Source organism: Caloenas nicobarica, chromosome Z (assembly GCF_036013445.1).
Source record: "Caloenas nicobarica isolate bCalNic1 chromosome Z, bCalNic1.hap1, whole genome shotgun sequence".
Taxonomy (NCBI): Eukaryota; Metazoa; Chordata; class Aves; order Columbiformes; family Columbidae; genus Caloenas; species Caloenas nicobarica.
Genome location: NC_088284.1, coordinates 78007910 through 78152088, shown reverse-complemented (window position 1 = coordinate 78152088; position 144179 = coordinate 78007910). Strand labels below are relative to the sequence as shown.

Sequence of the window (144179 nt, the reverse complement as noted above, 5' to 3'; positions counted from 1 at the left end):
ATCTGGGGCCTCATCTAGTCAATCCTTCAACTTGTCACATGGAATTCTACCCTTAGACCAGTACCATTCATTTTCTTCTCTGTTTTGGTTTCTATAGTTAAAATGCTATTGCCTTATTACTGCTGAATCCAACACCGCTCTGCTTCAGTCAGTACTGGCATGATGTCTTCATTTTGACCTCAAATTACTGCTGACTGCTTTCAACTCATTATTAATCTCTGCTTCCCGCTTATTTCTTTTTGAAGGGTGATTCAAGAAGTTCTAAACTCCTTCCTTGCAAATGTTTACCCTTGTTAGGGAGCTCTGTATTGGATTTTCTCCATTCAAGTTCTCCACCTCATGAGATTACTCCCTACAAGTGCCTTACAGCTCCCCGTGCTTGAAACTGCAAACCCTTCTTAAACACACGATTTTGTCAGAAGGAACATCACAGCCAGTCCCAGGCATGTGAAAAATTTCTCCACCTCCCATAGGACCTGCACTACATCCCCAGAAAATTATTTGAGCAACCTCATCTGTATCCACTGGCCTCTACAGCTATCAACGCTTCGTATGGTCTGCTTCTCCTGGTTAAACACAAGTGTTCCTCCTCTACCATGGCACTTTCAGCTCATAGGTCTCTTCAGTGGCTATTTATCATCCTGGATGCCAACAGTTAGGCTGATGGCATGGCTTCCGCCACACTCCTGCCATCAGCAACCAGCAGAGGAAAAGGTCCCCATACATAACGTCCTACATATAGGAAAGACCAAATAGCTCCATCCTAGAATATCAGAGAATCACAGAATCATAGAATCACAGAATGGCTGGGGTTGGAAGGGACTTCTGGAGATCATCCAGTCCAACCTACCTGATAAAGCAGGTTCAGCAGAGCAGATCTCACAGGAATGTGTCCAGCAAGCCTTGAATGTCTCCAGAGAAGGAGACTCCACAACCTCTCTGAGCAGCCTGTTCCAGGGCTCTGGCACCCTCAAAGTAAAGATGTTTCTCCTCATACTCAGATGGAACCTCCTGTGCTTCAGTCTGTGCCCGTTGCCCCTCATCCTGTCTTTGGGCACCACTGAAATTGCAGATTCCACACCAAGGACTTTAACAAAATTGTAAAATCTGAGTCATGATGGGTGGCTGGAACAAAGCAAACACAGGGTCAGAGTCACTTGCTCAAGTGTGTGTGTCAGTTGCATTGATTCATACATCAGACCCGCTTTATCATCAAAGTCATGAAAATGACAAGTGCAGCCTTCAGGCACGCCAGACAAGGTATGAAGGAGACAGGTAATCCATTAATGCTATTTTATTAAACAGGAATGAAACCTCATCTGGAACGTTCTATACACTTGAGCCATCTGTCGAAAGACAAGCAGAAACTGGGACAGATAGAGGGCTGGGTTTCTGTCATGATCAGGGGAGGGGGCAGAGGATATGTGAAAAGCTTGCTTAGCATGTCAAAGCCAGCATCAAGAGGGAGCCTGAACCATCTCTGAAAATACACCAGTGGGTAAACTTCAGGGAGGAAGGATGGCTATCAAGCTAGATGACAGTATTGGCACTGTAACAAAAACGTATAAGCAATCTACAAATACTATCGGACTTCAAATCTGATGGTTTCTGCACATCAGAGCAGCAAGATTCCCTCCAACAGAGGCAATGAAGAGCATAAATTAAGAAGTTTTAAATCAGCATATTGCAAATTAATGATAATAATTATATCGCAGACCAGACCATGGTAATTCTCCCATACAAGGCAGTCCATCATACCCTGCATCTTTCTTACCTCACTATTGGCTATTGACTATATTTTGTTGTTTTGTTATATTTCATTTATTCAGGTATTTTCTAGCTAAAGTCCTGACAATTTTGCTGGCCAGCAAATTTACGACAACACTGCATCATAGCTATCTAAGTTCCTGCAGTATCAACCATCAGTGTTACACCCCAAATAAAACTGAAGGCTGATAAACAAATTCTGCTAGGCGAAAGTGCAGGAGACAGGATTCCTCTCACTAAAGTAAAAAGAATAGTGATTTTTATCGTATCTCATTTGATACAGGAAGTTCCTTTATGATTTAAGAAGTTCTTAAACTCTTTTAAATTACATTTTGGTATCAGAGTGTTGTTTTAACAGTAATTTTAAATGTTCCAGTGTAAGAAAATCCTTCTGCTTTTTAAAATTAAGTTAAACTGAAACTCTTTTTTAAATTAATCATAAATTCACAAAGTCTTTAGGCCAGCAGAAAATGTTAATTTTCAAATACTTATACAAAATAATGCAGTCAGTTCAATAATGTAACTGATGTAATGACTTTTACAAGACATTTTACTTGAGATCACACATCACTCAAAAAAAAAAAAAAACAAACTAGAGTGAAAATAACCCACACATGGCATACATTAAATAACAGATTCCTAAGGATAATTGTAAACAGACAACTATAAAGAAGTATATGTGCTTTTACTGCAACTACAGAAATGAGTTATTGACTCTATACTGTATAAAATGCTGTGAATTATCCAGGGAAAATACACAAAATCGTTAAGTGTCAAACTTGGCAGGTGACAGCAAGATTGGGAGAAGAGTAAAGAATGAAGAGAGAACAGGACACTGACTGAGAACAACCCAGATTAGCCTTGGCATATACCAATGGCATGTTATTCTAAGCAGACAGATACAAAACCGTACGCGTAGGATAAATAATATACCATATACATACGGGACATAGTATTTATTTTGTGGAAACCAATAATTTTAAAGGATTCCAGGATGGATAATCTCTGCATCATGATCTGCTAATTTAAATATGACCAGAACACTAATGTGAATTCAGGGTGTGCACACACGGAATATTGAATAGGGACGAGGGATGCTAAATGCTTCTGGGACAACTACTGCAACAATATTGTGTCTGTTTCTAGTATCAGCAGGTAAGTGAGGATAGTGTAGAGAAGAGTAGAGTAGTGTAGAGAAGTGTAGAGAAGATTGGCACAACTGTAAAAAGCCTTAATGCTGGCTGAGGAATAGGAAAATTATGATTAAGGGAGAGAGGCTTGGGAAGATACATCTCTTTAGCCTACTCATCTCCACAGAGGACAGACATTTACCACAGTGTTTTTCAGCTGAACAAGCGTAGCTGCAACAAGTAACCAGGAGTTAGAAGCGGAACCAAAACAGTTCCAAGTAGAAAAACATTGAAACTATTTTCCATATACTATGACACATTTCCAACACTGGTGATTTGCACATCAAGAAACAGAGGCTGTTAAAGACTTGCTGTATTTCAGGACATCCTTAATTGAGGGAACTCCAAGCGATCATGTCAAAAGTCCCATGAGCTAATGCCAGTGGTCTCTTGTTGCACACAATAAACCAGAGAGAAACAGAGGCTGAAGGAAGAGGAGAGTATGGCTCCATAAAGCTGTTCTCTGTATTTTACTGTCCCTTTCGACACTTCGTTAGCACAAGTCCTGATATGACTCAGTTGCACACTGCTGGAGCAACCTTCCTGGTTTGGAAACCACCCTGCGATGCTTGTACCCTGTTACTAGAGGCCACCACAACCCCCATACAGCAGGACATCAGCTCATCTCTTATCCCTCTCAAGACCAGTCCTCTTATTTTGGAATACATTCACAGACTTCAAAGGGAACTTCAGATCTTCTTGACAGTAAGCGTGTGGTGGCACCTTCGGCACTTCCTCACAGGAAGATCTGATGTCTGCTGTCCCCAGGCTTTTCACTGGCACTGGTCTGCTACCAATCTGACACATCTACTGTAAGACAGAATATATCAGACCTGAGGAGATAAGCTTGTCATTATCGTGTTCTAAAAGATATTTACTTTTGAGCATTGCGTAGTCTACTCAGTCTGTTCACCGTCCAACTTTCCAGCTCACATGAGATTTTCCTTGATCTGGCAAATACACTGTTTCTTCCCTCACCTGCTGACATGTTTCCTAAATATAGGCTTGTTTCTTAAGAATAGGGTTTCTGTCTACTATCCCCTCTTATCCAGGTCATGCATATCACCATCACCACCGCCCATGTTCCACTGCTGGAGGGTCCCCACTCTCCCAGACATCTGTGTGGCAATTTCCAGTGTAGGGAGCCAAGCATTCTTCCCTAGGCAGCCACACTGACCCCCATCTCAGCAGCCCCTGAGGTCTTACATTCTGGCATGGCCAAAGGAGACATTATAAATTTATGACTATTTTGCTATCTCCTACCAAGCTATCAGTCTGTTTCTGAAGGCAGTTGTTTATTTGCCTGTTTTCAGACCTGGATGTAATGTCAAAAATATCTTCATGACAGTCCTCGAAAAACTTGGATTTATAGTTATGGTATGGAATTCACAGAAGTAAACTTTACTTTATGAGTTTCTTACTTACACTCTTCCAAACAAAGCAGACGACTTCCTCTATAGACTAGTGCCTTGCATCCCCGTCCTTTGTCTTCCCTTGCATAAGAGTCCCTTTCTTGACAACCCCTTTTCCCATAGTACCTCAGGCATACAGCAATAACATGGATGCAGAGGTGCCATCACACTGAAAGACTAGCCTTTACAATCAAAAAAACAAAACTATTTTTCCCCACCACTTACTTATTTTTGTGGATCAGAACATACAAGGTAATATTGGTTCCTTCTATCCACCAACAGCTAGTCCCACCCTTCAAAGTGCTCTGCAGCGAAGAACAAGCCTCTGAGCGAGAGGAGGAAGATAGTACCAGGTGAGTAACCAGATCTCTATGGATCTCCAATAGATTATTCATAGCCCAACACTAAACAGCTGGCCATAGTACAGGGACTACCGATCTGACTTCTCAGCTTGGATCATCTGAAAAATCCACATACTGCAAAGGAAGCCTGTTTCGAAAAGGAGAAAGTAACATTAATATCCTGGGAGGGGCTCCTACTGGTTTTTTTGCAGAAACATGGGGGTGTAAGTAGGGGGTGGCAATCTTGGTTCTTGTGTCAAGGACACCACACATCCTGCTGGCACTCTAGTAATAATTGCGTTTGCAAAAGTGGAAGCAAAGGACAATCTTACAATCATAGGGGTTTAATCATGCAACAGCTGGAACATATTTTAAACAATCTCCTTGGTTTACTGAAGTCACATGTCCTAGTTTCTAGTTAAAAATCCCCTGAATCCAGGTGCTACACATGCCTGCAGTAGGGCTTGAGTAGTCGGCATTGTGAGGGATACAAGGGAAGTCCTGTCATCCAGAAAGGAGCATCTGCTTCCCATCTATCAATAACCTGTGGCAATAAACTTGCACCCCTCATTATTTCTAACTGATAAATGCCTTCTGTATTTAGTTTTTGGGGAAAAAAAATTTAAAAAAATTTAAAAGGACAACTGTAATATGCATTGTCTGAGTATTTGTAGTTTAAGATTACTTGATTGTGCAGCTCTTGGGATTTTTCTCTAATCGAGGAACATTCAGCTTCTTACACCTTGGAATTGGTTTGGAAAAAAAAAAAAAAAATCTATACCATAATTGTGTCTGACCTGGTCCACATACAGAATCTGAATCTACCTGAATCTAATTGGCCATTATGCTCCCAGAGATAAAAAATGAAAGACCCTGCAGCTTGTGGCATGGGGAAAGTTAAATTCACTGGAAATGGCCTTGAGCACAAGGTTGAAACTCGCATCACTAGATCTGCAGCTGTCATATTTGAACAAAGGCTGTTACTCCACAGCCTCTGCATATTATTATTTAAACCAGATTTATTTAGATCAAGGTTACGTTAGCTAGGTAAAAATTCAAATAATTGAAAACTAAGCATGTTCTTGAAGCAAAACAGCTTTAATTCAGAGGACTGGAGAAATGTATTTACTTTGGGTTTACCAAACCCATGCAAACAAGTGCATACTGGGGACCTAACATTGGTTAATTTAGATTCAGGAAAAGTACATGCAGTACCCAGAAAAGCTACTAGGTCAGTTTTTTGATCTCTAAGTTTACCCTGAGATTAGCAAGCACTGCAGTGTAGTGGCTACAATTATGCTGTAAGTGTTAAACAGAAAAACGTACCCAGCCTGGACTTACTGTACCTCTATTCCAGTTGTTCTCCTATTTTACAGAAACGCTGTGGTGAGCAGTAACTTACTCCAGATGATGTTGTTTGAGCTGTAGGGAGGATGGGCTATTGCGACTGGGAATCAAATTAATTAAACACTTCCTCTTTTCTCAAATATGACACTGGAGTCATAATCTCAAAAGGAGATAGTCACATCCCTGCTCTGCAGCATTCAGCTATGCACATCAGACCTGATTTCGGCAGAGGTGAATGAAACATTGTCAGAGCTTCCATTACATTAAGTCTGATGGGTAACACAGCTCATGGAAAAGGTTGTATAGCAATCACATGATGAGATTTTACATTGCACAAACAAGTCTGACTAGAAGAAATAATCTTTAGAGGGATCAGGACAATGCTGAGTGATGTGTAGGAAAGAGCTGAAGAAGTACCAGAACATCAGGAAAGAAGAATCACTTCGTAGCGTCACAGAATCATAGAATAATTTAGGCTGGCAGGGACTTCTGGAGATCATCTAGCCTGACTTCTTGCTGAAAATGTCCTGCTTCAAAGTGGGTTCAAGTTCCTCAGGACCTTGTCCAGCTGAGTTTCAAATATCTTCAGGGATGAAAAGTCCACAGGATTTCTGGGCAACCTGTTTCAAACCTTAATGACCCCCACTATGAAAAACTCTTTTTATAGCCAACTGGAATCCTGCTTGTTGCAAATTGTGTTCCACATCACTCATCTTATACTATGTAGCTCAAAAGAGTCCCTGTGACCATCAAGTAGGTAGTTGAAGACAGCAAGTAGATTTTATACCCTCTCTTAGCCCTCACTTCTGCAAGCTGGAAAAAATCCATTCCCCTGGCTTCCTTTTGTACACCCTAATCATTTGTGTGGCCCTGGGCTGGACTGCTTTGACATAATCACTGTCTTTCACATAGTGGAGTCACTTAAATGGGACATAGAAGAAGCCACATGAATTCCAATTAGACAGGAATAATGGTTTCCCTTGACCTACTGACCCCACACTTGATAATGCAGGCCAGCAAATGGTTGGCCTTCAAGGCCAGAAGGGTGTACTGCTCAACCATGTTCAGCGTGCTGTCCACCAGGACCCTAGATCCATTTTTTGTGAAGGTGTCTCCTACTCTGAGCCCTGTAGAGCTGCATGGGGCTGCTCCCTCTCAGCTGCAGGGCATCGCATGTTGCCAGCTGACCTTCACATCACTGACCACTGCACTTTGCACTCAGTCATTTTGTCAAGTTTCAGTAACTTTGTACTCCAATCACTCAACCCATATCTCCAAAATTTGTCAGAAGGATTCTACAGAGATGAAGGCATGTTACATCAACTGCCCTCCCCTCATGCAGGACCAGTCATCATGGATGACAACTAGGTTGATCAGGCAGAACTTTTTCCTTGAGGAACACCTGCTGGCTTTTCCCAAGCATGTTAATTTCCTTCTTGCATCTGGATATCACTTCCAATAGGATTTGCTCCACAATTTTACAAAGGACTGAGGGGTGATCAACCACTTTACTGTTTTATACATCATTCTTGTTGCCCTTTTTGAAGATGAGTGTGACCATTTCCTTTCTCCAGGCATCAGAAACCTCCCATTATCACCAAGACCTTTCAAAAATTACACAGCCACTCAGTGGTGCCCACTGATGACCTCAACACCCTCAGCTGCATCTGGTCCCATATCTTGTGTATTTATTCTGCTTAAGATTTGCTTAATTCAGCCTTCCTTTGCTTCTTTCCCAATAAAGACCAACTGTATTTTTTTAGCCCTAATTTCTCTAATTTTTAAAACAGTGACCATGAATATAACCAGCCACCACCCAACACCAATAAATCCATTCCGGAATACTTTGAAGAAGACATCTCTTTGGTGCAGGACTTCCAGCTGTCTTTGGAGTAAGTCAGACTACACCTAAAATCAAGGCCTATAGTTCTCAGCAAAATACTCAGAAGACTGCAGCAGACAGATTTCACAGACAATTCATGCCAAACCTCATTATCAGACCACTCTGAACCCCATCTATATACTGCCCAAAACCTTACTCAGCAGCCAAAAGCCCAAGCCTGACAGTATTCAAGAAGAGACTGGAAAAGGCCCTCAGACACATGGGGTGAACTGTGGGGTTGTCATATGTAGGCACAGGAGCTGGACTCGATGATCCTTGTGGGTCCCTTCCAACTCAGGACATTCTACGATTGTATGATTTCCAGGGGCTGACGTCACTACATGAGGTATTTTGATTAGGCAGATGAAAAAGTGATTTTCCTAATCTTTTGTAATCCTGGTACCATTCAAGCAGAGCAAGATTTTGTTGGGAACCCCGTGTTAAACTCCTAGAGACACACTCTGTTTTTTCTCTGTAGAGTCTTGATGCTAAGCCCATCAAAGTCAGTGGAAAAAGTTTATTGGTTTTCAGTGTTTCTATTCTTCTAGAACTGCAGCTGCAATGTTTTAATTATAAGTATGCTGTTTCTAATAGGAACCACCGTTTGTCAAAACTATACACAAATGTTTAAGTTTAGTTGCTTTGATCTAGAAATGGCGTGCAACTTCTCAGCTGTTTAAAGAGCTCAAAATAAAAATACTTTAATCATTTATCTTTTTCTACCTTTTGTTCCAGTTTCTTACTGGGCCAAATGAAAGGCAAAAAGATATTTGGCAAATGCCAGCACTTTGCCAAAGTTCATAGTTTCCTGACATTGTGGAAAAAGCTAACACAAAAGGTTTGTGCACCCATTTTCTCAAAACAGGTTCTGCTGTTCTCCACAGTGTTTCATATGATGTCTTGCTGAGATGCTGCAGTCACAAATCTGATGAATATTGATCTTTACTGAAGCCTTAGAGTTGATGCAGCGCTGCCTAGTTCTCTTGGTTTACCAGTTGCTTCCTCGGCTCACATCTACTTGTCTTCATTCCACTGTGGATATGAAGACTTCACAAACATGAGGGTGCACCAACAGCAACAGCACCAGGAGTCCTCGCTGCCCCTGTGATACAGATATTCTTTCAGCTAAATCGATGCTCTTGTAATTCCCTAAACAGGAGATTTGATCCTTAGGAGACCTCAGCCACTGGTGCCACACGATTGGAGAGGCATGGATTTGGACATGCCTTCATCTTTAGAGCTCTTGCCAATCCACAAAGTATGTGAGATTGAGCACAGCCTCTAAGAGGCAAGTGGTTTGGTGAGTTCATTCTAACAGGAAAATAGGGATCATCCCCAAATTTAAAAAAAAAAAAAAAAGTCACAAGGAGTGCTGTGATTAATGCTTACAAAGGCTACATGCGGCTGTGAAGATTCCCTGGGAGAGATATCTGCTAAATTCAGGGATCAGCTTCACTCTGCAAAGCTGGAAGAAAAGTGGTGGGGCAGCACGATGAGGCAGTCAGTCAGGGAAACCTTCAGCAACTCTTTTCTCCTCAATCCTTCAGGGAGACCTGGCAAAAGCAACAGAAGAATATACTAAAGACACAGGTGAGGGAAATTCATGCAAGGTGTGGTGGATCACCCTGATGCAGTGCGTCTTAATTTTTATCTCCCTGTGACAGCAAAGGAAGGCTTGTCCACAGCTGTAAAAGAAAATTATACTAATGAGGCCAGGGCTAATCCATCTCTTGCAAAACACACTGCATGTCTCCCACTGCCTTCAGCAGGAGTGAAATCAGACCCACGATTTATGCGTATATCCAGAAAACATTACATACTGCAAAATAAGCTCAATGGATGGTGTTAGATACAGACATGAAGGAGGGGAGCCATCTTCACAGTCCTCTAGGATGGAAAATGCAGCAACCTCTACTGGGATCTTTCTAATCACTCTTTGGAAATATTATTTGGATTTACGCTTCTCAGGCTCTGTCCTCCTATAGCCTCACCTGCTTTCCATAACCATATAAGACAGACGACAGTCTATGCCTTCTGCCACATGGCATTGTGTAATTGAAACAATATAATCCAGCCCAGCTCTGCATTTCAGAACTAAGGACTTCTGAAATATTTAGCAGCTCTGAAACTTAGATGAGTGTCATAATCTGCAAGTCATTTTCTGGGTTTACAGATGCTTCCTCTGATATGTCATAAGACTGTTGGTAATTGAATCCCATAAGGGATTGTTTTCAGACCAGTTTGTGAATCAAACTCTGTTAACAAATGAGTTTCTCATGTTTTCCTCTGTAGGAAATGCATTTCTGCACATCCTAAGGTTTCTCACCTCTCACCAAAGATGCAGATGTCAGAGGATATGGCCCTTCATATGGTCTGAGACATCAGGTAGTACATGTTTCCAAGTGGATGCACAATAGCTAACAAAAGGAAAAAGGTGCAGGACTGCAGGTTTGCAAGCACAACTCACAGCCTGTAAGAACACTGCTCAAGATATTTCTTTTTCCTGCCAAGCCTCGCAGACCTGGCAGGAAAGAAGGAATCAGCCCTATATGATTACCAGGTATGCACTGCCTTTGCCTTCTCACCAGCAAATTTCTCTGCTGTTTCTCTCACCTTTGCAGCCTGGCCTGGTTGGTCTGTTCTGCTAACCCACAACTCACATCCCAGCTGTGCTCCAAAAGAGAAGTGAGAGTGGGGAGAATGCCCTGATGTGGGAATGGGACTTTGTGCTTTTCCCAGTGGTGCTGGCAAACCCTCCTCACCCTGAACACTTAGACCTCAGCCAGGCACTGCACCAAACTTTCCTGACTCTGGTCTTTCCTTCCTGGCTCCCTCTCAGGTTCTCTGAAAGCCTCCCCAGGCTGCTGTAGCCCATGAAGAGACGGTGCTTGTTCACCTCTTGGCCAGTCCTTTTCCACAGCACAAGCACAGGACACAACTCAATACATCCAGAGACTTAGACACAGAACAAGCAGCACCGACTTTCTCTGGCAAGGTCAACATTTCACAGTCTAGCCTCAAAGCCAGACGCAATTCGGAGAAGGGGCACCAAACCCTGGCATCTGTTTTTTGCTGGGGAGACATAAACCCATGACAGACACAACCCACACATCTGAGGGGACACTCTGCCATTGACCCTTTGAGTTTGATTTGAGCACTTCGGTTTTCCAGGCTGTGAGTACAAGAAGCCAATATGACCAGGGCTACCTGAAGAAATCTTGTAACATGCAAAGAAAGCAAACAGAAGCTTTGTAACTGTGGTTGGTTTTGATAGCCCATGACTCAAGATGAAATTTTGGACAAGCTTCAAAATCTTTGTGGCTCATTATTTCCCAGATGTCTGCCTGTATGGACCATAATTTGGGTAGCTTTTCATCTGCCAGAGAGAGCTGCCACCATGATGATCCTTGCTTTTGGGGCACAGGAATCCTTCTCAGGTTCTGACAAGGGACCTAATTCAGATTTTTGTGGTTGTGGGGGAAAAAAAAAAAAGTTGTAAGCAGAATGGGAGCTGTGGTGACAGATGGAAGGAAATCAAATCCTGTGTCATCGACCTTGTCCCTCTTCCGTAACACTTCCCTACACAAAGGGTTCTGATGAGCTCATACACATGAGTGACCAAGTGACATGAGCAGCTTTCACTGCAGGGCACATGCATTTGCTCATCACAGTGGAGAAAACTACCGAAACATGTAATGGGAATTAACCTCTTGCAGCTGTAGTCACACTGTTAATATTAAAAAGGAAGTAAGGTCTGCACCGGATACTGGCTTAGGGAAGATCTCCAGCTCTTACCATTAAGCAAACTATATCTGTCTTCTGATGTTTTTAATCACATCTCTTCAAAGGAGAGGATAGGATAGGATAGCATAGGAGAGGATAGGATAGGATAGCATAGGATAGGATAGGATAGGATAGGATAGGAATAGAATAGAATAGAATTAGAATTAGAATAGAATAGAATAGAATAGAATAGAATAGAATAGAATAGAATAGAATAGAATAGAATAGAATAGAATAGAATAGAATAGAATAGAATAGAATAGAATAGAATAGAATAATAGAATTCAGTTGCAAGGGACCTACAACGATCATCTAGTCCAACTTCCTGACCAATTGAGGATATTGTCCAAATGCCTCTTAAACACCAACAGGCTTGAGACATCAATACCTCTCTAGGAAGCCTATTCCAGTGTTTGACCATTCTTCAGTAAAGAAATGCTTTCTAATGTCCAGTCTAAACCTCCTCTGGTGCAGCTTTGAGCCATTCCCACGACTCTTATCATTGGGTAAGAGGGAGAAGAGCTCAGCACCTCCTTCTCCACTTGCCTCCTCAGGAAGCTGCAGAGAGCAATGAGGTCACCCTTCAGCCTCCTTTTCTCCAAACTAGACAAACCCAAAGTCTTCAGCTGCTCCTTATAGGACTTTACTTCTAGCCCTGTCACCAGCTTTGTTGCCCTCTTCTGGACATATTTGAGCACCTTCACATCCTTCTTAAATGTTGGAGCCCAGAACTGCACGCATTACCGCAGGTGAGGCCACACAACAACGAATACAGCGGGACAATCCCCTCTTTTGACTGGCTGGTTATGCTGTGTTTGATGCCCCTAGGATGGGGTTTGCCCTCTTGGCTGCCAGGAGACACGCTGCTGACTCGTACTGAGCTGCTGTGAACCAGCACCCACAGATCCTGCTCTGCAGGGCTGCTCTTCAGCTGTTCCTCTCCCAGGTTATACTTGTGCCTGGCATTACTCCATCCCAGGTACAGAATCAGGCATTTCAACCTGTTAAATTTCATCCCATTAATCACAGCCCAGTGCTTCGATCTATCTAGATACCTCTGCAAGATCTCCTGTCCCTCAAGAGAGTCAAGAGCACCTCTCATTTTGGTATCACCAGTAAACTTGCAAATGGTGCATTCAACTCCTTCATCCAGATCCTTGATAGATATATTGACCAAAACTGGTCCTCGGATTGCGCCCTGAGAACACCACTGGTGACTGGTCCCCAGCCAGATTCACTACAACCCTTTAAGCTCTGCCCTTCAGCCAGTTCTTCACCCAGCACACTGTGAACCCACTCATCCCACAGCTGGACAACTTATCCAGAAGGATGTTGTGAGGGACAGTGTCAAAACACTTATTAAAATCCACAAACACTACATCCATCACCTTCCTTTTATCCATGAGGCTGTGACCTTGTCATCTAAGGGTATCAAATCAGTTGAATAGGACTTTCTTTTTGTGAACCCATGTTGACTGTGCCTGATGAAAGCATTGCACTATTCTTTAAATGCCTTTCGATAGTACCCAGTATAATCTTCTCCATAAATAGCATCTGCTTTCTACAGAACAATACCATGTACCTATATACAGCCTTAGAAAACCAAGCAGCTTCTTCAAGCCATTACATTTCTCTGTTTGACACTGCTGTTTTTAAACTCAACAGCAGCCTCCAATTCAAGGTAGCTCCCACGCATCCCAACACAAAGGAAATCATAAAACATTCTGCTGTGTCTAAAAGAATCAAAAGAGATTAAATACTCATCTATACACACACAAGCATACACACACACATATGATGCTATGGCGTATCAACAGGGAGGACTGTTGTCCTTTCTCCTCTAATCTACAATGGGTGGATGATGTGCTCCAGCTCCTCAAGTACATACTCCTCCAGAATTGAGAGGGGGAAACTGCATGACAGAGAAGGAGACGCAGGTATAGGCAGGGGAGCAACAGGGCTCTTCCGGACCGTGCATTTCCATCTGCAGGGCAGCAGAGCCCTTCTCCTGCTCCATCATGGCATGTGTGGGACATAGCCAGCTTACATCTGGGGAAAGGGAGAACTGCAGCTCTGTGCTGCACATGTGCTAGCATAGATCCACCCGTGAGGATGTGCAAAACCAGATCCAGCTACATGAATCTCACTTTCTGCACGCAAGGCCTGGCAGCACAATCACACTCATATGCAGATCTGGGTTTCCTTGTGTCATTGTGAACCACACATATGCGTGACACAAATCAATTCAAATGACTTATCTAAAAGATGTTGGCCTCATATGCTGTAAAGTGACCCCATGTCCTTACATCAAGGGGTTCATTTGATAAAATATCCCTTGTTTGGCTGTCTTTATATCCTCCAATAAAATATGTTGTATTTCCTCCTCCTGTTCACCTTTCCATATTAAACAGTTCTGGTCTTTTTAAAGTTCTCCTCATGTGGTTTGTCCTCCCCAGGCACTGGGTAATTTTCATTTCTATACTCTGGACCTTTTCTCTCATACAATAGCCTCCTTTAATCTCTTCTCCAGTGAGACGCAGTCATCTGCCACCAGGTTTGCAGGATATGAGGAGGAAAAAGATTTCCTGCATCTTTAATTGTGGCAATTTGGGATTGTAGAAGAGCTGCCTTCTCCCTAAGCATCTGCCTTTCCTTATTAAATGGATCGCCTTCCTCAGACTGGCAACACTCACCACAGTCAGCCTTGACCTGACCCTTTTCCGAAGGAGGAAGAATGCCTGAGGCTTGTGATTGCTCCTCTGCTTTGCATCATCTCTGTAAGGGATCAAGGGAAATCACATCTGACAACCACAAGGAATGAAGAGGTGAAGTGCAGACCCCAAGGAATGAATCTACAAAAGGGCAGACAGCGGCTCAGTCTTGTTAAGCATAAAACCTCTCGGAGTTCAAAACAGGTTGGGAGGAAAAGAAGGAGGGGGAAGCGAGCAGGAGGCAGATGGGAGAAAACTCCTCGTTGTCCTGTAAGGTGGTCTGCCAAAGGGTGGGTTTTTGGTCACTCAAGTGTCACTGGTGACCAGCTATGGAAAAGGTCAGGTAGGAACCATATGATAAGAGAACACACAAAACTCAACAGAAGGAAGCCACTCACCAGCCATCTGTGTGGCAGGAGAGAAAAAAGGGGGAAAGACCACAAGCGGGATGCTCCTGGGGCTAATTAAGGCAACCATTCTGCACAAGATAGATGCCAATCTTCTTGACTGACAGCCAGGAGGGGAAGATCATACTGCGAGAAACTAAGCTGAAAAAGTAAAGAGGTGGAGTGAGATGGGCAGAGAGAAAAGAAACAAAGCTCTCCAGCAAACACGGAGCCGAGGCTCCTGTTCCTGCCCGAGGGCACAGGCTGTGCCTCCATGGGAGGTAAGGTAGGATTCCCCCAATGTACCACACTGATGGGGTACCCCAGGTCTCATCTGATCGCAGACTCTCCTTGTCATCCACCACTGACGGGGGGAGTGGGAAACAGACCACTGGTCTGACCCACTGGGGCCAACTCCAAAGCCTACTAAATCCCTGGAGAGATCCCCACTTGCTTTTCTGGTATTTCAGTTAGATTCCCATACCTGAAATGAGTATGTGGCCAGAAGTGGTCAGAATAAATCAGGAAAAGTAGCATAAACATCACCTAAAATAGATTACAAGCTAGCTGAGAATCTGGCTCAGCAAGCAGAAATGTTACACAAAGTCAAGTAAAGCCTCTTCATAAGGCAGTAAATGCTTTTTTTGGGCGGGGGTTCCTAAAAGCAGATCCAACAAGGGCAGTCAAATGTTTGCTGTGGCAGAGGAAAAGTAGGATTAGTGAGGCAAGGCAGGAATGGGGTGGCAGCCGGGTCTGTGGGGAATGAAAGGGTTTCCAACTCACAATCATTTTTGCTTCTCTCCTGAGTTTATTTCTCCCGTGTCTCCTGGCTGGTGACTCAAGGGATGTAGAAAATGGTAGCAGGATGCCAGGTAGAGTCTCATCCTATTTGTACAGAGGAGGAACTTGCCATCTTTCCACGCGTATCCTCAAATCAAAGTGATGTTTCGTTGCCTCAGTGCACATTGTCCAGCTGCCCACCAGATGAAAGGTGCATAAACCCAGGTTCCTATGCAGTTTTTTCAGAATAAAACTGACATTCCTACCTAGAGTGCCTTTGGGCAGGTTGAAAGCAACCATGGTGTTTGATAAGCATGGACACTTCTCAGATAGGAACAGGCAAGACTGACATGTGAAAAAACACTTTTCTAAATAAAATCCTGTTGATTATGAGAAGCCACAATGAGGGTGTATGGACACTGCAGCTAGAAGACAGGCTCAAAACACCTTACTGCTCAGTTTTCTTTGCTATTTTTTTTCAGTGTGCTGGACTGAAAAACTTAGACTAGAAATAACCCCATCTACTGTTGAAATATTTAAAAGCTACCTACTTTTTTTTCCGAGGTATTGTTTCAGTATGTAAACAGATGCTGACAGGGATGTTCTCATGTGGTTTGTTTTTTTTTACAACAGGGAGATGGAACTCTTCTGTGTTCACAAAGGGATGTATTTCAGACCCTGGGGCTAGGGCACATGTTCATCCATTACTTGGTGACTCTATTAGGGGAGGGCAGCTCTCAGATCAGCTTCTGGAGGTTAACCATAAGACATCCTGAAGTTCTGCAGCTCTCAGTTGCCTTGTCCACTTCTTGTCCTTTGTCTGTCCCACAAGCCACACCAGCTGGTTCCCATCCTGCCCCAAAAGGTGGTGGGTAGCAGGCAATTTTAGCACTCTGGTACATTTCCTTCTCTGAAACATGGAACAAAGGAAGACAATGAGTAAATCTTGCCTGAAGACAGTTATTTGGACACAGAGAGGGACAAATTAGTCAATGTAAACACTTCAGAATGGGACAAAAGACTCACGGACTATAGAAATTAACTGGCCTTCTAATGAACGTGTACTATGTTTTACTTGATGTTGCCTTAACCTACAGCACAATGGGGACCTGATTCAGCTTGGTACCTCTGGACTCCACGAGAATACAAATAGACAATATCCATAATTGATCTCACTTCTCACACAGATTAGAGCCACAGTTCCCACCCCCATCTCCGATTTGATTAGTCAGAAGAGAGAAATTTTTTTCATTTCTGTGGCAAAAAGTCCTTCTTTGTTTCTTTAAAAGTTGCTTAATTCAGAGTTAAGACAAACAAAGCGAAAACGCCCTCAAAATAATAAATAAATGCCAGTCTTCAGAGAAAATGAGGGTGTGTCTGAATTTCCAATACTATTATCACTAGCAGTTTCATTAGCTTATAAAAATTATACAGCAGTGTTACTGAGCAAATGCAACAGTGGGCAGAGAATGTAATATTTTACTAGATGTATCTTCAACTCAAAGAGTGGATATTTCCTGGAAACTTCAAGGACCACCCTTGTAAATCCACTCTTGTACACTAATGGGTAGCAAGTGCTTTTTTTTCAAGGTCAAATTACTGTTAAGGCTTTTCTGATTGTTTACATGGATGTTGAATCATTGCATCACATGCTTGCTTTGCTATGTGTTGTGCTGCCCCCATAAAAGACAATAGGAAATTGTTCATAGCAGCTGGGCTGAGTCCACAGATAATCATGATCAAGTATTTTCCTTATCCATGAGTCTTGATGAAGTATTGAATCTGAAGACACAAAGACAGTATGTCCACATTAAAGTCCACAGTGACAAGGACCAAGGTGATAAGGAGAAGCAAAGACACTATGATCACAATAAGGCCCTTGGGGATAAGGAGAGTGTAGCAGATTTGTTGACGTTTTATATAAATATTCTGTAAGTTTTCAACCTTTTCTCTGCACGTCCTTATAGAGCAGTTTTCTCTGAGGAGAAGACAGTAACTCACTACACATCGCCAATGTAGACAGCAGAAAACCGGAATTTTGGGAAATCCTGATGAAGGGAGGAGAGGGAGAAGAGAAGAAGAGGGGGAAAAGAGGGGGAAGGAAGGAGAGGAGAGAAGAGGAGAGGAGAGGAGAGGAGAGGAGAGGAGAGGAGAGGAGAGGAGAGGAGAGGAGAGGAGAGGAGAGGAGAGGAGAGGAGAGGAGAGGAGAGGAGAGGAGAGGAAAGGAGAGGAGAGGAGAGGAGAGGAGAGGAGGGATTGGCACCATTGGGTTGGAGCACCTGCACCAGCCACACTCATCCGGCACATATCCAGCAGCAGCACGAGGGCTTTCCTTGTCCATAACACATCTCAGAAATATTACCTGCATTTCCTTTGAAATTCACAGCTCCTCTTCGTGCTGTCTCCTGGAAGGAATGAGACTTTAGTAATTCAGAACAGTTTGGACATTTGGGTTCCCAATGGGCCATGAAACGTTTATTAATAATTGCAACCACAAACTCACTTTTGAGTTCGGAAGTCGAGAAGAAAAATGAGTGAGATCCCAGCTCCTAGCCCAGATCCTGCATGCCTGGCACATAAAGTGAGGGTTCTTGCTGATATAAGGTGTCACTGAAGCTGATGGTGTGGCACTAGTCTCTGGCTTGATGTCATGTTTGCACAAGTGGTTTGCAGTGTCCTGGACCTGCAATCTTCTGATTTCAGTGGGCCTTATAGATGTGATGGACTCTCTCTGCCTGCAACAGCTTGCAAGACCTAGACCAGTGTCAGCAGCAAATTCCTGTAACTACCTTTATATCTTTCTAAAATGCTTGTTCAAACACAGTTCATGTGTCCAGATGAATGTCAGCACTAGCTGGAAAACTGAGTCCCTTAGTGACAGGTCATATATTTTTCTGCAATACAATAAATAAAATGACGAATAGCTTCTGACAAGGCGACTGTGGCCATATAGCATAGCCTGAATTTATCCAGGATGAAAAGCACAGAGGAATGATCCTATTTCACTTTCTCCACCTGCACTAAAACCCTCCACACAGGGAGTGGCAACTGGGGAAGCGCTCACAGGGGTCTGTCCTGCTCCAAATCAGCATCAAACACAGCTGCACAGGTGGCACAGCCCCACTCCCAGCACTTCACATTACTCCTTTGTAGAACTGACAACAAGAAAGTGCATTATAAAATTGCCCAAAAATGTCTTTCTAACAGTTGGCCAAAGAAAGATAGTCAAATATGTATTCAGACACTACTCAAGCACAGTGGTCCAGCTACTTACACACAAATTCCTACAAGCGTTTTATGTAATTCACTAAGCAGATTTTCGGGAGAACTTAAGTTCTCCTGATCACTTAAATTACATGAAAAATCTGCCTTCAGAGAGGTTTATGCTATCAGTTCCCCTATGGCAGTGGGCCACTGATTTTCCCAATGCTACAGCAAGATTATACATGTAATTCTGTACCTTTTTGACAAACTTAAACAGTACAAGGCATTTTTAGAGATAACTGAAGAGCAACACATGTCTAGGTTGGAGGACATTTGCACGGCATTTTTGAATTTGGCTTCTCCACCATTTCCACTTTTTCTTCCGTACTGTCTGCTCTCCCTTGGGCTCTTTAATATCAGTTTCTTTACTCTGAAAAGCAGCCATACTGTTGGACGAATATTTCTATGTAAGGTAAAATACATCAAGGACAGCATAACTAAAGGAGGCTAGACATAAAGAAGAAAATTTTTACAATTGAGGTGGTGAGAGCCTGGCCCAGGTTGGCCAGAGAGGTGGTGGATGCCCCATCCCTGGAGACATCCCAGGCCAGGCTGGACGGGGCTCTGAGCAATCTGAGCTGGTGAAGATGTCCCTGCTCATGGCAGGGGTGGCACTGAGTGAGTTTGGAAGGTCCCTTCCAACCTGAACTATTCTGTAATGCTATGATTCTGTATTGTTCCCATATTTCACAAAGACATCACTTTGCCAGCAGGGATTTGGGCACTGGACCACGGCTGTTTTTGTTTAGTGCTCAGACTTAGAGATACAAACCTCTGCTCTGTAGCTCACTAATGACGGGCCAGGTTTGTAATGACTCTGCATCTCATTTCCTAGGCCATGGTTTTGGACTGGTTGAGTGGGAGACTTTCAGAAAGGGAAGATAAAACTGTCCATTTCTCTTACACTGCACATTTTTGAAGCTACGGTTACAACTCGAGTGAAGCTTTTCAGTTTCTTTAAGAGCCTTGATTAATATTTTGTGACAGAAAACGGTAGCTGGGAGTTAAAAACCTGCTCATTGTTTACAAGAAAAAACGCTGCAAGTTCATGGATGAGAGCTTGGTGAGTTCCAGACTGTGGAGAGCTGTTGCTTGAAGCCAGCAGACAGCCTGCCCTGCCCTGCAAAACTGAGGGGCAAGCACTTGCAAAGCAGCAGAAATGGCTAATGCACTCACTGATCCTCCCCACGGTGCCTCACCCCACCCCAGGACCTCACCCCTCCTCCCCATCCCACTGTCCCCTCACGGCCCATCACACTTCAAATCACACTACAGACACCCAGAGCATCCCTCCAGAGCCTGACAAAAACCCAGCGGTGTTGTGTTGCTGCCCATGCCTCATGTATTGAGGATTTAACGTCTCTGAACAGTCACGCTCCTGAAAATGCTTTTTAAACAAAAGTATTTGTGCCAGCGCTACTCCTTCTAAGGTGGAGCTGGGTCCTTTTTACTAGGAAGACCAGGTTTAGCTGGAGGAAAACAATGAGAAATTACGTCCAGGGCTGAAAATCTTGCTCATTTATTTGTCAGAGAAGACAGATAATAAACACCTTCCACGGCAGACATGCGGGAATGGCAGAAAACCTGTTTTTGTCAAGAGGATGCTCGACCATGTGGTGGTATTGGCAGCGATGTGGAAGAGAGGAGAGCATCCACCCACCACTGACTGCCCGCCAGAGACCTGCAGCTAAACCTGCTGCCTCTCTGGGCAGCCAGCGTGGCTCCTGGACATCTGAGATGCAACTCAATAGCCTAAGAGGCAGCCTGAGACCAAACAAAACGTGTCGTAGGTCTTTCCATGGCTCGGATCAATCCACTTAACCTTCAAGCTAAAGGCAGGAGACCACTCGTCCTCAAGAGAGGGAGGTCAAAGGGTGCAATAATCAAGCAGATGGCTTTAATAAAATGTTCAGTGCATGCAGAAGTTCACTAGGATGCTTTAAAAAGAAGTCTCTGGGGATGCATTGGGCTAGAGGGTGGCACAGGCTCACAGTCAGGTCTTCTCCCCTCCTCCCAACCCAGAGGAATGATGGGGCACAGAGCTCCAAGGGTATTCCTTGGGTTGCAAGCCAGAAAAACCCACCTCTGCCTCATAGAGCAGGATTTAGCAAAATAAATGGAATAATGCACTTTGCTCTGATTAGGAACATCAATAAATTAGTTCGGAAAACAGACCTTCCAGTTGTGATGTTAAGATGAACAAAGCTCTGTCATACGTAAGTGGAGAGGATTACAGAGCCGGCAAATGAGTAAAGAACTGTATGCAGAGATCAGTGTGAGTTTCCATCCTAAATGAGTATTTCTTTATGCTCCCAAGCAGCAGTAGTTACCTACAAACATGCTGATAAGTTATTCACAATAACCCATTCAAAACTTTAGGTAGCTAGCGTAGGGCATTCTGATGTACTGAAATTTTAAAACTTATCCAGAAAAAAACATTCAGAATTACGCAGATGAAAAATGTTTAGGAACACTGTCCCAAAATTTGCAGGAACTGAATCTCTTTGTTAGGCATCAAAAAATAAAGAGTGACTAGTAAATTTATACCACTCACTCAGAAGAAACAAATTGCATTTGCTGATAAATTATAAGATATTAGCCTGAAGAAATAAAAGTGTGAAAATGTATACAGAAGGTTTAGCACTTTCGTCTGGCTTCTTATCTCACAAATGGCTTAATGTTAACAGACTGTTTCTGTGAGGTTAAGCCCATATCTAAAACTCTACCACTGGAATATTATTTCTTAGCTTTCACTGTCAGTTCCCATGGAGGCCAAGAACCAATTGTCATGAAAAATATAGGTTCCAGCAAAGCCTGAACCCGTGTTGACAGTCATCTTTACAGAAAAGTTGATTACTGGCATAGCTGTGCTCCTGTCTCTCTACTGCTGCCTTCCTGTTCAGAAGCAGCTGCAAATACATCAGTATTACCTGTGTAAATGTTACACACACAGAAAATCGCATTTATTGGATTTTTTTGCAGCATATACTGTTACTGTAAAGCACAAGATTCCTTAGGCATGTTACTTTGTTCGCTCTCCTTAGGAGATGCAAATTCTTCCTTAATAAAATGCTTTCTGTTAATTTTAGAACTACTCCAGAATGAGGCTTTACCTGCACAGATGGACAGATAGCAGTGCTGGTCCAGGGCAGGAAGAGAGTTCTCTGACTTGATGATGAATCCAAGATAGGCTGTTCAGTGTGTGCTCACTTCTTTTGACACTTGATGCTTCTCTTGACTTACTGGCAAGCAAACCAAGCTCAGAAGACCACACAGCATGGCATCCCAACCAGTGTGGCTACACGCAAGCCAAAGCTCTTGATGTGCTCCTTCACCTGGGGCAAATTTTGAATTCTAATGAAAGGTTTCTTACAATGAATATGATTGATATTAAACGACTGGCTGTTAATAGCACTTGCACAGCTCTGAAGTTAGTTTTGGATCTTTGTTCTGTAGCATCGAATATGGCCTGTAGTGTTAGAGCAAACAAATTAAGGTGTGAGCTAGGAACCACCGAATCAGATTTAAGATCTATTAGACATCAGTTAAACACCATGTTCCACAGTTTACTGGAAATGTAGAAAACCTTAAAAGGTATTAAAGCAATTGTGAAGAACAGACCCATCCTGAAAAACGCGAACATCAGAGGGTTAGCCAAGCTGTGGAAGTCATGGAGGGAACTGAAGACTGATTTGCTGCTCCCCATGTTACTAAGAGGGGATAAAATGCAGACAACCTGTAACGGCAATCAGAACGTGGGCCCAAAGCGCTGGTGCTGGGTGTTAGAGGATCTTCTTAGGATGGTTCTGTGTAAAGCTTCTCCCATGTGAGACAATCCTCACAGAGGTTATCATATTTTTGCCAGCCTGTCAGATGTAGCAGCTCCAGTGTGGGAATTGTTCTTTTACTGACCCTCGTTTCTGTGCATTTACGTAAGAAGCAGCGGCAGTGGGAGGTAAGGGCCATTATTACTCATGTTTGGATACAGCTGTCAGGATTGAAGTGGCCATTTTTCCCTTTGTACTAGGGCACCATTTTCCCTAACAGGCCTTCTTTCTGTCCTAGGGATAGTTTCTGAAACCGAAGGTTGCATCCAGCTTTTTGAAAGTCCACAATTTAAAAAATGATAATAATAATTTTTAAAAATCTGCCAGAAATACCAGTGCTGCTACAGCAAGAATCCATATTCAAAGGAGGGCAGGGAAATACTACCATTTAAAAAACTTGAAGGAAATACATAAATTTCTTTCTTCTGGCTTGCTGGAATTCAGTGTTACTTACCAGCTACTGGACTCATGTTTTTATTTCCTGTCTTCACAGTGATCTTGGCTTTGATTATTCCTTGTGCATTTGTAACTAATACTATACAAACAGTCCAACACTTTAGTTTAGACAACAGCACTAAATGCACTGCCTGAAATCCTAGTTTTCTGAAGATGTGAAGTTGCCTAATAGTAGGGTAAGGGGCAATTACATCAGATTTTATCTAGAGCAGCTGAAATGTATAACAAAGAAATGTATTTATTTGTTCAGTTCAGTGTTATCACTGCACAGAGAGAACTGCACAGTCTATGAAATTTATCCTGTTTCCATTAAAGCAAATAAGACTGATCCCTTTGACTTTGGGTGAGAGTGGACAGGGTCCTATTTTGAAACAGCAAATCAGTTTTGAAAAGATGCTATAAGGCTTTTGATTGAATGAACATATGTATGTTGAAGAGGCTTCTGTGTTCTCATGCGTCAATGAAATTATGCAGAATGTGGACCACGTAAAAAGGCTTATATTTTATTAATGAGTCTGTTAGTGCCGATGTAGCTTATTTTTGCAGCAAGTCATTTTAACTTGAATTTTCTTGTTTCAGAACCAGACCAATCAAAGGCCTCTGTTATTGCAAAATATGCATTTGATAAGGATTGTTTGACACACAGAAAACATAGCTTACCAGGAATGCAAAACTCCACATTTTGTCTTTTTCAAATACGGGTGCTTGCTTTTATACGTGGCACCAAGAAAGAGAAACTGCAATGGTTTTTTCTTCTGGCACTGTTTTTCCACTAAAGCATCATTAACTCTTTACAAATATATGGCTCATAATTCCCCATCTGTGACTGAACGTTGTATTTCCTGTGTATCTCAGTTAGTGTATTTATCCTTTCTAACTCTTGCTGGCACCTGAGTAGAAATGTGGTGATACTGATACTGAGCACACCAGCAGAGAAGAATCGTCAGGACGGCAACATGAAAAGTGTCAGCAGATAAAAGATAACTCCCACCTGTGCTCCTCCACTCATGAGATCCTGGGTGTAATACCTGTTGTGTCCTGGTTTAGGAAAAGCTGAGAAAAGTAGAGGAACTTTCTTGACTATTTGTTATCGGTGTTTTATTTTTCTTGCGAAGTTTGCTTTGTAAATAGCAGTTGTAAATTCGTCTCTCTCATTCAAGTGCATCCCTGATGACAGGGCCCCTCTCATCTTTTAATTCTGCTCCAAAAATTCTGCACTGACACACGCTGGGGATTTGCAGTGCTGAGGCTCATGAAGCAAGGGGATATTATCTCTGCCTCAAAACTGGAACGAACATATGTGGGGCAGAAAGTAGCTGGGGAAGGAGGCTTTAGAAGGACACAAGGAGTGAGGGACATGATTAGAGGGAAGCTTCCTTATTCCTGATTTATCAGTCTCATAAGAACCCCTTACAGCAATGGTGCTAATTTGCTTATTTAAAACATGCAAGAAAAGATAGGTCAGAATTACACTGACAGCACCATCAGATGCCAACCAGAAGGTTCAATGAGCTTTGTGGGGTGACCTAGCACACTGGCACCCCAGAGAACGTGAGGTTTAGAGAGCGCTGCCGTGTCCGAAGCCAGCATGTGCAGCTCTGCAGGGCGGGTAATTTACACCAGGGAATGACGGTAATTTTGACAGTCAGGCCACCACTGACGAGTGTCAGGTTTTCATTGCCTGACAGGCAAGCAAGCCCCAGGCACACCAGCGCTGCTCCCCAGACTCTGAGGAACATCACCTACTCACCACTGGCATCCTGAGCTCCTTCTGACACTGTCATCAGCTGACATCTGTCATCACTGTATGTAAGCAGGGGGGACCAAGCCAGCAAGTGGTTTGCCACTCCATGTAGAATCTTGTATTTTTTCTCTTCGCCTTCTCATTTTACCCTCATCCAAGTTCCCATACATTCATGTTCTTGTTTGCTTCCTTTATGAAACTGATCAGGCTTGCCAGTAACTGGCCACAGGAAGCCTTGCCAAGTCCCCAGAAGCTTGTCCCTTGCGTCTGGTTAGGGTTCAAAGATGCCTTTTCTTTTTTTTTTTTCCTCTGAAGTGCCTCCCAAAATCAATTGCCTGCTTTGGACCCACATCTAGTCTGTGTGTCATCTGTGCTAATAAATAGAAGACCCTGGACACCTCTCAAGGTGTTTAAAGAGCACTGCAGTAGAGTTTACAAAGACCACAAACAACTAATTAGATCTATTCTCTAGATTTTTTTTAAAAAAAGGTATTTGTTTACTAAATCTGCTTTGCAGAAGTTTTTCTAACACGCTGGGGTTTGTATTATTTGTGAGTTAGCACTTTACTGTGTTTTTCCTTGCTAGAAGTCAGGGCCAAATTACAGGCTAATTTGGAGTTCCCAAACTTTGACTCTAAGAGAAGACAGGATGAGTAAGAATTACATCACAATATCCTTTCTAACTGCTGGGGAGATTCCACTGCTTTGTTAATAGATATTTTCAATTACAGCACTGGCTGTCTCCATTCAGGTAACATTCCCAAGGGACACTGATGGGATTTGATAGAAATTAACCTAGAATTACAGGGTATAATGCTCATAATCCGTCTTTTGGAAGGGAGTTGAGCCGGGAAGTTAAGGGTAAGCCTTTGACCAGATGTCTACTGTTCTCCCACAAGGTCCTTACAGTAAGCCTCCAGCTTAGACAGAGAAAAGTATCAAGATGCTGCTGTACCAGAGCCATTACTATTTCATCAGTGTAGCAGATAACATACAGCTTATATGGCTCCAAAGGATGAAAAGGAGTTTATGAGAACATAGAGGAGGCGATGTAATTTGGAATATGAAAGGAAAACATAAACTGAGAAAGGAATAGATGTTATTTTGTCAGGACACAGAGTAGGGGAGATGAAGCAAATACAAAACCAGGGAAAAATCTTGCCTTCTAAAAGAATAAGCAAAGAGGTTTGGTTTTGTTTGTTTGTTTGTGCTTTTTTTAAAATTTATTTTGCAATCTTTTGTATCTTTATTAGTTTGAAAGGCTCCATTACTGATTCTTTCTTCAGGACTCAGTAAGCTGGCTGAAAAGATATGCATGTTGGTTTTGTACTACAGGAATAAAGGCCCATCACATTATGGAACTCTTCTTCTCTCTCTTCGTTTCTCAAAGCATCTTCGAGATGCTTATCAATAAGTAACAGACAGTCACTGGCTAAACAGTCTCTTACCTACTTTTCCTTTCATCAGTTGGTGAAAAATCTGCACAAACTACATATGACAGTGCCAGCAGAAGAAAATATCACTTGTTTCACTGAGACAGATGCATAATGCTAAATATAGATTTTACAGAACTGTTGGTTTCTAGATTCATAGGACTCATTCCCACTGCTTCTAAGTGGCTCTTTCTCATCCCCCATGTCATTGTCTTTCATCTGTGCAAAATAGGCAGGAGAAGCTTTGCATTCATAGTGCCGGTCAAGAGATTTCAGGTGGATCAACATATGAAGAGCATAGGCAAGAACGAGCAGCAGAATCAGTGACATAACCAGTCCCATAAGTATTGCTGGAGAGAAAAAGGATGCACAGTCTTTTGCATAGGCAAACTGCCCTTCTTGAATGTTAAAACCTTGAATCTACAAAGAGAACAAAAGGGCTTATATTAAATAAAGTAGTTGCTGTCTTGGTTACAAACAACTTCCTGAATTTGCTCCTTATGACAATAAAAATTTTTAATTTAATATCTGCTTATTGCAAAATTGTATCTGTCAGTGCTAGCTGGAGTTCATGCTCAGGGTTTATCCAGGTCAGTCTTTTGGAAAACGTCAGTTACTCTAATCTCCTTCAGTCTGCTGCCCAAAGGATTTGCAGTTGTGTTTTAAACAGTCTTCTATGATCACTCTTGATAGTCCAGTCATGCTAAATTCTAAGTGTGGCACCCTTCGTGTTAACGGTGCATTTCCAGTATCATTTGTTGAGAATCTCCAGAGTCTCTGTTTTAAACTGCATAAACTTCAACACAACAAACAAGGAAATATTCTCAGTTCCCTACCCTAACATTAGAATTTTCTCAGCAGGTCCAAGTGTGTGGCATATGGCAGCAAATCAGCTAGACTACATGAAATTGCACTCAACTATAGCCAATACCAGTGAGTCTTACTTGTGGCTTCAGTTCTAACACAAAGTTTACCACATGGGTATTCAGGGAATTGACCATCTGCTCCACTAAATTGGTCCACAGGCATTTATCACACGGTGAGAAAAGGGGGATCAGCTTTTGCCCCTCAATCCATCCATGCCCTATAACTTGGGTGTTCAAAAGCAAGGCATTCTAGCCCAGATTTCTTAGGCTCCTTTATTGCCAGACACAGAAAAATAGGCACTTTCAGAAGATGATTAATCTCATCCTAAAATAAGGATTTAAGATGCATCAGAGGAATTATCCACTGGTTTTAGAGGCAGGCTGGGGTGACTATAATCAGGGCACAAGGTTAAAATTACCAGGCATCAAAAGTTAAAGGAGATGAATCCCAGACTTGGTGACCAATGCTGTTACTGGTGTTGGGTTTAAGAGCCCAACTTGGAGAGGTGTAACACTGAAGGTTAAATTTACTCCCAACACTAAAGGGAAACCCAAGCAAGATATTACAGAAAATCTATATAGCCTTTGACAGGAAGGGAACTATAATAATATAAGTTTTCATTTCTATTTCAAGTTCCATGGAAATCCTGTAAACTGCACAGGGAAGGTCATTATACTTTCTTGTCAGCAAAGTGCAAATTTTCCCATCAGTCTACCTTATGGGATCCATTCGGCTTAATTCCATGACATTACCTGGAAATCAGTAAAAGTGACTTCCCAAAGCTTTGAAAGATCATTTGCAGAGCTGGGTATGAGGAGCGCGTCATATCTCTGCAAGCTGCTCACGTGTTCACAGTGGTAGGAGTAACTTGCTGGCGCATATATTCTGGTCGCATTAAACGTCGCTTGTATGGAGTGGTTGTAAAGAAGTTGCAGCCTGTGTAAACTGAACCAGTTCTGAACAGACATCTGGTAATAGCTTGTTGTTAATAAGAATCTGAAAATATTGTACGGGAAAAGAGATTAATAATAAAGCAAGTCTAAGACCTGGAACTATTAAATTCACATGTTGAACAATCTTAGAAACCACACTGACATTACCAGAGCTTTACCCATGTATATCAGTGCGAGGTTTAGCTCCTTCTCTTGAGTCTGGAAAATGATTTGAGTTTCTTCACTGTTGCAGCTGAAGGAATTTGCTGCTCTCCCACACAGTGAGAGGAAAGGTGTGGGATTTTTCCTAAATGACTGAGAAAAATCTATACGCAACATTGGTATTCTACTTCCACCCAAGATATAAAGTCATTTATCATTAAATGCTGTTTCCTTTGATGACCAAGAAGCAAACATGAAGTAGGTCACAGTCTGATATCTGAGCAGCCCATGTTAACAGTTCTTGCAGCAAAATTCCCAGACAAAAATATAGCTAATTAGCAATGTTTAGCAAAATCTCAGACATGAGGAGATTCTAGGTGAAAGAGATGACCTGAACTTTTCTCGGCAATAAAAAAGTCAACGCAGAAGAAGAAATGACTTAATAAAACAAGGTAGGCAAACTTATTACATGCAGGTGTCTTGATTATACGATCAACAGTTCCATCTCATTATTTTTGCTCACACAAATTCTCCTAAAACAAACTTCCAAAGCAACTGCAAAACAATTGATTTTAACATGTGATTATCTAATATTTTCATATAAACCTACCTAATAACAAGTCCCTTGAGATCGCCAATGTCACCAAACTTCAGAGAAAGCCTAGGTCGAAAAGCAAGTAACATCAGGCTTGACAAAAACTTCAGCAATCTTAAGAGAAAAAAGCAGCACAGAAGGTTAAGCATAGCATGGAGGCTTTTGCTCAGTATACCTCTTAAGCCAGTGAGGAAAAAAAAAAAATAAAAGGATTAAATCTTCCTCCAGTGAAATCCAGTAGTTCAGCTCTAGTTTGAAGGAGGCCTAGACTATCCAGAAAGAAGAGAACTGCATGCTCAACTTTCAGCACAATTCAGTTCAACTGCTTGCAACATCAGATGACAATCAGGTTCATTTGATCTGTGTTCTCCTTCTCAAGCCATGTTTTCTTAGTCATGAACCACCTCAGTATGTCATTAGAAAGTGTAAATAGCCACATTATTCTCATCCTTTTAGATACTAGAGCATAACAAAAGCAGATGTCATTTGAGTTCCAATTTCACACATCTGCATCATTGGAGCAATATAAATGTGTTGACTGTGAGGCAGCTCTACAAAGCTCATCTGTGGTGAGCATGGGCACCTGAAGTTCACTAGAGCGAAAGGTCCTAGCAGGTCGACTGTAAACTACTGCATACTTTACTGTCCTCCTACCACCTCTGGAATTAATGCATGGTAGCATTGCATGATTAAGCAGTATACATTTTTTGGCTTAAGAAAAATATTTTTCCTCTTAAAACCTGCAAAACAGATTCTCACTATTGACATAACATTTTCAGACTAAGCTAAAGACAAAGCATAGTGAAATCATGCAGCATCTCAAAGATTTCTGAACATAAAGCTGAAGAAAATTAAAAGGAAAAAAAAAACCAAAACAACAAAAAAGCCCAAACAAAACAAAACCAAAAACAAACACCACAACCACAAAACAACAGCTAGCCCTATGATTTCATATGAGATCTAGACTTCTTGACCTTGATTAATATTGGTCCAACAAACAAAGACACTGAATCTATCCCTTGCTTAATTACTAAGGGAAATCATAGACAGTTGAGGATCAGACACAAGAGAAATACAGCACTAAAGTCAGTGGCCTGATCCAGAACTTAGTGCATTAAAAAAAAAACCCCACAGGTTGGATTATTATATTCATATAGCAAATATGTCTGTGTTCAGTGCCAAATTATTTTTTCCTGACTCCCAACTACTTCACATTCATCGGACAGTATAAACCATCTTGAAAGCTGACCTAAAGCCATAGCAGAGTACTGTCTTAACAAAGAAGGCTGGAGAAGGGAGAAGTTTAAAGACTTTTCCAGGGTGAGAAAAACTGGGTAACGCATCCTGTGAGCACTCAGCCATCAACTGGCATAATTTAGTTCTGAGATTAGCTGAGAAGCCTGAGATTACAGAGCAACATTTAAGAGAGTTTTTCCCTTTCTTCTTTGCTACAGTCAAATGCAGCTTGACTGAAAATCTAACCCAAGACTTGTATTTGGCAATGACACTGACTCAAATCCTGACTCATGAGCCCAGGTTATCCATTTTCCTATCTGTAAAGCATGAAAGGGATAGGATTTTTGTCTCTCTCTCCACAGAAAAGAGGAGGAAAAGCTCAGTAGTCACAGTATGTTTCTTGACCCCAGCAAAAAATGCCAGCCTCAGCTTCAAGCTAAACATCAAGGTCCTGACTGCCTTTAGCGGCTGCGTCCCTAGTTCAGGGCTACTCAGAAAACCATGGGAGAAATAAAGAGAAAGAACAGAAGACATGGCAGATCAGATGGCTCTGGATCCACACGTTTCGAGATCGAACCTCAGACACGGTGAAACACTTACAAAAGGCATGTCAAGGGTATGCTGTAAAGTTGCTCTGCTTCCTGCAGTTTTTTTTTAATGAATAATGCATTCTATAAATCCCCAAATATCTTCTAACACAATGCATCCAACAGAACATACAGCCCTGTGGTGGGTTGACCCCAGTCAGCAGCTAAGACCCACACAGCTGTTCACGCATGTCCCCATCACCACCCTACAGCAGGACAGGGGAGAGAACTGGAAAAGTAAAAGCCAGAGAGAAGTCTTGGGTCAAGATAGGGTTTAATAAGGGAAGGAAAGAGGGGGGAAAAAATCACCGGAGTTTTGCAAGGGCAATCACTGACCATGTCCCACAAGCAGACCGATGCCCAGCAAATCTCTGAGCAATGGCCACCCTGAAGACACAACCCCTGCCCACTTCTGCTTCCTCCACCCCACTTCTTACCGCTGAGCATGATGTTATAGAATCATAGAATCATTTTGGTTGAAAGAGACCCTCAAGACTGAGTCCAACTGTTAGCCTAACACTGGCCCTAAACCATGTCCCTAAGAACCTCATCTGTGGCATGGAATGACTTTGGCCAGCTCGGGTCAGCTGTTCAAGCATTGTCCACTCCCAGCCTCTTGCCAACCTCAGCCTATCCACCAGGCTACAGAGCAACAAACAGAGAAAACCTGGACGCTGTGCAAACACTGCTCAGTGAGAGACAAAACACTGGGGCGTTATCAACACTGTTTTAGCCACAAACCCAAGAGAATTATCTCTCTCCAAGACAGAGCCAGGACAAGTCCTAATCTCTTAGAACTCAGTATTTACAGAATGAACCATCCACTACCGTAACCAGACTGCAGAGGTACCTGTGACAGACCGGCAGACGGAGCAGCCCACTCAAATCTAACCATCTCCAAATAGCAGCTCCAGTAGTGTTTGCAGTCCACCATTGCACTGTCTTCCTGATTTTTCAAGCCTTATGAACCATATACTTCGCCTTTTAAAACTTTTACTTTTGCTTGAGTATATTTTCTATTAACTTACGATCATTACTAACAAGACCAAGATTAGCTATGAAATGCAGACCAGAACAGAAGAAGGAATGTTTGTTAAGTTATTTTTTATTTTAAAAATAATATTATTCCGTTCTCTACCTCTGCCTCTCAAAACCTAGCACTGGATTAGTTCACATGCTGACGAAAAATAACTCAGACTGCCTTGTATTTAACAACTACAGCACCACGAGCAGAAAACCTGCCTTCTTTTTCAACTATGCTTTCAGTGTTCTTGTAACCTTACTAAAACTCCTGTACACCTTGGATTACCCTTCATGGATGTATAATCAGAAAGGGATAACACTTTCTGTGGAAACATTTTTAGATGTACAGGCGAAATGTTTTATAGGAGCTAAATAAAACTTCTGGTTTTGGTCATGTTTATGCTTGTGTATCATTACAGATTTCAACTCCGTTTACAGGGTAGACTCAATGCTCATGCCCTGTTAGGTATCCACCTCCTAATTCTCAGACTGTTGCCTACCAGAGTGGAATCAACAACCTGGTGTTAGACACGAAGCCAGACAGCATGCATGGAGGAAGTGGTCAGGTACACAACAAAGGAAATAAAAAAACTATATGCCATGAGATAGAGGATTTTGGATCCAGTCAGATTAACATACAGTTTTCACTCAGGTTTAGCAGGAACAAAGCATCGTGCTGTTCATGCTGAAGAAATTAATGGTAGACTGTGAGTTCAGGTTTTCAGAGACTCTTTGGGTCACATGCAAACCTGTAGTGAAATCACTCTTTGGCTTCAGAAACTCACGGATCATATCCTGGGACTTTGGGCTACATAACTGCTTCTACACATCTGCATCTTGTACCAACGGTTTACATTAGTGCTGACACATGTCCTGTGAAGGCATAAGTAGTCACGCATGGCCACTCCCTAGGCCCCCAGATTCAGCACAGGATCCACCATGGAGTGTCCCAAGCAGCTGTGTAAAACAGCTGGAGACTAAAGAGATCAACACCTTCAGTCTCACAGGCACTAGCAGCAAATCTGGCTGGCCGCAAGGATTGACCACACTACTGCAAGAGATGAAGACAGCTATAAGTACATTTATGTGTCCCACGAAAGACTGGTCTGAAGGTATATAACCCATGCTGCCCTTCTGCCTGCAACATCAGATCATTATAGGAAAGAATGTGCCCCTGCGGCTCTACACCACGTAATACAAGGTTTGTTTTCCTTCATTATGTATTTACTATACTCATTGTCTGGTACTAGGTAGAATGCCACCTTACATTGCATTATCTTCACTGCAGTTTGAATCTCCAACATCCACTGTTGCATGGACACCAAATGTCTTCTCTGTCAAATCCAGCTGCGTGTGGTTTTCAAACTTAATCATGATCCTCTTGGCCCAGAAGAGAATGCAGGGGATGCCATTTACCGTGACGTTGAGCGGGCTGGAGTGGCTGTGGGTGAATGGCCTCCAGGGTGCTCTTTCCCACTGTTCCTTCCTGCTCACGTTGTAGCTGACAACCTGATTGACCACATAAAATATCAGTATCAGAAGACGCATATTTCAGATGTTACTCTCCATCCTACCAGAATAAATGACGCCAGCACTTGGAGAGCATCTGTGAAGCCAGTGCTCAGCCGCAGCAGTACCAAACAGAGTAAGCAAAGAGCTCTCCCACCATGGGAATGGCATCATACAGACCTCTAGCTCCAGCACAACTGGCCAGAAAGCAAATAAAAGTGATACTTATTCTACCAGGGAAGTATCACTGGTGAAAAGCACATTTTTAGCATGCTCCCATCTCACTGTAGAGCTGCCCAACACAAAAGATGGAAGCAAAGCTAGAATTACAAGGTGCTCACCCCAGCAGAAGACTCTGTAGGACACCTGTAAGAATTACTTCAACATAGTAAAGAGGACTCAGTTGGGTTCACAGACAAAGCTTACCATGCTGAAAGCACAATAGGCAGCTGTCCAGGTGAAAGAAATGTCCAAGTCTACATCTACCTAGAGACAGTTTGGCTCCTGATGGCTTTAAAATCAGGAAAATGCCTGCTGCAGAACAGGATAGCTCAAGTATGGATCCCTGCCTTTACAAAATCAGTCATTCGCAAGATTAAAATCTGGGGACTGCAGCTTCCATGCCATCTATAGACATTAGAAAAATGCTATCTCTTCTAAGCTGAACTTCATCATAGCAAAAGAAGGACAATTTGGCATCAGGCAACATACTTTGAGACAGTGAGGCTCAGAAAGGGCTCAGAAAGGACTTCAAAATTTAACTGTCATTTTCCTATTTCAACCTAACATTTCCAGATGTCAGCTCTTTTCCATCTACACACATGTCCTATCTGACTATGATAATGTATACAATGGCTGCCTGGCTGTTTTGCCTGTCATATGATTAAGCAAGTTCAAATCATGTACAAACAAGAGACGTATTCTGAGTCCGAGTCATAAGCAGCATCTTACCAGGCTCCAGAAGGGACGCGGTTAAGCTCCAGAGCTTTGTCTTGGCTTAAAGAGAGATTTTTTTTTTTTCTGTTCAGATTAGCAAATCACGTCTCCCAGCTCAGACCCTGAAAGACCCCTTTTGATACTTGACCTTACATATGGCACAAGACTGCTTTAGGATTAAAATTACTAAGTACTCACAGCAACAAGCCGAAAGCAAGGTATGATCATGGTCAGAAAACGTGATGCAACAGCCAGCAAGAAACATTGACTATGACTGTCACTTTTATAAATTATAAGGCTGTCTTCTCAGAAGTACAGATGAGAGAGATTAAATCAACAGATTATTTACATCAGATTGAATCATTTGCAGGGTTTTTGATAAGGAAGCCTTTTATGCTCGGTTTTTGAGAAGACCTACAGGCTGGACTCAGGAAAAACTCCAACTAAATTTAAACAATCAGCAGTTTTGCTTCAGCTATTCTTTTAGTACCAAGTGATATAAGGAAAATACTGGCTGCAGCAGTTAAACGGCATTGTACAGAATACAGATGATAGGCTTTGGTTCTTTCAGTAAGACCCTGTGCACAAACCCACTGCCAGGCAGCACCAGCAATGGCAACTGAAGTCCCATCTCACTTCTCAGAGAAGCAGCAGGTATCTTGTACAGCAGGTAGTGAATCAGCAACACATCACAATGATTTAGATGGTTTTGTTGGCTATTTCTTGTAAACAGCATGTTACTTAATTCAAGAATGCAAACTAAAATATCTCAATGTGCCATGAAAAAGCTATACAGATACAGTTCCTTCAAAGATTACCTGTGTAATTGCTACTTGATTTACATTAAATTTTGGCCTCACACCACCATCATAACGTCGATCTGCAGAAGAAAGTGTCTTATTAGCCTACAAAGAAACATCAAATCATTCTCTTGCATGTTCTTATGCAAACAATCATTATTTCTGCATGAAACTCAGAATACCTGAGTTTGCTTTGGAAAATATTTGTCTTGTTGCAAATACTGCCTTCAATACATCCATTTTCTAGTTTACCTTACTTGTACAACAAGGTTCCTCTTCTTTCCATCGAACATCTTAGCACCCTTCCTGGAAAATACTGCAGTCTCCCAAAATGACAGGATTCAGCCTATACCTGTATTTATTCATCCCAAACACACTTAACAAAAGCTTCTTCTTTCTTCATACAGCAAACTCTATTTTCAAAGGTGGTTTGTCAAACTGCATGGCAAAAACATGTAACTATGGGTGGGAATTTCTTCCCCTGCACTGGCCAGAGATGGGAAGCCATGACAAATAACCTGACAGTCTGGCTGCTTTCCAGGAGAGTGAAGTTTCACAGATAACAGATAATAACTCTCACAGCTCCATCCTTCAAACATTCAACTCTGTCTTCATTTGGTTAAAAAAAAAAAAAAGAGCGAATATTTCTTCCTTCCACATTCTCACTATATCTCAGAGTCAGTCAGTAAATGATTATTTTAACTTGGCAAATCCTTTAAAGGGTATTTTTTTAACGAGTGATATGCTTGAACAATACACTTGCAAGAAGAGTCACAAGTGCCAACAGAAGCAACACCTGGTGGGAATGAAGATCTTTCACAGCCATACTAACAGAGCCAGTATCCAGCCATTCAACCCGTTCAGCCACACAGCCTTACCATTTCTTTGCAGAGAATCTTGGTCTGGAAACACACTTGAACTAGAAGAGAGGAGAAAAATATTTACTGGACAGCATCTGGATTCAAAGTCTCCAGCAAGCTTACTGGGGAGAGCTCCTATTCCTTCTTCATTCAATAAAACTTCAAAACACAGGGTGTTTCAAAAAGATGGATGCAATTTCAAAGCAGTCGTGATTTCAGACTGGTTCCACCTTTTTGAAACACCGTGTAGAACCCAGATCCTTGGCTGGTTAATGTCACAGGAACAGGATAAATTAACCCCAAAGCCAGTGTATCCAGGCTAAAAACGCCTCATTCTCAGAGATCCCTCAGGTGCACCAGCCCCAACAGCATTCCCATGTCCTGGCCATACAGACCAAAGGCTTCATTACCCATCTCGTCCCTTTCCTTGGGACACCAGTTCTGGGTTGGAGGCTGAGCCAGTTCCAGCCCACAAGCAGGAGAACAAAAGGACAGCGCTGCAACATCCTCAGCCCCCAGTGAGGATCAGAAGCAATATGTGAAATGTCTCCAGGACAGAGCAAATGCACTGGACGAGTATGCCTTAAGCCCAGACACACAGCCACCTAAAGACAGCTCCTGAATGGCTCCAGGCAATCCCAAAGCCCATGGAAGCTGGCTGCAAGGTAGGGAGCAAGTGAAGCACATCTTGAGTAACAGCTACCAGGCTCGTGAAATTTTCAGCCTTTGATTTTCTTCTTTGGTGTAATTTAGCCATAAGTCTTCAGCTGGTGTAAGTATCATCTATATCCCTGAACTAGAGAATGAAGCCCAGTAAATTCACATACATCACCAAAAGCCCAAAAAGATCAAGAGGTCCTGCACTCACAGCTGAGCATCATCCCACAGAGACCCCGCACACCCTGCCCCGCTCCTGCCTGCACAGTGCCCTCCCAGCCGAAAGCAGTGGTGGGGTTGGGGCTGCCTCCCCCGTCATGTGGAAATGCACTTCCATCTTCTTCTCTTGCCTTGTTTCTTAGCAGCTTCCCAATCCACCACAAAAGCAGAATACTTGAAAAGATACACCCAAACACCATCGCATGAGGACTAGGAATAAGAGCAGTTTTCAGTATTTATGTGTAAATTGTACTACAAGGTGTTTGAATTGCAGGGTCAGGCCGTGGCCTAGCTGGGGAGCCCCAAAACAGCTGTGAGAACCCACTCCCCAGTGGACTCCCTGGGTAGGGAGATCTGTGTTACCCACTGCCACGTACTGCAGGAGTGATCCCAATCTAATTTCTGTCCCAGCATCCTTAATGGCAGATAAATATGAGTCTGAACAATGTAACAGCAGCAAAGGAGAAATGTGGGATGGCTTAGAGCCCGCATGTGGCTCTGGCAGTCAGGGTGCTTGATCACACTGAACCTGGTTCACATGAAACCCATGGCAATGTGACCAGCTTCAGCAAAGCCCGGATTTCACATGCAATGGCTTGTTTGCACTCGTGCTTCAGGAGGGCAGCAGGTTCTTTCATCTGATCAGCATCCCTCCAGCAAGAATCACAGAATGGTTGGGGTTGGAAGGGACCTCTGGAGATCATCCAGTCCAACCCACCTGCTGAAGCAGGTTCACCAGAGCAGATCACACAGGAATGTGCCCAGGCGGGTTTTGAATGTCTCCAGAGAAGGAGACTCCACAACCTCTCTGGGCAGCCTGTTCCACGGCTCTGGCACCCTCAAAGTAAAGATGTTTCTCCCCATATTCAGATGGAACCTCCTGTGCTTCAGTCTGTGCCCGTTGCCCCTCATCCTATCATTGGGCACCACTGAGAGGAGTCTGGTCCCATCCTCTTGACACCCACTCTGGAGATATTTATAAGCATTGATAAGAAAGCTCATGGCCCATCTGGAAATCACTATGCTGTAGCATGGAGACTAAAATATTGGGATGAGAGGAGATTGGCGTAAAATTGCATAATTCACTGTATTTCCTTACTTTACCTGAAATTTTTTATGTTGTTATGGGAAGAGTAAAGGTTATTTTTGTTTTCTTGATAGTCAATTAAAAAAAAAATCATTACCATTTTCTCATCTAGGATAAGGCTAATACCTTGGCCATTGAGGAATGCATAGGCAATATCAAGCCTATCAAGCACTTACAATGAATATATGAGGCATGCACATTGCAAATGTGCCTGTGGGGCTACGACCCAAGCAGAACAGTTCCAACCAACCTCTACGCAGCCCAAAGGGACAGGTTGGGAGCTTGTGACAAAGCAGTTTGACTCCTCTACATCAGATGTAAAAACACGTAGCCTTGCTGTTCCAGAAGAAATGTCAACGTTCTGCTCTCAGCATGAAGATACTCAAATATAGATGAATGCGCACAGCTAATGAAATATTCATGCTTTGATGAGGAACACAGCAGAGACAGTGACCTGGGAGCCACTGCTAAGTACCACAGTATGGCAAACACGATCAGCCCTATGGCAGGCACACGTGGGAGGCACGCAAGTAGAATTGTGGAACAGTTTGGGTTGGAAGGGACCTTCCAAGCTCATCCAGTGCCACCCCTGCCATGAGCAGGGACATCTTCACCCAGATCAGGTTGCTCAGAGCCCCGTCCAGCCTGGCCTGGGATGTCTCCAGGGATGGGGCATCCACCACCTCTCTGGCCAACCTGGGACAGGCTCTCACCACCCTCAGGGTAAAAATTGCTTCCTCACGTCTGGCCTGAATCTGCCTCCTTTAGTTTAAACCTATCACCCCTTGTCCTGTCACAACAGCCTCTGCTGAAAAGTCTGTCCCCATCTTTCTTATCAGCTCCTTTTTAGTATGGAAAGGCTGCAATAAGGTCTCCCCAGAGCCTTCTCTTCTCCAAGCTGAACACCCCAACTCTCTCAGCCTGTCCTCATAGGAAGTAACTATATATAGTAACTATATACAGCATACATAAGTGAAGTACCTCCACCAAAGTACTCCTGTTCCTTACTCTGTTTATTAGCAATGCTGGCCGCCTCCTCACCTCCTGCACAAGACATGCAGCTCCGTTAGAGGAAGGAGAAGGACAACCACCATGGCAAGGCTGGCAGTCATTGCTTTGTTCCACCACAGCCTGACCGCTGTGGCACTGGCAGTCTATCAGTGGCATAAGGGAAGGATCCCCTCCCAGTTTTTGAGCAAGCATGAGTTGACATTGATGTTATCGGGTCTGTCAGCTGCCTTTGACACTCGTAACCCCGAGGTGTCACAGACGTGCGTGATCTGTGACAGAAACGGTTGGCCTTCCATAGCCATCCTGCTGTCAAATCGGCAGCCTTTCCAGTCAAAAGGCAAGCAGGAGAATTCACAGGCAATCTCTGGCGGTGAGGAACTTTTGCCCTCAGCTAGAGCATGTTTCATGGAACAAAAAAATTGAAAGAAAAAAGGGGAAAATAACAACACATTAAAAATATGTATTCCTTTTTGTATATAAAAATGTTATTACATGTATAAGACACAGGAAACTAAACAGTGCTAGAGCTGCCTTCTTCATGGCCTGCAAAACTACCAGCAAACAGTGGCTATGCCTGCAAACCAGTGGCAGAAAATTATTTTTAGCACACTGAATTAGAATAGACTTTTATCATTTTTTTCAACCACTCTACCCTAAAACTCCAAATTCAGTTGCACACATGGTGTATGTTTGGATCACTAATATTTTTCCTTACCAGTTATTAAATAACTAGACCAGATATACCCAGACATGCAAGTTGTATGTTGAATTTACCATACCAAGTGTGTCAGGAGCCCACACGAAATTGGATTAACCCTAATACAAAGCAGTGGGATGACTAATCACTATGTAAAACCCAATTAAATAAGATTATAAGTATAAAGAAGTGTAAATTCCCTCTTATCAAATTACATTATCCATCTACATAAGATAACCAAGTCTGGCTTGTTTGTCTGAAAAAGTTCACATAGGCTCCAGCCCTGGACTTTCAGGTGAGCACTCTTTTGTCCACTCAGATCAGCCACACAAATAACTCACACTGTCTTTTACTCTTCGTATGGCTCCTCTGACAAACTGCATCAGACAGCAAAATGTGCTCTACTGCAGTATTTAAATTCCTTCAGAATTATCAGTCTAGTACTAATACTGTCCAGCTGCGACTACCTGACTGGCTGCTGGACTGGTTTCAGTTAATTCACTAAGCATTTAATTGGGAAATAACATGTGAACCTTCAAACGCACTAAAAACAAAGTCATGACGAAAGGTGAATGTTTGCTGAGCAGCTGGTAGCAATGAACAGGCTGTAGTCCTAGAGACACTGCTCATAAATAATTTCAATGAAGTTGTTAAAATTATAAATGTGTAAGCTTGGGGAGACCAGATTCAGGACAAAAGCGAGTTCTTTCTCAAAAACATCCTAACAAAAATGTTATTAAATTTTAAATGCAGCTATTTAAGTTCTAGCATTAAGAAATATCTACAAAGCCCATGACTCTTATAGTTTTTAAAGCATTGTGTCATGTTCTGGTAGCCTTGTGTGATTTGACACAGGGAGACAGATTTATATAATTATTTTACAATGTACTGAGTACTGGGGTTTGATCTGCACTTTAATGGATGTCCAATAAGAACTGGATCAGAACGAGAAGATACTCAAGCTTTCAATATTAATATTAAAAAAACTCCAAAAAGCTGAGCTTATAGAACTTCTAGCAAGTTAACAGTGTGCAGGCACAATCCCACTGCCACTGAATTCAAAGGCAAAATCTCCATTCAATTCACTGACACCAGGATCACAAGTTCATTTATTGATATTTATTGTAATAAAATTCATGTAATGATACACTGCTTGCTCTTTCTCAGATTTTTATCTGATTGCAAAAAAGCGCAATTATACTAAGAAGACACTAACAAATCTGAAAACTGGCAGAGGAGAACAGCAAGTAAGCTATTTAAATGAAAACATATTGTAGTATTTATCGGTAACTGACTACCAGATCTCTTAATACAAGCTTAAGCAAATCACCACATGTCATGTCCTTCTTGCTTCAAATGCACAGATTTCACTGCCAGCTGTGATCTTCATCAGCATATATGATCTGTGTGTTATCAGTAACTTCGGGGCACAATTCAACTAATACCGTTTTCATTTTGTAATGCTTGGCTCTAGAAAGTCCTCTCTTTCCCCTACTGTGATTTGGGCTTCATAGTTGTATTTCATTAGAGAATGAAATAGCACTATAAACAATGACAAGTCCAAATCTCTAGTAATTTCATAAGTTTACTACTTCTTTGCAATATTGAATTCATGCTTCAAAAATTCATTCTACACAAGCGCAATATTTTAGCACCTATGTTGCTTGGAGTGTTTTTCACACTCTTGCTGTTATTCTATTTATAACTTCATTTTTACACAGACCAGGGAAAGTCAGTGTGACAGTCATTAAAATGTAATGAAATATAAGACAGATGCCCAGAAAACACTCATTTTAAAACCATTTCTAGTGTTGTTTATAAAATCGTTTTAGTTACATTTTTAAGGCAATGTAGGCTTCAAAATAATTCATTTCTGCATTAGCCCCATGTGTTTTCAAACCTGAAAAGAACAATAAAATCACATCTTGATATTCTAAACTGCAGTTGAATCTGCTTCCACACAGCATAAACGACCAAATTACAACATTCAAAACACGAACTCAATTCCACCAACAGAGTTTCTGGACACACACTCAGTTACTGACCTGCCATCCACTGTCGCAATCATTTGCTCCACAGGCACCGTGAATCCCACGTACAGAACGAGCAAAAGGAACCCAAGGGCAGCGTTTCCTTCCATGGAGAAGAGCACCAGTCCCTCCACATCCAGCACATCTGTTCCTCTGGTCCAGCATCAGCCCGTGCTCCGCCTGGCAGCGTGACAGGCAGCAGATCCAGCCAGTCGGGGACAGGATTCACCGCTACATCACCGCACCGGTACCCACGGGAGAAATCCTTCATGTGCTCAGACTCACTCTGACGGCGGATGCCTACTGCTGCGACATGCCACCTTCCTGGTGAATTAAAGATTACACATTCTGGGGAAATTGTACCAGGATGTGAGCTGGTTTTTAAGGAAAAAAGAAATAAAATCAGATGCTCTTGCCCATCTCTAAAATCACACTGAAGAGCACTTCTTATCTGCACTCAACCCTAAGCTTAAAGAAAGATGAAGGTGCTGTTTCCAAACAGCTCTGAAATTTCTCCTTCCATATCATAACCAGAGAAAGAATTACATGTATTTTGAAGTCTTATAATACCTTCAGAGTAATAGTATTATTCCCACTTTACACTTGTGAAAGCAGACACAGCAAGCTTAGAAATCAAATATTTGCAAGCGGTTTCCTTTCTTCAGCACTACTTCAGCTTGTGCGTGTCCAGCTTCCTGGCTCAACTGGTTTTATACTTACAGATAACTCTAGACGAGACCGCAGCTGTTAAATGCCCACAGAATCACGTTGCCTCCATTTCTGGACTGTCAGACAAAGACAGCACGGAGCGCACACATCACTGCGACCACAGCAGCTTGGTTCTGGGATGAGTCAATTCTCAAAAGATACATGGGTCACAGGCACCGGTACCTCCTCTACAGACCCTCACTGGCCTTCTCAAAATATGCATCAGTTGTGCTCATGATGGCAAAGAGGCCAAGGTACACGAGCTGGCTCCTCAGACTCTATGACCCACGTGCGTTCTCCCGACATTGCTCACTAATTACATCTTGTATTCAAAGTGACTACACAGGACCAGGAAAGCCAGAATCAGGATACTTACTGGTGGAGCAGGCACTACGACAGTGTCCTGCAGCATGCCCGTGTGTGGTCTGGCCACCTTCACGAACACAGCCATGGATCTGGACCAGCCTGGAGGCAACTCTGGGGCCCAGGCAGAGATGGGTTCCTGGTACTCAACTTCAGTGTGTGTTGTCGTCACTCGAAAGAACGAATCCTGTTTGCAACTGCTAACCTAAAGATACGTAAATCCTTTCGGTTTTAGGTCAGCCTGCTCATTTAACAAAGAGTGACTTGCAAAACACCTAATCACAAACTACAGACACTACTGACCTTGCAACTTTAGACATTTTGAAGCCCACACAATTAGTTCTTACGTTAACACATATCTCGAGACTGTTGGATGAAGTGTCCTTTAGCTGAATGTTGTTCATTATACACTAAAAGGATTATATAATGCAACATGCAAATGTGTAACCAGTTGGCTCTTTAGGACTGCCCTGAGTGGTGATAAGATTTTGTATATAACGCCTTTTACTTTTCTGGCTGGTGTGCTGGCTTTTATTCCAGCATCCAGACTTGTGCAACTCCGTAATAAAATACCTCGTCTCTGTGTGCTAAATCTGGCTCATTTTTACGCACATCGCGTAAAGAACTCTGTTTTGGGAGAACATGTTGGCATTGCAAAAGGAAGCTCAGACCAGTGCTTAGCTGACATTTCATCACGCTGCATCCTTCTCCACTTAAATATCAGGCAGAACACAGTCACAACCAGCTCCTACTAACAGCTATGTGTATGAATGTATGTATGTATACATCTATCTATGTACACACTGCTTTCTTGCTCGGCAGCTAACATCAGGCACCCGCTGATGTGATCACACAGTAAGCCCTGCTTCACCAATTAAGAGCTTCCATCTGTTGCATTCCAGATATAAGATAAAGATAGGGGCTTTGGCATCGTAACTATTAAAAAGGATTTACCATCTTAATTCATTTCTCCTTCAATGACATGGAGAATATTCACTAATCTTCAAAATCGCTCAACAGCTTGTCCTCAGTAGTACTGCTTCTATCCAATTTAAGGAGGAATCCAGATACTTATGTGGGAGTCACAGCTTGAAAAATGAGATAAGGGAGCGTAGTGATAGACAAGTAACAGTTGAAAATAATCCCTAAATTTTCTGTGAAGCACCAGAAATGCATGATGCTTAACTTACAATCAACAGTACAGAGACATGGCTCAGCTGAAAATTTTAAGCAGCCCTGGGAAGAGGTAGGAATGTCACACACACTTCTAAAAACTGTGAAGCCACTAATGTCATTGGCTTATTAAGCGTTTCAGTCCTCCTGACCCATAGTCCCTCCTAAATAAGTGCAGAGAAAAAGGCACAGAAAGGCTTTCTGATGGTGCCTTGAGATTTCATTCATGTGCTGTTGTTTTCTAAGTGTTCTTCATCAGCATGGCAGCAAAAACTAAGAAAGAAAAATGTTGAAATACAAACCAGTATGGCACAAATGAAAAAATAATGTGTCCTTTAAGGGCAGAGAAAGTGAGAGAAAGTAGTATAAACAAGACGTGGGAGGCCACATCTAAAGTCAGTACTGGTTGAATACAAGATAATGTCCTGTAGTCCATCCTGTGACAACAGAATGTATCTTTAATTGTACTTCCAGCCTGTATGCTTCCATGGTGCTATCAATTTCCAGAGGCAACGTGCCTTCTTAGGCCACCATTTCATACAGTCAAAGAGGAGAAAAGTACATGTCTATCTGCTCAGAAACAAAGGAGTTTCTGCAGACAACCAAGAAAACATGTAACGCCAAACTGCTAAGGTTAAGCTAGTATAAATCAATGAAAATATGCTGACTGCCTCACTATATGCTAATATTATGGGTGCTGATAATAATTCATTAATTGGCAGTCATCGTCTGAAATAATGGTAGAAGCAAAGAGCATCAATACAAGTCTTTCCTTACCTCTTGACACTTGCTAATAACAACAATATTAAACATTTGAAACAGTTCTTAAAAATGTTGCTTTCTCATGAGGTTTAAGCATAAGCAGACTCACGTGGTATCTAAAAAGAAATGAGATCCACTGAAAGCAAAGAAGTCATCCTAAGCACTTCACTTTGGTGAAGAATGATGATAAAACCACCATCTCTGCGTTATTGAGTTTAAAAAGTAAACTTGAATGGAGCCTCACATGCAGTGGTCCTGACTGGGGCATGATTAGATGAGCTCTTGTGATTCAATTGATGAATTGCTGTTGTACATTTGCCTGTTTTACACTGAAATCAAGCAAACAAAGCTTGCTCGGCTACATGTTTCGAATACATACATGCACAGTAGACAAAAGGTGAACAGAGGATCATGATCACACAGTTTTATGGAACACACGAGGTCACACTGAACTCCACAAAGGCATCTGACGAACATCCTGCATGACAAAGTCAAGAGGAAGTCAACATTTTTGTTTACATCCTTTAAAATGGGCTGTGGTGGGCTAAAAGTGGCCAATATCACAAATCAGAGGACTAAACTGCTGTTTATCGTCTTTTCTTTCCTCGCTCTGGCAAAGAATTTTTGCTCATGATGACTTGTCATGAAAAAATCATCCTTTAATGATAAAGTACCTACCACTTAGTTGGTTTTCACTTTGTATCATGGCAGCTCAGACATTTCCACCACCTGGGGGGAGGCACAGCAGGAGATCTTACTGTACTTTAAACACTCATCTTTTTTTTGGATCTCTCTCACAGAAAGAGTAATTAAGAAAGCAGCTGGCAACTACATTCAGTGTAAGGGCTCACAGTTTTGTGAGGTTTGTGAAGCAAAAAATCAGAGACTGATTGGCTAGCCAGTTGGAATTGCTGGCACTCCACACATAGCCGAATGTGTCACCACAGTCCAGCAAACCCCTGTCAAACAGGATGACCACACAAATGTTGATGGAGACCCTGAGATGACAGCTGTTCCGCCTGATACTGCAATGATTATACACACACTGGGTTTGCATGCAACAAATCAGACTGCAGACATAATTTTAGACATGGATAACTTATCTCTTTGGCTAGCATCTCCTCAGGCAGCCAACAGCACAATCTATTTTCAACACAGTTTATAGTTACCTTCAGGTGACATATCGGGTCATCACGAACTGAGCAGCTTTCTAAAATAATATGTCTCAACCAAAGTATAAGGTATCAGCCACTGTACAAGGTACTAACACTTGAGATATCATTACTATTTTTTTTGAGACATGCATTGTTCTTGTGATTTAGATATATCCACAATGCAACAGAAGCATGGACAGAAAACTGGTCTGAATAAAAAGAAAAATCTTGTCTCAGTTCAAATGAAATCCTCTCTCTGGGCAACTAATTTGCCTGCAGGGCTTTTAGTCTTCATCTCCACCACACAAGCTGAGATGATACAAAAATGAATCCTGTTACAACTCCTTTTCCTGCACCCTTCCTAACAACATCAAAGGATGCCAATATCTCTCAAGAAATCCCCACATAGACTCCAGGCCCTACTGCCAGCTGGTCTGGATGGAGACTGGATCAAGAATGAAGCTTGATTCTTGGCCTGCCTTTGGGGAAGGCGAGGGGCAGTAAGGGGAACCGCACAAAAAAACCCACAAAAAAGCTCAGTCTGTGTAACAAGGCAGATCTAGAATCATAGAATCACAGAATGGTTTGGGTTGAAGGGACCTTCAAAGCTCATCCAGTGCCACCCCTGCCATCAGCAGGGACATCTTCACCCAGATCAGGTTGCTCAGAGCCCTGTCTGGGATGTCTCCAGGGATGGGGCATCCACCACCTCTCTGGCCAACCTGGGACAGGCTCTCACCACCCTCATTGTCAAAAATTTCTTCCTCATGTCTCATCTCCCTCCTTCAGTTTAAAACCACCACCACTTGTCCTATGGCAACAGCCTCTGCTAAAAAGTCTGTCCCCATCTTTCTTATCGGCCCCTTTTAAGTACTGAAAGGCCACAATAAGGTCTCCCTGGAGCTTCTCTTCTCCAGGCTGAACAACCCCAACTGTCTCAGCCTGTCCTCCCAGCAGAGCTGTTCCAGTCTTGGATCACTTCTGTGGCTCCTCTGGCCCCTCTCCAACAGGTCCATGTCTGTCCTGTACTGAGGGCTCCAGAGCTGGACACAGGACTCCAGGTGGGGGTCTCGCCAGAGTAGAGCAGAGGGGCAGAATCACCTCCCTTGACCAGCTGGACAAGCTTGTGATGTAGCCCAGGATACGGTTGGCTTTCTGGGCTGTGAGCTCTCGTTGTCACCTCATGTTCAATTTCTCATTGCCCAGTATCCCCAAATCCTTCTCGGCAGGGCTGCTCTCAATCCCTTCATCCCCAGCCTGGATTGACACTGGGGGTTTCCCCAACCTAGGTGCAGGACCTTGTGCTCCTGTGTGGAAGGTGATCCCAACACCTGTGTATCTCCCTTCCCCAGGAGAACGTACCTGTGGCAGCCAGAGGGTCTGTTTTGATCGCTCACCGGTGTTTTGTAAAGTACTTGCTGTTCGAGAAAGCCATGGGCTCTGAGGTACCAGACAAGGTACTCAAAGCCCTAATTCTCCCTCAATTTTTAATTCAACCTCCTTTTTGTTGTTCTCCCTGCTAAGAGGCACATGAGGAAACCCCGAGAGCATCTCACACACCTGCAGACAGGGCTGCAGAGGAACGAGGATGTGAGCGGCGGGGACCAAGGGACCGGCTGCAGCGAGCTCGCCCGAGTTCCCTGGGTTGAGCTCCACAGGACATCAGAAATCAGATCTCACAAGGAACGTTGCAGATCAGATTACAGTAGGAGTTTTAAGCTAAATTGTGGGATTTCGGGTGGATTTATGTGCTCGGCCAACTGAAACATTTAATTTTAGAAGCACTTATGTAGCAGTGCTGGCATTCTCCAAAGAAAACAACCCTTTTCCACCGACAGCCCTCTTGGGCAGCTGTTCCCAGCAGACTTTCTAATTTCGAGGTTTTCACTGCAAAAACACCTTGTCAGGGAGAGGCAGGATCCCAGGAGAGCAGGGTCTTGTGGCCACCTTAGCAAGCACAGCTCTGCAGAGGCCCCTGTGGCCAGAGAACTGGGGACATGGCCACATCCGTGGCCAGCATGTCAAGTCCTGGGGTTACTGCTGAAGTCTAGGAAAGTCTAGGAAGACGATCAAGTTCTGGTTGCTGGTTTTTTGTTGGAAGGATCACCCTGTTGGCGACATTTCATGGAGTTCAAGGCTGTCAAAGTAACCGCCATTTCTCTGTTGGCCTTCTACAAGGGCAAGGAGAGACCAAGAACATAGGTTCCTTTCGTGAAAGCTAGAGTACCAAAACACATTTAAATTCGATTATTTTTGTATGCCTTTTGGTGCCATAATAAATGGTTTCTATATACGAATATATCCTCTGCATTTTATTAAACACAGGGTGACATGTCTGAGTGAACTTTTTTGCAATGGATGACACTAACTAAACCTGAGCACTTCTCTTTGGTTCTGCGTCAAACGAGCAATACTAATTTTGAAGAACAGGGTGAAATAAAGGAAGACTGTCGTAACTAAAGTGTCCCAAAGTCCTACTAAATTTTAAAAAGAAACAGCAAAACCTACATTACCATCACCTTTCCTAGATCTTAACATCTTAGTGAATATTTGTGCACCAGATGCCATAGTTTGTTTCAGTATATTCATTTTATTTATTCATCAATCTCCTTCCTAGTCAAATTTTAAGTAATAAGGATTCCTAATAGTCTTAAGATTGTAAAGCTGCAGCATCTTCACCAAATTAACTTCCCTGTTCTTAAAATTACCAAATAGCAATCGCATTCTCCACATTGGAATCACATCTTCTAACGAGCTGCTTTTCTTAACAGTAATGTTTGCTCCTGAAACTGTTGCTGGGTTTTGTTGGTTTTTTTAAAATCATTTTATGTTTTTTGCTTGTCTATTCTATCCAGATTGAATGTAAAACAGCCCTGCATAAACAATGTATTTTCCATTTAAGCTGTAAACACAGGTTGTGTTAATAAAGTTACATTTAGATCTAATTACTGCCCCTTCACGGCAAACCCAAAAAGGGAAGTGAATGTTCGTGACTTTTTGTTTTAGGAAGTGGGTTGCTTGAATGAGGCAGCTGTGCCTATTCGGTTGGCATCTGCAGACTGCTAGAGTTTGGCAGTATGGACTCACGGTAGCTTTCAAACTTAATAAATGCCTGTTGATTTTACAGGGTTTCACTCTGGTGTAGATACACTGGAAGACTCAGAGGCAATTTAAGTCAAATGTTGGAAATAAATCCTGGCTCAGCTACCATCACAGCTCCTCAGTATCTTCCTCGCTCACTCTAAATATAGCATATGTGAGATTTCTGCTTCTTCTCACCCTGTGAGCAGCTTGGCAAGCACCTGCTGCACACACCTTGATGAGGATGCAGAGGAACCAAGGGCTTGGTGAGCCCCAAGAACACTGTGGCAGAAGAAAGGGGTCCCCCACGCTGCAGCCAAGGCCATTCCACACAAAACATGGATGATACCAGCATGATCTCCTCACTTTGAGATGGCTCCTTGCCTGTTCCGAGTGCGAGTCTCATCCTTCACAGACAGCTCTGCAAATGGGGAAGGGCCGCACAAGCGCCATTTGGCGAGGACAACATGCACCTCAGCGTCTCTCACACCCTGCTGTTCCTTGTTTCCTCAGAAAGCTGAAGCGTCCTTCCATAGAATCATTTCTGTTGGAAGAGATCCTCAAGACCACCGAGTCTAACCTTTAACCCAACTCTGGCACCAAACCATGTCCCTAAGGATCTTGTCTAAACACCTTTTAAACTCCTCCAGGGATGGTGACTCCACCACAGCCCTGGGCAGCCTGTTTCAGTGCCTGACAACCGCTTCTGTGAAGAGCCACGAAGATGATGAAGGGAGTGGAGCATCTCCCATGTGAGGAAAGGCTAAGGGAGCTGGGTCTCTTTAGTTGGAGAAAAGGAGATTGAGGGGTGGCCTCATTAATGTTTATAAATATGTGAAGGGTGAGTGCCACGAGGATGGAGCCAGGCTCTTCTCGGTGAAAACCAATGATAGGACAAGGGGCAATGGGTACAGACTGGAACACAGGAGGTTCCACTTAAATATGAGAAGAAACTTCTTCTCAGTGAGGGTGACAGACACTGGAACGGGCTGCCCAGGGAGGTTGTGGAGTCTCCTTCTCTGCAGACATTCAAAACCCGCCTGGACACCTTCCTGTGTAACCTCATCTGGGTGTTCCTGCTCCGGCGGGGGGATTGGACTAAATGATCTTTTGAGGTCCCTTCCAATCCCTGACACTCTTGTGATTCTGTGATATTTTTCCTAATCTCCAATCTAAACCTCCCCTGGTGCAACTTGAGGCCATTTCCTCTTGTCCTATTGTTATTTGGGAGAACAGACCAACCCCCTCCATGCTACAACCTCCTTTCAGGCAGTTGCAGACAGCGATCAGGTCTCCCCTCAGCCTCCTTTTCTCCAGGATGAACAGCCCCAGGTCCCTCAGCCGCTCCCCATCAGACTTGTGCTGCAGCCCCTCACCAGCTTAATTCTCTGAACTCACTCCAGCACCTTTCATGCCTCACCTCAAGGAAACGGCCGACACGCTGCACCCCGTGCCTGCGCGCCTCCCTGCGAGCCCCGTAACTCGCAGGGGAAGAAAGAAGAAAATAAAATTTAAAAAAAAAAAAAAATAAAAAAAAGATTAAACACGTCTAAAAAGACTCGACCCACTCCCGCCGCCACGACGCGCTGAGGGACCCGCGCTCCCGCGCTCCGCTGCGCCAGGCCGGGCTGCCCCGCCGCTGCCGGGCGGGACTTTCAGTCAGGCGCGGCGCGGGCAGCCCGCGGGGGCCTGGCGGCCGCAGCTAGGCGGCGCGCAGCGGGCGGAGCTCGCTCTTTCTCGGCCGGCCGGCGCGCAGGAAGGATGGGTGAGCGCTGCGCTGCGGCGGGGCCGCAAGGGCCGGGCCGGGCTGGGGCGGCGGGGCCACCGCGCAGGGGGGTGCGGGGGATCGGTAGCGCTCTCCTTTCCCTGCCCCGCCAGCCTGCCGCCGGCTTTGGGCCCTCCCGGCACGGCCGGCGTGGGCGGGGGCGCGGCCGCCATTACCGAGCGCATCGCGGCCGGGCCTGGTCCACACACGCGGCCGCATCCCCGGGAGCGGGCCCGTCACCCCTCCCCGCCCTTGCTCCGCAGGGAAGTGCCGAGGCCTCCGCACCGCCCGGAAGCTCCGCAGCCACCGCCGCGACCAGAAGTGGCACGACAAGCAGTACAAGAAGGCGCACCTGGGCACGGCGCTGAAGGCCAACCCCTTCGGAGGGGCTTCCCACGCCAAGGGGATCGTCCTGGAGAAAGTGTGGGTACAGCCAACACCCCCGTGTGCCGGCCTGGGCATCGCGCTGCCCCGGGGAGGCCTCGGGAACGTGAGGCCTTTGGGAGCAACTTGTTTTCCAAAAAATGCATGAGGTTTTTCTATCTATAGCAAGCCACGTTTCTGTTAGTTTCCATGTGCTGCGCTTGGTTTATTTGTCCAAGTGGCTATGTTGAAAGGTATTTTTTTCTTCTACGTGGGTCACTCCAAAAATTATGCTCATTTAGAAGCAAAAGAATACAAATATTTTACTCATATACTCTGTTTAATCAACCCAAGCACTTTGTGAATTCTCAACCTTGAAAGTTTGAAATAAATCTTGATAGATTTTTCCAATGGTATTGGTTTAGATTTGATGTTCACACAAACTTTTGATGTTTCTGAACTAAAAACATGCAAAACATACTAGAGATGTCTGTAATGTTGTATTTATGTAAGTAATTGCCCAGAGATGGCCTGATCTCTGATGGGGCAGAGGAGATGAATTACATGTGTGTGCCTTGTGTCAGCCCATCTACTTGTCTCTGGCCTTTTTTTTTTGGTTTTTTTTTTTTTAATAACTTAAATCTTCACTGGGACACTGCCAGTGTTCCAAGGTGTACCTCCTTTTTCCCTCTCCAGATTATTTACTGAATTAATATGTGTTTGTAAGCAATGGATTTTCAATTTTTATTCAGCTTAGAAACTGAGCTTTTATGTAGAGAGTAGCTCTAAAGAGATTACTAATAGTTTTGGTTTTGAAACGCAGATGCAACTTGCACTTAGTACAAAGTAATACAGTAATTTGTGGGGGTGTAATGAATATCTGCTAGTTCATCAAACAGATTTTTGCTAATTTATTTTCATGTGTTTCCATTTCAGTGGAGTAGAAGCTAAACAGCCCAACTCTGCCATCAGGAAATGTGTTAGAGTCCAGCTGATCAAGAATGGTAAAAAAATAACTGCCTTTGTTCCCAATGATGGCTGCCTGAACTTCATTGAGGTAATTTTGAAGAAGTGGTTTATAAAAAGTTGTATGTTACAGTACAGAAACATATAATTGACAGATTCGGGGCATGGTTAAACAAGGGTTCGTGGCATTCTGCACCATGTGTATCTTAAAGCGGTAACTGCAGAGGCAGATGAAAAATTATTAAAGGTGATTTTGTACTTTCCACTCTTTAGCAAAGTTCTCAGCCATGCTGCTCCAAAGCTAAGTGACATCTCTGCTTATCACTGAAGGGGATAATAGTCATTATTCATGTATCTCTGTCAATAGCCTTCAGTACTTCCACCCTTGCCTTAGAAAGTCTAGACTGTGGCTCAAATATAATGTTTCCAATTTCAGAAGTGTGCACAGATTTAATGTTCACAGCTTTGTAACCACACGGTCTTTCATTGCAGGAAAACGATGAGGTTCTGGTTGCTGGTTTCGGTCGGAAGGGTCATGCTGTTGGTGACATTCCTGGAGTTCGCTTCAAGGTTGTCAAAGTAGCCAATGTTTCTCTGCTGGCCTTGTACAAGGGCAAGAAGGAGAGACCCAGATCATAAATTTAGATTAATTTGCCAAGAATGTCAATAAAATTTTTTGATTGGGAAAACTTTTGTGCTTGTTATTTAAGACTTATGACTTTGTAACGTGTATCTGCAAGTGAAATAACCTCGGGGTGCTGGGTGTGCTTTGTTGGCAGCTTGCTTTTCCTTCTGCAGAAAATACTTTGCTGTCAAAAGACAGAAGTGAGCCAGAGCATCATTAGAACCAGCAGGTGAGCTTGAGAAGCAGTCGAGTTTCTAAATTTGTGTTGTGTGGAACAAACCAGCCATCCGCTGGGAACATCAGATGTTTATTTCATAGAATTAAAGGGTGTTTCAGTGCTCTGTGGACCATCCCTGATTGCCAGCGCCTTCATAAAGGCTGCTTCAGCTTAGTAACTAGAGTAGCAACCATCCTGCTGTCAGGATGGATTGAAGATCCTTCTGAGGCCTTTGTCCTCTCATAAACCATTTTTCCCAGAAGCTGTCATGAAAAGGGCCTCACAAAACAATTTTTGGACTGTTATGCTGCCAGTTCTGCAGAACTGTAAAGCTTTTGAAGCTTGGGCACAAGTATGATGCCAGCCCTGAGTTAATTTGGGCTCTGACTTAGGGAAGGAGGCCGTGTTGTAGAGAAGGTCTCCAGTGCTGGCTGCATTTCCTACATCGTTCACAGGCTGGAGCACTGTGAGGAGCAGGACCAGAGCCCTGTGTCACCCTGGCACGTGTGGTCCAGCATGGCTCACACGTGTGTGCACCGAAAGTGGGACAACCATCGCTCTGGTGTCACAGCCTGGCTGTCACTGGGGATGGCTTCTCAGTGGAAGGGGCTGGGGGGGCACCAAGTTCACGGCCACATCTTGCAGTGAAGTTAGTTTCCCTGTTTTCCTCTGTCAGTGAAGGCCTGCAGTAGGTGTTTCTTACCAGATGTTAGTACAGCGCTTACAGAGGGAGATTAACTGCTGGGATGAAAAGATTTGTTAGGCAGCAAGATTAGATCTCCTCGGATATCTATTACATCTACTGTGACCTTTTGCCAGTTGTTAGTATTTCATTTTTTGAAGAGAGGCAATTCCAGTTCTATAAATTACCACAGTACTGTACAAAGAAAGATCAAATGCTTTTCAGGGGCACAGGATGACTGTACTTTTTCTTTGGGCACGAAATAGTCAAACTAGCACATAACTATGTAAAGGTTGTCAGTTTGCTGGGTGTTTTTTTTAAAGCCTGAAGTATTCTATATTACTCCCATGTTTTTGCTTATCTGTCTATTCAGTGGCTGAGCATAGATGCTGTTTGAGAGATGTTTGTATTAACTGTAATAAATACGGCACAATTGAGAATTTAATTACAGACTCAATCTTTTTCAGAAGAAACCGGCTGTCGTCTAGTGTAGCTGGAATTTTATCTTCAGTCATCATGTCAGTCATAAAACTTCCCAGAGGAACTAAAATGAAATTTCTTACTGCTAGCTCTGGCTAAAAACAAACACCCTAATGTTTCTCTGGGACTATTAATCAGAAATCAAAACATTCCCTCAAACAAGTTGGGAGGACAAACTGCATGAGTTTTAATGTGTATTTTGGAAAACACTCTTCCTCAAATACAATATGGTCACTGTAAATGTAGAAAATGGTATTTATTCATGGTCTTCAAATGATGACAGCAGTGGTAGTTCCTAGTGTGAAAACAGGCAATGGCACCTGACATGCAATTCATCAGGTTTAGGTCCTGAAAGCAATTATTAAACCATTTATCAAATCTCATCTCTGTCCTGCACAGCCTGTAGGACTTTGACCAGTGGCTTTCATGTTGAGTGCAAATAAACTAGTTGGACTTGGGCAAGTCTCCCTGATTTGAAGACACGCATTTCTTTTAGTGCATCTCAGCTGTTCTCATTTAACTGCTGTATTACTGACTTGAAAGTGTCTTTGTGTAGGGCTTTTTGGCTTTCTTCACTAGATTTAAAAAAAACCCTTCCAGTTGGATTTTTTTTTTAACTTTTCGAAGATGTCTGCACCACAATCAGGCTGTTTGAAACACTGAAGTATTTCATCAGTTCATATGTGTCTTCAAATCATTTTTCTCTCTGGATTGTCTAGTTTTCCAACATCACTTTAAAATACAGATGCCAGAACTAATACAGAATTACAGAAAAGAACATCAACCAAGAAGCCAACATGCCCCATGTATCAGCCTTTAAATCATTGCGAGATCTTCTGGACTCTTGATACTTGCAGTCATGTATTTTATCTTGAATTTGGCCTCTCGGAACACATTTTGCACAAAGCTTATAGCAGAGCACTGTGTTCTTTGTTTCATGATAGAGTTATTTTATGCAATATAACCTTCAAAGTATTTGGCTGAAGTTAGAATGTAAACAATTCCCTCATTGTAATCGCATGTGTGTTCACCCAAAGGCCCTGCTTCAGCTAGTCTTCATTAATTTATATGAAAATAGAGTAAAATTTAGAGAACAGACTGAGAATCTCTACCACTGTGTATGCTGTAGCTTAGTCATTTGGGAATCTGTGAGATTTGGATTCAAATCCTCGTTGGGGCGCAGAAGCAAGGATAAATTTGGCTTTCCCTTGTCCGCGTAAATGCAGTAGCCCTGTCATAAATAAACCAGCTTTTGCTGCAGCCCCTTCCCACTTTACCAGGGAACTCTGGAAAAGCTGCTCTCTGGGATATTAAAATCAGGATTCCCTCTGTCGGAACCTGACTTAATTACCTTTTAACATTTTCAGAGCGAGGCTTCAACTCCTTGACCAGCCTTGGACACAGTAAACACCCAGGACCTGCACTGCCCTTGTCAACAAGCAGGTGGGAGCGCCAGTGAAGAGCCTGGGTGGACCGTTCCACCAGCTGTCCCCCATGATTCCCCAGGGTACTCCTATAAACATTTTTACACTTTGCTTTCTGGTCTCCCAACCCTCCTGTTTTCTTGCATAGTGAAGGGTTAACTTCTTGTGATTTTTTCTCTTTTGTGCAACCATGTGTGTATTCTGGATGTGTTCTCTTTTCACCCAAAACGTTACACAGATGGATTCTGAGGATCTTCTATATCTGCCCAGTATTTCTTATAGCTTCACTGAATTTAAGACACTATTTATGCACAACAACCATGCTATCATATGCCCTGAAATCTCAGATAGATCCTTATCACATCTGCTGTGGCTGTCTAATGCTTCTGTGAAACTTGGAATATATGCGCAGTTATCGAAGGTAGTACACGCTAAAGATGCCTATATATTCTACTACAAAGTCTCCAAAATCCAGCCATCATCTAGGAGCAGAACAGCATCAGCAGACAGCCAGGTTTCAAAGCATTGGTTGACATCAGTACAGCTGTATCTACTGATAATATGCACTAAACCAACTGCTTGTAGTCATGAGAGAAATCCACTCCGCAATTACATACACAACAGCTAGAACATCACCAATTTTTTCAGGTGATCCTTGATTACAGTAAGAGTGGAAGCTACTGGAGGAGCAAACCTGAACACTGAACTGTGACTCGCAGCTTGCAGATCCGATGGTCGTTCCTGGTGGAAGAGACAGATCCCAGTCAGCTCATTTAATCTAGAAATCATGGTCTTACATATGCAAATGTTATCCTACACAACTGCCGGTGTTAGGTTTCCAGCCCAATTTCTACAGCAGATACAGCAACTAAGAAAATCAGCAGCTTTGGTCTTCTCATTACAGCAAACTGGGACTGTCTGGTTTTGTTATTCTGATTTGCTTTTCTTGCATAGACTAAATTATTAGTAGGGCTGCCAGTGATCCTCCTTTGAAAAAAAGTTATTTTACTGCAGCCAGCAAAGGGGACTACTGAAGTCCCCACAGTTCAAATTGTTTTCAAATTCTGAAGTCTGTCTGTCAGTAGAGATTTATTCAGAGGGAAATGGAGCTCGACCAGTTTCCAAAAGTAGGGCATTGTCATGAGGTAATATTGCCACTAGATGTTGCTATCAGTACAACGAGAGGAAAAGCCAAAAAGTTGTTTACATGGACTTTAACAAAGGAAATATTAAAAATCAGAAATTTAAATTTTAACTGATTCGGTGAGCTCTTGTTAGAAAAATGGGACACTGCCTTGTTGCTTTTGCGTACCTAAATGGTGGCTAGATGCTACATAGAAGCACAAGAGTTTATCGAGCAAATTCACCTGAAATCTTGTTAGATCAAAACATAGAACACATGAACACAGGGTCCTCATTACTCCATCAAGCACGTGTAAATTTTACAGTTTTGGCTGAATTAGGCATTTGTTTTGTTTGTTTGTTTGTTTGTTTTAAACTTCTTGCCATGTAGCAGAAGTGAGACTGCTATTAAGGTGAAGGGACAATAATAGTTACCAGGAGCAGGAAAATGCACAGAACTGGAAGCAGAACAAAAAAAGCACATTATTAAAGCTAGTTGCACATTTTGAGTTACATTTTATTATTTGTTTTACAAGCACATTTAGCATGTAACATCTAGTAAACACTTGGGCAGCAGGATTATTCCAGCAAATGTGTTCGTGGATTCCGTCAGCACTCAGGAATAACTCATGTGATGGTAGAAAGAAGTCAAAGGCAGATAAACTAAACCAAACCTCATCACCAGGGGGTGATGAGGGGTTTTCAGCCTAATAAAGAAGCATTGAAGCTTTGTGTTATACAACCCAAACCTTCCATAATAGACGGGAATCCACAGAGATCAGAGAAGAGGTGAATGTCGTGCAATAGATACAGAAGTCCATGTTTCTAACTCATTAGCAAAGTGTAAATACTAAAAGGCTTGGCTAATCATATGAAGCTAACAATATCTGGCTGCTGGATGCAGGAGAATGAACTTCACAAACCTGGAGAAGCAACCAATGCTTGGCAGAGCGAGGCCTGCCTGGAATCCACCAAAATTCTGTTCAGGATTTTGATTTGGATCAGGTGCAAAGGAAAGAAGGATTAGCTCATTTCCACAGTTTGCCAAATCTTTTTCCACCTATGCTCAGCCCATGTTCTCCCCTGCTGCAGGCTCTATCTGCCCCTGGAAGTGGAGTTGCATCAACTGTGGTGCTTGCTCAGCAGAAACAAAAATCATTGACTCACTTCACAGAATCACAGAATGTCAGGGATTTGAAGGGACCTCAAAAGCTCATCCAGTCCAATCCCTCTGCCAGAGCACAAACACCCAGATGAGGTCACATGGGAAGGTGTCCAGGCAGGTTTGAATGTCTCCAGAGAAGGAGACTCCACAACCTCCCTGGGCAGCCCGTTCCAGTGTCCGTCACCCTCACTGAGAAGAAGTTTCTTCTCATATTTAAGTGGAACCTCCTGTGTTCCAGTTTGTACCCATTGCCCCTTGTCCTATCATTGGTTGTCACCGAGAAGAGCCTGGCTCTATCCTCGTGACACTCACCCTTTACATATTGATAACTACCAAAGAGGTCACCCCTCGGTCTCCTCCAAGCTAAAGAGCCCCAGCTCCCTCAGCCTTTCCTCATAAGGGAGATGCTCCACTCCCTTAATCATCTTTGTTGCCCTGCGCTGGACTCTCTCCAGCAGTTCCCTGTCCTTCTTGAACTGAGGGGCCCAGAACTGGACACAATATTCCAGATGCAGTCTCACCAGGGCAGAGTAGAGGGGCAGGAGAACCTCTCTCGACCTGCTAACCACCCCCCTTCTAATACACCCCAGGTACCATTGGCCTTCCTGGCCACAAGAGCCCAGTGCTGGCTCATGGTCATCCTGCTGTCCACCAGGACCCCCAGGTCCCCTTCCCCTACACTGCTCTCCAACAGGTCGTTCCCCAACTTATACTGGAACCTGGAGTAGTTCTTCCCCAGGTGTGCTTCTGCATTTTAAGGTGATGTATTCCAGAAGAAGACACATCGGGGATTGTTTCTGGTGATGCAGATGACTGCTGGTCAAAATAACCTTACTGGGATTCTTCTCTATCTATAGCCTAATTCTGGGCAGCAACAACGGTGGGGAAGGGAAGCACCTGAACAGCATTCGAATCCACCTGTCTTCTGCTGCCGGACCCAGCAGCGCACGAGGACACAGCCCCATCTCCTCGGACAGCGGCACCCTGCCAGCGCTGCGTTAACAACGCTACTGGAAAGTGATACTACAGGAAAATGTGTTGCTTTCTAACAGGCTTGAGGAAAAAGGTGTTCAGCGCAAGGCTCTGTAAAACCATTCTCTGCTCAAACACAGCAGTAAACCCCTCTCTTGCCTTAAGTCGAAATCCATCTTCAGCAGGTGACAGTTACAACAAGCTCTCAAGTGGAGAAGTGAAAGCTTCCTTGTGGTGCAGGTTTTTCAAGACTCTCATGTAATCTAGGACATAACAGGTGTGACACCTTCCTAACCCTTCCCAAGCACTCAATGCATGGTTAATCTCTTAATCTACCCTCCTAGCACTCATCTGTATCAGCCCAGCTTTTTAAATTTAGGAACTAAAGCTATTTGACATGGCAGTTTTGCAGCTATGAACTTCAGTTACATGCTTTTATTTTTTTTTTATTCTAGAATATATTGCGAAGAAATGATCTAAAATTTCTGAAACACTTATACTAATACTAATACTACGTATTAATAGAAATATGCACAGATTCATACATACACTCTTCTGTAGAAGAGACTATTTTGGAGCAAATAGTTGTAACTTCAGAGTTCAGAGGAAAGAGCAATTTTTTGTCCTTTGCACTGGAACTGAAACACTATGCAATATAAATATAGATATCCAAACAAACTCATTAAGCTGTAATCATAGCAAATGGGGAAAAAAGTTATTGAAAAAGTTTTGCTGCAATTCATGGAGTTGCAACAAGAATCGGTATTGATTACTTTGCTATATTCAGGTCTAATTAACTACCTCAACATTTACTGTTGTGAAAACAAATATGCAATTGGACTGAAGGAAATGTTTCTTTTAGTAACCAAAACCAATGAACTACAAACCTTCTGGCAGACCAGATGGGGGTGAAATTCTAACCTGATCATGCTGACACAAATGTGGGATTATGTAGGTAGCAATTGCGTTCCAAAGGAAAGCATATTTTTGGCTTAGTTGAACACATAAAATTCATTCTTCTTGCTGATTCTTGTAACCAAGGGCAGGTATGAGTCAGTTTTCCTTTTTAAAAAGAAGTCCCCAAAAGCAATGGTCCTCAATATGTCTTCCCAGATTAACAAGGATGAACAACTGAGAAAATTTGCAAAACTGTTTGGAACAGGAAATTTTATTTTTGGTAGGCTACAAGGTTTCAGATAATGTACGTAGCCAAAACGTGAGTTCAGACCTAAGAATCTTCAATAGATTCGCTAAATAAAATTACAAAGTAGTGCTGGGATTAACTTAATTTTTTAAGTAAAGCAGAATTATTGTACATAAACATTCAGTATAAAACATCCTATAAATCACTAAGGCACAGATGTAAACAGCAAATTAGACACCTATCTCCCACGTAAGCCATTAGAAAGTAGATATCTAAATAGGATTATATCTCCCCTTGATCCCAAATATTTATGTTATCCTGTATTTGTTTCTCAATCTAAGCTTAGGGTGCTTGTACGAACTGAGCCGAATTTTTGTCTAGAGGTATTCTGGACAAATTTCAGGGGAACGCTGACACCAAAGGAACCAGGGCTGTTCAGCCTGGAGAACAGGAGGTTGAGGGGAGACCTCATCGCTGTCTGCAACTACCTCAAAGGAGGTTGTAGCGTGGAGGGGGCTGGTCTTGCCTCCAAAGTAGCAAGTGATAGGACCAGAGGAAATGGCCTCAAGTTGCGCCAGGGGAGGTTTAGATTGGACATTAGGAAAAAATTCTTCCTGGAAAGGGTTGTCAGGCATTGGAACAGGCTGCCCAGGGCAGTGGTGGAGTCACCATCCCTGGAAGGGTTTAAAAGACATTCAGACGAGGTTCTTAGGGACACGGTTTAGTGCTGGAGTTGGGTTATGTTTGGACTCGATGATCCTGAGGGTCTCTTCCAACCAAAATGATTCTATGATGCTGACACCACTGTTAAGTTTGTTCTTTACGGTGTTGAACGGTTCAGAACTGCAGCCGGGCAGGGCAACTGTCGGTTTGCTTATCCATTTCACGCTCCTCGCTATTATCGTTGTGTCCCAGTAACTGTGGGAACAGGGTCAAGGCACTGAAGAGGAATTTGGAGGGGAGTTATCAGCAGGAAGGAAGCAAGACAGAGGCAGCTTCAGAAACAGGGAACAACTGGAGTGTCCAGCCAAGTGAATGTGCTGATATAAGATATTCAGGAGGCAGAGCAATGGCTGGGAGAGGACATCGAGGAGTTCAGAGTGTGACAGTGGGGACACTAACAGAGCAGCCTCCTGCTGTCTGAGCCACCCATTCAACAAGTGCCTGCGGTTGTCTCTGACAGAAGAAATCTTAAGTTCAGTACGACGTGCAATGCCCTGTCCAGATAATACTTGAGTTTGTTTATAAATGATAAATTTAGGTAGAAAAGAGATGGGTGGTGAGAATTCCTCCATGTAAAAGAAAAATATTTATTTCTTATTTACATACAAATTCCACTTTTCTTGTAATTCTTGGTTAAAAAAAAAAAAAGAGAAGATTAAGGTGAAGGCTGATGGGGCGGAGAAAGTGAGTGGAATATATTGTTCCAGACTTATTTCATATTTCTTTTCTTTCATCTGTAATTACAAGGTGTAAGTTACAGGGCCTGATGTACAGTGTCACATGGATGAGATGCTGACATTCTGAGTAAAGCAATGACATTTTCACACACCTGCAATAAGTCTTGCCTATACTGAAGAAACCCAACCAGCCAAATCCTATTACACAAACACTGTTGTACAGCAGTTTCTGCTTCCAAGACAGAAACACGAAGAGCTGGTCTCCAATAAATGCCTACAAAACTACGCTTATAAATTTTGCAAAGCAGCATCTTTGCAGTTGAAACTTCTCAAGGTCTTACAACTAGTACCTGAAAAAATACTCAAAAGTTGTTCCAGGCTCTTTTCTTCTCCTTTATCAAGGTACAGCTCTTGTCCAGTATATGAGAACTCTCAACCCAGCGTTTCAGCTGTAAGTTATTCCAAAGGCATTCTGTATTCAGCATTGCATTTTATTACTTCTATTGTTTAAAAGTGGAATTTCTTCTGTGTATTTAACCCCCAGTGCAGTGCCAGGTAAGATCTGCGATGCTTTGGGAAAACGAGCATAGCTGATCCTCAGATACACCAATGCAGCCGTCAGCGCTGACGGTTTACAGAGAACGACTCCATCAATTCTTTCCATCTCCTCGACCCCAAGGTCAGCAGAAGCTAATTCAGACCTTGTTTTAAACAAAGCTGCCCGAGGCCAGTTCTAAGTTAGACTGGGAGTAAAGGTCCCATGGGCCAGCCAGCACAGTGTGAGTGTGCCAAGATGCTGCACAGAGGCAGGAGAAGCTGACTGAGCAGCTGAGGAGCTGAGGAACCCTCTGTTCCAGGGTATAAAAAACAAAGACCAGAGTAGGGATGAACATTTAACAACTCTTAAAACTGCTGTTATCTTTTTGTTTGGTTGGTTTTCTTCCTGTATAAGTCTCCCTTGAACTTAACTATGGATAAAATTATCAAGCATACATTACCAAAAGTGTTAAAAAAGACAATGTAGCTACTGTCATTGTACATGAACAGAAAGCCATATTTTATAAATTTTACATAGAAAAATGGCTGTTCAGGTTGTTATGGGATAAATTATGTGTTTTCATTAATTCCAAATGGCTGGCAAAAGAATTCTGCACCAATGGAATTTTAAAGATTGCACTGTATTTAAATTCACTCATAACATATGTATGATCTATGTTAAAAATATGTAACCGATTGAAATATCTAAAACCCAATGCATTTCACATTTCCACCTCTGATGTGGCACAGGTTGGACTCAGGATGCAAGTGACATATCGCTGAACACATAAAGTAAAACCTGTAATTCCATCTCAGCTGCTCAGGACTTGTAGTCTGGTTACACTACAAATAAAACGTGACTAGGAAAGAATCCAAGCTGACTTGTATGGAAGTTACTCCTAATCTGTTTTTCACTGATGATTGCACCACTACGCAGTTCCTACTTGCCCAAAATTCAACAGCTGTCAGGGGAGGTTTGCATAAAGACTGCGGGATAGGGACCAAACCTGTGAACAACTACTAGTACAACACAAAATACTAATTGACTACAACAGTAACTCCCACAGGGTATGGCAAAGCTTCCTCTGGAGGCAGTGAAGCACAGAAAAGCCAGATGTTCTCATACGATAGCATGAGGCACCTTGAACTCCAGAACTGTACATGCTTAGATTTAGACTGCACGTACTATGCCTACAATCCTGATCTTATCTGTTCCCTGAAGCATGACATACACAAAATACTCTCAGCAAAGTATTATTGAGCCCTCGGATCAGGATATCCTGTGTGTGGTGTGGAACACGGGGATGGTCCATGCACCAGGCTGCGGTGGGGAAGGTGGTCCCTAGGTGAAGCAGTCTCAGCCCGCACACTGATGGCCACAAGCTTAAACCACATTCCGCAAGTGTTTTGCTGTACATATCCTCACAAATGGTGCGGATTTTCTAGAGACACGGTTTTTAGTAGATAAAAATTCAGTAGATCGAAGCTCAGCATCTCAACTCAAGGAACCCCAGGCTTGTGCATTTGTGTGCAGTGTTACTAAGGCTATAACCGCAGTAAATCAAAAGCAGGAGTTAAGTGACTGCGAGGGGTCGGTGCAATCACAAGGGAGTCCAGGTCTCGGTGGTGCTTGAGAGTTGTTGTCACAACTGCAGCTGGCTCTTAGTTCTTCCATTGTAACCAGGCAAGTTCTTGCCAGAGAAAGAGCTGTGAACAGTCACTTTTCCATGGGGCATTGCTTACCAGTCAGGAAGGATTCCCTTGTTTTACTTCATCCCTAGGAAAGTCTGCGATAGCTTTACTACAGCTAACTATCATCCACCCTTCAGCTCAGAGGTCTGGAGACATCAAGCAGAAAAAAGAAAAAAGAAAGAAAACAGGAAATTAAAATCATTGCAGCAGAGTTATGCTAGATCACTTACCAACCACATGCTGGAGAGACCACCATGAAATGCTTTTACACACTTGAGAAAGACCCCAGGACATCAGGGAGCCTTCTGACAGTCGTGTAGGGCATCAGCAACGTGCCAAGCACATCCCTCTCAGTGCAAATGTTCATTGCAAATTAGGTAAGGCAATAAGGCAGCCATGTAAGCAAAATATTGGAAAGTGAGTCCTAAACGAACTGAACCAAGAGCTCCAAAGGAGAAGATAAAGTTTTTGTCAGTTATCCATTTGATCTTTTTAATTTCATAGGAGGATGGGAAAGAAAAAAGGTGAGTTCATTTTCTCTTACCTTTCAACAGAATCAGCATTTGTATTCTGCTCAGGTGCTAGTTTTGCATAACTCAGGGGCAGATTTAGACCCACAACTGGGCCTACAGTACTGAGCCACAATATAATGTAATTTGTGTGTCTAGGGGGGAAAAAAAAGGCATTATAAACATATTATCCCAACCTTTTCTGAATTGCAGACAAACTTGTCAGTCAGAAAATAACTACAGATGGGGCTATTCTTTCACTTTATCTATTTCAAATTTATTTTCACTTTCAGCCCTTAGGTGACAACCCAGAATCTTATTCTGTTTGGACCAAGGAAGTTGTTTTGACCATTCCCACTTCCCGGCTGATGTACTTTATCTGCATTACATGAAGCCTGGCAAGGCACAGCACTGTTTCTCACCTGTTCTGTTTCCATGACCTGGTCAGTATAGAAGACATGAATTCATTAGTCCGGCAAGGGTGCAGAACGAAAAACGGCTGCCCAAGCAAGGGATGCTCCTAAGAGGGAATATCACTTGTTTTATCATGCAAGAAGAAAACAAAAAAGACATCATTTGCATTTGGAAAAGACAAAGCAGGGACCATTAATCCTTGATGCAACTTTCCTCATTTCAGAATCTAACCCACATTGCTCTTCTACCAACAGTTATTGACAAATCAATACCTGAGACCATATTCTCCTATCTTAAAAGGGAAATAGGATAACCGACCAGGCTATGCCACCTTTTTAGGTAATAAAATGTAATGTTTTTCAAAAGTAACTCAAGTTACTGTGTCAGCATTACCTGAATGCAAGTAGGCAAAGCCACTGTGTAAACAAGTATTTGATCAAATGTAATACATAAAACAAATCTGCTCCATGGTAAAGCTCTTTAAGATCCTTGCATGTTCTCAACCTGGTGCTGGGAAGTCAACACAGTTTAATTTGGAGGGAAGCAAGAAGGAAAAGCATCCAAGGTAGCTTTAACTTCCTCTAGGTGGTATATCCTCATTTTAGGCTATTCTAGAGAAAAACGTCCTAAAAGGGTTGTTCAAGAAGCCCAGTCAAAACTGTCCTGAGGAGGAAAAAAAAGAAAACCATTTAGTGACAGTTAAGTTTGCAGTCAGACACACCCCCTACAATGCGACAGGACTCTCTGTCTGATCCTCCACACCTTCACGCTTCTGCCGAAAACTCGACCCAGTGCTCCACAAAGCTTTCACTTCCCAGCCAGTACTCAAACAGAGTATGTGTTCTGGCTTAATCAAGCTTGCACTCAGTGCAAAGCCATAACAGTGATCTAACCAGCTCTTACACGGGTGGTACCACAAGAGCAGCGTTTCTGACTGTCTCACGCACCATGCCCGAGAGAAGTGATTTTCCTTTGGTGCTGCTGGGGTCACTGCTACCACTTCTGCACCAAAATAAATCCCTTTACCCTTACCTATTTTCTCTCACCCTTTGTGTCTCTCAGACACGAACCTCTGATGAAGTCTAGGGCTGAGTTTGGGTCCAGCCGCACCTGGCCTCCTCCCCAAGGAGTTTAGGAAGCAAGGTGGTCCATTCTGAACCTCGTGAGTCAACGGGAGGGCCTCCTCTACCATTTCCCTCCTCTGTCCCACAGAAATCACTCTAAAACAACTGCCACCCGATTTCCCTTGGCATATTTCCTCCATGCGGTAAGTAATAGAGTGAACCTTGCCATCGAACTCTGTTAAGTCGCACTTTTCTTTAAGCCTGCCCCACTGCGTTGTGCTTCTCACCAGAACCACGGCAGAGACGGACTATAAGGATTAATGCGATGGGTGTCCTATCCTGAGTAAAGACCCTTTTCCTTAGATGTGCTTCTTGTGGTAGCTCTGTTTCTTGATGGTAAAGAAGTATTAAATATTAAATTAAATTTATGCTTCAACACAGATTTCCCTTGTCCTAGCTGATACAGTTGTAGCCAGATTCCCCTAATTCTCGATGGCATGTTATCTTAGCACGTACCGAACTGCATGCACTGAAGAGAAGATGATCACAAAGTCTTCCAGCTACACAGTAAAAACTCCTTCTCCAAACCCTTGCCTAGAAACAAAACCACAAATCCTGGCCTGTCACATCCAGCAAATAGGACATGTTCTATATTATTAAATGTTAAACAGGGTCTCTTACAGCTGAAGCACACTTGGTTCTTATGCTGAAAATGTACCCAATGATCAATCATTTTGTGCCTAAGACAACTTTAAAAAACTTCCAGAATCTTCAGAACATAAAAAAACCAATGTTCACAAAGCTTTGTTTTACATTGCAGTGTAAACAGATGACTTGCGCAAGAATGCTATAATACCATCTGCTGCTGGTGAAAGTGAACTGATGATGCTGTTTTCCATTGAGAAAAAGTGGTAGTTTGAATTAAAAATCCTTTCTAATGATCTGCTAGTTTAAATCAGCTAAGGCTTCTAAATAATTCTAGAAAATACATAGACTGTGCCAATTGCTCAAGGATAGCAAAAAAAGGACAGTTAACAATATTTACAAAACTATTAAGCAAAGAAAAAAAAAGTAGCTACACTCCCAAAAAGAAAGAGAAGATAACCTGGGCTTTAAGTGACTTAGCACTCAGAATAAGGCATAAAGATAATTCCCAAAGCCAAATATTCAGCTTGAAGTCATTCCCAATCATTCTGTCAGAGTGATTCCGTCCTGCACCTCCTGCTTCAGCAAACCACCAGTGAGCGACACATGGAGGCCAGACTTGATTTTTTAAAATAGCTTACATATTTTCATATAAGTCTTTCTTCTTTTAGTTCTTTCTCTTCTTACAGTATGATAGGGCGACACTGGAAAAATTCCCAGCCATCACCTTCTAGGTTGATATGGGGGCTCTGAGGACACTTGGTCTTTGTTAGTTAAACCCTCTTCCTAGCTTGTCTCCTTGTTCTTGCAATTATCAAGGTTGCTTCATACACTTCCTGAAGTAACAGCTGTGCCAGGGTGGTGTAAATCTCACTGTAATCCACAGAGTTTCGAATGGCAACAACGAAATGACGCAGGGGTTTAGTTAAAACTCATGCTGCTCCTTGGCCACGCTCTGAGAACGGCACGTGCACTAAAAAGGCGTATCTGCACATTCAGGAAGAGTTGCTTTGATTTCTGTTTAGCAGGGTATTTTTGAAAACTGAGCACTGTCCCTCGCCTGTTTACCTCTAATCCAGGAAACTGAATTTCATTATTACACGGATCCTTCAGCACTGAAAGTCCATGATGTCATGCAAAAGAGCTGGGTCCAAAGTCAGAATTTTTCCATCAGCTTAATGCGTGTATCTTTCCTTCCCTAAAGAAAAGGCATGAAACTGCAAGAATGCCATCCTGTTTACTCAAAACCTGAAAGATAGGAATATGTCATACAGACAGCAAAAACACAAAGGCACAAGAGATTAGAAAAAATCCCGAGCCAAGACCCATTAAGCAGGAGCCTCTAAAAAGGGAAAAGGCTGAGGCAGGGAAGAGGAGCTGTTGAGCATCAGGGAAAACACTCCAAGAGCATCAGATCTGACTCAGTCAAATCCTAAATTCCAAATCCTGTACATAATGGCAACCCCGCAAGGCTTTAATGTATACTCAAGGTTGAATCACTGATACAGCAGCTCTCGGGAGGAAGTGCCAGACAGCTGCCAATAAAAATGCAAGAGTTATCAAAGCCTGGAATGATTTCTGAATTGGTAATGGGCTACAGAGCTTCTTCATTGCCAGGTCACCAGTTCAGACTTGGCCCAGGCTGGTGGCAGCCAGAACTCATTACTGTACAAGGGCTGTGTGTGCAGTTGTCAGGTTTCGCACAGACAAAGCGCTATTAATTAGTACCCTTGCTGGTGATAGTCACTACAGACGAGCCCAGAACTGAAGATGGTGGTTTATCTTGTCACCGTAGGAGGGTGGTCCCTGTGGGCCAGCTCTAAGTCAGGAAAAGCAGGAAACTCACATTTCTGATGCTCAGGACGTGCCCTGAGAGAGAGCTGTGCACCTGCAGTATGATGAACCCCAAGTCCTTCTCAAACACTAACGAAAGCGTGAGAATGAATGAAAGTTTGTGCTGTATCAGCTTCACGAACATATTCACTACCTGCTGCAGTCATCTGGTGGAAGGATGATACTCCACGTGCAGTGAAATGTATCCTGAGCAAAATACTATTATGGCAGCAATACTAGCCTGCAGCTAGCTATGAGCCAGTTACAGGAAAAATAGAAAATCCTACTGGGACTTACTGGAAAAACAAAACAAAACAAAAAAATACCGAACAAAAAACCAACTACTTTTAACAGTATAGGAGGGTCTTCCCAGTTTGAGTTTACAATTAATCTTTTTCCAATCAGTCTTGTAGTAATGCATGTTATAGAGTAATATGTTAGAGTTTCAAGTCAATTCTCACAATTACTCACTGGCACTGTACAGCAGGAACCCATTTGCAGGTTGCTCACAGCTCTTCTGGGCAGTAATGCAGTGATACACAGTTTACTTGAAATCAGCGGCGTCATATTCTTGCATCTATGAACTTGTATCTATCCATCTATGAGGCTGATTTATGACATGGTCTGCTCAGCACCATACACTGGAGTCCATCATACCTCTGCTTATCCCCCTGAGTCTATCCAACGTTCATGGGAAATATAATTTTTACAGGTTGCAACTAGCTCCAGTGAATTTCAAAGCTCAGAATGTTGCTTCACTTATTTTCTGTAGAAAAACCACTTTTCTAGGTGGCTTCAAGAAAGATCTGTAAGGATGTTCTGTACTCATTTCTGTAGCTGTTGCCTCCGCTCCTCTCATACAAAACCATGCAAGGGATGGATGAAAGACGTGAAATGTTCCATTGGGTAGCTTGAAAATAAATGTAGTTTCATTTAGGAATGCTACACAAGATTGGATGTGACTGAGCACAGCAGCACAGCAGATTACCATTCGTTAGCTGAGCAACCACCACCATTCGTGCGCAGGTGCTGAGCTGCTGGGGTTGTGAGGTTAAACTGGTGAAGCTTAAACCCCTTTCTTTGAGGTTTATGTTGGATAAACATAAACCTTGGCAACAACACATGAAAGAGACAGGCTCCCAGAGGACAGAAAAATGTTCCAGTGGAGCTGCAGCTTTTTCTGTGAGGTGTAAGACAGCCTCTTCCATACAGTCCATCAGGGATGCAAAGGGCTGGTCAATCGTCCTTCCCCTGTCCTGTCATCATTTACTAATGAAACTGGGCTGTCCTTCACAGGGTCAAGAGTTTTGAGGTAAAAAACTAACTTCACCCCCTCTCCTGCACAAAGCATACAGCACGGTGAAATGTTAAAACATGAATCCGAACACTGGCAAAAATTGTGTAGTTCCTAAGTACAAGTACTCTTAAAACTTCCATCAGATCGGATTACATCATTTTATCAGGCAGTGTGTATAGGAAACACTATCGATGTCAGATTTAAATTAAAAATAAACATTACTTCAGGTAACGGGCAATTGCCTGTACGTATGTGTACTGTGCTCTGCTCTTCTCTTCCCCAGCCAGCAGGTATTTTGTTGTCAGTACATCTCTTGTAACTGCACCATTTATTTTCTCCGTGATAACTGGAGCTCTTCCAGTAGTAATGGCTTCTGTTTTCTCCAGTGCTACATTAAACTGCCTTCGAGCATCCATCAAAACATTTATGGGCTCTCTATTTATGATAGTGCAAGAGATTTGTGCCTGAAACTGCCTCTTCCCTGATGCAGTTTGCATGATGATGCTTTGCAAAAATAAATTTGTGGGGGGGTGTCAGAACTTCCACACAGGATACAACCACCACACACCACAGACAGGACCAATACTTTTCAGATGTTTTCCCAGCAGTGTTCACAATCCCAGTCATCACGTCAGAAAAAGAAGCCCTCCATAATCTCTTCCATTGAGGGAGATAGAAATAGTGATGCAATGAATAAACAAGTTGCATACTCTTCCCTTTTCATCAATTTTTGACCACGCACTGAAAGAAATGCCTGGTTTTAAGTAAAGATCCTTCACACAAGATTATGATACTGTAAGTATTTTATGTTCTTGAATTCACAGTCTATCTTCTTTTTCATTCCGTATTTTTACATACATCAACAATAACTTACTTGTCAATAAAATCTAACTCTACTCATTCAGAAATAAAGTGATAAAATTTTGCTCTTCAGATTGACTGTGTGTCCCACAACCAGAACAGTAGCTCCTTACATGCAGAACTTAAACCGTGTTGAACTGAACCCAGGTGAGTATTTTCAGGTTGTGTTTACAAGGACCACTAAAGGTGCGTGCAAAGGCACCAGGACAGAAACAGCTGTCACAAGAAAAATGTTCCAAACTTCTCTCTCACCTTCTCCTCACAGAAGGTTTTCCTCTAATAATGGAATTACAGCTACAGAAACTCTATTACTATGTTGCAGATGCAACATTAAGGAACTGTAATTACACAGGGAACTTTTATCAGCCTGATAGAAGGTATGGATCATAGTAATACAGCTGCTGTTAGGATACTAATTGTATACGGCTTCTCCATCCTACAGACATAGGTTGCAACATTTCTATTAATGTAGCCATTTCATAAAAATAATGTTTTAGTAATAGGATTGGTACCCGCTACAGAGAAATTATAATTAAAAAAACTTTCCAGAGAAAGCAAAATGGCTGTTGAAGGAATTATACTTGCCATAACAGCCATCAATTCAAAAAAAAAGCCTAAAAAAAAAAGTCATCAACTACGAAAGTCGTTTATCCTAGTGGAAATGGGATACAGTTTATTACCTGGGACAGGTGAAATATTTATAGTTGCCTTGATTTCAATTTAGAAGCAGAAGCCAAGTCATTCTACTGATGTAACTGAGGAAAGTTTCTATAACTTTGCCAGAAAACCCAGAGAAGCATTCCCACTGCTGAGGCAATAGAAGATGAAACAACCTACTTCTGTCTGTGATGGGCACTGAAGAATGACTGTGAAAGTGCAACCACCGCTGTTCTCCTGCATTTTCTTAGATAATCAAAATAAATCTGCAATGGTACTGGGCAAGGGAAAACTTGAATGGACCCAGATGAGACAAAGAAGTGCAATGTAGGCCAAAAACCCAAATTTCTGTCATTACTGAAGCTCTTTTTGGAGGAGAACGCTGCAGAGGGATTTTGATTTATGCTCAGGTCCTTCTTTGCAGACAAGCAGTTGCAATTGCCCTTATGATTAATGTATCTGCACCCCGTGTATTTCAAAAGACATACCAACTTTAGCGAAAAGTTTTCATTAACACTTTTACTCCTACTAACCCCAGACAGCCAACTAAGCTGGGTTCTATCTTTCTTTGAGCAAATATGAAGTCCAAGCTGAAGAAGCCATTAATCAAATGGTTATGTTTTTTTCTGAGGAAAATCGAGTTGTTTTGGCAGATCATAAAATCATAGAATCATTTTGGTTGGAAAAGACCTTTAAGAACACCAAGGCAAACCATTAACCCTATGCTGCCAGGTCCAGCTCTAAACCATGTCCCTAAGAACCTCATCTATGCATCTTTTAGATGCATCCAGGAATGGTGATTTAATACAAACCACAACACAAACATATGAGGACACCTGACACAGCCAGAATTTCGGTAAGATGAACCACACCTAGGCTTTGTGCCTGCTGTTCCAATTCCATCACAGCCATGAAGGTAGAAATGCAGGTTCTGAAGAAACAAAAATATGCTGCTCTTTTCGTAAAGGACATCTCAAAACCCTGCTGATCTCATTAAGCCTGGCTGGTAACAGCCTGAAAGCCACCTCTTGACTACAGGCTGCAATAAAACCATCTCCTTTGGACAGAGCCCTGACCACCATGCTTCACGCTCATGTCAGTCCTATATTGCTAACTTATCGCTAGCCGCACTGACAGCTGCGGCTTCTGCTGGACCTGACAGCTGAGTATGTCTACAGGTCGGTGCCACGGAAACATCAATCTTGCTTTTCCATTCTTAAAGCTATCAGAACGACCAGGGTGCGTCCAAAACAGGAACAGTATCTCCATCCACGATCTCCAAGGACAGCTTTACTTCTCTTGTACAACACACAGTACAAGTTAGAAAGTCACAGACAAAGCCAGTTTACCAGAAGTAAAGTGTATTCAAGGGTGGCAGATGGAAATGGGTTTAAATCAGAAGTTTTACTTTAGTTTACTTTACATCTTTAGGCTATTCCTATTTTAGGTGTATTCAGAAGATAAGTACATTCTCCATACAGTGATTTCTATACCTAGGCCAATGATAACAACAGAAAAGACTGCCATAAGATCAGTTGTGCATATGCACATTTTGTGCAGACCTAACCTATTATTGTAATACTCGACACTACAGAACAAAACATAATAACTAGATGACCAAGAGCTATTTGATATTTCATCCCTAAAAGCAGTTTATCTCCCTGATTCTAGAACGTTTACAGTTTTGAGGGGGTGATGATCCTTTTTTACAATTTATAATTTTGTTATTTTTTTCAAGTTATTGAATAGCTAACACAATATCCTTGGAAAGGCATACCTACGAGGTAATGCAAGACAAGCACAAAATTAATCAATAGCCAACACTGCTGATATTTACATAGTTACATAATTATATAGTGATATATATTTATATATGGAATAAGGTTTGAATTATATTAATTTTAAGAACAAGAAGAATCAAAGCACTAGGTGACACTCAGACAAAACTATGTTTTTAAAACTTAAACTGCTCACAGGCATGCAACTTGCATTTAGGATTCTTTAAGAAAAGTTTATAGTTAAAATTGGCAGGACCACAGTTACATTGTCAAGAAATGGCATCTCAGCCATTTTCCTAAGAAAATAAACAGATGATTCTTCCTCCGTGCTTGCCAAAATAAGATTAATTCAGTTGTCACCATTTTAGTTATGTAGCATATAGTCTTAATTAATTACTATTTAAAATCTGTTCTTAAATGAAGAGATTCATCTAAGGTGCAAAACTGAAAGATACAACAAGCTGTGGAACTATGGAAAAGATACTGGAGACAGATTTCCTACCCTTATTAAAAAATGGTAAGTTAGGGAAAAAAATCCATAGTGGCATTTGACAAATGTGGCCTGAAAGGGATCATTTTATAATCCCACGAATTCCTGGACAAAAAGATATTGGGAAGAGCGACTTCATAAGAATCTTAAGTCTGAAATGTTGTAACTAGCAAATGAGGGATAGCATATATTCCAACTTCCTCTCCACAGTCTATCAAGAGGCAGTGTGACTGATAACTATAACAGAAGACAGACTATTACCACAAGGTAATGAACGGAAAGCAAATTTCTGCTGCAGCAGAGCAGCAGAACACTAATTTAACTGTATCAAATATGAGGAGGCAATGACGTGTCCACAGAAGTGTGACTCAACCCTCATTTTGGGTTCAGGCCAAGGGAAGACTTTCTTTGTTCCTCATCTCTCCCTATAGCAGCAGATGTCTGTGCTCGCCTCCTCCAGCCAAAGCATCTTCTATTACCTATCATCTGAAATAACATTAGTTGGACCAAGTACTCTGAATCACTGTTACAATATCACAGAATGGTTGGGGTTGGAAGGGACCTCTGGAGATCATCCAGTCCAACCCACCTGCTAAAGCAGGTTCACCAGAGCAGATCACACAGGAATGTGTCCAGGTAGGTTTGAATGTCTCCAGAGAAGGAGACTCCACAACCTCTCTGGGCAGCCTGTTCCAGGCTCTGGCACCCTCAAAGTAAAGATGTTTCTCCCCATATTCAGATGGAACGTCCTGTGCTTCAGTCTGTGCCCATTGCCCCTCATCCTGTCGTTGGGCACCACTGAAAGGAGTCTGGTCCCATCTTCTTGACACCCATCCTCGAGATGTTTATAAACATTGATGAGATCCCCTCTCAGCTTTTCTTCTCCAGGCTGAACAGTCCCAGCTCTCTCAGTCTCTCTTCATAAGAAAGGTGCTCTAGGCCCCTGATCATCCTCGTAGCCATCGCTGGACTCCCTCCAGTAGTTCCTTGTCCTTCTTAAACTGAGGAGCCAAGAACTGGACACAGTACTCCAGATGTGGCCTCACCAGGGCACAGGGGGAGGAACAACCTCCCTCTACCTGCTGGTCACACTCTTCCTAATGCAGCCCAGGATACCGTTGGCCTTCTTGGCCACAAAGCCACATTATTGACTCATGGTCAACCTGTTGGCAACCAGAACTCCCAAGTCCTTCTCTGCAGTGCTGCTTTCCAGCAGGTCAACGCCAACCCGTACTGGTGCCTGGGGTTGTTCCTCCCCAGGTGCAGGACCCTGCACTTGCTCTTGTTGAACTTCATCAGGTTCTTCTCTGCCCAGTTCTCCAGCCTCTCCACGTCTCGCTGTTGAAACTGAATATCCAATGTTCTTGCACAGACACAGAAGGACTGTCAATATTCACAGTAATTCTCCTAATGACAGACTCAATATAATGCTACAAACTTCATACCACCCAAAAGTCAGTTCTGTCACAAGTTTGCCCAAGGTGCTTATAGATCTCTCTACACAGGATGGTGGAGTCAGAGGTTTGGACAAAGATTAGCAACAATGAATGCTGGAACAACAAAAGCGGGCAACAGAAAATGGCAAAAGGACACAGAAACTGTCTCCCACGAGGCTGAAGCACCCATCTCAGGACTGCAGCTAAATGCTTTGGTGAAACTGGTATTCAGAGTTTAGAAAAGACTTTGATCACACCAGTGTCTTGGTCAACACAGGACAGAAATGCCAAGCTCTCCTCTGGGAGCACAGAAGACCTACAGCTTATGGAAGCTTGAACGCACCATTTCTATAGGAGCCATAGCTACCACTCTGCAAGGGGATTTTGGGTGGTCTCCTTATTCTTGAATCAGGCTGCTATGAAATACAATATATAAAAAGAGCAGGCAGAAAGGCACTTGGGTTGACTTTCGACATCAAGGGCTCTCAGCTGCTTTTGTGACCCTTAGAGATTGTACAGAGCTTCATACACAAGTCTGACTATACAGAGTAAATTGACCTCCTTGGATGAATTCACTTTCTTTTTTTGAACCTCTGGCTGCCTTAAAAATGTAAGAACTGCCTGACTGGACTGCAGCATCTAGCAATGCACCCCGTCTCCAACAGCAGCAGTGGGAACGGCTGTTTTGGGAGAACACGAGACTCTTTCTGTGGTTCCTTCCCCTTCTATTGCCCCAGCGTGTCTGCTGCATTACAGATGATGGAGGACACATTCCTGCCTGGTAGCTGTGCATCCATTTATGGACAAGTGGTCTCATGAAACTTGTCTAAATGCTTTTGAATTGCTGATATTGTCTGCTTCCACAACTTGAGAGCACAGGTGCTTAAGCATAAATTGCTTTCTGTCAACATGGATACCTAACTTCCATTTAAATGGCACTCGGAATGGTTTTTTTATTAAAAAAAAAATAAATCTGACAAAGGGCCTGACCAAAAAGCCCTTGCCACAGAAAACAAAACCAGAAATTGTTATAAAGTTTTCGAAACCTTGTGACCATACCAGTTGCCTCTCAAATGGAGCTGAACATGTCATATGTGATATCCACTTCTTTCACATTGTGCAGTCAATGTTGTTGTGTATTTCAGAATTTTTCACAAAAACATTCAATAAGGGGGAACGTTCAGTAACCAACTTCAGTCTAGTAGTCGATTGTCAAAGGTCATGGCAGGGGGAAAACAGAAGGGCAGCCACCTCAGCCTACAAGGAGAAATGCCAAACCAGGGGGGGAACACACTATTACAATTTCTTACACAAAATCTTACACAAAATCTCTGCTTGGGAAGTTCTGTGGAAGCAAAGCTGCTGCTAGATAAATTATCTGTAAATGCAATGTGTAGCACTGAGACAGTTTTTCTACAGAAGCAGAAAAGAATCAAGAGAATCAATACTATTATGTTGCAATTCGTTCAATTAATTATATATCTCTGTGAAAAATATTATTCAATCTTCTTTCAGAATAACTGATCAACTCAAGTAACAATAGTACCAAGACTTGAAAGTCTATCTTAAATTCTGCCCCAGAAACTGGCAAGGATCCTCCTACTGGTTTTCATCTCCACATACAAATTATCTGTTTAGCCTCTGTATTTATTCTACATCACTTAATATTAGTCCATTATTTGGTCTTTTCCTCCTGTGAAATTAGTCAGATTAGGTTTATGCCCATAAAATCTTACTGGGAAAAGCATGATTAAACTGCAGGGCAGCTACACACTATTAATTAATGCTCAGTTTTAAAATAAAACCTACTTGCTAGCTTGTACAATACTACCACTTGGTTTAAACCACAGAAATTCAATACATCACAGAAAATTTTAGTTGGAAATAAATATCAACCCAGATTTCCCATTCTTGGATTTTTCCCTGTGGAACAGCTTTCCAGTCTATACTGGTGAGACTCCCTTTCCTCAGGAAGATGTACTAATAATTTTCAAAAAATATTAGCAGGGGATCCATAGCAACTGTTGATACGACTCAAAATTATTTAAGAGCGATCTTAGCAACCTTCTGTTAAGATATACTGTATACAGCCTCCCTCACTTAGCAAAATCCCACAATATGGCAAGAAAGATTTGTATGTCTAAGAATAGCTACCTACACACGCTTTTCAAGATGACTGAGCCGTAATGATTTAAATCCTCCCTACCACAGTTTCAGCAAGATGTGTCTCTACAACACTACATCAGTGTGTTCTGTTCAGAGTTTTGAATATTTCTCCTTTTTTAAATCACACCATTAACAGCCCTGACATTTTAGAAATAATGTTTATTGATTTTTCTGTTAACACTGCTATAAATTACGTGATGTAATGGACAGGATTATTGAAGTACTATAAAGAATACGTCTTCCAGATTCTTAACTACATATTGAAAAAGAGCGGACTCTGAATTAATATAGAAACAGTGCGGTTCTGTGCTGTTATTTGGGTAGTTTAGGTTTGGTTGACTGCTTTCTCTATGACAGAATGGACACATAACAGAGATGGTATTACAACTACCTGTTAAGTATCAAATGACAGAAGAAAAATACCTAATTCAGATGAAACTTAGAAATAAATGTTGAGAAAAAAACAGACACGGGAGAATTCTTTATCACTTCCTATTCTGAAACTTAAGATCAGTACTTTGTGGGACAGAGTGGCTAACTCATCCTTTTTTGTAGTAGAAGTGCTATTAGTAGATGGAAACAGCTTTATTCATTGTAGATGAGGACTCCAAAAAAAGGTTGAATGGTGTGCATCTGAAGAGGCATGAATGACACAGAAGGAAACCAGCAGAACCACCTTCAGACGTCAGTATCAACAGTCCACACCTTTTTATTTTAAAGCGAGCCTTCAAGCTAAAACTTGAAGCACTGTGGAGGATCTTTTAATAGACCGCCACATAGAAAACGATGACCTCCCATATCTAAGAAATTATTCGAGGTTATAGAACAGCAGGAATGCACCGAAGGAGAAAAAAGCTTTGTTTATTTTTGGAGATCACTGTTCGTAAGTTAGACCATTAGGCTTATCTTTTCCGCAGTGCAATGAAGGCGAGGTTTACAAAAAGTTTTACGAGAAGGCAGAGTGGCAGAATAACACAGTCAATGCAACCACAGGAAACTTCTCATTCTTAAGAATCCAGAAGACTTTTGCACCATTCTGCAAGCAGAATTCCAGACTGGTAGAAGCTCTGAGTTAATATAATCCCAAAGTTTAGATTCGCACTGTCCTCAAGAACTGTTGCATTCACTGTCAGTAGCAGAATGCTCTGAATGTCTTTCTGGAGTGACAGCAAAGCACTAAATAAGCAAAATGCTGATTTATTGTCGGTAAATCCAAACCCAAGGTATCACATGTGAAATGTGTCCACTTCCACAGCTGAGGGGAATGTCACGCACATACACTATTAAGTCACATTTTGGTAACAGAAGTAACCGCGTCTGAACAGTTTTGGTTAAAAAGGGCAGGAGGGGAGGCACGTGTGAACATTCCATAATCCTTCACCTTCAGAGTCCTGACTCGCAGATTAGTTTTTTGGACTATTTCTCCAGGACCTTCAAGTCACCAAGCTTTCATTCTCGTTTTATTGGGCAGTTTTTCAACTGTTGAGTCTCCTGTAATAATGCAACTCGATTTCTATCCTTGGGTGTTTGATTTTACATTCCATCATCACTAAGCATTGATTAAGCCTTAGCACATATACTCGATTGTGTTTATGACTTTGTTTTCGCAGGGGAAGGTCAGGCTTTATGACAACATCACACAGTTAAAAACAACATTTTCGCTGATACTGTGATCAGGTTCACTCACCAGCTTTTAAAATTCTCTTGCTAGTTTGCTTCCACACAGGAAAAAAAAAAACTAAGACATGGACTCGCCAAAGCAACAAGAGTAAAAAATGGACTTTGCAACATATGTTCACGGGCTTGTATCTAAAATTCACAAAATTATTACTCAGCTTCATCATAGACTCAGAAATGCATGATTCTCAGAATGCTGTCTCTCCCCACTAAGAAACACAAAAACCAAACACATTTCTGTCACTGGGTATGTGCCTAAACAATTACACCTCAAAAAGGTGATCAGTTTACAGCCGGTAGGCATTCACACAGCGTTCCTACCCAAGCAGGTCTTGCACAAACATATCAAAAAGAAAGGCAAGAAGGCAGTTACACCTCCCCTCTCCTCTACAAGCAAACAGAGAACTCACCTGAGACACAAGAGACCTAGATTCAAATTTATTTTCTGTTTGATTTAACCTTTTTTACTTCCCAGGAGAACAGTTCACCACTGGCCTACACAGTATTCTGAGGTGCGAATGCTCCACCTTCCCCCGTTGAAGCCCTTCTGCTTTGTATATGCTTTCATAAATAGCCATCGGGGCAAAGAAAGGGTGAAAAATTACTAGTGCAAGTACCCATTGTTTTCAATCCAATAACTATTCTACTATTTTTTTAAAAATTTGAGGAGGTGCCTGGGAAATTAAAGGGTCTCTGTTTACCTTCTGAAAAGTGAGCGTATACATCACCCATCCAGTACCATTTCACACTCTGCAGAGAACAATGACTCAAGGGGATGTGGACACCACACCACTGTCTTGGTCCTTGCTGCAGGTACTTCAAAACAGGCTTGGAGCACCCAGACACACCAGGATGAAAATTCATGAACTGCTAATGCCTATTCCATACCCATTCCTACAAAAATAGGCTTCAGTCTTAACGACTGTTATCTCAGCAACTTTTCACAGACGGGCAGTTCTCGTATAGCTGGAAAAATGTAAACATGGATCACTAAGACAGCTGAGCATCTCTGTTCATTTTTTTCAATTTGTATTTTTAAATAAAATTTTTTATTTGAAATTTTGACCATTAGACATAGATGAAAATTTCCAAGGCAGCTTTACTGCTGTATGCAGTAATGTGTAGAGTTTATACGAAAGTGTGTATATAGTATCTGGTGAAGCTATCATGCTCTTCAGTCTTCATGATTACCAGGCCATAATTTTGAAAATCAGGTTTCTAAAAAACAGAGGACAAAATCTGATATGCTCAGGTACTCTGTATTTCCAGTTTCCAAAGCAAGGACCTAATACCACATAGTCTGAAGACAGAAGTTTTGGCTATAAACATATAGTCACCTTCTGCTGCTTCACACTCCCATTCATCTTGGGAGAGATTTCCAAAATGACAAAAGGTAAAACGTAGCATTTACAGATTAACGAAACTTTGTTTATCCTTGTTTTTTAAATTCCTGGTAAGCCTGGTAAATTCCTGGTAAACCATGCACTACCATGTGGTAAAATACATTCAACTCTAAAATCATGAAGATTTTTCTCCCTTTGTTTTCATTTCTATTCTCTCTGTTCTTCGTTCTTGAACCTTTTTGCTATTCTTGTGGGTTTTTTCCTTTCAAACTGTCTCATCCTTTGACATTTGACATGGCACTTTTGGACTGCTGACAACTTAACTATGCCTCTGGTACATCATACTTGGACATTAATGTGGTGGATCTGCTGTTCAATTACACAAAGAAGGACCATTATGTTTGAGTCGTTTTACACAATGCCACTGTGTATTTACCCAAAACTGTACTGGACTCCTCTGCTTAATATCAGAGTATGTGTGAGAGAAATATGTATCTCTCTTGCCACCATCCATTACCACTATGATTTACTTCATCATTCTTTCGTCTAGACTTTTTTCCCCATTCTCTCTCACTTTCTTTTGGCTGGATATATTTGTCTGAGTTTTTGGAGAATGTGTCTTTTTTCATTTTTCACTACTAACTGAAACCTCTCCAGGAGCTGTAGTTTTATTTTTTACATTCATCCTATTTGCAACTTCTCTTAGTCTGACTTATCTTTTTCTGCCCCTGCCCTTTTCCAAACATCTAGGTCTCTTATTTGCTGTTCTGGCTGATATATAACTGGCTTAATAAGTACTTTTAAAAAGCAATGCAGTCGGGAAAAACACCAGGGCTGGCAGCCTGGGGAGCCTGGAAGGGATGCAGGGCTGGGATTCCATCCTCAGTCAAGCTGAAAGGGAAAATCCAACTGAGGTACAACTGAGGGAAGCTCTGTTTGTGTGCAGTTCAGGAAAGGCTACAGAGACATGAAGGGAGCTTCTTGTGAAGAGTACATTTCCAGCATCCATTAATTCAAAAAGATGAAGAGACTTTCTTTTGTGTAGAATGTGTAGAGAGAAATAACTAATACAGAATATCCTCAAAAGCACCCACCAGGTCACAAGTAAACTATTCAGAAGACAGGCATGCAATGTCTGCGATTCCATTTCTGACTGTGTAAAAAGAAGCTAAAATCACAGTTGGCAATGGTTCTGAAATGCAACGGTAATCCATAAATACTCCTTAATTTTCCTGTCATTGCAGAATTAAGCTACTTCCAGCTCACACAGATCTTACCAGGTGTGCTAAATTGATGTCATTATAAGCCATCAGGAAATACCCACAGAGACCTCCAGCAACATTTAGAAGTTTTGTTAAACAGCTGTGTGTTATAATTGATTTGTATTATTTAAAACAGCTAAAGCAAGTTATCGTCGGATGTAAAAAAGGGATGACTGAAGACTCCAGGGAGACTTAACTCAGAAGAAAGCCAATCACAGGAACTTCATTTGAGCATTTTAAGATTATTACTAGAGGAAGTGCAATTAAATCATTACCAATTATCATTACAAAATACTGTGCAACCTTATCATGTTAATTTATTTATGAGAAGGTAACTAGTTGACTTCTGCTTTTAGCAATGAAAATAATCTAGTCAGTAAAAATACTTGAAGACACATTCTCTGAAAACGAACGTGACTTTCCACAATTATCAAAAGTAACAAAAAATGTTCACATTTTATCTAAAATTTGGTTTTCTTTGGAGCTCAGGCAATGTCTCAGATCCTGATTGCAGATATATTTTACCAGGGAGAGTATAAGCCAAAATATAGTTGTATCACAAACGTGCACAGGCATGGTACCCACATTTCATAAAATGCAGGGAACATTGCAAATGATTAATGTAAGATCCTGGATCTGCGGGGGAAAAAAAGGCAGTATGACTTTCTTTTCCTAATCTGCCACCTTCTGAATCAAAGTGCAGGATCAGCCCTCATTAAAAGTTAAGTAATATTATGCACAGACAGTGATAAGCCCAATTTTTCTTCCCAATGGTGGCTTGTAGAATTTAAAATTTGTATCGGTTTTGGAGCAAAATCCTAAACCTTTTCTCTCTGCTGTTCATGTGTACTGAGAGTTCAAGCCTGATTTGGTGAGCTTGCCCAATGACTTGCATTATACGATCTGTGTCCCTGCAGGCAAAGCCTAACCCACATAACAAAATGGGTCAGCAGAAAAGCAGAAAGGGAAGAAAAAAAAGCTGGTTTTCTGTTCAGAACCCTGATTCATTTGAGGGGGAAAAATACTCTCTTTCTTGTAGACCTAACTCTTGCTTTGATCTGAGGCTTGCAGGTTAGCGCTTACAGTATGTTTTTATTATCTTTCATAATTCCTTTGAGGATACTCTGATGTTTACTGCTGTTTTATATTTGGACTGGCATATGCATCTCTCAGTTTACAAAGGGAAGTGTTTGTTGCACCAGTGGTTGCTGGCACTGAAAATACGACAGCGTTGACACTGCTAATTGTTCTGGTGCTTTCCCCTGCTCTGATTCAGCTCCAGAGATGTACACTTCCACAAAACATGCATTCCTTTGTCTTCTTAGCACTTGACTGAATGACCATAAGCAAATGCACCCTCTCCGTCTGGTGCCTTTCTGCTTTCATCTAAAATTAAAGCTGTAGACCTCTTGAAACTGCTTTCCCAGAGGCTCTCTCCCGCAGCCCTGTGGGAAGGTATATTTCCAATGCAGGAATGCAGCTGGGGCCTCTGGACGAAGTTCAATGCTGAAGTCAGTGGGACTCAACAGCCTTGAGCCACAGGTACACGGTCTTCAGGGAGAAGGCATAGATGCAAGCGGCGTAGAAAAAAAGTAAAATCATCTCAAATTATGTAGTAGGATTGCTGGAGGATCTTAACTTCTTTGGCTTCTGCTACCCGCCAGCAGTTCCAGTATTGTGCCATCTGCCTGCGGTACAGTCTGTATTACTCCAGAATAAACTGTTTAACTTAGTTTATAATCTCCTTATTTTATGGAAAGTCACCTTGATGTTATGTTCAACAGTATTTTGCTGCTATAACTTTGCTAATTTATCCAAAATGTTTTTCCTTACATTTTAGTTTGTGTTTGTCACTGGACTCGCACTGGCTGAGCCACCTCTGGAGAGGATTCACAGAGACAACGGGTTCAGCAGTCCACACATTTTACAACCCATAAAACCCGTTTCTGCAAGCCTTTGTCTATGTATCTCACACACGTCTCGTTCTTAGATGCAGGACTGTTTTACTTTACTGTTCCTTAAGAGGCAAAAATAATCCCTGGGTGGGAGTGAGCTGGTTTTACTTTTTGGCTTCCACCACTCTGATTTTACACATTCCAAACCTATTGTTTATGCTTTATTCACAGCAGTAATGCATTATGATTTATTACCTATACACAGCTGTAGGTTCTTGCAGTGCTTTGCAGACAGAGACTGAGCTTTCTCCAGAGGAGCCTGAACGTGGCTGCAGGCCACAGCATAATGCGAGCGTAGAAAAGGCTTGCCACCTCTGGAGTGCACAAAGCAGATTCTCTTGTACATTTTTGCAGGTGGGAATATAACCTATCCACAAGCCAGAACAGCTCTGCTGGAAAACACCAGAAATGTCAGCCCTAAAGGATACCCAGCATCTGACTGCAGGGTAACTGGGCTCTGTCTGCCAGGAATGCAAGAAGGTGGATGCAGGGAAGGTAAAGGTGACTGAATACTCTGCCTCTCTACGCAGAAACAGTCATGATTTAGCTACAGATCTGAAACTTCATCTATAAATCATAAAACTTTACTGAAAAATCTGAACTGCAGTACTTGTGCAGAAAATCAGTAATCTGCTACCATATTACACTATTTTATTAAAACCTATTTTTCTCACCTTTATTCTGCAGTAGACAAGTAATTTATAATTTATATAAAAGCATGTATTGCAAGAATCTGCAAACTCAGACCCGGAATTCAAACATGCACAGTAAACATCAGAAAACCAATGCTTGTTAGGTTCACAGGGAGCTATTATAATATAAATAATAGTCCGTGGGCTGCAAAAACATGAATGCTGCCTGTGTTCCCATGACTGAGTACCATTACAAAAAAGCACCCTGCAATTAAATTGTATTAGTTGAATTAAGGAAACACCTGTAGAACTCAGCTGAGGTTACATCCCTGTTGTGCCAGCTGCTGTGGTAAGAGACTTGTGTACTTGGAAACAGCTAAAATCAAAAAGTGAAGGAAAGGGGAGGAAGAAAGGACACATTAGTATCTTTGTCTGATGATAAAAAATCCACACCTGGATAGTTTCCATTCTTCATCCAAACTTGCACTGGAGGCCTGGAGATGAGGGAAGAAACCAGAGCAACCAACTCAGCTCTGAACTGTATCTCGCTCTTCCTTGAACAAATGTGACTCTTCTCAAAACAGAGCCATCATCGCAAGTCTGGGAATGGTTGCTGAAATCATCTCGTGACTTTACAACCACTTTAGATAAAAGTGATTCTAATGGCTCTAAAAGAAGGCAGTGATATCACAGTTTACTAATCTGCTTCCTCTTGTAAAATGCAGCATTCATTAACTACTGATTCTGAAGGACATTCGTCAGCAATAACATTATTTGATTGAGAGACCAATTTTCTCTCCTTCAATCCTAAGGATTGCAAGTCTATTTAAAATTGAAAATTATACAGTCTTTTTCGGTAATTTGATTAATAGACAATCTGTGAAATGTTACACTAATGTGTTTTAGTTACATAAATAAATCTACTTTTGTATTTATCCAAATCTATGATTACTCAGAAACTGCCTTGAGTTTTCAGGATTGGCTTTGGAAAAGTATTTTAAATAAGAGACATTGTCACGTTAGGTCTTACAGGGTGAACATTTATATATCCTTCAAAATCGACGAAAACTATTGTTGGCAACTGGCTCAGTACAACCTCAGTTAAGACTTTTATATATTTCATTTGTGTCCAAGAGGGGAATAGGGCCACTGAGGACTCAGGCATATATTGCATTCACCAATTTTGTAAAGGGCCAGCGGTTTCTCACCTGCTGCGTAATAGTGTCCCAGGGCCCCTCCAGCAGACGAGCCTGGTAGCATGCATGGACACTTCTCCATATTTCATCCAGAGTTAAAGGTCTTCCATCTGTGAGAGGGGGAAACAACCACCCACAGTTAAAGCTCTTAAGCACACTGTATCTTTAGTACAGAATAGCAAACATAAATCCGAAAGTAGTGATTACAAGGAAGCAGATGGAAAAAATAACAGCAAAACGTGACTGAGCCACTTCTGGACCCATAAGTCTGAAACAGCATTACTCAAATCCTGACTGAAGGTGTATAAAAAAATCAGCCTAAATTCCCTGTTCAGCTTTCTTCTCTATCACCTGAGAGTAACAACTTACTGTTCTGGCTGTAAGGTGTGAAGTTAAACTAATTTTGTAAAACAATGCTTCGATAAGATGAATTTAAAACCACAAAATACTATCATGAACAGTTATCTCACATAACCACATGCAATTCACAGTGAGAGTGGAAAAAATTTAAGGAATAAAATTCTGCACATAAAGTTTACTATATTTTAGCAACCCACATGCTCATATTTATTTTTTGAGCTGAATTTATATAGCATTGTTGCATTAAGTTTTTAGTTGTGATGTTAAAATTATGCCAAGATATTGGTGTCAACCACTTAGAAAATAAGCATGACAGTTTTTCCCAAGTATTTGGTTTTGGCAAACAGCAATAGAATATTTTGATATACTTTCAATAAGTAGCTTCATCTTGGCATTTATTAGGTGTCAGAAACTATTATCCTGTGATAAATAGCTTTATTCTACTGACATTTTCATGTCTGTAAAACGAACAAGATTTATTCACTTGATTAACATTTGAATGCCATGTTTAGATATAAGTGAAAACCTGCTGCCTATAGCCTGTTCTATCTTATTTTCTGCACATATTTATAAAAAAAGCACCGAACTTATAAGCACCATATAGCAGAAGCATGTGGCAAATAAAGTACCTGGGAAGGTAACAGCATACAATCTAGCTATACTGTGCGACCTCATGAACATGAGACTTGTTAGATACCAGAGCTGTGCTGGAAATGGTCTAAGGTTTCCTAAAAAAATTGTTACGAGAGCGTAAGTTAACTTAAGAAAGATGTATTTACGCTGAGATCATCTGTGTGCAGGTCATATGAGATGCCATACATACTCGCAATTTTCTGCTTTCCATTCAACCTCCAAAGACAATCCAGAGTCCAAATGTAAAATCTAGGACAACGCATGTTCTAATGCAAAATTTGATTTGCCGCTCTAGATTTTGTCCTGTACACCCTTCTTCATATCTGTGAATTTTTATAGTAACACTTCAGCAAATTCAGATCATACATATGGAATGGATTACTCTGACTCTTAACCATTAATCTCATTTACAGAAACAATCAAATATTATTGAAGTATTAATCATATTATAGTTAAAATTGAGTTTCATCTTTACCTCGTGGATTTTATTACTTCATGTATGAGAAGCAGTATATCACCTATAATATTTCAGTATAGATTTATTTTCATTTCAGAGAAAAGTACAAATACATCCGAACTAAAAGGTTCACTTCACATAGGAGTGAGATCACACAAAATAAAACACTTAAATAGTTAATACAGACTAACTGCAATCCTTCACATAGGAAAAAAAATTATCTGGGCATTCTGATTATGCAGTTATATATTGAAATATGCTTGGATTTAAATTTCACTACATTTTGAATTTTCTGCACTATTCTAATATATTTCACTAAGTTTTACATGAGTTTGTATTCAGTGTGTTTTTTAAAGTGAGTAAGCTTTCATACACACTCTCAAGTGCTGTGTTCCTGTAAATTCTTATTTAACTGACTAGCTGAGAAGATGGGAGGCCAGATGCAGTAGGGAAGACTAAGTTATCAATACTTAAAATAGATGTGAGGGTTCAGCTACACAGCTGGGAACTGCAAGACCCTTGCAAAAGGAGAGGGGGCGGATGGGCAGTTTCCCCATCCTCTTTTGTGGGATGAAGGACTGTTGAAAGAGCTTCTCCCCCAGTGAAATAAAATAAAATGAAACAACTACACTACAATCTTAAAAGGGCTGACAGAAGGATGGATTTCATGTAATCTGGCTGGAGGTGTGTTTTATATTTTAAAGTTCCTCAGTTTGTGTGGTCATATGCTTAGGATGATATAACCGAGTCCATTTTATTCGCGAGCTCCCAGATTTGCACAAAACACATATCTGTAATCTTTGGGCATTTTTAGACCCCTTTTTCTAGGGCTGTCAGGTTTCACACATTTAGCAGCCCTGTTACACGTTCTTGCAACCCACTGAGACCTCAAACACCCAGCTGGGCTGACAGAGCATCTGTAATTGTTGCTGCTGGCAACAAGGGGCCACTGAGGCACCTGCTGAGCCAAGCAGCCTCTCTGCTTCTCCTCTTGTTCTTCCTCGTGATGGAGCTGACCTCAAAAAGTTCAGGCAGAAAAATAAAGCAGCAGCAGCATCAAGCCGAGAGAAGTGGCAGGAGAGGGAGGTGGAGGCTTCAGACTCACCCATTTATTCATCATCCATCTATTCAGCAACCATTTACTCATCATCCACCCATGATGACAACAGCTGCTGAGGTGCTTGCAGCTTGTCTCAAGTCTTATTCCAAGTCTAGCTGGGAGCGGGTGTGCAGGCAGAAGTGAAAGTTTGTGGTTATATGTGCATTTTGTATGATTCAGCTCATTAAATAATTACAGATAGTGAAAGGAAATAGCTGCTTGTGGGTCATGCCAGATCTCCTGTGCCTTTTCTGAAGCTCCGTGCCTGCAATGCCACCAGTCTGGCACATGACAGGTTACCAGATCACCAGTACTAACCCAGGCTCTGCTAAACACAGATTCTTACACAATCAATCTTACATCTACCCAGCAAGAAAGGCCAAAGCAGCCTGGGAAGTAACCAACTAAGATTTTTGTTAAGAGAAAGGAGGTAAAAGGTGGAAGTCAGGAGCTTCTAAGTGTGGCTTCTGTCTCTGCCATTAACTAGGGACTCCAATCAACCACCTCATCTGCCTTAATTGTCAGGCAAGAACAGCTACAGCCTTTCTATCACAAACTCACATTTTTATTATTTAAACTGTGTAGACTCTAACACACTTTTCTGAGAAAATGTATTGATGGTCCACATGGGGTTAACTAATTTATGTCGCCACTAACAAGAAATCGCTGAAAAGCAGACGGCTGAGTGCCCCCTCGCAGCAGCAAGGTGTGGCATTAGGATTACACATGATTTGCAGCTCCCAGCTGACTTGGCATCTTAATTTCTGCAAAGAGCAGAAATTCTTTAGGCATACAAATATCACATACATTTTCAGGGAAAATTTTCAGGCTTTCCATGTTGCTGTATTCTGTTTTCTTGATGTTTATTGAGGGCTTTTGATAATTTCTTAGATTTCTAAGGTTATTTGATACTTTTGGTAAAATAGTGTACAATTTTTTTTGAGGCTTCATTCTCACATACTTTCCAAATAAGTATTAGGTTTTACTACTCTTAAGAAACCATTGCCACAGTAGAAAGAATACCCTTACAGCTTACGAGAATATCTGATTATACAAATTATTAAATTTTATCTATATCAAAAGCCACGATAAAACCAGTTTGTATGGGACATGGTCTTAAGAGCAGCTATTTTTCTGAGAAAGAACATAGTGGTTACATGCTTTTGAGTTCAGGGAGTAAGTTTATATTCTGGAAAGTGCATCAGTCAGGCCCAGTAGGGTTATGAATACAGAAAGTGATGCCTTCAGGGTTGGAGGAAGTTACACCATCTTACAAGCTCTCTCTCTCTTACCACTGATTAGCATGCATTTTTTGGTAGGGACCTATCTATACGTCAGAGAGCTACACGTATTTTGAGCAGGTCAACACGACAATCCCATTCCTTCTCTCTTGTCTAGAGGAGATAGTCTGCAGTCCGTACCGATGCCCATTAGTCCTGCTCTTTCTTTTTAGTGCTTAGCCAGCATTCCTGATTCTTCCTCTACCTTTGTAGGAAAAATACAAGACAGACAAGCCATTATTTTCTTGACATGCAAGGTGATTTGTGAACGATGCCTGTATCCACCTGTGACTGTGTTGCTGCTCCCTCACTGTTGGTGCAAAGGTTTTTGAATGTACGGCTTCAGACAATGACAGTTCAGGAAAGACCAAAGTTCCTTGACATCTTAAAGACTAAGAAAAGGGGAAAATACTCTGCTGATTAAAGAAAGCTTACTGGACCTAGCCCAGCCCATCTGGCTGATGCCAGCAATGAAGTGGAAGGCTAATTGCCTATACCATCTGTCTCTAAGAGGGCTAATTGCTGACATCAGATATCAGCAGGGGTTCATGCATTTCTCCAGCTACCTATTTGGTTATCTCGGAAACCACAGAAAGAAAGAAGCGCTCCGACTTCTGAAAGGTATGGCATACGTGAGTCCGATTTTGGAAGAATGACCCCTACTTCTCTGAGGCTCTGAGGTATTGAGGACCACAGCCTTCAGCTCCTGACACAGAGAGGGACTTCGGTAGGTCTGAATTTAGGAATATATGACACATAGGAAGTACCATGAGGTAGTGAAAAATCTTTCTTACATATATATATATATAAAAATCCTATAATGTTCTCAAACATCTTTCCAACCAGAGTCATCACACTTGATCATAATTTTATGGTGAAGTATTTGTCCTTGCACAGAAGGTGCAAGATCTTCCCTGTAAATCTATCTCCAGAGACTACCAAAACCTTCAGATGCCTCCCAAAATGTTTTAGTTCTTTTGCAATTAAAATTTCAAACCCTTACCTTGCACTACCTTACCTATAAAACTTCTCACTGAAAAAAAAAAAAACCAACTCTAAAGATGCATTCTAGAACATAGATGATTTAATTCAATTTAGGCAGCAGCAAGGGTAAGGATAGAATACAACTTTTGTCCTTCTGCAGGAAGAGCTGATCTAGAATGTCTGAGCACAATCGCTACCAGACAGGAGTGAAAACTGGATGTCCTCAATGACACAAGCTCCTGAAGATGCTAACCGTGCTGAATATGACAGGAGAATCTCTCCAGCAGCTCTTTTGGAAGACTTTTTCTTAGGAAGGACTGCAAGAGACAAAGCGGTCAATGAAAAACTGGACTCACACACAATGTGAGAAAGGCAGGATTTAGTTGTTCTAGAGGCGGTTTTAAAGAGCCTATTTGGAAGAGCACAGATTTGGACAGGCTGGCACCAGCCGCTATTATAACGTACAAAGTGAGGAAGTGAATATTGCAAAACAAGCAAAACTACTTAGTCAGGTCAAATAGAATTATTATTTCCTAGGCAGGCCTTGAGGTGTAATGGCCACTTAACACACTGCCAGAAAGGAAGCAGCATTTTGAATCCAAGCTCTGAGCCCTGCTGCTGGGGGAGGCAAGGCAGGGCAGGGCTGTGGAAACCCTGGAAGGATTACAGGTCACATTCACCTCCTGCAATGAGCTCTCATTAACTGAGGTGCTGAGGATCAGCACCAACAGGATTCAAGGGAGACCACGAACAGACCACAAGAGACTTGTGAACAACCGGTTCGGTTACTTAATCTAGAAACAATGGGAGGAATTTAGACTGGGAAATGGATGTAGGTCTCAGAAGGAGATTCTCCCCTGATTATTTCAGATGAGGAATGCAGTGAATGTTACTCGTTGTCTGAGAAACACAGTAAGGAGCCTATCACATGAAGACTATTACCTCCAAGGAAAAAAAATCTCAGGGCATTACCTAGATTTTTCCTCATACCAGGTTCAGGACAAGACAAAAGACACTTTGCTCAGATATCTCAAGTGATTGTGAGTGACTGTTGCCATCTGCGTGTTCCGGAAAACCCCAGGGTGGGACCCTCAGACAGCATGGCACAGGCAGATAAATAACTTGCAGGGAAGACAGAATTTTTAGTTTTCGAAAGTAAAATATCCATAACTAAAATCAGAGAATACTAGCCAAAAATGTTATTGGAAAAGTACTTCTTACCAGCATCTTGTATCTTCTCTCTTCAAGAGTCAGAGGATGTTAAATGTTAAAAAAGAACGTTAAATGCTGAAGAGAACCCAGGTGACTTTAGGAATTACCTTAAAAAAAGTCCTTGTTTTCCATTGTGAAAGATTCCCAAGAAGTGTTTTAAAACATAATTGTACTTGTAGGAACAATTACAGTTTTGTACTGCAAGGGGAGCTGTTGGCACATAATACTACAATAGTGCATTAGATCATCTACCAGCTTCTGCAAAATCCACTTCCAGCTATAAGGAGTCATGTTTCAACACCTCCGATTCCCTGATGCTGACAAGCTAAACAACTTGTTTTGTCTCTGGGAGCTCTTCTCTGGTGATTAACTGCTTATGGTGAATACTAATTATATGAAAGTACAGTAGAAATAGTGTCCTATTTCCTCAACCTGCAGCATCTCCATCCTCTTCTGTAGAGACAGTGCACTATTAGTTCAGCTAAAAACCAAGAAGATGACATTTTTCAGGACCACAAATAGGTTAATCTGTCTCTTACAGCAAAACTTTCTTTATCTTCCTGTCTGCACAATAAGTTTAAAGGCAAAACGCTGCACATTTGTAAATGCCTGTAATAATTCCAGAAATAAATTTGCAGCAGGATGTGTGCAAATGAGTTCTGTTGGTGGTAAAGCAGAGCAACGTCCTCAATTCCCCACATCCCAGTTTGAAAATTTACCCCAAATTATACATTCCTGAAACTGCACCTCAGACTAAAATCTTTCCACCAGGGAGTCTATGAGAACTTGTTCTTCAATTTTAAATCTGAAGTGCCTTTTAAAATGCTAACACTGCAAAATTAGAAACCATTAAACAATATAAGGCAGAGAGTGATTAAATCTACCAAACATATTCAAAGCAGCCTAAGCCACTTTTTAATTAAAATGGAAAAGATATCACTGGCAACATCCAGACACCTTTATCTAGATAAAGTTAGGAGATTATTCAAAACACAAAAGATGCTGATGCTACCAGGCAGGAGACTGAACGGAATGATTTGAAGATTTCAGTCCCTCCGCCCTAAGTACAGAGTCTCCGGGCAGAGAAGAACAGAGCACAGCCAGTGCTGCAGTGTGATCGCTCTGTGTTTGCTGATTAAATAAGTGACACTAACAGCAGCCTTGGAGGGAGGCTCTGTGTTCCTCCTTCCTTCCTGGCAGGATGAGGACTGAAATCACAGTGGCTGTAGCAATTGAGTAATGGGTAACACGATGTACATATCAGAAAGGAAAGAAGATCAGTTGGTGTTTCAAGAGCCAGTTTTCATACACAGGAAAAGGCAGTGCCTTGTTGGTATATGTATTTTTTCAAGCAGCAAATTTAAATAGAAAACAACGTACACTTTTAAAGGTGCATTTAGACCCCAGCCTTGTGACTCAAATTCAGGCTTCAAAGAAACAGACACAGTTCTGCTGAAGCACTGTAATTATGTATTCTTATTTTGTAGCAGAATTCAAACCTGCAGCTTTAAGATTTTGTATTCATTTAAAGAAAAGAACAAGAAAAATGACCAGCGGTTTTAGTCAACCACAGGCAAGATGCCAGGAGCCAAAGATCAGCCTCCTTCAGGGGGAGATGATATCATCTACTCCAAGGTCCTGAAGTTCTGTGTCAGGAGTATTACAAAATTTACTGGTGAACAGCCTCATCTCCTACTTTTTTATTACATATGATCATTACTCTGTTCCTCAATTCAGTAGAAAATCTGTGGTTTTAACATCTATTGCATCCGACATATTTTTTTTCTTCCCTTTGTCTAACAGAAGATCGGTCTTACCTAAAAAGCATGCCCTAAAATAAAGCACAGGTACTTGGTAGCTGCTGGAGTACAAGACGTGATATTCATAGCGAACCACTTCCTCTGTTGCACAAACTCCAGCTACTTGAGAATCATCCAAAGACTCCTAAAACAACAAACATGAACAAAGTAATACATCAATTTTTCTATTTGTATCAAGGGGAAAGTAATTACTACTGTTGTAGTAGTAATTCAATAAATATACAGAGTATTACAAAGTAGTAATTCAATAAATATACAGAACAGAAATAACAGCAGTCACCCCTTTCGCAGCACTACTCATTTGAATTCCTGAAGGAAATTCTCAATACTAGTAAGAAAATCACAAAAGTCCCAAAACTACAGACACATCTTAGGGACTTACTTCCACAAATGGTGAACCATGTGTAAACCTTTGCAGAACTGAGGCCTTTCTAAGTGCGTGCTGATTTTGTAAGCCAAAGACAAAAGCTCTCTAAAATCTTTATGGCACAATAACTGGTACAATAAGGTGACTACAGCTGCATCTCTCCTCATTACCTTCAGTATAGACCATTTTAAAAGTGTATCCTTAAATAATCTGGTTTTGCTTGCCAAAAGACAAATCAAAGGTATCCACCAAAAACTCTGTGTTCCAGTTTCTTTAAAGTCTTTTTGCCAGAGGTTGTTTTTGCTAATAATACTTCTAAAACAGAGACTATTTTTTGCTGTTATTGTATATTTCAGGTGTAAAGTAAGTAAAGTTTATTGTAGATTTGAAATACATCAGAAGAGATGGAACTTATTGCATTGAGATATACCCCAGTTGCGGCATAAACCTCCTCACATGCTTTTCAATTTATTAATTTCAAATCAATATTCAAACAGTGCTAAGCACCCAGTTGTTTGGACTTTTCAAAAAATTGCGGAAACTCAACATCTCTGAAAATGGAATCATTAAATTAATAATGTCATTAAGATTAAATGTTAGAAGAAACTTTCCAAGAAGACACTATGGGTGTGGACTCGTTCTTTTTTCAAACCTCCAAATTTACGTGCATGAACTAAGCAACCTTAATGCCCCACAGGTTGGGTGTGCATTTCACAACCTGACTATTGCCAAGCAACTGTGAGCACTGGATTACTGTCTCTGTCCAAGCAAAATAGAAAAGACTGAACAGAAAAGAAGAACCAGCATCCTTTGAACACCATGCTGGTTTAACACACAGGAAATTTAAAGCTATTTTGCATTTTTATGCCGTATTCTTAACTCAGCCATGAATCAATCTATGAAGAGATATAAGAACGGATAAGCTGTAACAGTAATGACACATGAAAGACTTTCAATGTTTTTTGATAGCCCACATAAAAATGATTTCACCCAAATTTAGTGTTCTAGACAACCAGATGCTGCTGAGGCACATGGACAGAAGATAAGACATGGAAAGCCCAGACTTCGAGAAGCTACGGTCTAAGGTACTATAAATACACTTTTGGACATTAAATTAGAAAATCATATATGCTCACAGAACAGAAGGTTTCTGGGAAATTCTGGACAGCTGCAGGAATCGTTGATTTTAGCTTATCAGGAAACATATCTAAAGCACTGAAAGGGGACATTAAAGAAAGTACTCTCTGTCTTAACCTAGTTTTAAATAGTGTATGTGAAGGGATATTAAAGACAACATGCCAGAAGGGACAATGACGATGACTGTATCTGACTTCACGGGCCAGGTGAAGTCAGGTACACTGGGCCCAGTTCCCCTGTAAATGTGTAACGGACTAGAAGGCAAGTTCTTTTCCTCCACACATAGGTCATACCCTCTGATCAGATGTGAAATACAGATTAAAAAAACATCTCTCGAGGAAAATAGAAATTTCTTCTCTGTTGTAAGCTGAACTTTCTTTAAAATGGATCCATTTTCAATGCTTTAGTGAGAATAGTAAAAGAAAGAACAGCAGCATGAGGCAAAAGAAAAAACAACTGCAGACTGGCTTTCAAGTTTCTAGGGGTGGGAAAGAGTCCATATTCAGAACTGAACCTACACTAAAATTTACAAAAGCCTTTAGGATCAGCCTCCTGGAATCAAAATCATACTGCTTTGCAGACATTAATGTTTCATCAGATATCATGGCCTTGCCTTTTGCTTAGTCGCTAGCTAACCTTACCCTAAAATACTACTTCTCCTGGAAATGGAAAGACTACCTGTTCATATATTAAATACTGTTGTTCTAGAAAAAAGCCATATGTATACATATACTTGTCTCTTCTGCTTTCTGTATGTAAGGGTAAAATGACTGTATACCATCACATAAATACTGATATCTGATTTGAGATGACTTTAGATTGAACGATAAAGATGCCGTATTCTTTACTACCTCCGAATACTTAGGAAAAGCAGCAAGTTAACACTCACTCAGAAATTCAGTACTCAAACCTGTATACCCCTGGGGAAAACATGGTTTATAAAAACCATACTTACTATCTCAGAAAGTCATAAATTAAGCTAGGAACAGCTTCATCATCAAGAATTCAACTTACTGGGTTAGCACAGATTTCAGCTGGTAAGCAACTTCTGTCTTCGCTTTCTGGCTTGGGAAAAGGAAAACAAAGGAGAGAGTTTCTAATTTCACTGTTCCTTGAGATGGCCACTGAGAAATCTTAAGAATTTCTGCCATTACCAGGCAGACACTAGACAGTGAGGTACTTCCCAAAACATCCTATTACTTCCAGAGAGAAGTGATTTTATCCAGCAGTGGCCTTTCCAGAAGATGTACACAGTTGGATGGCATGAAAGGCAGCAGAGAAGGGAGGAAGGCAGCTTTAATGCTTTACTCTTTTGACGAGCAGAATATCTTTGGACACATTTATTTTGCATTATCCTGGAATTTTTTTTTTTGACTGATCGTTTAGGCAGTTTCTGAAATCAAGCATTCAGCTGAATATAAAGCTCAAAGAAGCTTTGAAACTGACATTCTTCTGCTCTGTAACTCCGACAAACTACTAAGTTTCTACACTTAAAAAAAAGTTTCTGATACTCAAGATTTTCTCTGCCGTTTCTAGTGACAAGTAGGCACAATGTATTTGTGATCTGCATACAAAGGCAGATAGCTGAATCCTTCTCACGGCTACGTCTAATCCCCTTTCCTTTCGGTAAACAGCAGTTTCAAGACCTCTTACATAAAAAAACCAGAGCACTGATGTGTAATCCTGTTCTTCACAGTCCCTGTAAGTACCACGCACAGTATTTAGGCAGGGAAAGTGCGTTTTGGAGCCTGAAAGTTTTGATGGTGTCTCTCTAGACAATGAGATGAACTCTGCTGATGAGATGAACAAAATGAGTACAGTCTTGTAGGTGATCTTTGGAACATCGAAAAATTTATGCCTGGCTGAACAAAGACATGGAGCCTCAAAGAGTTTTATATCAGCCCAAACGAAGAGACTTATTTTTCACTCTTTAACCAACTACTGATAATGCCATAAATATAAAACACAGGTGCAGCTTACTAAAGAAAAAAGAAAACACACACAGAACTTTATTTTTTACGTTATATTATAGCCTATTTAAATTTTTTCTTCAAGTAATCGTTAGACTTTTTTATGTATACTGTTGTTCTATCTCTTTTAGAGCTAACACTGAATTTTAGTTACCATAATAGACAATATTAAAATCAATTTTAACTTCAGAAGATTTCCTAACTGCTGCAAAACATTCACACATGTACACACATCACAAAGCAAATGCATAATTTTGCTTAGATCTTGGAAAGACAAAACAAACATACCTGCACTAAAAAAAAAAAAAGGTTAGCAAAAAAGGTGTTTTGAGCAAATTACAATAATTAAAAATGCTAAGGAGTAATTTGATTTCTCTATTTTTTGTTTCTGCCTTGAAAATTTGCTGGCACACTTGCCATGCTTCAAGTTAAAACTGTGAATCCAGGACGCACTGACTGTTTCCTAAACAAATTGGGAAGTTGTCATCAGGAAGCATCTGCTCCTCTATTGCTCACACGTAAAATCATTCTCATGCTATCATAACGGACTATTGAGCAGATGTTTAAAAGCAATGTATGTATTAGAAAAAAGATAAGCAGCAGCTACCTAATTAATTATATTAGTTCCATCATAAATGAATTATCACTAAGTTTATTTGATGTAAAATTGTTCCCAACACTTAAGTATCCCCTAAACAAATTAAGTTGATTCCTTCCTTTTAAAATGCTAAATTATTTAAATCAATAGACAAGAAATGCCATTCTAAAGGCAAAATAACGTACTTGCACTATTTTTATTCCTCCTGGTGAAGAAGGCAAGTTAAAAACCGCTGATAACGAGTTAATTTGCCAGCAGGAGAAAGTTAATAGCATGTTTTGCTCATCTTTAGCAGTAACTGTGCTCTGCAGACCGGGAGCGCAGGAAGGTGTGGGTTCAGGCAGGTCACCTCTGGCTCCAAAGGAAAGGGAAGAGCAAGGGAAGTGACAGACTGGGTAAACTGGGAAGGCGACAGAATTACCTGATCAAAAATAAGGGATTTTTCTCTGCTGACACCAAACATTTCCCTCTCTCTACCTCACCTGCAGAAGCCGACTGAGCCAGCCTCCTTTGCTCAGCCCAAAGTCCCTCTGAAATGCAGAAGCAGGCCCTAAAATGCCCTTTTTTGGTGGAAAAGCAAAGAGAAGTGGGTTTAAAGAACGGAAGCCACGTTTCTCCTGGATCTCAAGTCACTATTGCCTTTCTCCCAATTGCCATGTTTCCCCATCTTTTTCCTCACTGTCTTGATCTCTCTTTCCTGCTGTGGAGCAGTCTCTTGGGAAATTGTCACGAGGAGCAGGGCAGGACCGGCTGCCAGCAGGGAAGGGACCAAGAGGTGGCACAGACATGGGTACTAGTGCTGCTTGTTTCGTTGTGAGGTGGGGGAAAAAGGACATGCAATCCACATCGGTAAGCAAACCTGACTCCATTGCTTGGAATGCATTAACAGTTAATTTCAGCCTCTTAAAGTTGAAAACAAATGTATCGCTGTTTCTCCAGCACGGCTTTTCTTCGTTCTCCAGAGACGACTGTGAGCTACCGTGTGAAACACAAGAGCTTTCAGGGAGCAGATCCCCTCCCTGTTCAACACCTTCCCTTTGGCAAATGGGGAGATCTGAGCATGAAAACTGGATGGTAGGACAGTGTTCATCAGATAGAACTAAAACACAGCTTAATGTGGAGGGCGCGGCAGCGTGGTGAGATTGTATCTGCGCTCTTTATTCTTCCTCCTGGGTGTTCTCCACATTTATTTGGACCACGTCTCACTTTTTTGCCCACAGCCCCCACAGGTCTAGTCTCTGCAGGTCATTTTGCTGCTGGTTTTTGTCCCTCCCATGCAGAGTCTCAAGTCATCCTCCACCCTGATGGAGACCTCGAAGCTCCAGATCCCATCCTCCCCTGTCCTTCCATCCTGAACAAGCAGCATGGAATCGCAGAATGTCCTGAGCTGGAAGGGACCCACAAGGATCATCAGGTCCAACTCCTGTCCCTGCACAGGACAACCCCACAGTTCACACCATGTGTCTGAGGACGTTGTCCAGTCTCTTCTTGAACACTGTCAGGCTTGGGGCCGTGACACCTCCCTGGGGAGCCTGTTCCAGTGCTCCACCACACTCTGCGTGGAGAAACTTTTCCAATGTCCAACCTGAACGTCCCCCAGCACATCTCCCTGGATATCGCGGTCGTCAGCGAGGTAACCCCAGCGGGAGAAGAGGGGTCAGACCCACCTCACACCCCCACCACCAGCTCAGGTATCCCTGTAAGCTGGAGGACAGCAGGAGACAAGGATTTGGGCTGACCGAGGGAAGGCTGAACTGCCTGGATTCAACTCTCAAAACAAAATGTTACTTGAAATTGCAAGGAGACCTAGAAAATGAAAAAAAAAAAAAAAACCACCACAAATTCCTTGCAAAACTAAACATGCTGAGGAAAAACCAAACGAACAAACGAACAAACAACACTTACAAGAACCTCAAAACCACGCTGGCGCTTTTTTTAAATTACTTTAATACTCTAGGAGAACTTTGGTTTGCATTAAGTGATCGTCAGTGTTTTCACTATTAAGTATTCACACTATGCTAAAATTTATAGGCTCTAACCAAACTTACACCACTGTATCATGACCTGCAAAAATCCACAAAAATGTGGACATCTTCCTAAATAATTTAAGTGTAAGACAAATAGTGTACAAATGCCTTTGCTATCAGTTGCAGCATTTTTATATTGCAGCATTAACGAACTGATCTTTTATGTGAAGTATATATGGAGAAACCAGCAACCTTCCTGAGTTTTCCAGTGCAGCCATCATTAGTGACGAATAAGGCAATATGATGGTAACAAAAGAGCTCTGAAGAATAACCAAGTTACCTTATTGGATTTATTTTCTGGATGCAGCCACAAAATCCTCCCCACTATCTTAGTCTTCTTCACATTCAGTTCACCATGTGAAGAACCTGGCTCACTACTGCCCCTAAATAACAGAGAGAAAGTGGCCCTTGAATAAGGTCGGTGATGTTACTAAATGCTGTGTCCAAAGAGCCTTTGTTTGGAAGACACAGACGTTTTGAAAAGCCATGAGGCCACCAATGGAAAAACTCAAAGAGTTGAGTTAATGTAAACATGCAATGGATTGCTATGGGCACACAGACCCCTGAAATACTTAATATCCCAAAGGAAAATCTTCTGAATGGAAGTCAGCACCCTGACCATCACACTGTTAATGCAGTCATTATGACTATTTTCCCCCAAAAAAGACAGGCTACTAAGAAAAAAACCCTGAAGCCTTTTTTCATTCAAGGTATACCAAAAGACCAAAACCAAGATTTCTTGCCCCAAAAGATGCAGCACATAAAACTGCAGTAGTCCATCCTGCATTAGCAATCGCTTCTAATGGTTGGCAATTAGATTTGTCTTTTGATTGCTTTAAAACCACTATCACAGGTAAAAGCAAAATCTATTCAGGCAAAAGAAGCAATGGACCACAAAAACAGAACAGTTGTGAATTTTTTCTTCACAAAAAGGTGGGGAATTCTTTCAAAATCACTCTTTGCTCTTCCCGGGTTGTCAGATATAAAATGCAGAATTCAGTGGCTTCTCTCCTCCCCAAAATAAACATTTCCTCTTTTTTTATGTAGGAAGTAGAAGGCGCCATTCTGACCACGGCTGAAGCACTGGGATGCAATACGCTAGGAAACCTATTCTGGTGGAAGCTCCAGTTAACAGCCAGCAAGGCCAGGAAACCAGGCAAGGCGATCGAAGGAGCAGGAGGCACGATGGACCAACCTACACTAACTAAAGTTCTTAAAAGCGTGAACTCAAAACTATGGACACATACCTGGCAGAAGAACAGAGGAACCTCATCTGTAAGCTGTAGGGATTAATTTGCTTTCATTGACTCCAACCAATATTCTTTGTCACTATTACTCCTCGGAAATAGGCATTTACAGCAGTCCTTCTGCCCAAAGAAGTATGGTGAGATAAGAAGCAATTAGAGATGGCGGTACCTGTACCTCCTCCGTTTTGCCAGCAGTCTTTCTGTGAGAGAACTCATGCAGGACAGATAAGGTATGGAGACTGCTCTGCAGATGTCCCTCTGCAGGGACAGAAACTCCAGCCCCTTCTTCTGAGTACGGTAAACATCAGCCCAAAGTCCTTTCCCCTGTCTCATCCAATGTATATTTAATTTTTCTGTATGAAGCAGAACAGCTTCCACAATACCTTAACATCCAGTGACTCAAGCAATTTCAAGGCAGCTTCTGGCCCTTCTGCCAAAGGAGAGAACCGAAATCAGGGTCACCCGTGACCTCCCTCAGGCTACAGGGCAACACAGGACAACCAGCACCTCCTCTGGTCACCTTCTGCAGGGCACATTTTGGCACTCGTGTTCTCAGAAGCCTTCCTAGATCTGGTCTGGAGAGCGAGACAGGACGTGGAAGTTCATGGCATGACCCACCTGGGACTGGACTCCCAGGGTCCCCAAGCACACCTCATGTTAAGGGGCAGGTGGGAAAGGCTCCTTCCCGACCAAATTTTGGCCAGAGCTGCCAAGTGCATCCACAACCTTTGATGGATATAACCTCTAGCGATTTAGATCTGTGAATTTTTCCTACTCTAGGATTACAACGAGAAAACTCTGTTTAATAGGAAGTTTTGGAATTTCATCCATAAGCCTTCATAAAAAATACCTGGAAAACACGCCAGTCCACAATAGCATGACAACAAGCTACACATGTACAAAGGGGTGCACAGAGTTTTCAAGGATCATGAGAAACAGATCAAGTAGATATAAATACACATTGTTGCAGTCAGTTTGCAGTAATTATTAGAGTAAAAAAAATAAAATTCACACATAAGCAAAGTTTTACATAATTGAATATTATTCAAACATAAACCAAATTGTGGGATTTTCTCATAATTTTTGTCATTATCTTGCATTTGTACAAGTTGGGAAAAGTTACTACTTCAAGGTTAAGTACTACTTCACAAGATTATTGCTTTTTTGAACTGAAGTGCTTCCAGAATTGGGGGCTATGCTTCATAGTAATATGGCTTATAATAGGTAAAAAGAAAAAAAAAAAAAATACAGTAGAAGACAAAGGTAGCGGTTCAGCTGTATTTTAGGTCAATTTTATTTTTTTAGAACAAGGACTCTTATTTCTGCTTTGAGAATCTCAGCAGCAACCCAGTTTTGGCCATGGTTAATTCAAGGGGGAGACTGACAGCAAATGCCTACAAACCTTTACTTTATAGAAGACAAACTCAAATCCTCATTAATTTCTCAGATGGGAAACTGTACAAAAATGGTGCCAAGACTGACAGACAGTGTTTAGCAGTAATCCAAGTGAAAAAAGTTACAGACAGAAACGCTCGAATTGTCACAAAAGCTGGCATTAGGAAATGAAGAAATCTGAATTTAAAGGTTACAATTAAAAGCTCGGGACTCGGCTGCTGCAGTGGGGCCAGGCAAGGGTTTGGCTGCACTGATGTCCACCCATGACACCATGAGATGAAGGTTCTACCACCCGATTCCAAAATGTTAACTATCACTCAAAATAATTATTGATTTACTTGTAAATTCTCAAAAAAAAATCTGAATTTGTTCCTATACTTACATAAAAACTGGTAGCATTTTAGGATCCAATGATTCTTTCTTTTTGGAAATGCCTGAATATAATATATTTTTAATGCAGTAGTGCCAGACTCTACCAAGTCAAATAAGTTCAGCTTTCACTGGCTCTGAAAAACTGTTTATTTTATTAATATATGATGTAATACAGATGTACTTACTTTCTACTCTCTAATCACTGTTACGTAGCAAACGCAAAGCTCTGAATTCAGATTTGGGCAGGTCCAAACCCCTTCAGTTCATTTTCAAGCAAAACACACTGTAGGAATATTCTAACTATTAATAAATATAATGTTATCAAATATCATTGATCACAACCAGCTCAAATGTATATTGGAGACATTCCTAGTGGCTGGAAAGTATGTACTGAATGACTTCTTTTATTAATGTGATCTCAAATCAAAACTGCCATGCTGTATTACATGATACTATTAATTTCCAGGAATGTGGTACATAATAGATCTCAATGCAAATTTAACTGCTAGCAAGATTTACAAAGAAGTAATTGTAGTTTCACAAAATGCAGCTAAAATTAACGAAATGCAAATGAGAAGACACAATGCAATACATTTTAGCAATTAAAAATTGCCTGTTAAGGCATTATCTAAGGATAGCTATACCATATTCCTATGGCTGAATAATACGGTTAAGAGACTTCTGCGGAAAAATAAGTAAGAAGGATCTCAGTTATAGTAATACACAACTGAGAGTTTTGTACAACTCAATACAACCACACCTTGAAGCCAGTTATGCTCCAAAACTAAGAATTTGGAATTTGCTTTACAATTCTTTAAAGCCAAGTAGAAAATTTGTATGAATTATTTACAATGTTTCTGTCTGGAATGAGTCTTCTAATAGTCTCCATCTTCATGAAAACTCTGTCTTATTTGACAAGAAAGGCCAGGACAGAATTAGGAGTACCCACATACCTCCACCTCAGTATGTGGTGGAAAACACCTGTAATGATTATTACATAAATTACTACATAAATACAATGACCAGACAACACCGCTGTAGCAGGTTTACAAAAATCAAGAAATGGTGCATGCTGTACATAGCTACACTTGGCCAACCTCATGTATAGTACTACTATAGAAATTTTACACAGATGAAAAATCCACATAATGCGTGAGGTATTAAATACATGGATTTGTCTAATTTTAGGAAATTCTTCCTGTAGTTGAAATGCTCAGTACTAGGTAGAGTGACCTGCAGAGATTGTTCTGTATATAACTGTTCAACTAGCATACATAAATTTTCCTTCGAACTTTATAAATAAGCTACATAAAATACTTCACCCAGAGAAAGAGCTAAAACATCGCTTTGACTGTTTGCTACATTTTATCTGCTTTAATTTCCCTCAAAAGATACTCTATGGCTACTGGATTAAGGCATCTCATGGACTATTTCATGTATTTGTCCCTACTTACAACAAACTGAAATCATAGCTAAGACGATGAAGTATTTAATTGGTTAAACTGCTCTTGCTTTCCAAAACCGAGATATTCCAAGTGTCCTGAAGGCATTTAATTCCAAAACAGGAAGCCAAAGAGGAGAGCATTCAGTAATTCTAATCGTGTGCAGATCTCTTGGAAAGTATTTTCCTAAATGTTTGTTGAAAGAACCTTTCATTGTACTGCGTGCTGCTGCATGTACCCCAAAAAGGGTCCCACAGAAACAGCAAGATATTTACTATTTAAATTATTTCAGGTTATGTAAAGGCATCAATCTAGAACCAACTTTCCTAAACATTAAAGTTCAGTCATGTGCAAAACAAAGGATGTAAGGCAAAAAAGGCAACTAAAAATACATTAAACATATTTTTAACATCCTATATGATAACTCCATTCATAAGGCAGAGGCTTTGAATGGTGGTGCTGCATCAAAATCAAAGATATAATTTATTTTTTTCTTAACTTCTGTTTATAGGTTTCTGCAACTCAACTGCAATCCCTGAAGGAATACTTCTAGAAGAAATGCCTGGTGTCCATAACATATTTCAAACAGTACTGCTGAGGTCCCTATTCTGTTATGTTTCAGGTAAAATTGGACCTCTGTATTTTTGACTATGCTGAGTCTGGAAGCAATATGTGAGCAGATCAAGAATTTATGGCTGTAGAAATTGGTTCCCAAGTACCAGGATATTTCATATGTTAAATTCTACAGAAATAGAAAAAAAGGCAGTTGTTGGCTTTTTATATTAATGCATATGTTTTCACAAATGTTTGTATACCTATGCACAGCATGAGTGTAAATACCCAGATTTCGGATCTTTTTTTTTTTATAGCAGACGGTAATTTTTTCCCAAAGGACTCTTCACCTTGCTCAGCACACAGGACAGAGAGTCAGCAGCAGCAGCACATTTCTTAGCCTTGTCATTCAATAAGCAACTTCCAAGTCCCAGATAGAGACACAGTGTGGGAAACTGCACTGTGTGCCCCTCATACTGAGACAAACCATAAATCCGCATTTCTGCAGAAATGACTCACAGATAGCTACACCAGGCAGAGGAAAATGCTCAAAGAAACAAAGGTTTCATGGCACTTTTGGTGGAAAATTTGTGACTCTTGGGGATTTGCCTTTTGAAGAGAAGGAAGGTGGAGGCATAACAACATAGTGTTGATCAGCAGACAACTTACTGGTTGACTTTGGAAGGTCTGGGGATGTTTCATCGTTGGTAGGCATTCACACAAAACTGACTTCTCTTGACAAAAAGGCATCATCTGACCACGGGTCACTCATGTTTACAGTCACGTCTAGTAGAGTTAGTAGGTGTTTTAAAACAGGAAATCAGTAGAAAAGTGTTGTGAAAGATTTGTCTGTTATCCGAACAGAGGACAAAACTGCAAGCGAAGAAACAGTAAAATATAAATACATAAATAGGTTAGTTAATTAATTAATTGAAAAGTGCTGGAAACACCACTAGCAGAGAGGAAGAATGATCCTCGAAACCAGTGTTCACAAACTCGGAGAAAGGGCTGTATTTGAGTTCTACAGGATTCAAGACCTCAGGCAACACAGGAAGAACTGGAGACTTGCGGTGGGCAGCTGGTGCAAGATGTGGAGGGAGATATTGCAGGAGGTTCTCTCTTGTCGGGAAAATGCTTTCAGTGTCTATATTCCAGCTGTGAATGCTGCAGAGAAGCACAAGCAATGCAGATGAAGATACCTCAGCTAAGGGTCAAAAATCATCTGGGGGAAGAATTACAAAAACAGAGTCTGTAAGAGTACAAAGAGGACAAATAGGATTTTATTTGGATAGAGATCTCTCAAATACTGTTAGAGAGATTAGCACTGCCAGGAACTGCAGGAGATGATGTTTCTAATACTGGCAAGACTTACTCTTTCTTAGATGAGATACTTAAATTACTTCTCCAACCAAAAGTCACTGAATTAACAAAAAAATATTTTTATGTAGATTAACAAAGTTTCAAGATGACTACAGGATAGCTGCTTATGTAAAATAAATCTGACTTAAAATTTCAATTATATATAAGTACAAGCAAATACAGAAAGACAGGTGCATATATAATACTAAGCTTATTTGACTGTTATGTCTTGCTCAAACTCTCAAAAACAACTAACTGCAAGACTGCAAATCAGGTGGGAATCTCTCCACCATCAGACTGGCAGAGATCATCGAAATTTTAATGCCTTAGACAGAAGCTCAGAGCAAAGTCTGCTTTCTAGGATCAGCTAGGAATTTTACAAATTAAAGCAGTGGCTGTTGGTACCTTACAACAGATCTTCACTTCGTGTGATGAACTGAGGAATGGGTTTTGACCTGCAATATGCAGATGATCACAAATAGGTATTTCATGAATCCTCCTGTACTGAGTATCTGTTGAGAGAAAGTGTCCATGATAAGCCTTTCTGAATCTATGTTACGGTTTTTAAAACATTTGAGAAATTAGAAGAGCTAAGTAAAAGCAGCTATATTAAAAAGCGGAAAGACTGAAATCTGGAAAATACTTAAATTTATTTAAATTAGAGATTAAAACACTGCCTAATATTTACACATTGAACCACTGAAAAAAACCTCACTGCAGGATAAAGCTGCAGAATTAACTGAGTGAATAATCAGCTCAGAAAGGATACCAAGAATGTGCAGCAAAAAAAACCCTACAGAGAACAGAACAGAGAAATGGCAAGCAAAAAAAGCTACATCTTCAAGTCTAAGTTAGAAGGCGATAGTGAGAAATGCCAAAATTCAAGCTGGATTTACACTAAGCAGCGCAAAAATGAAGTACAACTGGGGTTCAAATTAAAAATAGCAAAGAACAGCACCAAGACTAATTTCAGATTTTAGCTCAGTGCCAAGTATGAGCATTCAGAGCACTAACGGAGAAGACGGGAGCACGATACAAAGGTTAATGTGGATATATCTCGGGACATATCTTGGTCCCTTGTAGGAGAGCCAAGGAGGGGGACCAGAACAAGTTCCAGTCTAAAAGTTTAAAAGAACGGACACATGAAGGAAGAGATCCAGCAGCAAGGGGTTTTTTGTAACTGATTCAGGCTGGCGTGATAATACCTGAATGAAAAATAACAGATGAAGTATCTGCATTTAAGAAAGAGGGGAAAAAAGCTAATTGGGTAACTGTTGTCTGACCTCAGTGTATCCATGGGGTTATTACCATTTTTGAAAGAAAGAATAACTAAACATACAGAGCTATATAGAAACTGGCATGAAACATAACATTGGTTTACCAAAGAAAGAGCATGCAAAACTAACTTGATATCTTCCTCTGATAAGATAACTAAATTAGCGGACAGGGAAATGCAGGAGATTCAACCTGTCTAAATTCAGTAAAACATCTGATATTGCACTAAATAGGAAATTATTATTTAAACTGCAGAAGATGGGGATTATGTTAAAAATGTAATACAAAATAAACTGCAAAAAGGTGAGAGAATAATGGGATATCCTAAGAGGAGAAGCACCTCTAAAATTGGTCTGTAAAGTAATCTTAGCTAAAATATTCCTTAATAATCTGAGCACAAAAGAGATTGTTGACAAATTTTGCTGATGATGCAAAGCTGGGAATCACTGTCAATACAGAAGAAACAGTTACAGGAAAGAGTTTTTAACACAAGTGTTGCCAGATCAAGATTACCCATAAGATGATCTCAGCTCTGCTCTCCCTCTTTGTCTCAAAAGTACTGAAAGTATCAACAAATCAAAACACGAATGCCCCTCATTCTCATCTTGCAACTACAGATTCCCCTCACATGTCACAGATCTCATTTGCTCAACCATGTTTTACACGAAGAAAAAGAGAACTTGAAATGCTGAGAACTAACTAAATACTGCAATTTCCATTCCACAAGCAATTCCAGCATTTTAACATTTGTCTTCTTCTTTAATCAACATAAAAGTTAAATATGAACATTTTTCACATGACAAAAACCTTCTGGTTCGAGATGGTAAATACTAAGAAAGAAAATGTCAGTATTTCCAAATTAAGGTGTGCTGTATAAATCTGCTGAACCAATTCACTTAGAATCAGTCGGACATTTGGGTTGATAATCTTAGCAGTGTGCACAACCCAACACACATCTGATTCTCACCCATAAAACAGGGTTTCTACCCAGCCTATCTCTACCTTGAGGCATTCGAAGACACTTCACTACTCTAATGGCCATAAAGTCAAAGGAAATACTATACCACCAAAAGTATAATGCCGTTTTCCCCAACAAAGCATTGGTGGGGAAAGGTCTAAAAAATACAGCTCTGCTGGGCAATGCAGCAGATTGCTGAACTGTTGCTAAAAAAGCTTTCAGAAAAGTTTAATACACTGTCACACTTCCAGTAGGATTAAACTGATCCTAGGTAAACTGCTTTGTTTTCATTTGTCTAATTAGAAAAATAAATTTGTGAAGAAAATGTGAGTTTGTAGAAAATGAATTTTTCATTAGAAAATTCTCTAACACCTTCACTTCTGCCCTAGAATCCATGCAGCAGTAAGCAAAAACGAACTCTAGGTTTATAAATCTGACTGCAATTGTAACTCTGAAAAAAGAAAAAGAAAGGCACTTTCTAGTCAGAGAAAATCCATTTATTTCATATCAATATCAGGGATACTTCAAATCCTTTTATAAGGCTTTTACTATGTGCACGTATAATCATACTGAAAAAGTACTTCAAGAGCCAAAGTATGCATTTACATGACAGAATGTGAAACCAAAATCAATATATTGCAGCTCACCATGTAGAAGGCTAAGGTTACATCAGTTTTGTTCTTTGCCTCTGGAAACAACTAATGATACACAAATCTGAATTAAAATAAAATCAAAGGTCTAACTTCAAAACAGCCCAGTAGCCAAAGTCTATAGTTAAAGCACCTACCACCTCTACAGATCATCTGAAACATGACAGGACAAGGTGTGATGGGTTTAAACTAAAGGAGAGAGACTCAGGCCAGACATGAGGAAGAAATTTTTGACACTGAGGGTGGTGAGAGCCTGGCCCAGGTTGGCCAGAGAGATGGTGGATGCCCCATCCCTGGAGACAGCCCAGGCCAGGCTGGACGGGGCTCTGAGCAACCTGAGCTGGTGAAGATGTCCCTGCTCATGGCAGGGGTGGCACTGGGGGAGCTGGGAAGGTCCCTCTCAACTCAAACTACTCTATGATTCTAAACTGCTCAATAACACGAAGAAGTGAGACAACAGCAGCATCTAATACAGTGCAGGATGTGCGTATGGACAAACCTGTGGTTTTATCAATCCAAGTGTGCCTTGTTTGGGGCCAGGGATGGTTCCACCCACTGTCACAGCAAAAAAAGCTAATGGTGGCTCCTGAACTACACTGACACCAGCAGCACTTTGCTGGTATGACCTGCTGGTAGGGCATGCTTAGTGCAGACTTGCCATATTACTGAGAATTTCCATATAGTTTCTTACATTTTTCTAAAAGAGCTTTTAAAACTGCCTGTATTTCAATGGAATTAGAAACGATGTTCCTGGTTTTCCCTTGGGTATAGACATTCAGACGAACCCATTTAATCCTTCCCAGCAATTAGAACACATCCAGTAAGGAAAAAAATTGTATTTTCCTCCCACTCCTGCGACAGATGCAGACCTCCAACAGGAAGTTGTATTTCAAACTAAATTTGAGGGTGGAGGGGGTTAAGCTAGCCCTCTAGTCCCCACCTAACACTGCTTCTTTTTCTTCATTTTCAAGTTGTCCTCCAGTTGCTCAGAGATATGGGTCACCAGAGAAATGCGTAACTACTTGCAATATAGTATGTTAGTACTCAAACAGAAAGCATGGTTGCTACTGAAGCCGAATAAACGACCTGCAGCAGGGGAATCTGTAATGATAAACATGCTCTCATTACTACACAACATGCAGTAGGAATTCCTCACATCATACTCTGCGCTTCATTTAGGCAATGCAATGTTTCCTCCTCTGCTCAGGGAAAATGGTAAAATTAAAATTGGATGACAATGAAAACAATAAAAATGGGGTCAAATTCATCCCTTGCTTAATTCTACATGTTTTAAAGTGTCACATGAAAGAAGAATGTAGACCACTGCACTAACATTTGTTATACACAGTTTTATTGTGAAATACAGTTTGTTCTAACTTTAAAGTACAGGTCAAACATAAATACTGAACAGCTCAGTCCTGAGATTTTTATCCTCGCAGTCTTCACTCATATGATTTCTTTTTTAAAGTTGTACGTTTGCTTACTCTACAGTTCCAGCTGAGGAATTAGCCAAAATTTTCAGTAATAAGCCCAGGAGGACCCAGATATAACAGAGAAAGGGAAGGTCCTAAATACATATATTCCTTCTTTAAGACAGGAGTAATTGAAAGGAAATTAAACATCGCAAGGCAATGATGGATTAATTAAAGTTCCTGCCTTAGTAGTTTTGTTGAATATTATAAGAAGGTTTTTCAATATCAAGTGGCATTACAAAATTCACTGCATATTCTGCCTCAAGATTAGTCTTCTACAAAGTTATTCTGTTTTGTTAACTTCTGCCGCCTACAAACACAAGCTACTCTGTGAAAACTGAGACAGAAAAGTGAAGTGCTTTGATCGAACTTTCACGGTAAATTCACAACAGAATTCAAGAGTATAATTTAATTATTCTGATTCCTAGTGTCAAAATGCCATGTATTTCTAAACACTCAAAACAATAATTAGCTACCTTACAACTCACTATTTTAGTAAAATAACTTCAAAACCAGTTCTGAAGCTTCAGTACATAAACCATTTATGAACATTAGCAACCTTTAAAACAATGGATGGCAGTAAAATACACAAGACATGTTAAACCTGGTTTTGTCTTCAAAACCAAACATTCCAAAATGAAGATCAATTATTATCAAGCTGTAATCATTCAGCGGCAAAATATTAAAATGTTTAGAACATCCTTTCATTATTGTTTGGTTTTAGAGGTGAAACCAGTACATACCATGCTTAATGATTTATCAAAGGTCAGTGCTACAGGACAACATTAACATAACCATGTCTCAGATGACCTCACAATACATCCTGGGACCTTCACAGCTTTTGCCACTGTCAAAATTGTGCTTTGAAACAACCTACAAAATAACTTGAAGAAGAAGAACTCTCTGTACTAAATACTGAAGTTTAAGAAGAAAAATACTACCAAACTGTTCTGTGAACTATTAGAGAATGTGCCTTCAAAAGCTGGATGCCCCTACAGAAAGGGTAAAATTTAATTTTCAGGAACGCTGAAGAACAAAATGCAAAATACTTGAACCTTGTAACACCAAGATTTGTGAATTTCTTCAGTTGGTGTAAGACTATTACTAGATATAACCAAGGAGAACCATATGACTGTGCTTGTGAAACTAATATTACCACGCTAGTAAGTAAAGTAACTTCCAGTGTAAACCCAGGCACAGAACCTGATGCCAGAGAAGCAACGGCAGATGCAAGATGTGTTTGTATCTTTAACTTACAAGTATAATCTCAACACTGAGATGATTAACTCTTTCACAAACACACCTTTAAGCCAAATAAGTATTAATCACAGAAGCGAGAGCTGAAAGTATACTTAAAACATAGTTCAACATACTCTGATTAAAAATTCTCTTCCCACATTTTCCTCTGTTAGCATTTCTGTTAGTTATTCAGTCATACAGGTTTTCCTCATGGTAAAGAATCTTAATTTTATTTACACAAAACAGTAGTGGAAAATTTCGATTCTTAATATGATCTTTCGAGGAGAGATGAAAATGGGAAAAAAATAATTTTATAACAACATATAAATATACATATATTTCCTTAAAATAATGAAGGATGATGTGTGTGTAAAATAGGACTGGGATCAGCTTTCCAAAAATGACTGAACAGCTGTAGTGTATTTGCTTTGGGGTTTTTTTGCCACAGTTCATGGTGGTTGTACATGAACAACCTTCTTGATACATGACAGTTTTAACCAACTCCCTTTGATTTGGAATAAAAAGGAATAAACACACAAATAAATGCAGAATACCTGAATCATGTTAGCCTGGCAGATCACGTCAGGCTTTAATGAGGTCCAGTTTTTCCAAAATGTGTAAATGTTAGATAAAACTCCTGCCCACACATTAACTGAAATACTTGAAATGTGAGCTAGATGATCCTGACCAAGGAACAGGATGCGACATCAAGCCTCGCACTGGTTTTGCACAGCAATCTTATATCACCTCTTCTCCCAGAGACACTCGCACCATCTTGAACCCACTAAGTCTCCTTGCCCGGCCCCTCCTGACGGTCTCAAAACAACCTGATTTCCAACAAGGTTTCTGCAGCTTTCATCTCTTTGGTATCAGGTACTCTCAAAATAAACAACTTTTTCTGGCTTAGCTTATAATCACAGTGCCATCGGAGAAACTGTTGATGTTGTAGATATTAAATAAAATACACTAAACTGAGCCAAAAGATACATGTAATTTGGAACACCCCCCGTCCCCCCTCCCAAAAGCTAGATAGAAATACATAACTTTGCTAACTAAAAATAGCCACAATATAATAATATAGTAACACTTAATTCTTCGTTATGGATATAAGACTCCAGAAAACAGGAAAAATCGTATGTCATGCTGGGAAGTTACAAAAAATATTAGAGATTTGAGTTTGGTTTTAAGGCTTACTGTTACGACAGTGTTGAGAAACAGCAGTTACATAACTTATGTTACTTGCATGAACTCTAAAATCCTTGTTTCTCTTCATAAAAGGGCATGTTTGTATGTACCTAACACTGTTCTACAAGGTGTTTCGAAAAGACGGACCCAATTTCAAAGCACTTTGCATGAAGTTTGGGTCCATCTTTCCAAAACACCTCATGCTTTCATGCTAACAAGCCTCTCTGACATGCCGTGTAGAAGCTCCACTCTGTTTCAAATTTCTAAAGCGTATTTATAAAATACGTGTCATTAAATACTGTTGCAAATGTTTAGCACGACTTTTTAAATGTCCGTTCTGTTTTATATTTACATTTCCCTATTCTTATGTAAGTCTTTGTCTCTGGTACTTTACAAATTAATTTCTTCAGCCCCCATGAACTCATTCTTCAGAGAAAAGCAGAGCAATCATGTCTCTATCTGTGCAGAAAACCAAACAATTATAATGTCTGCGCTAAGGCTTGTCATTTTGATGAAGAAACATGACTTAGTGCTCACATTATTGCTATTGATTGCCAATCACAACTGAGAACTGTCTGAGTCACTCAGACAAAAATTAACCTAAAAAGGAGCACATTAATATCAGATTTTCTCATATAAAACCATAATTCTATAACCAAGGTTAGTGTATTTTTTTTTGGCAGTACAAACCTCTCCTAAGACGCTGACTGTAGAGACAGCCTGTCCTCTTCCTCAGCCGTGGCTGCATGGATGCGCTTTAACAGGCACACTTGATCGAAGGAGGGATTTACTCAAGCCTGTATGGAATATCTACAAACCTTATATATGCCACAGCTTTGTCTCCTGGGGACCCTCCTGAGGCTCCAAGGCACATTAGGGGAAGAACACCCATATGGGCCAAGAGATCAGTGCCTACACAAACCCAGAACTACTGGCCTTAGCCCTAATAAGGAGATAAAGCCTACTGAACAGTTGGGTATTAGAAATAGAACATAAAACTTCTGAAGAAAAAAAGCACAGTGTTTAGGAAAAGGGAAATTAAAATTCAAGACATTTGTAGATGAGTTCTACACAGCTTTCATTTTATCATCACCCAAAAAGTGTTCACCTCAAACTCTTTACTATGTATTGGCTCATTTTTCTAACAGGAAAGTAAAATAATAAGCTTCAACCAAGTTCTTGAAGATGCTTGGGGTTAAGAACAAGGCCAAGGGAAGTTAAGAACAACGCTAATCTTCAAAATTCACCTATTTCACTAGGGCAAGCTTTCAGCACAGATACGTAAAACAGCACTTTGAAAAACATTTGTTCTTTTTCCAAACGACTGCACTTTCAGCCACTAGAAGGTAAGTAATATGGACCATTTAATAACACATATGCTTCAACTCATAGAATGGTTCCTGAACACCAGTCATTCGTAAAGATCGGGTAAAAAGTGGTTTTCTGAAGCTGTAAGAGTGCAGAAGTGTGCGACGACCTGAGGGATTGCCCAGGGCTCAGCCTTACTCCACCTGCATCTTGACCATCAGGACATTTCCCTACCAGTCAGCAGCTGATACCAGGTGCATATGGACCACTTCAGCTGGCAGGACTCACGCACGGCTCCAGAAAACCCCAACCTTCTCTCAGGTTGCAGATCCCTGCTGCCTGGCAGCTTTACATGCTGCTTTCCTAGGATAGATCTTCCCTGGAGAAGCATTTGTGTCGGTTCTGTTCATTTTTAACACCAGATGACACACAAACGAAAACAAATTTCACCCAGGAAAGGGAAAAATCATGGTTTTGGTAACAAAGCTGGAAAAAAGATTACCCAGAAAAAGTATCTAAAGCTATGGATAATCTAAGATCACATTTCATTAAAAATAGCACTTTTAACCAGCAGGGTTTTTCTCTGCTTCAAGGCAAAGCTCATACAAAGGTGAAATAAATGACTAACGTTGCAGCGTTCTCCCTCTTTAACCCATCAGAGCTCAGCTCTAACGACAAGTTGCAAGAGCAGTGACCAAGTTTTTGTCCTCTGAGGCTACTAGCTTCCTGGTTCTTTTTATCACATAACAATGCAGTTTTTAGACTGATATACTGTAAATGGCCATGACAACTCACATGGCCAACCCCAAGGTGGAAAAAAAAAAAAAGCCAACCAAGGGGATTTAACCATTTGTTGGTCTCATCACAATTCCTAAACGTCTAAATGCTAATTACACAGTGGACACAAGCTACCTGAGGACCATGGCCACTGCTTAACATTACTACTACTTCGGAGCAGCAGTACCAGGTCTGAACTATGTTAGCACAAAAGTTCCCCCGTTCAGCCTCTACGGGGAAAAAAAATGCAGTATGTACCACCACTAAGCAAGTTTCAGCATGGAACAATCTTAGCCCATACCCACGACTGTCAGCTTATCCCTGACTTTCTCCACCTGTTCCTCTTCGCAGTCCAACCACAGCAAACACTCCTGCCTTCTTCCTCACACATTTCACCTGCAAATTCTCAGCCCATTTCCTCTAACTAAACCAAATTATTTCCTCATTTTCTTTCAAAAGCTCACCCTAGGGCAGGCATTGCCCGTGGTACACTGGAGTCTCAGTGATGAAGCAGGACTCTAAATATTAATAATAAGGGGAAAATGCTATCTAGCACTGTGAATTGTTGGTCTAATTCTTTATAAACTTCCTGTATTTTCTTCCCTCTGTTTCCTCTACTATGAAGGTAACGTATCTCTCTGATTTCTTTGGGGAAGGACCTAAAAGAAGGAGAAATTCCTAGCTAAACTTCACATGAAAACAGAACTTGGGACACAGAAGAATGAAATCTGAGGGATTTTGAGAATTACATTTTCTCAAAATCTGATTCCAGGCTTCTAGGACTCTCTATCTATGGCAAAAGTGAAAATCTCTCTCACACATAATGTAAAGATGACAGTTCTGCTTTACAAGGGAAAATGTGCATTCTTGTATGTCTGCTCCAATTTCCTGACCCTCCAAGCAGCCCTGCAAAATCTGATAGATGTATATCTCAACAAAGGCATGAAGTCTAAATACCTATCTTTCACTACAATCATGGATAACATAAAATGAATAATAATGATGTATTAAATAGGAGGGCAAGGGAACTTCTGGGTCATTAAGTTCAGTATCTCATTATCACAAGTATCAAATATTACGCCTCCTACTGAATTTATATATTTTTATCTGAAAACTAACTGGCTTCGGGATACTATTGCTTCTTTTGGAAAGTAATTTCAGCATTTCACTTCTCTGGTTCTAGTGCAAGTTTATCCAAGTTCAGTTTATAACTTTTAATGCCAGTGCCAACATCTTAGTTTAGTTTAAATAGCTCTTTCATTCCTTGGCATTTCAAAACTTTTCTCCCCAATGTATTAACAGAGATAAATCATATTTCTTTTCAGGCTTTGTGCTTTTTCTAGGCTAAACAAGATGAATTCTTCTGGTCTTTCCTCATAAAATAGGCTTTGCCCAATCACCACAACAATTTACTATTTTTTTTTAATTCCCCGTTTTCTTTTTGAGCAGGAGTAACTGAATTTAAAAACATAGCACAACAGACAAGCCCTCAATCTCCTTGTTGTATAATACCAATTTCAGCTGAGAACACACCCAGGCAGAACCAAAAACTGCCTGTATTTCATTCATGCCCATTAGCAGCCCACAGTTATCCTCCTATCAACTAAAACACCCATTTCTTTCTCCTCCTCAGTCATTTCCAACTAATGAGCCACAAGCTTCTGAAACAGCATTATCTTATCCTTACTCCCCAAGTACCTGACCTTATACTTGCACCACTAAATTTCATCTGGTTTCTGTTAAGCCAGTCCTTAAGGTTTTCTGGTTCTCTCTGTAGGAATCTCTTATCTTCTGCTGTATTGACAATGCCTCCAGATATTTTGCCATCAGCAAACTTAATTAACCCTCTTCTACTTCCTGTACTACAGTCACTAGTTAAAATATAAGATTCGTCCAAGGACAAATTTTTGTGGTATTATCACATGACTTTGTTTTCCACTGTGCTGCTAATATAAAATGTTTTACAAAACTCTGAAGGGATTAGAAGCACTGAATTTTCTTTTTCCAACAAATCAGTTATTTTGCCAAATAACAGGTCATGGTTTAATATTCAAACTATCTTCCATAAAGCCATCTTGCATTCCATCCTGTGTCCATTTTCAACCTTCACTTATTTCTTCTATAAGAATTAATTCGAAAACCTTGAACACCACTGATGTTAGGCTAACAACCCTATAGATTTCTGCCTTTTTAAAAAGAAAAAAAATGTATTTCTTCTTTTGCATTCCAGCACTATCACCCAACAAGGCAGATACCTGACAGAAATTCTAAGGTGGAAGTTACCCCTTACCTTCCAGTTCACAATCTCCTCTCAAATTCTGCTTCCCCTTTGACTGAAGTAATCTGTGTCTACATACACCCCCAAACTCATTAGCCATACTGCCTTTTCTGAAATCTTTACTGAAAATGAGAATTCATTTCCTCTTACCTGGTAGAGAGAGTAAAACATAATTTTGTCTGCAATCTTTTCCCTGGGCTTGCTTCTCTTTCTTGAATCTTTCTATATGCAGGGTTAAAGAACCTTTTGACATTTGTCTTAGCATTTTTCAGACCTATTTTCAAGATATAATGCAGGTTCTCTTTTGGGGACTTCTTATTTTGTATCTAAAATGTCTAAGCTACACCTTTGCTCCATTCCTCAAGGTTGCTTTATCTTCCTAATGATCTTGCTACAATGGTTAGTTTTCAGACTATTCTGCACTTTTGACTGAAAGGAAGTCAAAGCATGCTTCAGCCAAAATCATTAAATATCTTTAAGAAACTACAATTTGTCCTTTTTGAAATTAAGAAACTCAAATACTTAAGTTGCCCATCTATCTATTTTAAACAGGATCAATTCATGATACATCCATTCAAGCTTGTTTTCTAAGGCCAGCTATTCCGTAATTATTACACGCTATAACGAAAACTGAGAGTTTCAGGTTTTGCTCAGTAAGAAACACAACTGCTGAAAAAATCCATCAGCTGTTACACACAGAAGACTTTGACCATTTTTACATGTAAAAACAGAATAATAATTAAATTAAATAATGCCACAGTTATCAACAAACAACTTGCAAAAGACTAGTGAGGAAAAATAATTCTACAAGCTTGCCTTCAAATGCTATTACTGACATGGTAAAAACTTTGTTTCTTTTAACCTAAAAAGTTGTAAATTCTGCAGAACTGATTTCCAGTTCCATGACAAATATTTTTCCTAACCTATTTTTCAAGAGTTGTGTTGAGGAAGCTTTCTGTATTCTTCCAAATACTAGGGATATGATCACTTTTTATCTACCATTACAAAAATAGTCAAGAAAAACATTACGAAGTGAAGCAAAAGGAAAGATGGAAAAAAGGATTACATATATTTCTGATTATTTTACAGTAAGATTGAGGGAATAACACACTACTGAGCACAAATACAGAACGTATGGACAGATGGAAACTGTCCAGTGTACGCAGTCATTTTATTAGTGTGTTTGGTTTCCTGACATTATCAGACTGAATCATCTCTTTCTGCAAAGGCACGTTCACAACTTCTGGAGAGAAGGCTCACGTACCAGAAAGAACTTAGTATATCAGTATGATACTCTGCTTGGGTTAACATACTATCCTACTTCTCCACGAGGTTAATTGTGTCTAACAAAGCAATGCATGAATAACAGCTACTCTGCCTCCAGAAGTTAGCACTTACAACTCCTTCAAAAAGAAAATAAATAGAAGCTCCCTGAAAAACAGCTTACAACCTGAGTTATTTCCTTGCTATAGCCACGTTTGAAACAGCTTAAAAACGTTTTCTCTTTGTATCTCTTCTCTGCTATTTGCAACAGCACACAATACGCAACTGCAAAGTTTGTGAGTGTAGTGGAAGAATCCATTTGCTAGAGTTGTCCCCACTCTAAGTGGCATCTCCTACTGCCTAATTCAACACATTCCATAAAATGTAATCAATGGTTTGAATTTCTAGCATTTTACTACATTATTATTTAACGGCAAACATTTTATTCCAGAATCAGCCGAATACAACTGTATTTACAGCCAGAGACAAGATTTTTAAATACCTGTTCTTAGATACAGGTAGGGGAAAATTTAAGAGACAAATCAAAAGGAGGAAAAAAGGGGGGGGTGGGGAGGGCGGAATTAAAAAAGTAAAACCTTCCATTCTGTTCTGCTGATCCTGAAAATGAAACTATTTGTAATCTAAGTTCCAGCATTCTGAAACAGCTCTAAAGTAGTCTCTGATTGGAATAGGCTCATCCCATTCCTTAACAAAGTATTGCATTGGCTCAATTCCCTCCTACTCTTAACACTTGTTTCTATTCATCCATTCGCTCCTTGTATTTCTACATATTATTAGTAAGTTCAGTTCAAAGTGTTAAGTATTCAGTTCTTCATAATTATTATTTAAAATTTTTCACGGCACTCAACTTTGATTTGCTTAAACACTTTGTTATATTACTCACATATGGTTATTATATGTTCTTCAATCACTAAAGAAAACTGATTATGCTTTTTACATACTACTTACATCTTTGAAGAGTGCTGCCCTTTAAGAAGGACTTCACACATATAAGGGAAGAACCCATCACAGCAAGATTTCTAGACTTGACTGAGATACCATACACCGAACACCTACCACATAAACAGTTGTTAGTACATCAGACTCTTCTAATAATGGATGTTTACATGTGGCTAGGAGATCTGCGATGAAGGGCTGCCTTTGAAAAACATCAGGTAGAAGTTACTTCTCAGATATGGTTTAAAATAATACCAGTGGACAAAATCTGAAAGTACTAGCCAAATAAAATACCACGAGGACACATTCCAGAACAATAAGTGTATCACAATACAATAGGGATTTCAATTGGAGATAATTAAGTGCATTAACTGGAAGACAACAATAACACCACCACTCATTATTTTTCTATTTCTTCCTTTTTACCAATATCTCCATCACAGTAGTATCTGGGCAGTTTTCAGAAAGAAGACTTTAAAAAAAATACATTAAAGTCCAGCTATTTTTAGAGGTATTTCTAGAGACAATTTTAAAATAAAATTCTGTAGCGAGACTCTACTGTGCCAGTAGAATGCTCTTTTCATGCAGAGACAAAGAAAATTAGTAATCTTAGTAGAAGAGGTAAAAAACGTGGAGAACTACACAGAGCAGTAAATAAAGTCTAATACAACAAATCTGATTAGCAGTGGCAAAAAAATACATTGTCTGGACTACTGATGGCCAGATTTTTCCAGATTCCCATGAAGCTCTATATAAATGAAGTTTAGACTAGCTCCAGTGTTTGAAAACACAGTTTAGAAACACCTTTACTTCATCAGTAGGGTATGATTCAGTTTGATTCAAAAACTTGGATATTAAAGAGCTTTTCACGTCTGGCTACTAAGACACTTACCTCTAAAGTGGAATCAGATACAGTTCACAGTACAGTGAGTCCTTACATTAACGTCGGTGAAAGCTGGATAGAAATTTAATATATCTTTTCCATGCTACAGCAATCCATGCCGAGGAAACACTATAGTTATAGAATTATTACATCAACCAGAAAAACAAAATAGGCAAAAAGACAGGGAAATAAGCATTCCTTATACTGAACTAAAAAAGAGTATTTAAATTTCATGTGTCTTTCAAAGATAGCCATCTACCATAAGCATGAGAGATGCCTGCACAGTAAGTCCAATGGTTTCTCTGGAAGTGTTAAGAATTTTTGCATATATGAAGAATTGGGTAATAAAGCTTGGTGGGATCACGGGACTTGCTGTATAGATTATGGATTCACTTTAGTACCACACACACACAGAGTAGCTTTGGATGGGATTGTATATGTCCAGAAATCTAGGACAGACTTAGCAAGACCTGAATATTTATATAATCATAGAATCACAGAATCACAGAATGTCCTGAGTTGGGAGGGACCCATCAGGATCATCAAGTCCAACTCCTGTCCCTGTACAGGACAACCCCAAAATTCACACCATGCATCTGAGGGTGTTGTTCAATCGCTTCTTGAACACTGTCAGGCTTGGTGCCATGACTACAATGTAGGATCAAAAATGCTACCAGAAAGGTTCAGTACAGTTTTACTATTGACAGACATTCAAATCTCCCATTCTTTCAAATCTTCCACTCACAGGGCCAGATGTTGTATCAACTAAAGGTATGCTGGGCTTCACCAAAGAATGAAATATTTTAATATCCATAAACTCAGCATATTCTGACAGGGCTACAAGGCTGCCCATCAGGAGATTTTACACGTGGTTACTCAAATGCACCCCCTGTCTTCCCAAAGCATAGGTACGTGAGGAAAGAGAGAAAAAAAATCAACAGCAGAAAAACCAATATTTTATTTATGTAGACATAGTTCTTTAATCAACTCGTGTTTGTTTTTTCATATTGCATCAAATCCACATGACAAAACATTTTGAAATTGCTCATCAATTTGTTTGTTAAATATAGTACACCCAGAATTAGCTTGAATTGTTTTGAATTGTTTCGTCTGATTGATTTTTCTTTCCTTCAGATTTGAATCTTGTGGTCAGCTGAGTTTCAGGTCCAAGGAAGGGCGGGGCTTTTTCTTCAGCTGGGAAGTTTGTAAGGTCTTTCTCACGTAGATTCTCTGGCACACAGTAAGTTATCAGCACAGGCTGCAAGTTTTCCCTCAGGCAGAGAATTTTTATGGTCTCTGTCCTCTACTCAGCCATTTAATTCCCTAAAACTTACAGGAGCTAATTATCTTTAAAAACCTCTACATTGCTCAAGTGTGGTTAACATCATTCCACTGATGGAAGAATTTCTGAGTAGAGGCATGGGTAGAGACAGAAACACATCACAGAAAATCAGATCAAAACAGTTTTCTAGTGCAATCCAAAGGAGAGTATTATACCTTGCTAACTCTTGGTATACCAGACCTTTTGCATTTTCATCTTTCTTCAATTGTTCTTTAACCGCATTTCTACATCTTAATCACTGTACTAGTTAAACATACATTAAAACATATGCTGTAATGCTGCTGAAGCACAAGGACTCTAGAAAGGAGATAGTTAAATGTATTCCTACATAGTTAAATGTATTCCATGCATCCTATGTGGGACTTAGGATTTAGGATTTCATATAGGAAGCTTTTTCTTGCTCTCATGTTCATTCTTGCAAACCTGCATAACTACTCAAGACAATTAACCTTGCTTTAGCTTCTAAATCTTGGACAAAACCCTCAAAATCAGAAACTTCCATTTAGATTAGCAGGTTTCTATTTATGTGCCTAATGTGGCCTGATTTTCCACAGCATTATGTGCTCAGAAGCTTCCACTAAAGATAGCCGAAAGACTCACCACTGCTACATATCAGGTCAGTTCAGAAATCTACACTCAGCTCCTAGAGATTGCTGAAAATCACAGAGCCTAGGTACCAACAGTGGGATGATCTGTAGTCATGTTTAACTAATCCTTCTGACACACCTCACTTCTAACATGATTAATACTATCTGCTAACATCTAAAAAGTGTGCATTTGACTGAGCAGTGCATAAAGAAAGGAAAACAAAAATTCCACAAGCCGAAGAACTAACAAAGCTGGAAAATGGAATTCAGTTTGCTTAAGCTAGACACATAATTCAGATTCATTAATTCAGATTCCGGGCTTAAGTTTCAACGTAGTTGGCTTGGAAGGTCTCCAAAAGCAGACCATGTCTGCATAACTGCTGCCTAAATTCAAGCAGCCAAGATCTTTAATTAGAGATACTCAAAAACACATGCTCTGTCCACTGACTATACAGGAACTTAGCTCCTTGTTTTCAGACTTTTCCCAGCACAAGTGCTGGTACACTCACGTATTTAGGGCTACGCCTGCATCAGCAAGAAATATGGAACTACAGCAACAGATCAAGGGCATCAGTAGTTGGTGCAGTGACCACAAAACCTACAGTGTACGCAGCTCCAAGATTTTACTGCGACTGGACTCAGTCCGATTCTTTGAACTGAAAGACCAACTACGTGCGGTTCAAAGCTATACATGAAAATCAGTCATTGGTTTGTGCTGTTACACCTCCATCAGGAGTTGGTGACCATGCAGTGCGTACCTGGAACAGATCTCCTAGATCTCTTAGAGTTTCCTCTAAGACTACAGTATTGCTCTAAACCACAGTACTAATGTAAACACAGGCTAAATAAATCTCAGGCTTTCACTATGGCTTCCATCCCTGCCTCCCCTCCTCTTCATCCCTGGGTAGAAATCAGGCATTTGAGTTATTACCAGCATCTTTCTTTTCCATCTCACTGACTGGTATTGCAAAGCTTGTTAGGATCTCAGCATCTTCAGAATATAAATAACCTCTTGCCAGATGTGACTGATCTTGGCAAACAGCTTCAAGAGTACATTGTAGTGCAGTGACAGACAGGCAGTACAACCTCTTAAGATGATTTCCAAAGGAAATCAATCAAAGAACAGTTACTCACAACCACTGGCTTTCCCATATTACTGCCCAGATGTCCTTGATACTGAAAGCCTTAAGAGAAGCAGTTAGCATAAATGCACTCTGTAGACAAAGTTTCACATTTATTTATTTTGAAATCTTGTAACACAATAACTGATTCTTTGAAATACAAATGTGCCTCATAGCCTATTGTAACAAACTGTAAAAAGGAGTCAGGATGTGAACATTTTAAAACAGAGTAGGGAGAACTTTAAAGAAACGTTTATAAGCACATTTACTATACTGATTGTGATGATATATATCTGCACACCATATGCACCTTACCAATTTGTTTTCTGCATCCTACCAACTACAGCTTATTTCTTCAAATTTCTCTCATTACCTAGAAGACCAAATGGGTTTCAATTAATTGAGCCTTTTCACTTCTGTGAAATATTGATTATTTTTTCCCCACAAGTAACATATCAATAGTAGATGAACATCAGTGATGTTCTAGCTGCTATGAACTGCTCCTTCTTCACAAGAGTCCTCCAGTCCAGCAACCAGCAGTTAGTATTTCTGTCACTACACCTGTAGCATACAGGTACAAAACGCACAGGGAAAAATTCCATAAACAACTACCCCAGTTAGATCAATACAGGGAACACCAAATCCTTCAAAAAAAGGTGAGAAAGGCCAAGTTACATGCAAAGCACCTAAAAGCTTCCATATGCCAACGTGAACATTTCCCATGTAGTCTCAATTCACTTCGTTGTTGCTCACACTTTCTGAAAGCAAGACAAGATTTAAATGCATATTATTATATGTCATTTAACTAAAATGGGCAGAATGCTAGGAAAACCTATAATATTCCTTTCAGTGAACCTATTAGTAAGGTCATTTACCTGCTCACTATTGCAGGACTGAAGAGATTAATATATATATCCCGGGAGAAGAGAACGTAAAATATGCGATAGCTAACGTGGCAAGCTTGTCTTGCCATGAACATACCATCAAAGACTCTTGCCTTACAAACATGGTTATTTCAGATACTCAGGGAGGAACAACAGTTGGACATTTTAAACTGGTTTGTGCTCAGAAACTACCTATCAATTCCTTTATCTCCTGGTCTGGCAAGAAATAAGTGTCCTTTCTCTGTCTTCATTCCAAATATTCCTCATGAGGACCTCAGATGGTCCTTGTTCTGCAGTAAAGTGACAAAACTGGCAACCCTGATATTGCCCCAACAGGCAAGGAAGTACATTCCAAAATAAGGTCATCCTCTTTCGCTACTGAGAGAGAAAAGTGCCAGCTCGAGCTCTTCTCCATCCTTCAGTTCCTGACTATCCTCCTCTCTTAGAGTGACACCTTCCAGTCAGCAGCAATCTCACAGTCCTGAAAATTAACCAGTCCAGATGTAACAAAGAAAATAACTACAGAAATTCTAAGAAAAGAAGGAATTTTATGGCTGGGATGTTAGGTAACATAAGCCAGGAAATTTAAAACGGAAATCGAAATTTCAGTCTAAGATAGACATTTTGGCACAGATATTGAGTGATTTTCCTTTGAGCATTGTCAGTCAAGATCCTCATTCCTGGGACTACACCTTCACAGTACATTCCAAATATACACAACATGTGGAGATGCTTTGAAATCTGATGATATTTGCATTTAGACTGACATCTTCTTGTAATATGTTTGACACTGAGCACTTTTGCAACAAAGAACTGAGCCGATTTCAACCCAAGTCTTTTCCAAAGAATAACGGGCAGCTACACATGAATGAATAAGTGAACAGTTTGCTACAGCAATGAATGCCTCTGAAAACAGCAAGTTTGCAGGCACCAGATGGAAGAAGAACATTACTGCAATTCCTGCATCCCATTGTGTAACAGCCAACAGAGCCGTTAACGCTTTCTGGTGATTTCTGAGCTTTTTAATGTGCTTTCCTTTGAAGGTGTTTTTTTGTGCCCTGTCACTCTGCAAGTTAGGTTCAGCTCTCTGGGAAAGAAATTTTATTGGCAAGCTATCAAACAGGGAAAAAATACAAAATGTAGATGGAAATAAATACTGATGATTGTATTACAAAAAACCACTAGACAGACACAAAGCTTACGTTATAAAGTATGACGTGTTACCTACAGCACAAGTCTTTCGCCTCGCACAAGCCACAGCTTTTTCTCTTCTATAATAGACCCGTCTGCCTTTCTGCATCTTAGTTTATCACTTACCCCACAGAAGTCTATCTCATGATCCCAAGGAGTTTTTTTCACTTTATTTCTTTGGGTTTTTTTTCAGAAACCAGATCTCATTTAGCATATTACATTATGTCTTCCTTCAGAACTCAGAGCGAACTGGTAGAAGATATTTGAGCCAATTGACATTACTTATTTTCATTGCTACCACCACAGATCATCATGAGAAAGCTACCTATTGAACAATACACTCCCAGTTACAGACATCCCATTTATGCTAACAAGTATATTTTCCTGTCCCCAAACATATATGAACATTTAAACAATGTTCCCTATGCTCAGAATGTGCTTTCTGTAGGTTGTATACAGCAGAAGTGAGAGTGTCTCATTTAAATTGTCAATAAGCATGTCTAAGCAATGTCTGAACTAGTCCCTGGGAAACCGGGGCAGAAAGATTACACAACATTAACAAGCAGAATTGAAGCAAAAAATACCTGCTATGTAGTAAAGATATATTCTCTTGCTCATTCAGGAAAACACTTGTATCTCACATGAGTTCACAGAATCAAATTAATTTCTGCTGTAAATTAGAATAATTTTGAAATTGAGGCATTCATAATCACGCTAGTACCAAATTTTAACACTATGCATTGGTAGTATCATGTTGAGTACCAGTCCAGTATGAAAAAAGTCTCGTTTTCATAGCTACATTTTTAAAGGATATATACTAAGAATCAGCTCCTAAAAGGTAACAGAGCAGTGTCTCCTCACTGTGTATGTCTGCATGAGGAAAGATAAGTTATTGTTATTATTGACAACAAAATATTTTGTAACTCTAGAACATATTTTCCTGCAGCAGAAGTTCCTAAATCTCAATCAACTTCAGTGCTATTTAGTTATATCTAGGAAGGACTAGACCTCAAAATCACACACCGATCACACAGTACAACTCTACAATGTCCTTGAGGAACACCATGTTCTGAACTCAAGAAAAAAGCTAAATTGCTATCTTTACAATATTGACATAAAGCCAACATTGGCTGCTTTTTAATTAGTAAGGCTAACAAATAAGATTGGCAGTATACAAAGATTTAGCATTCAAAAAAAAAAAACCAAAAATGGGACTGCATCTTTTTCCAGAGTAGGAAATAAAAACTGCTCTTTGTAACAAAGAATTGTCTCATGCATTTGAGAGTGACTCATGCAAAAAGTTTACAGACAATGGTGAGATGGTCTTGGAGAGGAAACAAAACTCACAGTTAGACCTCACAGCTAAAAGGACAATAGCAATGATCAGGGAATCTTAAGGTGGGTGAACAAACTGGAAGCTGTGACCACAACTGTGTGGTCTAACTTTGACATAACACCAATGACAAGCACATTTAAAGACAGTGTACTCTTCTTCACTGTCAAGACAATTTACTGCTTGCATTTCTGATATTTTAAAGTTTCAGTGGTGTAACTGAAGGCGGTCTAACCTCAACAGCCCCAGGGGATGCAGTCAGGTCTGGCACTCCCCTGCTCCTCATGTCCCACAGCACATGGTGGTCTGCTGGATTGCAGTTGATGCTATACAATTTAAGACAGCAAAAGAGGCTGTTACTTCAGAACCTTTGTCAGAAAAGTAAAAAAAAAAAAAAAATCAGAAACAAATACAGCAAGCAACCTATAAGCATTTTAATGTTGGAATTTTCTAAGCAGCAGCGATATGTGGAAGTCTGGCCATTTTGCCTGGTTCTCAGGAAACCAGTGCTCACTCTAAGGCCCTAAATCTGCAATATTCACTCCAAGCCAACATGACCTGTGTGTTGCAGGCGAATAATCCAAACATACCGGAAGATGAATCATATAATGCAGCTACAAAATGCAGGCATTTGGCCAAAATAGGGAGTATTGCTCCAATACGGATGAGTATTTTCTCTAGAAAAATAGAGCATAATACTGTACCAGTACAATTTAATGTAAAGGAAACAAAGCAAGGCATATATGCAATACTGGCAACATCAAGTATTTAGAGGTTCATCATAAAAAGTAAAATGCTAACAATTGACTAGATAGTGATTTTGTTCCCTTTGTGGTAAAACAGTATTGACAAATGCTATAGTGTTATGTTTCTTGTTTCTGAGCTGATGTCATAAATATTTGAAAAACACAGTCTGGACAAAAAGACAATGCTCTGCCTGGAGTTAGAGCAGCACATCATCAATGTCCCTGGAGCAGCCAAATGCTGAAATGATGATTTGGGTGTCGCAATCTCCCTCAGGACTCCCTGGCCGCTCTGGGAGGGAGCAAACTCATCTACACCTGGCACAGCACGTACCGCCCAACACGCTGGTGCAGCAATTTCACCCGGGTGCTGGGAGCAAGGCTCACTCTTCTTCACTTCGTCCATCCCTGCTTGCCACCATCACTAACTCATGACATATGTATGGGCATAGAACAGAAGCACACTTTAAAACCCAGGTTTTTAAAATGCTACTCATGACTTGGGCAGCTCTCTTACATCTCCATACCTGACACTGGCCAAACCAAAACATAATTCTGTATCCATTAGTTTCAGAAGTATTTCTACTGCTCCAAAATCCCTTCCCTTTACCTTCTTAAGGCTAGATTATTCCAAATGCACTTGAAGAATTGTTTTTAGGAATGCAAGAATTTTAACATTAAAAATATATTTAACATCGGCGCTAATTTTAATGTCCATGCTTGGAGCACACTCCTTTTGCATTGTGCATCGCAGTGATTCATTGATTCTGAACAACTATCACCAGAACATACCATGTGTTCTACTGAATCCTAAAGTGTACAGTCTTAATATGAAAACAGATGCGATTTAGAGATAAAGCAAACTGTGTGAGCATATTTCAGAGTAACACGTGTGTCTTTTACGCATTTTAGTGAGCTTTTAACCACATGCCTGTCCCAATATATGAGTCGTACAGAGTAAAAACACCGCAGTGTTCGGCCTCTCTCAATTCCTGAATTATCTATAACAATCTAATAGTTTTGGAGGTTTAACTGGGAAAGCATTTGGTATCTACCTGCTCATACGTGATAAAGAATTGTTGTATCCTACTGATATGTTCTCCTCAAATTCTTCATTGCCAGTACCCGCAAGTACAGTATTGCTTAGTAAATGCCACAGCGGTACTGTGTTACAACGCATATTAGTTTTAATATATTAAATAATACAATAGGATGCCACAGTGTGGCCATACATGCCACTGTGGATAGGCACATGACTTCAGTATCTTTTCCACTCATGGTAGCCCAATTTAAAACAGAAAAATAGATTTTAATTTCTCAAAAGCCTTTCCACTGACAAAATTATAGAAACTGGAATCTCTGGAGGTTTTGCTCTGGTACCAAGGCATGTCAAGCATGCAGTTATCAAAAAGTCCTGGCAAATCGAGAGGGGAAACATACAACCCAGGTAGGTAACTAACTGAATGAGTGGCCTACATATCTCTGATACTTCTGCTGTATAAGCAGTTACACACAGTTTAAGGTAAATTAGTCAGCACAATTTACAGGGCAAAGACAACTGCTGCTGAAGTCTCATCTGGCACCATTTTTAAAAATTATTTTTTACAATCTCATAATAATTACTTACTCTATTAAAAAGGCCCACAAAAATAAAAAAGAGACTGTATATTTATGAATTAAATCACACAAGAATTATTTAGTTTAAAATTTAACTTGAGTAATTAAAATTTTAGAGACTTCTGTCTGCATTTTTTTTCTCTAGATGGGCTAAAACCACTCATATACATTTTTCAGAACAACTTTCTAGATGTCATGAAAAAATGCACTAAATTGAAACAAAACAACAATACTTCTTTTTAACATCCATAATGCGGGATCATCAGACCAAATGAAGCAGCTTACAAGTAACTTTGTGACTAGTATTACTAGTCTGTCAAAGATTCTGGGAAAACCATCTTTACTTACCAGAGGCTCAATGTGTGCTCCATAGGAAACAGTTTTATTTATTGCAGCAGGAAAACATACTGCTGGGATTATGCCACGCCTTCAGCCACGGTAACTCTAACTAAACTGTCACATTCAGTTACCCAATCTGAACTAGAGAATCTTTTTCCATGTTTGTTGTAGCATCTATTTGCTGATATTAAGCGACAACTCTGAATACTAGGAGAGCAGATAAAAAGTTGAAGTCACTTTACACTAACATCTAAACTAAAAAGAAATCACTTTTGGAGGTCAAACAACGTGCTTCTTCAGTTCTCCCGAGAGCTTCATAATTAGTTTACATATGTGCTTTGATATAATTTCTAAGTTTTGTGACAAATTATCCTACTGGGTAAAACAGAACAGCAATCAAAGAATGTATAAGACAGAGAATTAAGATTAGACTCCCACCACCCACGATGACAGTCAAGCCAACAGCATGTCATCAAAGCTGCTGAAAACTAAATGTAACTACTGTTAACAAGATTTGCCAGGATACCAAAGTGACACACAAAAAATGATCTACAAAGGTCTGTGCGCAGGAGACAAAAAACTTCCCACGTCTTCATGGGAAGTTTTCTTCCCAAAAACTTCACCGGAGCAGAAGCATTTGTCCTCTTCCATCAAGACAGAGACACCTCATCAATAGAGTCCAGAAGCAGGACATATCTGGGATTCAAATGACTTCTGTCACCACAGCATCATCCCTTTATTGAGGTTTCTCCAGCTGAAGGAAGGGGTGTAACGTCTACACCAAAGTTTCTTCCAGCCTTGATATTTCTAAACAATGTCATTCTTTTGCCAAGCCTTTTCATGTAGAACACAGTTAATAAAATCCACACCAGAATATTTTCTTGTGGTTTAATAAAGGCTAATTCAATTTTCAGATTAATACATTTTTAAGCAAAATCACAAGCATCTTCACTGCATTTTGCAACACACTTTAGATCTCCTTAGAATAACTGGTTTCTCAGTTCATTTTTTACAGGTTTCCATCAACAATCTGGGTTTCTTTTCTGTGACCTGGCATTTGAAAAGGTTTCTGGTACATATGCTAGACAATGAAGCATTAAGGCAATTTGGAAGATGAGGCCAAACACTGGCCTGGTCAACACATAATTACGGGGCACAAACATGTACTGTGGCCCACTTAAGGCTGACCAGCAACATTTTGGGCAGCAGCACCAAAGAAAGAGCTCGTTCCCAAGAGACCTAATGGAATTTGGATAGGAAGCCAAGCGTGATGAAAACGCTCTGAGCAGATGCGGGACAAACTGAAATTAGAATACTTCCTTCCTACCAAAGCAACCAAAGCTTTCCACATCAATTTTTCAAGGGAACACATTTTGGGTTGAATACAGATGCAGCATGACTTACTTCCCTTCTCAGAGCAACAAGGAAACTATCAAAAAGACCAGGGATAAACTCACCTGTTTCTAAGCAACTGTGCTGCTCTTAAGCTCAGATCATTCATTACAAACTAAGTATGTGATACTTGATTTTCCCCCTCTTTACTAAGGCCTTTTCATTATTTTCTGCAGTGAGTGCTGAATTCCATTAAATGTATTTACATTTTTCTCCTTAAGTACTGTTTGCTGGGTTTTCACTTCACATGTTTTAACCATCCAACAAATACTGTGGTTATGCAAATGTTTACACTGAACTCATCTTGTTTACTTTTGCACAAAAAAAAGGACTTGTTTTTAATTTTAAAAATACTGGATTTGTTTAGAGAAAAAAATGATTAATAATTACTAAGAACTATAATTTTGTAGTTGTTGTAAACTGAACAGCCCAGCTGAACAGCAAATCACATGATATTATGAAGTTCAAGAAAGATGTTAAGACTCATTCCCACATCCTGCATCAGGCAGATCTTCACTAACACTAGTGAACATCTGTCAGCAAAGGTGGAGCCCACGTAAAAGTAAATACATAACTTAATCAACAAGTTTGTGAAGCTCAGTGCTCATTTTCCAAAGGCAACATCAGGTACTAACACACCTTCAACATTCCCAACCTGCCCAGTCCTTCATAAAGTAGCAATGGCTCTTGCTTCAGAAATGGTTCCACGCTGACTCACTTCTTCTGCAATACCCAGAAGAGCTGAGACAAACCACACACAGAGAATTATTACTCCAAGTTATTGCTTCCCTTGAGCTATTTAAATAATAAACAAAAAGAATGCATAAAGTGAATCCAGATTTTCCTATTTTACTCTTTCAGAATATAAGCTCTTTGAGGCAGAAGGACTACCTTCATTTTGAATTTTGTACAGCATTTTTCACCTTATCAACAATTCACGTAATAATACATGTAATTGTTCTGTCCTTGCTTAAAATGTGTCTATATAGCACCTAACAAAAGCTGGAGTTGGATACAGCTGACAGTAAACACTAAAGTCTAGAATGAAAGACATGGTTTCAGTGCAGTTGGCTACCTGGGCTCATAATAAAGTGAAATATGACTTGGTAGCATTTGAATAGTTCCAATCACAGGGAGGGAAAACCATTCTGTTCACTGTGATTTACTTAGACTGGAAAAAACAAGGATGATTGAAGAAGGAATAAAAAACTCCACAAAAATAGAAGGGTAAGATTCTGGTTTTGGTGGAAGTAAAAGCTATTGCCTCACGCAGACAAGATACCAGTGCTACAGTATCTCTCAAAACCCAGCCCAGGTTAAGTTCATCAAACTTATGACCTCCCACAGCTGGTCATCATTGCATCTAGTCTTGGTGAAGAGCTTCTGATGAACAACTTACATGAACCTCGTTTATAAATTTGAGTAATATAAGATTGTCAGTACAGAAATACTTGAAACGTGTTTCCACATATAAAAGAAGTCGTACAAAAGAAGACACAATTCCACGTTCATTGATACAGACCGTGACAGATCTCTTGGCAGGACAGATTTGATTTGAATCAAGAAAGAATATACACTGAAGATTGTCACTGAATTTGCCAGAACACAAGTATGGTGGTTACAGAAGATTTATGTTGTCTGCAGAAAAGTGTAGATGACACTCATCTGACAAAAAGTCAGGACAGCACAGAAAGACAACAACTGATTTGATAAAAATTTAACCAGAACAAAATTGCAACTTAAAAATTTTAAAATGGCACTGCGTGCTTGTATCAGTTCCTTGCTTTGCATCTCATGCTATTTTTATTCTATTGGAAGATACTCTAAAAGATTTATGATCTCTTCAGCTCATATCCTAGGGACTGAATCTGATCTCACTGGTTAGAACGGTGTCCTCCACAAACCGGGTCAAAAGTTTGCTTATGGTTAATCACAATGTCATTACTAGTTTCTGTTTACCAATCTGGACATTAAAACAAACATCTTTATTAAACTAAATCCACAGAAATCAGAGAACAGCATTCCAGAGGAACATTCTCAATGCTCTTCCAGCAAGATGGCGAATAGAAAGACAGGGACTGCACAGAGCAGGATCCCCAGGCACCAGGTTAGATAAACGACTTGAGAAATCAGTCACTGCCAAGTACAAAGAGAGAAACTTTCTTAAACTGCTGTAAGTAAAAATTAGCATTTAAGCACACCTCTCTCCAGATACTCTGCCTTCATAGTGTCACTGCACCCATGTGGGCATAAATCCCCTTTTTAGATTTACCTTCATCTTAAGCTTGTGTTAAGGGTCATTTCAATATAAAGGATAAAATGCAAGTCATGTAGCTTATACTGAACCCACTTAGAGTTGCAAGCCTTCCCACAACTCCCAATATCCTACACAGTCCTCATGTAAGTTCATAAGGTAAATTCCTCTACTGGCTAGCACAGCTCAGGAATTAGCAAGAGTATGTCTGCAAACCAGCAGATACCAAAGGCTCACTGACATCCAAAAGGATAAGTAGGAGACAGTCTGAATTCTGCAGGCTTGCCAACAAGGTGAAGAAACCATCAATTAACTATTATGTACATGGCAGAAGCCTTCAAGTTGCAGAAAATGGAAAACCTGCTTCATACTAGATCACATGCCAACATGCTGCGGTGCAGCACAGTGGTTCCAAACCCTGGTCTTGGCTTCTGCTGTGTTCCTGCTGGTCCTGCAGCGCGGGCTGCCTCTCACTGCAGCAACTTACTGCCCAGTATCTCACAATACCTGCAATACAGGAACCTCTGTGAAAGGAAGGAGTTCCAACACAAGCTGGAATACAGCAACATGCACCACCAGCCCCAAAAACAGGGTGGTACTTTGGCATACAAGCATGTGCAGATCCATTGCATGTACTGACTGAGTTTCTGAGTCCCAGTATCACAAAGGCCACAGTGTTCCACTGCACAAACACACCAGTCTCAATGCACGGATTTCAATCAAAGTTTAATGCAATGTCAGCTGCTCCAAGTTTATCCTTTTTTTTTTTTTTTGGAGCTGCGACTTCACCAAATAGAGTCCTCACTATGAGTTTTACTGTCAAAGTGGAATCTCTGCCTCAGTGAAGTCACCAGCAAAAACTACTACTGCTTTTAATGAGCCCAGATCCATACTTTGTTGTATGAGATTCATGTGACAAAATGACATCCACATCCAAGTTAACCATCTAGCTTCCCGTGATCATCAGTGAAGAAAAACAGACACTTTCAGACTCATCTTCTCCTAGAGAAGACACCTAAAATAGGTTGACTGATTTATATCCAAAAATGCTTTTTTGCCTCTTCAGGCTGAAACAAAGATTTAAGTGACAAGTTCTACATTGCAGATATCTAAAATAAGCAGAAAGAAACCCACACAAAATTTTATTCTTGGTTTTCAGATGAGAAAACAACTTGTGTAAATGGAACTAAGCACACCACATAATACAGGCTGGTCTGTAGAAAAGACCACAATACCTAGTTATTCATCACTCCTTCACCAGGAAGGCTCCAAATGTTTAGATAACAGACAACGAGATGGAAAGTTGGAAATGTGAACTGTCCATATGACCATTGAGCTGAAATAAACTTCTCAAATAATTTGATCAGGTTCCATGGAGATCTCGTAAGATTAGCACATTTTTGACACTGTGATAACCGATAATTGATTTTCCATTTGAATAAAGTTACTTCAGCTATTCGGAGTATTTTCTGCACTGTAGCATTTTACATCAGTATCTCTTCACAGATTAATGACAAACAGAAGAGTAATAATTTTGCTTCTCTGCAGTTTCAACATCCTAATTGTACTCTTTGATACAATAGGACGTACTCATTGATTTATTCAACATCATCCCTTCCCTGATGTGTCTTTGGTTCAATTACCTAAACAGGAGTTATATCCTCAGTATGGATAACTTTCCTGTATTTCCCTTCGGCTTCAAAAATTTGTCTTCTCATTTTCCTGCTATTCTTCACCTTGCCTGCCAAAACTAGCGTTCTATCTGTAATCTCTGAACTGGATTCCCAGGAACAAGAGAGGAAAATCTTTTGGCCTCTTGTGCTGTGTCATATATACCACAGTACATTTTTTTCCTTGTCTTTTTGTCAATACTCGTTGTTTCTAACAACAGGTACTGATTACCCAGACCTTAATTTCCTATTTTTTTCCTTCCTGTTGTTCCTGGTTAATTATCTTACATAAAACTATGTGTTGTGTCTCCTACCACACCTTGAAGATCAGACTACTGACAGATGGAAGTATCTCAATAAGACACAAATAGCAGAGACACAACATAGAAAAATCTAGATCACAACAGTAATTCTGAAGCTGAAAATTGTGACATGTGCAACTATCACACAATGGCCACAATTTTTCCCAAATAAATTAAAATTCTTACCTAGCACTCCTTTAGAATTCGAATATATAAACATAAAATTTATGAATTTTCTAAGAAAAAATACTAAATATCAAGACCATCCAATCAGTGGAAACTCTTCCAAGTTCTACCAAGATCACAACTTCTCCTGAACTCTATTCATCAGAACGTATTTCAATAACTTATTGAAAGAGGTTGTAGTAAGTCCATAACACCATTTGCCTTATAGGTGCAACATCTGTTTTTATAGAAACAAAACCTACTTAAATAACAGATTGTTAGAACAGTGCAAAAGGACTCTCACATTCGACATCTGTGGAAAAGAACATGCACTGCTGTGCTTAAGCAAATTTATCCCCTCTAGAGTCACTGTTTCCATCTTTCCCCCAGTGTTAAGTATATAGCTTTACTTTATGTATCCATAGCAAATTTCATTTCCCAACTTATTGGTGTGCTTCTGCCATTTTCTAGATTGAATAACTTTAACAGCCTGGTTACTCTTCAGTTCAATGAAGAATATATAAATTTGACATAATCTCTACTAGGCAGTGAACATTTTGGAGAGGAAAATTACTTTTTTTTTTCTTGTGGATAACCTCCTGTCTTAAAACCTACATGATTTTCTAAGACCTTTCTCTTGCTTCACTCTTCACCTTTACTGCCACTACACAACATGAACAAAGGCTTCTTCTCAAAGAGGAGCTACTGTTTAAGGTCCCTTCAGCATAGACATTTCTGAGATTCAAAACACAGAAATCTTGCACAATATTTCAAGAGGCTATTATTAATATTCGCATCTTGATAAACCATAGAGTTTGGCCTAGAATCATATTTCAGTATATTAAAAGCTCTATTTCAGTATGTTACAGGCTCTGAAGCCTTTTTTGTCTTGTGACACTTTTTCTACAGGTATTTCTTTCCAGAAGGATTTTTAAAATACATTCTGTAAGGAAGACTTGATTCGTTATAAAAAAGAAAGTCACGATCATAAAAAGCAATTTTAAATATAAACAGTAATCTGTTCTTAGAAGCCAGGACTGAAGTATAAACATTGCCATAATGACAATTAAGTAATGACCACTGAAGCATTGACACTAGCCTTCAATTTAAGAAATACTAGAATCCAAATTAAAGGAAAAATGAAAATGCTACAGCTACCTTTCAGATGACTTACATACTATGCTTATAACTGGTACTTATCAAACAAATGCTAGGTAGTGTGACTCTAAAGATTATGTGGATTCCAATGTGTATCAAAGCTGTTGTATCAGCAACGGAGTTGTAAAATTTTCACCACAGACTGGAAAACAGAGAGATTGTTTTAAGTGCCATTTCCTTCAGAAACTAGGCCAAACCAATACTCATTTCAGACCCTGTACCAGAGTCACTGTAGAAAAAAAATAAGAATCAGTGTGCTGATGAAAACACAAAGCGAACTGTTGCAGAAAAAGGTAACTGGAAAATATACCATGTCCATCTATTGAATAGTTTGTAATATATAAAACACATGGTTTTCAGTCAATTATAATCCAAGATTTCTTTTCATACTTATGCCAATAACATAAGAAGGAAGTGAATTTCTGTTTATGTCTTGATCAGTCAATAATCTGGAGGTCTACTGCAGAATCAAACAAGCAAATAAACAAGCAAATAATTATTCAGATCAGTTCACTCCGAGTTTAATGAACAGTTTTCATTTTCTGGAAGGAAGAAATTTATACTCCTTAAAGAACACCGAATCTACTGTAAGTTGTCACCACCAGTTTAAAAAAAATTACCAGTATGTTATTTATACACAACCTAAATATTCAGTAAATATCACTTAAATTAATATTAACCTCAAAGTTTTATTTTTAATTAATATTTACCTCTAAGATAACTACATCTTGATGCTTCATCTTTTTCCACAAAAATAAAAATGTTTCTTTAATGTTAGTGAATCAACATGCAAAGAAACATTATCCTTCCATGAGAAAAATACATACATAAAAGATGCTAGAGCCCTTTTCATTTCCTCCCAAATTTTATCACCTATATAGTCATATATTTGAATGAAAACAACTGTAGGAAGAATAATTAAAATCCACTGGTAACTTAAGATCTGAAAACTTTCTGGAGGGACTTAATTAAATGGCACAGTATTTTAAAAAATCCTGTTCGTGATTTATTTTATAAACACAAAAGTTTAAAATCTGTACTTACTTCAACATGTGAAAATAACGTTTGTTCCACATTATCATTGTTTTTCTCCTTGAGATCTGCTGGGATGTTCCTATTTCTTACTTGGAAGTGTGTTTTACTAAGATAACAATCACCAAGATCCTGTGTTCAGAAAATAAGAAAGAAAAAAATATTCTGTAACCAAAACGCTAAATGCTATCACTGTTCTAGAAAATAAGCGGAGCATAGTATTTAGGCCTAAGATCCCAGTCTTTTTATAGGCATCAATGACTGCATTGCTCTTCAGTTTCTCACAGGTAGCTTACACTAGATCTTGTTATTACAGGAAGTCAAAGACCTGAACAATAAAAAATAAAATTTAATACAGCTATTAATTAAGACAACTGCTATCTGTGGATCAGGAGGAGTGCCAAAGAACTGGAAGACAGTGCACTAAGGCCACGAGGAGATGAGCAGCTATTAATGATTTTGACCTATCTATTTCAAGCAATGCATTCACACCAGTATAAACTTCCCAGTTCTTGGCAGATCGGTTTATTTTTGCTCTGCTCCCCCTCTAACTTTCCTAAAGTCCTGAAAAAAACCCCCAGATAAACCACTTCAGAATTTAATTGTGCAAAGTTACAATTTGTTCCCTTCTCTCGATCACCTCTGAGAGTCAAATGTACGAGAAAACAGAAAATATGTACCTTCTCTCAGTTCCCTTTTATCATTCTGCTTCCCAGGCCCCAGGCCCTTGTGCAGTTTCAGAGTGGCAGGAGGTTTTAGGAGCTTTCAGCCCTTGCTGCCCTGACTATCTGCATACATATATCAACATTTATCTTTTTAATTAAAAGTAGGAGGAGAGAAGTTTAATAACAGATCACTGGAAATATGTACACTCTGAAAGGGAGGAAGAGTATGCAGAACACAAAGAACAGTAGTTGCATGCTAAGAACTTATTTCTCAATGGAAACAAATAAATTGGGGTTTTATTAGCTGTTTCATTACCTTTTATTTTAGACAAACACAGAAAGCACATGTGCAAAATCTGATGAAAAAGGATTCTATTCAAAACAGCGTCTCTACAAAATTCATTAATGTAGCACTGAATTGCTTGACAAGGCTGCAAATTTAACTATATTTTGACTCTTTAGTTAATCTGCCATTGCTGACACCGTTTATTTCATGTATTCTGTCTGGCCTTTAAATCAATACATTTTATTCTGACACATCAGTTCTCTCTTTTCAAGGACACTGTAGAATATCTGTACCTCTGAAATCCGCTATGCGCTATTTGTTTACTTCATTTTTATCAAGTTCAACACCTAATAAAAAATGATAGTGTTCTCTACATGTATTTTTGCCCATGAATTTTTAAGTACGAATCACACCATCAGCAATTACCTTGCTTGTAACTTCTCCTACTGCATGCCTCATTTTCTCACTAAATCTCACCAAGAGCGTGAATCCACCAAACTTTGCTGGATGTCCCAGCTGCAGAACCAACTGCATCCTGTGCAACGAAGAATAAACCATGCAGAGGACAACAGCGACAGAAACATTAAGCCTGAAGCGGTGATACAAAAGTCACTTCTCTCACTCTCAACACTGAAGTCTCTCCTTGTGGAGTTTCTTGCGAGCACCAGCAGGAATAAAGCTACCTGCATTGGTATTTATCCCCCTAAGAGCAGCAGAGAAAGTACTAGAGCCACCCACAGAGGTAAAAGGCCCCAAGGCATGATGAGCTTTGCCAGACAAGGGCTGGATTTAGCATTCACCTCCCTGAACCAGTTCTTCCTGTCAGCAGAGAGGAGCCAAGCTTCGTGGCCTTTGCATTCCACAGTGCTCAAGTGCTGTGAAAAACTAAGACCATCTGTGGATAGCTGGAGAAGTGGAGTTAGCAGTTTCTGTATTTGACAGCTGTATGTCAGGGGCTAGAGGAGAGGTGGCAGGAGAGAGGAGTATCCCTCCTGTTGCCCTCTTTGCAGGGTTATGTATTTTGTACACTTCTGCCCCCTATAAATAAATCAATATTTTAGGCAGGCCTTTGATCCCATTTAAGTGGAAAACAGTCAATTTCCACTCCAGCTGTGAGTATTATAAGCAAAAGCAAACTAATATAGCCTTTGATATGATTACTTAGATTAACCTAACTAAATAGGAAACAAACCTAAAGCAGAAAGCGAACAAGGGGCAGCCTTCACAGTCAATATTTAACTGTTCATCCCTAATAACAGCATCCACATTCAGCTCCATCAGGTCCTACAGTAGAGATGCTCTTGGATTTTTTACAGCTTTATTCTGGGGGAAAAACAAGATTATAAAAATAACATCATTTAGAACATTTCACTTACAGCTATAAATACAGGGTTCTGCTTGGGCCATGTGATCTTATGGCACAAGAGCCAGCTCCACAAAAACAATGAGTATTTCATCACCTAAATTTAATCTCTACAGAAAACACAGGAACACAGGAACACAGTTCCACAAGCCTGGATTACTTGTGTGGTCTTATTGCTATCAATGGGCCTATTCACGTGAGTATGGAATGAGGAATGGGATCCAAGTGCATTACATCAGCAAAATGAGAGTACCCCAAACTACCCGCAACACATATATTGGTAAAAAAGGCAAAAAGACAATGAGATAACCAGTTAACGAAAAGCTTCCTTCCTATATAAGACTACATACTATAAGTGGATGGTCTCAATGGCCAGGTTTTTAATCATACACTGAAACCACAGTGTCGCCAACTCGACCCATTAAAAGAAAAAACTCTTATTTTTTTTTTATATGTGAGAACAAAAATCTATCTCATTCTGCTATTTCCAGCAAAGCTTCTTATTTCACAGCAAGTTCAAACTTTGACCTGTGTATTAAATTCCCAATAGAAGCTCAGAGCATCTTTCTTTGTTGAATAAATCCTCACAAATATAGCCTTCGACTGAAATCTAAAGTTTCAAATGGTTGCCTGTAAGACAGGGTGCATTGTAACTCTTGGCTAATATTTGCACTCTTTCAAAAACTTCTAAATAGAATTCATCTAAGGCCAAGACCCAGCTTCTTAGTGAAATTCTGTTTTATCTGTGATGAAAGGGTTACAAATACTAATGTCCGATTACTTATGTAGATGCATACATTACTCCAGGACTTCCTGCACTTCAAAATGGTACAAGCATGACTCTTCTCCCCAAAATTCATGACAGCATGGGAAACCATTAAAGCCATCAAAGGAAGGAAAAAAAAAAAAGCTAGAGAAGTAAATTTTCTACAGCAGAAAGAAGAAATGCACAGATAATGAGAATTACAAACCCTCCATTATTGAAAACCAGTCAGAGAAGCAAGAGAATATATGAAATCCTACATTGCCTACCCATCAAAAAAAGTGTAGCTAAAGGAAATCCTAGAACAGTGTGGATTTATTATTAGATGGAAAATAACAGAAGTATTCAAAGCAGAAAAAGCAAGTATTCAAAATATTTCTGTTGTTATTATAGAACAAATACAAATTATGTAGCCGTCAACCATAACTATTACAAAATTTTCATTTCAGCAGTGGTTACGCAGGACACTAGCATTAAGATATTTTTAAATCAGTACATAAGAACTGCTGATTTTCTCTAAGTCTTCAAGGACAGTGGAAGTTTCAGAGAACTTTGGAGAAAGCCAGCATGTATCCATATATCTTTATATATGGGCTAATTTGTGCAACTGTACATATATTAGCTTGACATCCTCCCAAGCAAAACAACACAAGGCGTCATGAAGAACTCAGTCACTAAAGAAATATATGCAGTAAATGTAGTTATTTTTTAAGAAAAATATATTTTTTTCAGGGTAACTTAAAAAGACATGTTTTGTTGATAAACGTAAAAGTCATAACAATATATGCTCAGACTTCCATAAGATAACTGTTGATCCCACAAGCAGAAATTAAAAAATTAAAATAATCCCACACTAATCTGACACACAGTAAAAGATGAAAAAATTATTAACTCACAGATCTCAAAGGTAACTTAAAAAATGGGGAATCATCATAAAAGGAGTGATTCTAATGGGGTCCTGTGGGACTTGTCTTGGCCCTGTGCTATTTAAAATTTTGATTAATGACCTACAAACAATATATAATTATTATTGGTGAGGTTTGAAAATTATGGGGAAGCGGCAAATGAGGATGGATCACTCATACAGATTGTTCTGGTTGCTGTATGCAACTAACGTATTTTAACACAAAATATTGAGTCACATATCTAGAACAAAAACTACGTTATATTTCAACTTAAAGGGTTAAAGTGATCCTTGGATATATAACCACAAGCACTTGCCAAGAATAGGAAGGTTTGAATTTCACAGTGATGCAATGTTCATTGTCTAATTCTACCCACAGATGAAAAAGGATTTTTATATACTGGAAAGGATGCAGAGGAGATCAACAAGAATGATTAAAATATTGGAAAACATGTCAAATAGTCAGGGAGCTCAACATGGTTTGCTTTTACAATGACAAGGTTAAGGGACAACTTGATCTGAATCTAAAGAACCAAGACAGGGGGAGTCCTGATAAAAGAAGAGTCCTCAGCTTAGTAGACAAGGTACAGCTACCAACGGCTGGAAGATGAAGTCAGGCAGTTAAGATTAAAAGTAACAGCTTTTTTTTTTTTTTTTTTCAAATTCTATTCTAAGCATAGCCAACCATTCAAATAGCTTGTTGAACACCGTGACTATTTCCCTACCATCAGGAATTCTGAAAATGAAGACTCTGTAATGTCTTAAAAAAAGACATTTCTGATCAAAACACAAATCATCTCAGGTAATCCTACTCCTTTGTTACACAACCAGTTGCACTAGACCATCCCAGCAGTTGCTTCTGGATTCATGAACCATATTCAATACATGTACTGTACGCTCTCATAAACCACCTCTGCACTATTTTGTTCTTGGACCAGCTGTGTAAAATGCCATTTATTTCACATGTTGTAAACCCTCCTTAAAAGATGTTCCAGCTAATGGTGGTTGTCAACAGCTCAAAAAGGCCAGCAAGGTTATCTAAAAATTAACACTACGATTATTTTACCTTGCTAGTTCTCCACTCCCAACCATCTCCTATCTGCTGTGAATGTTTAATAAATTCTTCGCAGTACTGCTTGAATCTTCTTTCTTCCAGAAAGAAGTCCTCTTCACCTGCCATGCTACAGGACACCTGCAGAGCAAACCAGATGTTAGTACTGACAGATAAAACGAACACTTAAAACTTTCACTGAATTACAGCAAATGAATAGTAAAATAACAAAGCACAGGGGCAAAATAACCCTGTTTCTTTAAGTAAAACAAAGACATGTTTCTTCAAGTATGCTAGAGAAACACAGATACACAGAATGGCTGAGGCTGGAAGGGATCTCTGGACATTGTCTAGTCCAATCCCCCTGCTCACAGTAGGATCAAGTAGAGCAGGTTGCTCAGGATCATTTCCAGTTGGGTTTTGATTATCTCCAAGGATGGAGATCACACAACTTCTCTAGAGAACCTGTCCCAGTGTCCAATTACCATAGCAATAAATAATTTTTCTTCAGTTTCAATAACAAAAATACGCACCAGTTTGTGCTCACGGCCTCTTACGCTTTCAGTGCACAGCACTTTTTAGTCTGGCTCCACCTTATTTATTCCCATTCACCAGGTATTTATACACAGTATAAGAACCCATTGACCATTCTCTTCTCCATGCTGAAGAGTCCCAGCTCTCTCAGCCTTGCCTCCTATGTCAAACACCCTTAATCACCTTTGTCGCCCTTCACTAGACTTCCTGCAGTATGCATTTGTCTTTCTTGTATTGGGGAGCCCATAGCTGGACAGGGTACTGCTGTTTTGATGTACTTCCTTAGCAGTATGGTCCAACCAGCAACCAGAAACATGAACTCGCTTGTGGGATACTTCTGTGGGCCAACCACCTTTTCCTTGGAGAACTGAACGACTCCACAGAACGTTAATAACTGCAGTGTTTGTGGACACAGAGCCCACGGGATGGCAACCAGAGTCCAGCTGAAGCAACTGTTCCTGTGCATGCCAGCAGTACAGCTCTCAATGGCCCAACAACGTGGCTTTGAGGGGTTATAGCTTCAAATAAGCATTTTACCTATCCCATGAATGCTTCCTTCCCGGGGTCTTAAAGATAACAGAACTCTCTCACACAGACAGCTTGATTTTTCCCCCCTTTCAAAGAGGATGCACCACAAAGATGGCTGCTTAGATGTGTTTTTAGACACCAGGTATCACTGCATATGAACACTCAGTAACTATTAGAACTAGACCACTTTTTTAACAAGAAATACAAAGGACACAGTGCCCCATGAAACATTCATTTTTTCAGGACCTGGCCCTAAATCACATCACTCAGTCTGCCCATGACATAGATTATTTCTCTAGCACTTTAAAATATATTCTTCTCAATGGCAGCTAAACCAAGACCCCGTTAATCTGTTCATGCTACTTAGATGTCAAGAGGGAATGTGGAAAACAAGACACTGCAAACGTTTCTGAGATTCTTAAATTTCCCATTGCAGATGATAGGACTGCAAAACCAGAGTAAGCGCATGAGAGCACGATTCAGAGAATCACAGAATGTCAGGGACTGGAAGGGACCTCGAAAGCTCATCTAGTCCAATCCCCCCACCAGAGCAGGAACACCCAGATGAGGTTATACAGGAAGGTGTCCAGGCGGGTTTGAATGTCTCCAGAGAAGGAGACTCCACAACCTCCCTGGGCAGCCTGTTCCAGTGTCTGTCACCCTCACTGAGAAGAAGTTTCTTCTCAAATTTAAGTGGAACCTCCTGTGTTTAGTTTGTATCCACTGCCCCTTGTCCTATCTTTGGTTGTCACCGAGAAGAGCCTGGCTCCATCCTCATGACACTCACCCTTTACAAACATTGATGCGGTCACCCCTCAGTCTCCTCTCCTCCAGGCTAAAGAGCCCCAGCTCCCTCAGCCTTTCCTCACACGGGAGATGCTCCACTCCCTTCATATCTTTGTTGCCCTGCGCCGGACTCTCTCCAGCAGTTCCCTGTCCTTGAACTGAGGGGCCCAGAACTGGACACGATATTCTCAGGCCTGCTTCAAGCAGAGCTGTATTCTCTAGGAAACCAGCCCCTGCAAAGAGACCCCAGGCTGCCTGCACCTGTGCGGGACGCGTCCCTGCCCTTCACCGGCTCCCTGCACAAGGGGGACGAGCAGACCCGGACCCACCCGCCCCACGGGGGCATCAGCAAGGCCGGGCGACCCCCCGGCCGAGCCGGCTTCCTCTCCCCGCCGCCCGCCCCGCTGGGATGGCTCCCCCGCCGCAGCCCTCGCCCCCTCGGGTCCCCGCGGCGGGGGCTGCGGGCCGGGACAGCCAGGCGCCGTGTGCGGGGGGAGCGCGGCGGCGGGGCCCGGGGTGAGGCGCGGGACGCCTGAGGTGAAGGGAGGCGAGGCCCGGCGGAGGCCTCGCACGCAGGAAAGGGGGTCGCGCCCACGGGGACGGCCCCAGCGAGGGGCGCAGGACGGGGAAAGCGAGAGGGACAGCGGGCAGGAACGGCCCCGCCGCACGGCGTCCCACGTACCGTGCCCGCCTCCTCCCGCCGCGCCGCGCACCGCCCCGCACAGCGCGCATGTGCGCCCTCGGGGGCGGGGGCGGGGCCGGCGGGGGGCGGGGGCGGGGCCGGCGGGGGGGCGGGGCCTGCCCGGGGGGCGGGGCCTGCCCGGGGCTGAGGGCGGGAAGCGGCGCTGGCAGGGCCCGGCGGGGCCGTGTGAGGAGTGGGGGTGGCGGCGCCGCCCGCTCGGCATCCGCGGTGCGTGAGGCGATTTATGGGGCCATCAGACGTGGGCGCCCCCAGGAAGGGCCCCCCTCTGCCCCGCTGTCTTGTCAGCCCCCTCCTCCCGCCCCCAAAAAGCGTTAGTTTCAGATCGGTTGAGTCGCGGCTGGCCTCCCTCCAGAAGCTCGACAATGCCAG

At 40.9% G+C, this 144179-nt stretch overlaps 3 protein-coding genes across 4 annotated transcripts; 1 reads left to right on the top strand and 2 right to left on the bottom strand.

The window, feature by feature from the left end:
• Positions 1 to 26424: 26424 nt before the first annotated feature.
• Positions 26425 to 42655, bottom strand: LOC136002436 (V-type proton ATPase subunit S1-like protein). 2 transcript variants are annotated; one of them, XM_065657447.1, is made up of 8 exons: positions 42616 to 42655; positions 41547 to 41855; positions 35849 to 35889; positions 34989 to 35050; positions 32993 to 33234; positions 28895 to 28993; positions 27943 to 28186; positions 26425 to 26743 (listed from the first exon to the last, which is right to left on the bottom strand). In XM_065657447.1, the coding sequence occupies exons 2-8, from the start codon at positions 41639 to 41641 to the stop codon at positions 26441 to 26443; spliced, it is 1086 nt and encodes a 361-aa protein (XP_065513519.1). In that variant the 5' UTR covers positions 41642 to 41855; positions 42616 to 42655; the 3' UTR covers positions 26425 to 26440. The 2 variants fall into 2 exon arrangements, with proteins under 2 accessions (XP_065513519.1, XP_065513520.1); XM_065657448.1 differs by having other exon boundaries at positions 28895 to 28945.
• A 7803-nt stretch (positions 42656 to 50458) lies between these two features.
• On the top strand, positions 50459 to 52555 carry RPS23 (ribosomal protein S23). The gene is made up of 4 exons (XM_065656509.1): positions 50459 to 50537; positions 50801 to 50960; positions 51837 to 51957; positions 52359 to 52555. Exons 1-4 carry the CDS (start codon positions 50534 to 50536, stop codon positions 52503 to 52505), a joined length of 432 nt encoding a protein of 143 aa, XP_065512581.1. The 5' UTR covers positions 50459 to 50533; the 3' UTR covers positions 52506 to 52555.
• A 6919-nt stretch (positions 52556 to 59474) lies between these two features.
• ATG10 (autophagy related 10) lies at positions 59475 to 143839 on the bottom strand. The gene is made up of 8 exons (XM_065657159.1): positions 143790 to 143839; positions 141275 to 141400; positions 136240 to 136359; positions 92384 to 92510; positions 84554 to 84651; positions 64258 to 64355; positions 63871 to 63990; positions 59475 to 63472 (listed from the first exon to the last, which is right to left on the bottom strand). The coding sequence occupies exons 2-8, from the start codon at positions 141386 to 141388 to the stop codon at positions 63460 to 63462; spliced, it is 690 nt and encodes a 229-aa protein (XP_065513231.1). The 5' UTR covers positions 141389 to 141400; positions 143790 to 143839; the 3' UTR covers positions 59475 to 63459.
• Positions 143840 to 144179: the final 340 nt, after the last annotated feature.

Bases quoted from the DNA above. Each gene is read 5' to 3' on its own strand.
- ATG10 (XM_065657159.1), bottom strand. From the start codon at position 141,388: ATGGCAGGTGAAGAGGACTTCTTTCTGGAAGAAAGAAGATTCAAGCAG. The intron at 64,356-84,553 runs GTGAGAAACCGC...ATTCCCTCTTAG, and splicing joins GGGACACTATTACGCAGCAG to GAGCATCCCTTGCTTGGGCA. The intron at 63,991-64,257 runs GTGAGAAACAGT...TTTCCCCCCTAG, and splicing joins AGGTCATGGAAACAGAACAG to ACACACAAATTACATTATAT.
- LOC136002436 (XM_065657447.1), bottom strand. From the start codon at position 41,641: ATGGAAGGAAACGCTGCCCTTGGGTTCCTTTTGCTCGTTCTGTACGTG. The intron at 35,051-35,848 runs GTAAGGCTGTGT...TTTCTTCTGCAG, and splicing joins AGATTCTCTGCAAAGAAATG to ATCGACGTTATGATGGTGGT. The intron at 26,744-27,942 runs GTAATGTCATGG...TTCTCTTTGTAG, and splicing joins TCACTTTTACTGATTTCCAG to ATTCAAGGTTTTAACATTCA.
- RPS23 (XM_065656509.1), top strand. The intron at 50,961-51,836 runs GTGGGTACAGCC...TTTCCATTTCAG, and splicing joins GGGATCGTCCTGGAGAAAGT to TGGAGTAGAAGCTAAACAGC. The intron at 51,958-52,358 runs GTAATTTTGAAG...CTTTCATTGCAG, and splicing joins GCTGCCTGAACTTCATTGAG to GAAAACGATGAGGTTCTGGT.